General features: G+C 33.3%; 4 protein-coding genes and 1 long non-coding RNA gene across 6 annotated transcripts; 3 read left to right on the top strand and 2 right to left on the bottom strand.

The window, feature by feature from the left end:
- Positions 1-2792: 2792 nt before the first annotated feature.
- Positions 2793-80356, bottom strand: Eip63E (cyclin dependent kinase Eip63E). Of its 2 annotated transcripts, none has more exons than XM_090108206.1 (11): positions 80138-80356; positions 41235-41321; positions 22918-23073; positions 16318-16520; positions 10712-10803; positions 7364-7538; positions 7117-7241; positions 6768-6904; positions 6150-6289; positions 5203-5464; positions 2793-3221 (listed from the first exon to the last, which is right to left on the bottom strand). In XM_090108206.1, exons 1-11 carry the CDS (start codon positions 80202-80204, stop codon positions 3172-3174), a joined length of 1494 nt encoding a protein of 497 aa, XP_089964332.1. In that variant the 5' UTR covers positions 80205-80356; the 3' UTR covers positions 2793-3171. The 2 variants fall into 2 exon arrangements, with proteins under 2 accessions (XP_089964332.1, XP_089964334.1); XM_090108208.1 differs by lacking the exon at positions 80138-80356 and adding an exon at positions 68146-68551.
- LOC149903856 (uncharacterized) lies at positions 53910-54638 on the top strand. Its single transcript, XR_016457297.1, has 3 exons — positions 53910-54214; positions 54341-54402; positions 54476-54638. It is a non-coding gene; the product is annotated as an uncharacterized LOC149903856 (long non-coding RNA).
- Positions 80357-80683: 327 nt separating the features above from the next.
- On the top strand, positions 80684-83606 carry ICA69 (islet cell autoantigen 1-like protein). Its single transcript, XM_090108209.1, has 4 exons — positions 80684-81342; positions 81430-81657; positions 81909-82142; positions 82487-83606. The coding sequence occupies exons 1-4, from the start codon at positions 80773-80775 to the stop codon at positions 82700-82702; spliced, it is 1248 nt and encodes a 415-aa protein (XP_089964335.1). The 5' UTR covers positions 80684-80772; the 3' UTR covers positions 82703-83606.
- A 6461-nt stretch (positions 83607-90067) lies between these two features.
- iPLA2-VIA (calcium-independent phospholipase A2 VIA) lies at positions 90068-101598 on the top strand. Its single transcript, XM_090107675.1, has 15 exons — positions 90068-90249; positions 90328-90538; positions 90610-90700; positions 91168-91335; positions 91740-91871; positions 92164-92344; positions 95148-95592; positions 95828-96001; positions 96441-96709; positions 96979-97122; positions 97855-97987; positions 98830-98975; positions 99268-99383; positions 100338-100645; positions 101133-101598. The coding sequence occupies exons 1-14, from the start codon at positions 90237-90239 to the stop codon at positions 100554-100556; spliced, it is 2442 nt and encodes an 813-aa protein (XP_089963801.1). The 5' UTR covers positions 90068-90236; the 3' UTR covers positions 100557-100645; positions 101133-101598.
- A 2574-nt stretch (positions 101599-104172) lies between these two features.
- Positions 104173-121437, bottom strand: cue (Low-density lipoprotein receptor repeat domain-containing protein cueball). Its single transcript, XM_090107730.1, has 7 exons — positions 121227-121437; positions 111121-111517; positions 110388-111038; positions 109704-109901; positions 107467-107661; positions 107000-107108; positions 104173-106124 (listed from the first exon to the last, which is right to left on the bottom strand). Exons 1-7 carry the CDS (start codon positions 121288-121290, stop codon positions 106011-106013), a joined length of 1728 nt encoding a protein of 575 aa, XP_089963856.1. The 5' UTR covers positions 121291-121437; the 3' UTR covers positions 104173-106010.
- Between the last annotated feature and the right edge of the window lie 5693 nt (positions 121438-127130).

Raw genomic sequence — 127130 nt, forward strand, 5'->3', positions numbered from 1 at the left:
TTCATTATACAAATGCAGTTATAGTGTTTTACACGTTACATTGGTGTGTTCACACGAGTTTCAACCTTATTTCATATATAATATTTGTTTTGATATAATTAATCACGTAAATCGAGACTTTAAATTAATCATTTAACAGTAAAGTCAGAAATGAAATTATGGAATATCCTTTTGAGATTTGGTGATCAATTATAAGAAGATATAAATCTCCCTTGACAGGAATACCGAAAAGGCAAAACAAATTCTTTGAAGGATCGTTATTTCAATTGAACATTGAGCTCGTAAATAAAATAGAAACCTGAATCCTTAACTCTTTCGTGACTACAAGGTCGTGTGTTCTAGCCGGTGTTCCCTTGACACACGGATTTAGGTTATTCACAAAGCGCCGCATAAAACTTTCATTTCGTTTGTCTGGACTAGATCTTAACAAGCGAAATATTTCAAAAAAAATCTCATGAAATTCTATGAAGCGTGTTTGTAAGAGTATAAGGGCGTTTACATACAGTTGAAACGCGTGTAAGCACACCGTAAACCATTCATAAATCTCAAATAATATACACATATTATACAACGCGTGTGCGTCCGTGCCTCACTCAACGGGTGACTCCACTAAATTATACAAATACACATAAATCAACAAGTCATGTACATTACAAGTATTGCGTCTCTATACAATATCATTACTCACTAATTGGTGTTTGGAACCGAATTTATAATTAACTTTTCCTATATTCCGGGGAGCGGCACGCGGCGCGCGAGTCCGATTGGAATTACATTCGTTAAAACGTTTTATAGGCACTTATCGTAAATTAATTTCGTCGCTAAAACCGTCTAGCCTTCTAACTTCGCTATAATCTCTAATCAAACTACTATATTTAAATGCGTATTGCACGAAGAAAGAAACAAAATGATGGTATATGTGAAAAATGAAGATAGAACGATTTTTTTTTAATTTTGTTTAGAGATTTAATCTAAGTATATTATCTAAATATTTTAGTTAAAATGTCAAAATTCGACTGCTAAGCAGCATTAGTTCCACCCAGTCCCGCTCCCCTCCCCGTTCGAAGTTAACGTCTCTAAAGCTCGTTACTACGCTACACTACGTATACTTTCCTAAACCTGCGCAATCACAACTCAAATGTTTTCTTTTACTATTTACTTATACTCAATCCATTGCAAAAAATAAATTATATAAAGAGTTTAAAACATGATAATTCTAAATGCTTTTTAATGCAATAAAAGTTCGATTCATTTGAAAAACAGTTAGAGCTCGCTCTATTGTTCGATACTGCAAATTAAAACACAATTGATAAATGACATAATAATTAAATTACTTATAAATTGCAAAGTAAAATGACCTTGTGAGCTTTCCAACGTTCTATTTACGAGAAACACACTAGAAATCGTATGAATACAAGAAATAAAAATGCATTCATGTTCTTTACATTCCTAGTTGCTACTAACGTAATCTCTTCGATATTGTCATTTCCCGGATTTTACTGCAAACAAATACTCAAACAGAAATAAATGAAGATCATTTTATTTTTCTAAATGCCAACTGAACATAAAAAAAAGCGATTAATCTCTTTATTCACACATACACTGAAGTTGTGATCGCGCCAACGGCTAAATGTTTCTAACCTTATCGTGGGGGACCTAAATTCACTAAACAGGTAAATTTTCCTAGTCATGCGACGGCACTCTCAATATATAACCTAACCCTCGATTTAGTAATTGTTTAATATCCCTATCAATACAGGACGGTCCCGCACTTAAATCTGAGATCTGACGCGATACTAATGACACACCGATTAGGTTTAACCCGAGATTAAACTAAGGTTTAAACGACACATTTCTTTTTTTATAATTCATGGATAAATGCTATTTTAAACCGAAGTTCTCAATTCGAAGAGAATGTATTTTTCTTGGTTTAAATAACTCTTAATCTGTGGTTAAACCTAATCGACGTGACTAACGCTAAATAGATTTCGGTTGACGTTCAATTCACACGGTATCACTGGAAGCAGTCCATCACTCGATATTCCGAAAGAAAGGCAATTTAAACGACGGTTAATAAAATAGTGCAACCTGGCTTATATATCTGCATTACGCCTACCGATGTTTTCAATAAAAGAAAATTTTATTTTTGATAATAATTTCGTAATAAAAAATAGTTTTTCATTTCGCACAGTTATGTAAATGATAAAAAAATATTTTTTAATCGATTAAAAGAGTTTTAGGTAATTTAAAAACTTCGATGGAGCACTGCATCCGATAGGCTTAATGTAGAGATATTCTTAAACAAACTATTGAGCACTTTGGAAGGAATGTGCAATTCATAAAGAATTTACGAAAGAGACGAAAAATAATTTTGCGTACAATTTATTCGTGAGTGCTCAAAGCGGATCTATCTCTCATAAGACTGCGTATCATCACTTACAATTGCTTATTAGATATAGATAAACATCTTCAAAATTTCTCCCAAAAATTATGAGCGTAATATATGATAATATATTATCCAGCATAAAAATTCTTTTAAAATAAATCGTCGCTCTCAGTTATAGATACAATACAATACATGGCACACTGCTCTGTTTATATAATACACTCGACACCTAACGATTACCTTGTCACCATAGAATAATTGAATCATATGGATGGATATTAGAAGCTTAACAAGCGCGACTGGCGGCGGACGAACGACGGGACAAACTAACAACACCGCGATATATCTTGCGAAATTATTCAAATCAAATATTAATTTAAAGTATAAAAAAACATACAATAAAGACCGTTTGAGTTTTGCGATGCAAGACAAAGACGGCAAATGTGATTATATCTCCATCTCTGTCTCACACTATCACCGTTAATAGACCAACGCAAATACAAAAAATCCATACATTTTGTGACATAAAAAATCTGAATACAAAAAAAATACAATTGAACAATAAATATATCGCAGAATCCTATATAGCCGAAACGCCGTCAGCATTGTACGCCGCCCACACGTAGGGGGGATATCACGAAAGGTTGGTCCACCGAAACAATTCAACCAGATTTCCGACCATTAGACTATAGGAATTGAAACGTACTAACTAATGAACGTGTCGCTTTTCGCATGTCGACGATATCAAGGAACAAAGATTCAACTAAAGGTCCGCATCGGTGGGCTCACTCCTCGGGGTGTAGGCACACGCCCTCCACTGTGAATATTGATACCTCTGTAACAAAAAAATACAATTAGTGTAAGGAATACAGTTATTCTAAACACACGAATTAAATAAGTACTAAAACTAAAGTAAATGTTAAAATATATTTCAATTATTAAAATGGTAAATTTAAGGAAAAATACATTAAAATAGGCGGGTATTGCGATAATAGAATCCAATTTTAAACACGTATGGGTAACCTTTACGATTTTTTTTATTTGGTATGTGAGAATTAAAATAATAAATCAATGCATACGATCTGTAGGTTCATGGATAAAGTAAAATTATATTTCGAGGCTATATCTGCAAATGCAGAACTTATTTGTCATCCATACATAAATGTTTTATGCAAATTTCCATACAAATGTCGCATGAATAAAATATATGTAGTCGAGTACCTATTGAAATGATTAGGTCACCGATTACAAGGGTTAAATGCGTTACTGAAATAAATCAGATAAAACTGTTGAGATTTATCTGTTTTTATTCACATACACGTGAATGTCGACGTAAATCACTTGAAATACGTATTTCAATAAATGAATAAGTCTATCTATAGCCTTTTTAAATAAATTGTGATGTAATAAGCCATAAAATGTGTATGAGGACCCGATATATTATGATTATACTGTAATACTTTTAAAATCAGTCCAATCGTTCTCATTACAGAAAGAAGATTACAGACATTGCAAAATTCATTAATTTCCTTAATTTTAAACCTAAGTATATGAAATACTACTTAACTAAATGTCTACCTAATTGCATAAGTCATTTTGTGTAAAGTAAGTATAATTTTCAATGTTAGCGCATTTCTCTAACTATATCCGATTCATATACAAATACTTAAGTCGGCATTCCGTTTGCCAAAACTGCGTTTACATTCATTTGGCACGGCTCACAAGAGATATAAGAATGTAGGCCACGGCTCCGCACGGGGAAACTTACGGAATAATGTTAAATATGAGAGTTTTGAGATGCACGTAAAGTTCACCAAGTTATCTCTAAAGTTGAGTGCATTTCAGCAGTGTAGTATGCAAAGTTACGAACACAATTTTATTTGGATAATAATGAGAACTTTGTTTTATTTCTGGCTTTTTTATATTGTGTTACGGAACCGGGAATATATCCACGACCAGTCTTTTTCGTATATTTTATTGTGCTATGACAACAATATTTATGATTGCAATTATGTACCAAAACAGTAACAATAATCAACAAAGGTGATGTTGTAATGAAATTTTCATAACTCCCAAAGTAACCCGAATATTTCAGCTTATTAGGCCACATGAAACTATGGGTAATAATTGCAATTCTGATATACCTTGTACTGCAGTTTGTAACGATCTATTAGGAGCAAGGAATGCAGTGTGGTTTGAGTTGTGAAACATCAATGTTCGCAGAATGCGGGCTATTGACTCTGTCAATAGAGCACGTGTCTTTGAGGACAACTTGATTGAATGCAATTTGAGAGATTCGTGTAGGATAGTGGTTGTAATAAATAATGACCAGATTTAGCCAAGTTCGGGCTTTGATTTTTGAAAAGATGAAGGTGTTAGAAGAATTTATACTCGTTTCAAATTATGGGGCAATAGAACTGGCAACTTAATTTTTATGAGAATTTTTGTGCATATGTGATTTTCGTTATATACTAAAGTACGGTGGTGTACTAGAACGTCTTGATGTAGGTCTTGTTACAGCGCAGCATTTTTACAATGAAAAGAAGTATAGTGATGCGATGCAGAGTATTCCCGTAAGCTACATCTATATTCTATACGGAGTCCGCTGCGTGCGCGCTGCTGTTCTAGAAAGTTCTGGAATGTTCTACAAGGTTCCTGTTACTGCGCAGCATTTTCGCTATGGACTGAAGTATGGTAATGCGCCGTAGAAGGTCTCCGCGAGCGGTGTCTAGATGGAAACTTGGGCGCGCGCGCGGCGTTCTTCTAGAATGTTCTAGAACCTTCTAGAAGGTTCGGGAAGGTCGGGAGACACGTACCGTCCGGCAGGTCGGCCAGGCGCGGCGGCAGCGCGGCGAAGTAGTCGTGGCGCATGGCGCGCGGCGCGGGCAGGCGGCGCGCCGGGTCGGGCTGCAGCAGCGCGGCGGCGAGGCGCTGCGCGTCGCGGCCCGCGTCCCGCACGCGCGGGAAGGCGGCGCCCAGCGGCCGCGCGGCGCACCAGCCCCAGCGCGCCGTGTGCGCGCGCAGCCCGGGCAGCCGCGACACGCCCGCCCAGCTCTCCTCCGTCGGCGTGCCCAGCACCTGCCAACACATAACATGTCAATTACATTGAACTCCCTACACTGCTAAAGGACGGCAAAGCTCTGGTATAGTTGTCGGCACGTAACTTGGCCACTTTTTAGCGTGGTGGGGGAAGCTTGCGCATATAAAAATGTACTAAAACTTGATGCGCAAACTTCCCCCACCACGCTACTTTATTGCCAAGAAGTCTGCCGGGCGCTATAACACCACCAATGTCACAATACGTATATAGATGACTAGCCGCGCCGCGCGGTTTCACCCGCGTGACTCCCCTCCTGTTGGTCTTAGCGTGATGATATATAACTTATAGACTTCCTCGATAAATGGGCTATCTAACAGCGAAATAATTTTTCAAATCGGACCAGTAATTCCTGAGATTAGCGCGTTCAAACAAACAAACAAACTCTTCAGCTTTATAATATTAGTATAGATGGTGACCATTTAGCATCAGGTGACCTACCTCTCTGCCATTAAACAATCCAACAAAGACCTCTATTTTCCATTCATTCCCAAGCATATCTTCAATTAATTCCCTCCCCCCTTATCAACTTTTGTCGATCCCAGAATAAAGTACCACTTGCCTATTTCCGTCTTACCGTACGAAATAAATTCCGTTGAAGTAAAAATCATCACCATCAAAAAGTAATTTTTAGATTTTTGAAACAATAATAACGAAATAACTCACCTTAAATATTTTATCGAGCTGGTCGTTGGTGTCCCTGACTCCGGGGAAGGTGGGCACACCGCAGAGCATCTCCACGAAGATGCAGCCCACACCCCACATGTCCAGCGACGTCGAGTACTCCGTGCTGCCCAGTAGTACATCTGTATACGAATTATTATTAGGGCCGATTTTTCAATGCTTGGATAAAACTTATCCGTCCAATAAAGTATTACACTATAATATTAAAATGTCACGTAAACTGTCAAATACGCGCAATTAGAATACGTTTTTAAAATGGTAGTTTTATACATAATTCGCCGAATAAGTTTTAACCAAGGATTGAAAAATCAGCCCTTAGCAAAAAAAATATTGGTCAATGTAAAAAAAAAAAATTGGTCAGATAAAAGCTGTGAAAAATACAACTCCTTAATTTATTTTTCTATTATGCTGTAAGTCAGCGTTTGAAGCAATATTTTTATTAACGCCCGCAAAAGTTCAAGATTTTAATTACTGCAAACAAAATCAAGTAAACTAATTTACATTTAAATATTACCAAGCACGGTTGCATATAATATGCAATTATAAATTTAAATTGAGCAAGTTTTCAATTAAAATTCAGTTTTCTAACAAGCGTCTTACCTGGTGGCCTGTACCATAACGTGACAACTTCGTGCGAGTACGTATGGCTGGGAACCGACTTCGCCCTGGCGAGACCAAAGTCTGCCAACTTGAGTTCTCCGTGCGAACTTATTAATAGGTTTTGAGGTTTCACATCCCTGCGGACGAAAAAGAATTTCAGCGTGGAACAAGGAATATATAAACACAATTTGAATAATGGATGGAAAATAATTTGGGGTACCTTAGGGACGATACCTGGGTCCTTCGTAATAAAATGTTTATGTAATTTTAAAAAAATACATACTTTTATTTGAATTTAGAGTGACATAGATTTAGAGTAATCAACTTATTAATATAATTAATAACATACCTGTGTAAAACTCTTCTTCGATGACAATACGACAAGCCTCGAAGTAATTGATACATAAACAGCCTAACATTGTGACGGTTGAGTCCACCGGGATGCCTCTCCATATATTGTGATAAATCCGTGTCCTAGAGTGAGGCATTAGTTTTATTAGTCAAGTAAACAAACAGCGAACAGTAACATTGTAATTATTTATTAAAAATCCACTGTTCAGGGCAATTCTAAAGTATTATTCTATCACAGAACTCACCACAAACTCGAACACGAACGTGAGCGTCTCCCTCGTGTGCACGATATCGTGTAACGTCACGATGTTAGCGTGTTTCAGTTCCTTGAGCAGCGACGCCTCGCGTATCGCCGTGAACGGCGCACCTTCCTCCTCCTGTAGCCTTATCTCCTTCAGCGCGACCACTTGTTGCGTTAAACTGTTATAGAGTAAGGACATCGATTGTGATACTTTGCTAGAAGTCATTTATCTCTATCTTTAAGTATCATAAAGGAAGATTATTATGTTCAGAGTATACAAGTTCTTTTGTTTACAATTCAATTATCGTGTGATTAATTATTTCATCAAGTCAAGTGTGTAATAATTAATTTATATCGAAATATTTACGCTTCAAATTGTTCGTTAAACTGGTTTCCACATTCCACTTTGAGTTGAGATAGTAATCTATCATAATTTAAACTTGAGGACGACAATTATAGAGATCTGACAAATGGAGTACAACGAACAATCCTAAAACATTACTTAGCTGCTTTAACGGTAAAAGCTGGCCATTACTCAACCTTAACAGATACTCAACTATTTTGAACTGCTTAATACAACCACTATAAAGCGTATATTTTATAGTAGTTTAAGCCGACGCTTACAAAGTGTTAAATTCAAATTTAGCTAACTTCGCACGAGGCATTAATTACTCGGTCTAAAGTATGCGTAAACTTATTCGAGACGAGCAAGTACGCTGTTGATGGAAAGTTGTCTGTGAAATAAGAAAAGGCGTCGGAAGTTTAAGAAAAAATCCCAACAACAATTTGAACATAATCTATTATATCCATGCTAAAATGTACGAGTCATTAAATATTTTCAAACCGATGAACGTCAGCGATTATCTCGTAAAAGTAACCCTTTTGAATGAGTGTCTCGAAATATACGACCCTGGTAATGAAACTTACTGAAAAGAGACGAGAATTACAATTTCGATTATACAAGAAATAATTATCACTCCATAATACATGTGGCAGGAAAGTTAGAAACACCGTGAATACCACAATTTGGCAAGCGGGACGAGTTGCGCGTCGACTTGGACAACAAGTTCCCGCAACATTTGCAAACTTGCTATAGTTTCGCCACATCGAATAGACGGGAACACTTGTATCGAATAAAATAATCATTGTGCTATTTAACGTAAACTTTGAGCTGGTAGTTGAGAAGTGGATATTTTATATTGGTTTGTTATTATTATTTACTAGCTGCTCCGCGCGGTTTCACCCCCGTGGCTCAACTCCTGTTGCCCGTAGCGTGATGAAATATAGCCTATAACCTTCCTCGATAAATGGGCTATCTAACACCGAAAGAATTTTTCAAATCGGACCAGTAGTTTCCGAGATTAGTGCGTTCAAACAAACAAACAAACAAACTCTTCAGCTTTATAATATTAGTATAGATTTTTTTGACTTTTAGAAAGAAAAGGCTTGAGCGCTTGTAATTTATTCACAAATGTGGAAGTGTGTTAATGAATAATTATAATAGCTTTGTATCGCTGAATTAATAGAGTGCTCTAAGGTCGAAAAATTTGTATGGTTTAATTGCATTGCAATTTGTCCACGATTAAATATTGAATTGAATATTATATTTTCAAGCGACTTTTACAAGGAACGTGCATACCTACCTACCTACCTACCTGCCTTCTTGTCAAAAGCACGAAAAAGTAAATTTAAAAGTTGACTGCGCAAAGTTTTAAAAGTCAAATAGGAAACACTGAAGCAGGTTGGAAATCCTCTGTATATTTGAGAAGTTTGCATTAAAGCGAAACGTTGACGCGAAGTAGGCTAAGAGCCTGTTTTACATATTGAGTGTAGCCAAGGCTCTTCCGAAAGACATCATCGCCGGCCTCAAGTTTTTATTCAGTGCTTTATGAAATAAATTGCCTTGTTTATGAGACTATTTAAATAATTCGTGTACGCCCAAGTATATATTATATATATAGTATATATTTTTGTACAAACAAATTTTATTTTTACACAATAAAGCTTTTCTACGAAGTAACTTTCGAGTATAAGGCGTTACATGAGCGGCCTGTGACTGGAGATCTGACCTGCCTTGTGGTATCGGGCAGGATTATATCATGTGTATTGTAAGCGCAATAATAATTACTGTTTCAGTCAACGCTATCTATTTCACGATAGTAATCAACTACATCAAAGGACCGCACGATACAAGGAAATCAGTAACTTGATTAATATGCATATTGTATATTACTCTACACATTTAACTGAAACTAATTCCAGAACATCTCTAAACACAAAAACAATCATATAAAACTAAAATCGTCACCACCTAAAACGTTCTACGTTTTATAATGCAGGATGGACCAACAAAAACTGCAGGATGATATAAATCGAGTATCTCTCTGGTGTAAGAATAACCTAATGCAACTGAATGGAAGTAAATGTAATTTTATAAAACTTTCCAGAAAACATGTTAGATTCAAAACAACTTATAAAATTGATGATATTGCTATTAATCAAAAGTACAATCTTAAAGACTTAGGTATTACATTGGATGAAGAATGCATATTTGATACACATATAGATCTGGTGGTTCGCAAAAGTTTTAAAATGCTAGGTTTTATTTTTCGTAATACACAGGATTTTAATTCTACTCTCGCTATGAAAATACTTTATAATTCTCTCGTAAGGTCCTTGACCTTGAATACAATTCAGTTGTCTGGTGTCCTTACTATAAAAAATATATTACTCGTATTGAATCAGTACAGAAAAAATTTATTAATAGATTAAGTTATATCACCAAAAACAATATTCTGACAAATTATAGCGAAAAGCTAAACTTTTTTAAAATGGAGTCTTTGGAATCGCGCAGAAGCGCGTCACAGCTAATATGCCTACATAAATTATTAAACAATGAGATAGACTGTCCATCACTGTTGTCGCAAATTGGTTTCTCGGTGCCTATCTATAATTGTCGGCTAAGTACTTTTTGCCCTATGTACACAAAATTTTCAAAAAATAAATATGGTTCGAACTCCCCGTTACAACTTATTTTAAAATTATATAATAGAATATTTGCAGTTGATCATAACACAGATATTTATTTTTCAAAACTAAGCTCGTTCAAAAAGCATATTGTTAAAACATTAAACAAATTGTAATTTAAGTTTTTACTTTTTGGTTTCAATTTAGATATAATTTAATTTTTATGAAAAATTGTTAAAGCAGTGCCTACCTGTAATTTAGATACGTAAATACTAATGTTTATTTTAAGTAAATATTGAATTGTTTGAACAAAAAATTATGTATCTAGTTGGTAAGCCTTTTTTAAATAAATAAATAATATATATGTACTAGGATTTGGACTCACTTGCTATAACCCTTATAAACAGTAGCGTACGACCCTTCGCCGAGTTGCTCCAGTTTTATATACGCCTCCGATTTCCCGAACGGAGAGTCACCCTGCGGACAAAAAACACCATTTATCACATGTACCTACTTGCTAATCCGCAAATTTACGGCGCCAGCTTTGAATATATTTACTACAATGCAATGAAATTCATTTTGCGAAAACATTCAGTGTTGATCTTGTTGGGCTTGTGTTGATTGTAAATATTTAAAGTCGTGTGGATGAAATATCTATTACCTTACGTTTATTATGTTCTATATTTGTATATATATAATTAAATAAAAATTTTCTTTATTAAGTATGAGTTTTTTTTTTCAATAACATAAGTTTTGTCAAAAAAAAAATTACGTAACATTTATCGCTCGATACATAAAGTATCTATAGGGATGAAAATATGAGGAACGAAAGTTTATTAGAAAAAGAAAACTTAATAGAAAATTGAATGAATAGTAAACTTTGGCAATATCGCAAAATCTTTTCGTATAAGTTGAATTTCATATCAACGAACGTCTACTCCATACATCCACAGAAAGTAGGTCTTTAAATATTATCTTGAAACATGGTTGGGATTTGTAAGAGATTACAAGATTATGGTTTACAATTTACATAGATTACATACTATCATATAAATAAATAAATAAATACTACATATTATGTAGTTATATTACTAGGTAGATAAAAAATACCTAGGGCTAGTAATTTATCAGGCCACAGATTTTTGCGTGCAAATTTCTAACGAAACACTATTAATCCTGTTTTTTAAACTTACAACATACTTTGCTATTTTTTTCACTTTGATACAAATCTGTACACGACCATTCAAGCGTGTCATATAAAAAAATATGTAACTTTCCTGTAATGGACATATTACCAATTCAATTTGTACGATAAAATAAATTGAATACAGCAACGCCGGAATTTACAATATATCAATGGTAATGATTTAATTAATTAACGAAACGTTTGTAGAGCTTGTTTAAAATGGTAATTAATTTACATTTAATAGTACAAAACATTCAATGTTTACGGAGCAATACGTTTCAAAGGTTTTTGTATTGACGATTTTATGTGTTCATTAATTATTCGTGTGCTAATAAAAGTGGAGTAATGAATAAGACCACACGCGAGTGACATATCGTTCCTTTTCGTTTCCCTAATTAATGACATCGACGAATAAAAAGTAAAATTAACTTCGCAAGTCAGTATTTATGGGAGAGCCACTTAAATGTTAGTGGGCCTGGAATAATATATATATTTAGGTGAAGTGAAAGACAGCTATCTATATATATATCTATATCAGCTATTTTTTTTGTCGTATAAGGTTATAATGACAACCATTGCGAAAAAACAATGGCATTTAATAATTAATTATTTCAAAAAATTCAAAAATTAAAATTCAAAATTATTTATTTCTTTCCTTTACATTAGGTCTTAAACAAATTTGTGATTGGAACACTCCTAGTAAGCAAATAAAATGCTTGTGTCAGGAGGTTCCGCTCTTCCTTAACACTATTACAGAAACAGAAATAAAATATTTATAATTATTGATAAGGATTATATTATAATTGACTTATTAATCATTTCCCAAGCTACATAGGTAGGTAATTATATTGTCGGGAGATTAAATTAGACGTAGCTATAGATCGTAGTTTACGGTATCTGTCACATATCTCAAGCTTGCTCCGCTTTGATTCAACACACTACCATAAAACAACAAACGATAACTTAACATTCCCGGGCTTATAGCCCATAGCCCAAACACAGCGTGTGATAATCTTCGTAAACGTCGGGAATAGCACGCGTGCGTGTGACAGATTGAAGACGGATGGAAACCCGTTGCGTTTCCGACATTCTCTCGTATTTCCTAAATAGAGTAATTAATGAAGCTATATACAAATGCGGCTTCATTATTCGGAACGGTTATTGTTTACTCGGATGACGGAACGTTCGCTTAATGTTTTACGAAGCTAGAGCTAGTTACTTATAATTAATTAGGTATAATTTATACCAATTTTGTGGCGCGACATCGTGTATCAAATTAATAAAGACCTCGCGTTATTTATGCAGATGAATAATATATTTTGGGCGATCTACATAATTGTTTAGATTTAGAGCATTTTTAATGATTAATTTTGTAAAAATTAATGAGATTTTTGTCCACCCACACATAAAACGATATCTATTATTAAATGCTCTGAAAACTATATTAAAAATAAGTTTACGTGAGCGAACTAACACTTGCCTTGCATATTTTTACAGGAACCACATTACGTACAAAAAAAGACGGCCGCGTATATAATAAACTATGAAAACATTATACAAGTTCGTACATTATCTTTTCTAATCTCGCATGTTTACATTACGCGATTAGGCACTAAATTAGCCAAAACCAACATTCCGTGTACACATTATATCATACGTATAACATAAAATAGAAGTTCTAGCGCCGTTTCGCTATCTCCTCTCCGAGCTTGACTAAATATTTGACGTGATTAATGTTACGTACGGAATACGGTTCACATGCCGGCCCCAGTTCCGTGTAGTTTATTTTAAAGTCTTAAATTTATAAGCTCAGGTATTTGAATGTTTATTATGGAAAAGTATGCGCGCTCCGCACGGAATGTCGGCTGATTGAACTCGTGACGTAAATCTGTTCGGGGATTTCATTGCTATCTTCATCTGTAATCTGATATAACTAATTGACTTGTCAATGTTTATACAATTAACTATATTTACTTATTTGCTTTACGGTATCGTAAAAAGTGAGTAAATGTAATAAAATGGGTCTTATAGTACTAGACATAATGCAACTAATAAAATATCACAGCATTAAAACTAAACAGAAAATTGCAATAAAACTGTAACAAGAGAAAATGCGTATCGCAACACTCGACTACACAGTACATACATATAGGTGCATTTATGCTAAAATATGTAACTTTATTCGCAGTGAAATTCAATAGTTGCAAACAGATTAAGTGAATGTAAAACAGTAACATTCAAGTGAGCACTTCCCATGAGAATGGGAACAGTGTCACCGTGAACGTTAAATGTGACCGTAATATTATATATCCATGACATATGATAATTTATATTAAACATTATTTCATGTAATAACGCTAACGTTCTATATTGGATTAGGGATCCCTTAATGTCATTTACTTGATACGTAATTCACGCATTGTGGCTTAAATTAATACAGGTGTGACATTGAGGAAAATTTTTCAGAATATTTCGGTTCGCCCGGGCAGTGCGGTGAATAAACTTTTATCTGTTTCATATATTTTGAAATGAAAGTGAAAAACAATTTTTTATCCCATAAGAAATTATAATATTCCTTTTATTGTAGGTACCTACTCCTTTTTCCAATCAAAGATATATTAGAAGAGGAGAAAGGAAGTAGCGGTTAAGATTACAAATGAATCCATGTTTCTACAGATTGTTGAATTTACACTTCTTGTTTAACAAGAACAACTTATACTTTACGGGAGTAAAGAATTATGATCATACAATAGTAGCCACTGAAAGTGATAAAGGTAGAAATAACGTCAATAGTAGACGACACCTACACATTCACAGAAATCTCAACTAAATAAACTTATTAAACTATGCTAATACATCCTCACATATAGGGCATGCACCCGGGTTTACCCGGTTCCGAAAAACCCGGGTAAACCCGGGTTTTTTGATGATCTTGAGAACCGGGTCTGAATAGTACGAAACCCGGTTCTCCCGGTTCCGACCAAAATATTAAAATATAAAGTATTATTTATATTTTGCTGCATTATTTTAACAAATTTATTGTATCTGGCAACGTCAGACTCACGTGCATCGCGAATTTTCGTGCCACGCCTCAAACGTGGTTCCAAAGAGTACTATAATAATACGGCGTGGCTCCGATTGGTTGTCTAACCTTAGATGCTATAAGTTTCCTACGGTTGTATTACCAAAAAAAAATTAGGCTTCGAAAATGACAAAAATTAGGCTACAGATATTATATTTTTATTAGATTTCTCGTGAATTTGAAAAGCTGTTAATTTTACTGATTCATATTTAATGATCCAGTCATGTTTTTGTTTTTGGTATCAAGCTGAAATTTATATCGAATACTCAAGTCTTCGGTCCCTTTTATGTGAAAAAGTCGAACTCACAAGCCAACGCATCAAAAGATACAGCCGTAAATGCTGAAAATTTTCGAAAATTTCGGCATTCGCATGGGACTCAAAACCTACAGCTGGGTTTACTTTTCATGTTTTTATGTGATATTATGATAACAAGAGCGCCGAGACAACCGTCAAAACGCTAAGGAATAGAATACGCTATCGATACAAATTGACATAAGCGTATGATGTTTTGCCTAAGGATTCGGTCACACTACCAACGACGACGACGACCACGAACAAAATTTTCATCCAGTCGAAATTAAATAAATTGTGCAAAACACAATTAAAAAAAATTTTTTCGAGATCAATGGATAAAAAAATAGATTTTTCGTAGAAACGGTAGCTCCTAGAAAAAAATGTATTTAACCTTTTTTATAGATAATTTTATGATGTAAAATTTTGGTTCCAGGTGATTGTGTGATAAACTTACCGTCTCGGCGAAAATCGCCAAAAATTTTTTTATTAATTGACCTCGAATTAATTTTTTTCCGAGTAACTACCGTAATGACGGGAGATTTAAATATTTTATTTTGAATAAATTTTGGCAAGATTTGAATTTTGGTCGTGGTCGTCATCGTCGTTGGTAGTGTGACCGAACCATTACCAAAATATCATGAGCTTAATGCTTATGTCAATAATTAGCGTTAGCAATTTCTATTCCTCGGCGATACTGACGTTTGACTAAGGGCCAAGGTACTTTTATAAGACTGATAAATAAAGAGAAGTATTGAAATTTTGTTTCTTTATTAATTTCATAAAATAAGACACAAGCCGCGTAAAATAATGGCCTATCAGGTACTTTTATAGTTACTTTTGTTTAATTTCGTATTTTTTCCGAAGTATTATAAAAGAACCGGGTAACCCGGTTCTACCCGGTTCTGAGCTCGATTTGGAACCGGGTTTCAAAAACTTGGAACCGGATCCGGTTCTGCATGCCCTACTCACATACGCTAGAAGGACTCCAATAACTAACACGTCCGCACGACATATGAGCGATCTATCAAAGTCTCCGAAAGCTGTTCTCGTCGAGTGTATCTCAGATCCACATTACTCCTTTGGCCCTCGGGGGGTTACGAATAACTGCCCTCCCGTTCAATGACCCACATAGCTTGAGATTAACGCTATAGCGCAAATGTCACTTATTTTTTTCATGCATAAATCTGATCTTAAAAGATGTAATTATGTAAAATTTTTGTTTCGTTTTTGCAAAGAGCAATTATCAATTTTATTGGAATTCCACAAGAGAAATAAAGGAATTGGTGATAATTTTTTTTTAATGTGGCGACATCATTTTTTCATATTTTTTATTTATCATAAATGACATTAAGATCACGATATGGCACAATCCTTACTTTAATTCTTCACCAAAAGGCTTTGTATCGTCGAATAAAGATCTTCACTTACCCCAAAGGCACTAAATCGCTTGGTGCGTCTATTTGAGTTCTCGTGTGGCCCCAGAAACGCCTCCGACTTGGGCCTGGGCGGTCGCTTCGGCCTCATGACGACCCTCGCGTCCTCCCTAGCTCCCTCGTCCAACAACTTCGAGTCTGACGATACGGACAGCTGTCTCCTGACACGATATTCACCGTTTCCACCGCCACTCCAGTCTACAAATACAAGAATTGAACATTTAAATAATCTTCAATGTACTACGTAATACTTAAATGTAAGAAATTATTTCTGTAGAACATGAAAATTCCCGCAGAGCATCCGTTGTAGAATTGGAAATCCTGTCATAATCTCCGCCCCCGTGGAATTAATTCAAAGCAAAATAAAGGAGGCGTCAAATCGGCGGCGTCGAAAGGAGCTATTTTTCTCTTGATGTCAATATTTCCGCATTGAGGGGCACTCTGGAAACGCGTTAGCGTCACAAAAGGACGACATTGACGCGTAAACACGAAACGAATAAATCATCGATAGACAGCAAAATCGAGTGAACTGAACAAATCGATTATCGAGACAATCGATCACGTCAGATAAAAAGTGGAAAGGAAAAGTGGGCGAGAGATATTTTGATTTAAACTCGACGTGTCTTATCGACGTAATAAATTTGAAAAAATCGAAGTGGGCTATTAATATTAATTCGCGGTTCTTAAAGTCGAGAACGCTTTATAGTCGGCACTCAAGAACGAATACCTCAGAGCGAAGTTGGCGAAGGCCGACTATTCAATTCGTATTCCGGCTAGAAGTTCGCTTTAAAATATTCAACTTCAATAGGAACTCATTAACAAGCGGCTTTTATAAAATTCACCGTATTGCGCGTGTTGTAGCGGGGAATGTAAATAGAAATGACAATTTAGCGTGCACTGAACACCTATTCGGTAACAGAAGTGGGTCACGGGGGTAGCAAGGCCCGGCGCCGGGCGCGGTCCCACAATTCCCGATACGCGCCTTGAATTCGGGAGCAGCGACACTTTTATTGGATGTATTATGGCCATTTCCAAACCACTCGGACGTAAAGTCACCTTACTTTTTGCGTATTTTTATGCGACACTTTTGCATATTGTTTCTCATATTCAAATGCTATTTATGTATTAACATATAAACGACCAGAAACAGGTAGGCCTCTTTTTAAATAGCTTTTGTTCATTTATGTCCTAAGTAAAATATGCTTATAGATAAATATTTATAAATGACATTTTACATTTAAAAGAATACATAGAATTTAGGACTTCATGGTCTCTGCTTTATCAAGATTTTTCATCGCTGCGATCGATAGTCCAACGACAACGAGGTAAACACCTCTAAGTTCTGCCACTAAGGCTTATACCACAGATTAAAGAATAGTTACTTCGTAACTTATACTCCGAGTCAATTTTAATCTAAGCCGGGGCGTTATTAAAAATTTACTATCACATTCCTGCTACAGAGTATTGCGTCGTGAAATATTCATAAAACATTTTACGAACATGTCATATCCCGCAAAACCGAATAAAAATGTTTATCGAGCTTTTAAGCTCCCGTCAATTTCACCCCGCATTTTAATTTCACCTGACATCTTCGTAATTAAAATGGACACATGAATAACGAGCGTTTGTCCTTCGAAAACAATAACGGTTTGGGAACTTTTGTATCGACGCGTTAGCGTTAGTACTTTTATATGCATAGTTTGATGTATACTGTAAACAATGTTTTGTTATTTCGTGAATAAACTGCAAATAAAAAACTTTTAGGTTCTACATACATATTAATATATTATAATTTGATACTAATCCAATATGGGGTATTATATATTCAAGTTAAAATAAAAACAGAATCAGAAATCGTACGAAAATTTCGCTTCCAATTGCAGTGTAAATTTCACACCTAGCCCAATTTCACTAATTATGAATTTCGAATTGAATGAGCTTCACAAACTTACAGCAAGTCGTACAACATACACAATCTAGGTGAACATAGAGAAATATACTTGTAACTTAATCAGAGACGAAGATGAATATTTAACCGCTTAATTCAATTAAATATTAACTTAATATGAAGTGTGCACTCGTGTGAAGTGGCTACTATTAATTTTATGATAGATTGTAAATTCTACATGGAGATATGAATCAAATATAAGTTATATATTAGTAGCTTATATATCAGCTTAGTGTAGGCCATTGTCGTTCGTGGCTTTAGATCCCCTGGAGACTAATAAAAAAAGGTCTGGCAGGGCACAGACGGTCATGTTTGCCCCACATTCCATAAATAAAACAAATTGTCTCAATTATTATTCCTTAAAAAATCATGGATATGAGGATAATTACGAATAAAATTACTTTAAAATTGTTATGACAGGACACATCTTTAACAACCTGAAATCAATGTCCAAACGAAAACAAAGGGTGGGACATGTATCATTCTGTGCGTTTAAACCCCTTCGTAAAGAAACCACGTTCAGTTTGTTTGGCGAGGGTGGCCAAATACTCTTTCTTTGTTTATGCCGACATAGCGTCGTCTGTTTGTTTTTAAATTTACATATTATTCAGTACTTGTGGATCGCTTTGTTCGTGATATAAATATACAAGGGAGTAATTGTCATGGCAATTCAATTTTCCTGTACGTGTCATCAACTAAAGGTTTGACTCATCTTAAGCACAATGTTATTGTGCATATTTATGCTAACACATGTAGAAGACGCCACATCTGGCATAAGATTGTACCAAATGATTTCTATTAGATTAATTAATTGTTTAACTTATGTCTCTAACAATTTTTGTTATTTTTAAATTTCACAATAAGAGTGCAAACTATCGACTTAAAGTGCGGGAAACTAGTTGAAGTTCTTAGTAGATTTTTTTATTTATTCATAGTAATTATAAAAATACGAAATAAATAATAGTATGCCAAACCATATCTACAGGGAATATGTCTATCACATATCAATCTTAGACATACGTCTGTTGAATCTATAAATAAACAACCAAAATAGACACATTACATATCACAGTCTATTATCAGCCGGGATATAAAAAGTACAATACTATCATCACTGTACGCACTCGGAATACCCTTCCGGAGCTCGTTATTACAAAGCAGCTGTGTACTCAACGTCCCCAGGCAGATAAATAAATATTCATAGCTTCTTTTATATATTTACACGCGTCATAATCATTTGGGAATCCTCTTTCCATCCGTGTGTTACGTATCAGCTATCATGTTTGTTTTTACTAATTGTGAATGTTACAAATTTTCGTAATGGGGCGATGCTGTTGCAACAAATAGTGGTAATATTTAGTAATGATGAATGTAGGTACTGCTATGAATTACTACTATATGCTTTTACAAGAAGACACGACCAATAAATCATACAACTGAGTAGATCCATGTATAGCGATTTCGAATCTAATAATATCTGTTGATGGACGAAAAATTTGTATAGAAGTTATTTTAGCGCACCAAATTAAGCGTACATAGATATTGAGACTTATTTTAAACTCGCTTAATGACTCAAGATTAAGTTTATTTTAATCTGGCTAAAACTGTTATAAATAATTCCTAACAATTACAAAGCCGGTTCAACCCTTCCCAGCGTCGCAAGAACCTACAACATTTCATACTTATTTAAATATAATTAAATGTATTTGGCACAATGAAATAATGACAAAGTATCCGTCACTGACAGAATCCAACTTGTCATTATAATGATGGCAAGCCGACGAGTGTCACCAGGATGATACTTGACACATTTCGAGGGGCTCAAATTTAGTCATTGTTCAAATTAAGATTATTGTTAGTTAACAAAGCTTTGGGGATACACAGTCTATTTAAGAAATACGGAATATATAAAATACTAGCTTCCGTCCGCAGTTTCGCTCGCGTTTTCAAAAAAAAAACCTGCATAGTTCCCGTTCCCGTAGGATTTACGGGTACAAATCTATCCTATATTATGTTAATCCAAGTTACCCTCTATATGTGTGCTAAATTTCATTGTAATCAGTTCAGTAGTAATTGCGTGAAAGAGTAACAACGATACACACACATCCATCCTCACAAACTTTCGCATTTATAATATTGGTAGGATAAGAAGGATTGTTTTAATAAAGTTACTTCGAATATATCTTGAATATAATAATAAATAAACTAATAAATTATGAGGGTTACATTTTTCTAGGCTGCCTGAGGCTACACGTTAACTAGCCTATTATTATAATTTTAATAAGATTATTGAGATGTCGCAATATTATATTTTCTTCAGCTTACATTGTTGTGCTGATAAATACATATTTATTATTAACATTCTCAATACATTATACCTACTCATAACAATATTAGAATTTAGCCTTAGAGTCGTTCGTATGGACCGTGGACTAAATATCAAATGTTATTTCAGAACTATGATTTCTGATTAAGAGTCTTGAACTCGCACTAATTGATACTCCCAATTAACAGCAATTCCGTCTGTCTTCATGTCCTATATGTTACGTTTATTTAACACAATTATGTTTATCTTCATATACTATAGCATATTTAACAACGCTAAACCATTTTGTGCATGTTATAATGTCAAGCTTCGGCTCTAACAAGCTCATTATAATTAAATCACATTAGCAAGTTATTTTCGTACCTTCCTCATTTTAACACAAATTTAGCAACATTTGCGACCGTGGCTTTAATGACCCTTAATATTATAACAAAAGCTCTTGATTGATGTTATAAAGATGCTTGTATGATTCATGAATTTACTCTAATAAGCAACATAACGTCCTATTGATAGGACGAATAATGGACAAATAAGGGGTAACTCAATTGTATAGACTACCTTATTTATATTTTGAATAAAAAAAAAACAATTTAAGTTTGATTCAGTATTTAAATTCTCATGTAAAAACTCAACTTTCCAATATTTATAACATAACTAGCGGTCCACCCCGGCTTCGCCCGTGGTACATATGAAAAATAGATGTTGGCCGATTCTCAGACTTACCCGATATGCACAGAAAATTTCATGAGAATCGGTCCACCCGTTTCGGAGGAGTATGCAGACTAACATTGTGACACGAGAATTTTATATATAAGAGATATCTGTTCTATTAAATAATTCATCTAAGAAGCCATGTCGTCCGTTCCCAAGATTTATTTCAAAGAACTAGAAGCGAGTCTGAATAATAAAGGAAAAAATAAAATTAATCCAAAGAGCTCGTAGTTATGATTCGAGAGCGCTTTTCTCTGAGATATTTCCTGAACGATATAATAGTAAATAAAAAGTAAATTCAGATTGTAACTGGTCGAGAAGTGTTTAATGGTAGCAAAACCGACACGAATGTTGCAGACATCTATTATTATAGAGGAAATTGTATGGACGCAAGGCGTGTTTACCCGACTTCAAAAAAGGGGAAGAAGTTCTCAATTCAAGTGTACCTACATTTTTTGGTTTTGTTACCTTTGTTTAGCTTTAGACTGGATGAACCGATTTTGATGATTTTTTTATTTATTTTATTTTGTGATTTTATTATTTGAATTCTAGTGACTTCCGGATAGTCCGGTCGGATCAGGTCTAATTATTTGAAGGTAGTTTAGTTTTTTTTTATATATATATATATTATTAAATGTTTACTTGTTTGCATTTATCTCATTAAACGATGTATTTGTATGAAGACTTGCCGGTTTAAATTAAAAATCCCTCTCGACAAGGCATAAATTTATATTGCGTATCGCGGCTCCTTACCGCTTTTTAATTACAGGGAAGTTAACCAGTCGAGAGCAGTCGCTACTTTATACATGATTTTATTTAATTAATGGATCTATTTTACTCAGTAATAAAGTAAAGAAAGTATGATTTTGTATTTTTTTCTTAAATATCCTTTAAGTTGGTAATAAAATAAAAAATTAGTGAAAAATACTTTCGTGAAAACTTCCATTTTGATCAATTAAATTTGCTAACATGATGATAATGTTAAAACGTAAATGGTAATATGTGCAATATCCACCTTTATATGCCTTACCTTTAAGTACAAAATGTACTGTATTTTTTCACCAAGTTAATGATTGTGTTAAGTAAATTGAGAGCTTTTTAGCGGGACTTTTAAATCAAGTAGGTACTTTTTATTTATTTACTTACTTATATAAGATAAATTGAATAAACGCTTGTTATTTATCGATAGTACTTACAATTATATAGGTGAGCCAATTAATTTGCTTCGGCAGCGCGTTAAATTGTCCTAGCAAAGTATTCTTGAAAGCCGACGGTAGATTTTAAACTTTACAATGGCTTCGCGAATTCACGCTTGTTTTCATTTAATTATTATTCGTTTATTAATTAACAAAGTTTGATATGAGATGATGGAATTTTAAAAATGTGGGTGCCTAATTTGAATTTGCTTATACATTGGAAAAATAATATGTAGTAAAAAACAGAGACCTTGCTTTGGTTTTTATAACACTGAACCTGTACGTAATATTCATGATAAACAATTCAAAATTTGTGCTGTTACGACAAGAGCTTTTTATTTGCTCCTTTGCCCAAAATTTCAAAGACACTGAACCTTTGTCCGATCGTAGTTGCAGCGAGGACATTGTACTCACCATAGTGTGAGTCCTTATCGTTTGGTATGTTCCCGTTGGGCTCGAGGCGGTCGAGACACTCCTCCGAGTAGCCGTTGTAGGCGAGCTTGCCGCGCGCGCCGCCGCCGTTCTGCCGACCACGGCACTCGCTCTCACCCTCCGACTCGTCTTTTGTTGCTATAACAAAAAATAATATTATTATTTCAGGTCTTAGGTAGGTCACGTGGCATGTCTAATTATTCGCTCAATGCTTCCAGATTCAACCATTAAATAAAGAGAAGTAGGAATAACTATTTAGTTTTAAGTAATACCTACCTACTTGAAGTTCTTATGTGTAAATAGTACGTAGCAGAAGGTAATAAAAAAAATGTTCTTTTAAAAACATTTTAGTTATGTTACGGTTAATAATAAATGCACAACTCAATGCAAGTGTTTATTTCATCCGTTCATTTTATTGTACACCAACGAAATTATTCTATGAATTTCTATTATTCAGTTTCGTATTTAACGAATGCATTTCAACACATTTTATTTAAATTTATTCAATTAAAATATGGTCTCTAGAATGTAAAATAAAATACGTATTGAGGACAAAACGGAAAAGGGTACTTAGACGCCAAAATTTAATTAATAACCATTTACCTACAGTAGGCCTTTCTGAACAGACCGAGGACATTAAATACAGGTTTGGCTATTCAACCGTCCATTAAGGCGCTTTCATGATAATTGCAATTAGAATTAAAATCAAATTTATTTACTTGACATTTTAATTAACCGTGGTCGTTAGTGAAATAACGCTTCAATAGATTCAACAGTATTACGTCACGATTATTATAAAAACCATAATACCACCAATGTGAAATGTGGCTGTATTATTTCCAATGCACAAATTTTAGGCTAGGTATACTAATAAGCAGTATTTCACACAGTATCCTCCCTTACCATCGACTATCACTCACAACAAATTGAACATTACTCCAAAACATATCAAAACACAATAACAAAACGAATTACGATACAAAAATGTTCGCCGGATGACAAATTGATTGCTCCAATTTCCATTTCGATCCCGTTGCTCGCAGGGAGCTTTCGTTTTGACACGTAATTAATTGAGTTACATGTGGTTATTGAAATTTGTACTGAATTTAAGCTACTCGCTCGCACAATGAACATGTTAATATAAAATTAATTGCTGTGAACGTACAGCGATATACCCATGATAGTAATTATGTAGAACAGATTCCAATGATGATAACAATAATGTAAGGCAGATATCAAATACCTAATGTAAAAACTTAATACACACTTTTATTATTCCACAGCACGGATGGCAAATAGACCCAATGTAAGATGTCTTTATAAAACACTTTGCAGTCAATTCATCAGTTTTATAAAGCAGAAAATCGTCAATTTGCATGCAATTTGTTGTCACAAATAAACCTTTAACCTAGGTGTAACAACGGTATAACAAAGTTTGATTGGCTGCAACAAGCCACGCGTTGGTTGCTCAGGATTAACGCAGTAAGTCTATGCATAATTTTGCAAAGACACTGTAATCTGTGTTTACCTCTATGCTTCTTATCTTTTTATTAGTGTGGATAAAGTGTGCCGTATGACTTGTGAGAAATGAGATTCGCTTTCGATGTAGGGAATTGTGGGATTTTACGCTTGAAAATGTAGATAGTCTTAGCGTGGATACTTATCCTCTTTCAGGTGGGCTCATAGATCAATTGAATAAAATATTATTAAAATAAAAACGCACGCAAACGCAAAAGTTACCTATATAACACCGGAAAAACGCAATCACAGTTTCTTACGCGAACACTTTTTATTAATAACATGTCTCTAAGGCCAGTCACCGGACATATTTCGCATCCAATTATACAGACAATTTAACGCGGCCTTCCCCGACAAAATTACACTATTCATTATGCATGCACTCAGCAGTCAGCTTCATACGTTGCCGAAAAGAGTGGCCATCTGCCGCCAACTAGAATCAACTTTCTTGAAAGGTAAATTATTGTTCTCATAAAACACATTAAATTTATTCGGAGTAGCCAGCATCTTGTGTAATGGAGTTTTTGAACTTGATTAAAATAACGAGTAAAGTTTATTAGCAACATGTTATAATTTCAATAGAAAAGGTAGGTAATAGGTAGTAATTAGAAATAATTATAATTTATATTAATAAAGGATCTCTAAAAAGGAAACTTTCAGAAATTTCATGAAACCTTTTCTTAAAATTCATATTATCACGTCCTACCTCGTTTGAACTATTGATTATTCAATTGAACATACCTAATTCCATGCACTAAAACTATGAACACGCCAAACAATTCAATATTGAGTGGCCATTGTTTTCGGGGAGTCTTTTGTACGAAGCTTTATATTTTAAGAGCTAGATTAAAACGAACAAATCACAAATGAAAAGGCTTACGTGCACAAATTCACATGGCGGACGCGATCGCTGGTTGCGGCGTAATTTCCACTCAATTCTGCTCCGAAATTCAGGACACAATCGGTGACAAATTGAGCGGCTTATCTTTTGTTTCCCACGCGGCTACGGGCAAGCTTAACAAATTCCCTACTACACCGATTCCAAGACTATGTACGTTGTGCTTTCAAAAAATTTCAATTGCTCCATGTTCTGTATTGGTGCTATTGCTGCACAATCCACTTAAATCAGCCTCAAACTTGAACAGGGTTGTCAAAATATTTAATCGCTATTAACACGATTATAACGTGCTCGAAATATTATTGTACAATGGTAACCGAAAAATGTGCACCGAATAGCACGTACAACAACATTTTTATAATAGCGTTTAAACCGCGAGTTTCGTACAACCCAATAAACATGAAACGCGCGAAATTTCCGGAATGCCGCGCATAGCGCATTGGCAGCCCTAATTACGGCCCGAAAACCACGTACTTAGTTCATTAAGTGAAGTTACGAGCGAGCACTTGAGGCCGGGCCCGCAGCCGCCGGAGGAATGCGCCGTACATATCGGATTACTCTATTGAAATACCATTGTTCACACGAACGATAATTCCAACAAACAATAGCGCTGTATATATTTACACAATAACCATGCTGTTTTCCGGGTAGATTAGGGGATTAAGCGGTATGAAAAGCACGCGCAGTTGACCGTAAACAACATTTGTACAATTGGAAGCCATTATTATTGATATTGTAAATTAATCATTAAAATCCGACTATTGTGTTTGCGAGAGCAAATACCAAGTTAAATCATTAATTCAAACCTCATGTCAGTTATGTTAAGAGTAGGTAAGCATTGAAAATAACAGCAAAATTCAATATCCATATCAAGATAGTATTTATTGAGATAAAATTAAAGACAGGAAGAAAACATTAATGTACCTATCATAACAGGTAAACATCAATAAATTAACCTAATTAGCGATTAAGATGTTAATACAATTCCTCAAGTATCAATGCGCTAATTGAATAATTGCTATACAAAACGTTTCCACAGCTAAAGTTTCCTCAACATCTGATTTAAAAGGAAAACCGTGCCGTTTCACGACAGTCGCCTTCCGTTAGGTTCGCAATTAGTGTCTCGTATTGTTTCCTCGTCGCCGTTCCTTGTTCCGGCGGATGCTATCGGAGATCAATCTCGACAGTGTCGCTGGGGTACGTCAGACCCACCACGGGGTGGGGTTAACCCGTGTTCATAATTAATGATTGGGATATAAACACGCTTCATGTTACATGCGGGTGTAGCTATACGCAGCTGAAAGGGTACGCTAGCATGTTTTAAAAGATAAAATGTGCGTAATGAGATTATCATAAGATTGTTTCAGTTATAGATAAGGTATCGTTAGAAAAATGTACAACAGATTTGCCATATCAGTACAAATTTATCTATAGATTATTTATATAATAGAAAGGATAGATTATTATGTACTAGCGGTCCGCCCCGGCTTCGCCCGTGGTACATGTTTACGTTTTCTCTACATATAGAACCATCCTCGTGCTTCAAGGAATATAATAAAAAAAGAATTATCGAAATCGGTTCAGCCGTTCTCGAGTTATGCGCTTACCAACACATTTTGCGATTCATTTTTATATATAAGAGAAGATAATAAATAGGATACACAAGAAATAACTTCACCCATTACAGACTATTTCAAAAACATTTCCATTCAAATTCTCGATAAGGTGTGAAGTAACAAACAGGAAATATATAAAATAAAAACGTATGCATTTAATCATATTCTTTACAATAAATACAGCCGGTGTAGAGTTGCGGAAATACAACCCACGACCGATAACCTTGCGTCTGCGGTTTTTATATTATTTTTTGAGATTGCATATTTCCAATATTTTGATAATTTATCCGCGCTTGCAACTAAAGACGAACAATACAATTTCATGATACAGCCTTATCTCGGATATGATATATTACGAAACAACAAAGGAGCGCGTTTAGGTGGATACTACAACTTGCTTTATTACAAAATTTACATTTTAATGTGTAAAAAGCTTTGAAAACTTTTTTAAAACTAACTTCGAAAGATATATCGCATTTATTTCATAAAAGTTTTGTTATAATATGAATTTCATTTTGTAAAGCAGTGTTATAAACATAATAAGAATAAGTGTACCAACTTTTAATTGAAATTAATATACCTAATATAAATCGACATAAATCGCGATATAAATCGAAAGCTTTACGCTCTATGCTTTTATTTTGCTATATTTACACTACACAAAAAACCAGTACAAGAACACAAGCAGCTCATCACAACCGAATCAAAAACAACCAATCACACTTGCAAGTACCGTCAAATTATTATTTAACCATTCATTCACATACACTCCGCTGGAGATGACACAATACCCCTTTACGTCATCTACCCACCACTAACGCTATACTATACGAGTATAAAATTAACGCATTTCAATTAGACGAGATGTGGGCGCGATTGCTCATTCATTCACACGTCGAATAAATTATTAAAACGCACGTCTGTTATCATCTGGGATCTGACTCATTTCGTATTAACGATGTAGAGACTTGGTGCAAAATGTAAGCTGTCAAGTTTAATGAAACTATTTAGCTACGTTGCAGGGGGATTTTATTACCTGCAGGCATCATTAATACATTTATGTTATTGTCTATGGTGATATCTATCTACCAGCATTTTCAATTATTACATCAAAATATATGCGGGTCAATAATATTATGAAATGCTATACGACAGACATAAAGAGGGAACAAATTCAAAGCTGTGAAATAAAATACATTCAAGTTGGATGTGCGGTTAAATAGGAATCCGATTTAGACACTACACAAAACCTACGTTTATGCAAATAACAATAAAATATGATTTTTATTTCCAAACAACCTTCAAAACTTGAAAAGAAACTGAATTTTAAACACCTCATTTATAAGGAAAACAAACAAACAAATGTGTGTATGAAATAAATATATTTTTCATTTTCATTTTCATTTTCAAGGAAACATGTAAACTTAACAATCTTTAATCCAAACTAAAATTTCGACAAAATTAAAACCCGCCACATCCCACTGGTTCCATAAGATAAATCTGCAGATACCCACTACCTACGAAATACAAATTTTAATATTCATTTTGGGTCACTTGTAATAAATCGCGGGACATGAGATGGGTCTGACGTGTGTCACATCATTAAACATGTAATCTAATCACGTTTGATGGCTATCGAAATGTGAATGCAACGTGGTTAATCCATTTCGACGTACCCGTTTTGAGGGTAAAGTAAATGGAATGGTGATTAAAGTATGTACATTTGTAAGAGCCATCTTATTAATTAGGTAATTAGAATTGTACAATGTATTGCAATGTTTATTTCTGGACTACGTTCCATAACATAACAATCAATTTAGAGCAGGCTCCAAGGAGATGTTCGTTTGCAAAAATCGCGGACCTAAATCTGACTTCTGATATATATTGTATAGATCCCAGACATCCTATAGACAGATGTTGCCAACCAGTTTTGTGGTCCCCCTGCCCGCACCCCGGTAATTAAATATGGCATACAAAGAAAAAAATAAAAATTTCCAAAACATGCCGTGTGGGGTATCAAATGAAAGAGCTTATTGAGTAGATCACGAATATATAGTATACTATATACATTTCTTACACTTTCTCTAAGATTTTTTAGAAAATTTACGAAAATGGTCCATTTTTGAGTTAACTTTAAACAACTATAGATTGAAAACTCATGAATATATTTTTTAAATTATTATTTTAAATAATTAACAACAGTCCATTGTTTATGATTCAATAGTTCGTAATATAATATAAGTGAGCTATGTGGTGGATTTGATGAAAATAACTATATACTATATGAACTTGAAAATATACTCGCCATCTTTGAATGCTCCCCCCACTCCCCCATGCAACTATTTCACTGTACGAAATATTGAATCGTAAACAATGGACTATTGTTAATTATTTAAAATAATAATTTAAAAAATATATGCATGAGTTTTAAATCTATAGTGGTTTAAAGTTAATTAAAAAATGGACCATTTTCGTTAATTTTCTAAAAAATCTTAGAGAAAGTGTAAGAAATGTATATAGTATGCTATATATTCGTGATCTACTCAATAAGCTCTTTCATTTGATACCCCACACGGCATGTTTTGGAAATTTTTATTTTTTTCTTTGTATCATTGTATGCCATATTTAATTACCGGGGTGCGGGCAGGGGGACCACAAAACTGGTTGGCAACATCTGTCTATAGGATGTCTGGGATCTATACAATATATATCAGAAGTCAGATTTAGGTCCGCGATTTTTGCAAACGAAACTCCACTGAGAGTCCGGTCTAATTACTAAATATAACGATATATTTTATTAGTTAAAAAATTGTTTCATAAAGATTTATTTCCTTCTTTGTCTCGACCATTATTATTAAAACAAGCCATTCGACCAATTTGAAAAATGTACAGCAGTTTATCCTCAAGTTAATCCCACTGTCTGAACTTAAAAGGCAAACCGCTTCACATTGGGATATAGTTGATTTCAAAGGAAATACAAATTGTTTGAAGTACTCAGGAGTCGATGTCAAACTTGACGAGGGTTTCAAATACCTTATGGTTCAATCACCTTCAAGGATCTTATCAAGTTCCTATTTCTAATGAAGGGTAGGTGGAGATTAATTAAATTTAATACGTGAGAAGTGAATCACATCATTTTGCAGGAAAACTACTATATTATGGTCGTTGCACTTTCAGACTTCAATGACATTTAAACGAGAGTTAATATTTCAAATATAATGTTTAAAATATACTCGGTATTATAAAATTTATACAAGGATAAATGAATTGTGGGTTCACAAACTTTGCGCGGAATTCATTACCGCATAACTTGAATCATCTATTCTGAAAATTCGTAAAATTGTTTCAACAATGGATGAAAGAACTTAGGGAAAACCCGTCTTACGAACGGTAAAAGGAGAGCAAGCGACCACTTTGCAGCGAGCTATGTAGGTCAGCTAAGGAAAGACTTGCTAGGCTTTGTAATTAATGACCTGCTTTTGGGAATTAATGGCCTCTTTGTCTAGTGCTAAGCTTATTTACGTTACATATGCGCTAGGACTCTATATCTAGAAGAAGTAAAAAATGCCGGTAAAGTTAACGTAGTATAAATATCAAATTGTAGAGCTCTGTGAGTAAAATAATTACGTAAGAGCTACTGAAATTGAAATTAATATAGAAGCTACGAACATCAAATATTAAGCACAACATATCCCAGAAATTCTATTGATATAAGGTTGTATCAAAATAAAACAACGAACGATTAAAACGCAACACAAAGTGAAACTGTAACTCCACATTCTCCAAATAAATACGAGTCAGGTATACAAAAGTTTCGGTTCTATTTATGTTTTGTTGCGGCTTGCGTAAAGTTTGACCTTTCACTGCGATTACGGTCTCGTTTCGGCCTTCAAGGAAAGCCCTTTACATACTGAAATAGTTTTTGTTATGATAGCATTAGGCCTTTTTGTGTACGTATTTTCTTCATACTTGCGGAGAGATAGTTCCTTGAGGGGCTGGTAATATAATTCCGTTACTCGCTGTAATATATACGATGGAATAACATTTCTCAACTAATATATGGACTGAAGAAATGATTTTCTCGAATAGAGAAAGTCTGGCTTGGACGTACGTTACTGTGTTTATATAGAACCTTGTCTATTAGTCTTCCAGTTTTATCATTCGTGTTACCATATATTTGAAAGTCTTAAAATTACCAAATAATCAACGAAGTGGAGTCAGTACTTCTAGTAAGATTCTTTCAAGTTTCATTCATGAATACTCTTTTAGTTCCCGCTAACAGCCTTCTATGGTATCTTCACGTAGCAGCGTTAACTACTATTAAGTTTTCTGTGGTATAAGTATCGAATTACGAAGAAATTCTGGAAAATTTATCAGTGTAAGTGTTAAGTCTACGCAATAGGTAATAGGGAACTTATTAACTGTAATTGAATGTAATAAAATATGACCAGCCCTAGTCTGAATCACGCGTGAATCACGGCAAGGAAGGTTACACCACCCTACACGCATGTTTACGTTTTATATAACAATGTTTATATCTTTACAGTGGCTACCGGTCGGTACTAGTAATAATTCAGTAATGTTTACGTATTGTTTCTCTGTTATGATCTCATATTTATTATCATATTCAATGCGAGTTGTAATAATGTGTACTTTCATGTGAAATGCGGAAAATGTTATATTTTATATGAGACAAGTCGTGAAATATAATTTTAATCGCATTTTTGTAAATGTTAAAAAAGTTACATAAAATAAATATAAAATTATGTTCACAAATTCTTATTAACTGAATTACAAAACCATAAAGGCAAATATAATTCCAGCATTTACTCTACTAGAAGTATGCTTGACTTTGGAGTATTTTAACGTAAAGAACTACTTTACTTTAATTTCATAACATTTATGTTTATACATTTAAATATTCCACTCTCCGGATTAGTAAATAACGTCTTGTTAAATTTAGCGATCACGCCTCAAAACACATTAGGAAACGTGATTCTATAAATAGCCTAATGAGTGTTACAGTTACAAGTATCTTAGCTAACAAGAGGGAGAATAATTGTTAAAGGGAACGGTGCTAATAACCTCTCCCTAGAGGCAAGCAGTCAGGGACAGTCATTAACCCGAAGCAAACAATCCAGGCCGATCGACTATGGGGCAGACTTTAAACAAACACGCACCAAGCAGACTCGTGAATCAGACGATAATAATTGTGTCAATAAACCAGATGTTTTTAGACGATCACGGCAAAAGAATGTTACGCTTTTCTCCAACCTTTATTAAGATCATGAAAGTGTCAAAAGGAAAGTGTGCTGGAAGCATTTTGCAAATTTATGCAATATAGGCTTTTTAAATACGTAAATAGAGTATGAATTTGGGTAACATACGCGAGTAACACGTGTTGATAAAATATTCTCGTATCTTATAGCTGGTTTTAAAATATGCAGTTGCAATGAATACAAGAAGCGCATTTACTCGTACATTAAGTAAGAAATTCCAGAATGATATTTGAGTCCGTTATATTTCTAACGTTTCAAACATGTGTAACATACCGTTTCGATACTAATTTCAAACCATGGCGCTTGATGATTTGCCAAACGATAACGTAGTATATGAACCGATGATTTAAAGAAGTTCATTGAACTGCATAATGCAGTCGCGTGAATAAGATCGTTCCCGTTCGCCATTAAAGCCAATGATTTATAACGTTTCGACTAATAAATTATATAAAGCAGATACACACAGGACTACATAATAAGTTATGAAGCAATAAATGCTGATAAACATCGTAACGGCCAGAAACGATCATACACTTAGCGCTGCTATAAATACAAATCATCTGAGAAATCAATAAATCAGCAATCTCGACGTACTTCGAATAAATCAGATCACTCTCGTCTAACTAACTTCAAAAGGCAAATTAAATTATGACAAATGAACTTTAGCGCGGTCTTGAAATCACTGAAGTAAATTCTAAACGAGAGCCTCTCGATGAACCAAATAAATAAAACATCGAGTGCTTTGAACCCCATGTTAAAACATTACAAGGAGCTTACGTAATACTCGTAACGGACGTTTGAGCAACACAATTGAGGCAATAAAGACAAAAACATTCTCAAGTGGCCGAGTCACCATTAATATAGCATTAGGGGCAACAGTGTGTCACTTGGGAATTGGAATATTTGAGTTTTATCGAGGGTCGGAAAATTAATTTGTAAAATATAAATCGTAAAGAAACTGAGGTGCAATAAAGTGCAGTCGACGAGCCTGTTTGTGTAGACGATAGACAATAGCGAGGGTCGACAAAAGGCCGACCAGCGTTTATGGTTACTATGTGAGAAAACAATACCCTGTTGCAGTGCGGTTGACTGACTGAACGAGCTCGTATTTTCTTTTTGAGTCTGTATTATATAGAAGTTAAGAGTTAAATGAAGCGATGACGGTCTAGTAATGTGGTTTACTTCACATAAATACACACATAGGTGGAAGCAAATTAACAATATAAACCGACTTATTAAAATCATTAGATACTTGATTATTTATTTCTTTGATTTAAAAAAAAAATATTGGCTAGTTATTGAGATCAAAGCATTGTTAGCAAACGGAAAATGTGTAGGTAATTTAACAAAGAAAAAGTTCAATTGAGACGATTCAAGAATATTAGATTACAAAATAAGTAATTTCAGCATTTACAATTCCTAAAATGCGGAATCAGAACGAATTCGATTAAGCAAAAATATGTAACAGTTTTGAGGCATTATATTTTACGTCCCAAAGTGTGATAACGAACTCAGAATGTACAAATTTCATTAAAACCTGAATTTGATATCAGTAATACAAAACAAAATGCAATTAAATTTATCGATACCAACAATAAAAACGCAATAAAGTTACAAGTGTTTAATGATATAATAAGAGTAGCAGTTAATTAAAGAAAGACAAAAATACAAAAGTTATTATTGAAACACGATCGCCAGGTATCGAATGAAAGAAAGCAGTACACCGGTATCGAATGTATGACGGGGAGCACATGTTATGGGCCCTCTTCACAATGGGCAGCGTTGGCCCAACAAATGATCTTCGTTATTTGCGATCGTCGGTGGTCGATCATAGACATTTATGCCCTCTACACTATCGTGATAGCCTCTACTCGCCCAACGCTGCCCATTGTGAAGAGGGCCCATTCATCGGGGAGCACATGTTAGTTGTTACTACCGACGTAGGGCAAGTAGGACGAACCATAATCAACTCGCGGAAGTCTGCTATCAATCATCAGCTAGATAATAGTGATGTTGAACCCTTATGACGTAGAGCGGATGAGGCTGATTTGGCAATCACGGAATTTTCGGCGGGAAATCTGGTCCTCTCAATTATGGCACTATTTTTATTCGGCATGACGTTATCGTATGTTGTTTGTTGTGTACTTTTCACTAACAGGATTTGTATCTCATTTTTCGCTTCGTTTATTAGTGAGTAAATAAGTATTGGAAAAACCATATATTAATATGAAATAGAAATTAATTTGAGATGGCAATAAATTATACAAATATGTATAAAGAGTATGTGGCGATCAAACGATCATCTGGTAAACAGACAAAAGCCTAACTATAGACGATCTAGATTTTTAATCAAGATATATTAGAATTAAATAAGGCCATCGAGATTGCTTCACAGGAATGTGATCAGTCTATTTCATGAAACTTTTAAATATAAGTCGAATCTTTACATTGATTGAGTTTAGTCAAGCCGCATTAACACTACGTTATCGCCTATTCTACAATAAGTGAGGGGTGCTAACCCTAACCCTCCAATATCCTATCAACAATCTCATCAAAGTCTCATATTTGTTCGCAATGATCATTCTTGATACAGATGTGATATGACACATGGTTGGCGTTTGATTTAAACGTAAAAATAATAGCACTGTATGGACCAAACGACCCCGGCATTGCCAACAACATTTTATCGTGTCATGTATGAAGTGAATTGATGAAACCCGTAAATGTACAGTTGACAGGAGCTTCCTTATATAGATTTAAAGCCTGTTCTCGGGAGTCAGATGATGATTCACCGTATAAAGGTCACTCCCACGCACAGCCATGAATTGAACGTAGTGAATTTATTGTGTAATGTTTTTATGTTTCCTTTCACTTCTGTAATTCGATAATAACATTTTTATTGGGCAAAATTTATTTACGTTCTGAAAGCGACTCAATTAGCGAGTCAATAACAAATATAAAGGAAAGTTTTTTTGAGAAGATCCGATTTACAAAGAACGATGGCAATGGAAAGTACCTACCTATATTTATAAATGGGTTTGATTTTAAATTATTAATAAAGCAAAAACAGATTATTCATTTAGAACGTCCTTGATCAAAAAATCTAATTTAACAGAATTGGAACATGAAGTTTAATCTTTATCGTGCAATCTTATTTATAGGTACACTTTTGGCAAAATTAGCACTACATTACAAATACCATTAAGACTAATCAAGTAGGTACATACATTATTGTAATAACACTCAGAGAGCCAAAAATAGCCGAACGATCATGGAATCGATACGTCATGTTCGATTATCCACCTTTTAGCAAGATACGCGCTAATCGCTATTTCACGTGCGAACGGGTCAAGTTAAAAACACTACTACTATACAATTATAAACAAGCGTAAAAAAACAAGCAAAGCTTAAATAAACGCCTTATGTAACGGCTGTTAACATCTGACGTCATTTTATCGAACATACTGTACGCACATATCAATCATGGTTGAATGTTACAAAATTTATATAATACCTATGTAAAATCCCATAACTTTTAACTTTACATGGAAGAAGTAACGACAATGAGAAAATCCCAGCCTTCATCGGAAGACTAGCGGTAAGCCTTATACTTAAACGTGCTTGTTATAATGTCTGGTGAGAAAAATACACAATGGATCATTAAAATTCTGTTTAAACTTATCCTTCCGGCGTTAAGCTCAAATATATTAACGTCATACATTATACGTAACAGTAATAAAATACTGTCGGGCCCGTGAATCTCTTCCAGGACTCAATAAATCACATAACTTCGCCTCGCAACATTGTCGAAAACATTCACGTCTGAAAAACACGATTATTTTGGTAAATCTCACGGAGAATTCAGGTTCAGCGGCCTTTGTACGTCTCAATGGAGTATAAACACAAAACAGGAGGAGGTCGATGAATTCAGCCACAAAACAAACATTGAATACTCTTAATCGGATTTAAATGGAAACCTATAGGAATATAATGGAGCGAGAAATAAATTATTTTCCTAATTTATAATAAAATTGCTAATCCGAATACCTTGAAGATACTTACTTCGTGTCGTTAATAATATAATCTTCAATATTCAACAAAATGGGTACGACTAAGCTACATCCGTTCGTTATCGAAAAATAACCTTATAATAAAAACGTATTCTATCTTTATCACAACAAAGAAAAAAATACAGAAAAACATTCTTAGTCAATATTCCCGCGCCTTCAAATCCGCGTCTAGTCACAACAGAAAAAACACACTTCCTGCTGTTTAGTCATAAAAATCGTTGTACCGTTAACCATGTTAGTGACTGATAAGGGTCACAGGGTGAGGCCAATAGTCTCACAATGACTTCTGATCGATGAATCATGCGCTATCAACGCATTCATGTTTGTTAACGATAAGAGTGTAGTACTACTAATGCTATCCGAATAGAACCAGACACACTCACTCACCGCTGTATTGTACCACTTGGAAGTTTAACACTCACTTTCTTTAATTCACAGCGAAAGGTAACGTCGAAACAGTTTTATTTTCAAAGGAAACGCGCTAATTCTCCCCGACACCTCCGCTGACGGAACACATCACATTTTTCACCGCACGGCTAGCTAGCGCTTGAATGGAATTTGGCGCCAGGCGATGCCATTATATGCGGTCGTAAACATGACTTTTTGATTTACAACATCCATCCATCTTTCTCTATCTCGATGAATGATATCCCTCCATCTCACTCGGATATTTCATGAAATATTTACGTAGCACCTCGTATGCTACAGTCCCCGCGGCCCGTATTATCATGATACTAAGTGCGTAATATGACATTTATCATTATAATCTCGTTAGAGACGATGGAAATATCAGCTAATCTTTTCAGCAGATACGCTTTCAGATTTTTAAGGTTATCTCTATTGCACGTAAAAGCCCGTTACGTTAACTGGTCTGTAAACTCGTAATTAATCTTGTCAATTAAAAAAGATTAAAGCACATAATATAATTGAATGGGTGATTCTTTTATTTCAACAAATGATTTCAAGGTATTGTCGATGACTATTTTAAAATACCTTTTAGAACAGCAAATTGAATTTGCGGTGGACTATTCAATTTGAGAAGCATTATACCTACCCAGTAGTTCATTGTGTTTTTACGGTTGAACTATTGCACTCATTTGGAAATTGGCAGAGTACCTATAGCTTTAAACCGGGCCAAGTGCCTAGTTAATTTTCTGCAAAGTTGTGTTATGTATGGAATCATAATAATAATTCATTAAATAAATTAAAATTTAATACAATAAGATGTCTATGTTTTAAATACGAATCTATAACATATCACATCGGTATAACGAACCTGCGATGTTATTTCTATAACACAAAATAAGTCACCAGTTTAGCTTCATAATAAAAATCCGACTAATCACGGCAATTACAATAACGTAAAAGAATACACGATTAGGGCGTGTTTTTAAATAATAAATATACTAAGAGGTTAATAGCTCTTTAAGGAAAATGGCTCAATCGATTTAAGGGGGACGAGAAAGCATTCCAGGGGTTACGGCGAACGCTTAAATAAACAGAGCCGTTAGCATTGCTTGGTTTAAGTAAAACATTTAGTAGTTAAAGGGACAAGGGAATAAAATTGTATCGCTACAATTTCGCAAGTAATTTGATTGTTCAAAGTTCGGTAATAAAATATCTTGCAAATTATTTTATAGGAGACATTTGAGATCGTGCTGAAATTCATCAAGTCACGAGACGAGTTAGCGTGAGGTTTTTAATATTCATGCTTTTTTTTAATAAAAAGGGTTTGCTTTTTAACAAAATTTATGTTACAAGTTAATTTATGAAGTTTGATATTGAGATAGAACAAATAGTCTTACTAATTTTATAGGATTTTGAGTAAGGATAAACACATAACGCAAGCGAAGCCACGGATATAAGCAGGTTGTATATACGTTAAACATTTTAGCTGGTTAATATTTTATTAAATAAAATACGCACGCTAAAAATAGCCAGCGATGTAAGGCTGCAAATCTTGCTATAAATATATTAACTATTAAGTTTCATAAACAGGGCTTCATAAAGAATGATAAATATTTCACGAAGAAAACTGCAGATTGCACCGATTCAATTTTTATTTTTGTTAATATATTGAATTAGATTACATTTTATCCTTGTTACCTCTGTAAGCTACCACAATCGAGAGTTTCGATCAAAAAATTATTGGGCGTCTCATCAAAATAAAGCTACTAACGGAAAATTAGCTTGATAGTAATCAAGTGCAATAATGGGCGATGGATCCTGACCTATTCAATCCGCATATGGTATAAATATAGGTAATGATAAATTTTATATGCATATTCAACATTTTAACAATGTTTATATATTACATATGATCTACCACTAATTGTCTGTATGTTTGTTGTTCACTCACGCAAGAACTATCGAACCGAATTATGTATAGTAATTTGCTAAACAGACAGATTACACAGAAACGCATACCTATAGGTTACTTTGATGCGAGTAGATATCAGTTCAATTGCTTCGTGAGATGAGATGTGCATTATATACGTAAAGGTAATAACAAACTGAATTATCTATAACTCTTTAGGGAGTGAGGCAGTAAGTGGAGTTATTCTGTAAGATTTTCAATAAGACTGGATTAAATTCAGTTGTACATACAAGTCTTTAGGAAAGCAGCGTAAATAAAAAAAAATCTATACTAGGTAATATTATAAAGCTGAAAAGTTTGTTTGTTTGAACGCGCTGATCTCGGGAACTACTGGTCCGATTTGAAAAATTGTTTCGGTGTTAGATAGCCCATTTATTGAGGTAGGCTATATTATATCATCACGCTAAGACCAACAGGAGATTGTTATTTTACAAGTTAAAAAGTTCCATTACATCTCTAACCAGCTTACAAATAAACGAATTACTTATTCAAATACAAATATATATCTTCTAGTCACCTTGATTGTCGGGATCAATAACATATGCAGTGTAACGATATAATGCGGTTTGACTGCGACCCAGATAAATAATAGTTTATTACGTAATTCGCAAACAAATATAATAAATAAATAATGTTTACAATCAAAATATTTATATTGCATTAGCGACTACGTTTTAGAAGAAATTTTAGTCAAAATTAGGTGAATAATAATTATATTCCAATCGGTGCAATATTTATAATTTTGATAAGAAATATTGAAAAGAAAAATACGATAAGAAATAAGTTTATTAAACGATTTCTTTATCAAATTATTTTCGAGCTCATTTTTATTCATACCTAATAGGTTTAGGGTCCAGCAACGGTTCCAACATGATATAAAACAATTCGCTTAAAAACTGAATGCACAAAGACTTTTTAAACAATCCGATTTACGAACAGAAGAATGCACTCATTCACGAATGCCTGCGTTGTTAAGATCTAAGCTACTTACTTGCAATGTATACAATTTAACAACTCTATCAAGATTTCCACGAACCATTGTTTCATTTATTATATTAATGTAGAAACAATTTAAAGTGAAGGTTAATATAAAGAGCTACTTAAAATATAATAGTTTAGTCACGCAGGTAACCGAAGTATTTTTGGCATCATTTTTTGTTAGAGTTTGGGTGTATCTGAATGACTAATATAATTTATAAACATATGAAATTATATTCTCTTTATTAATAGCACAGATCAATATAATGTATTATTCAAATACTATTCACCAGAGACTAGACTTAAGTGAGTTTATAGATTAATTAATTCAATCATATAAAAGATAAATTCGTGCAAGAGATAAATTGCATAGAAGAGATATAATAATTTATAAAAAATACTATAGTGTACTAGAGAGAAGAGTAGAATACAACGAAAGCAACTTATTGCGTATTAATATGTTAATTAAACTTTTTTTAAACATTACAACCGAAGCACAGATAATAATTATTTATCTAGTGCTAGAATCTAAATTTATGATCGAGGCCGTAAACAACTAGTCAATCATACTTAATAAACATGAATTTTTGGTGCGACTAATAACCCAAGTATCATTGCCATCCTTTAATTACGCTAATGTGTAATTAGACCCTACCTTAATTACAGAAATGGAAACGAAATAATAATTAATAACTTAATTTCAGAAATAGCTGCCTCGTTGGAATCGTACTAATCTTGACGTTACAGCTTTAATTTCTGTTTATATTTTTGCTTTTTGTTAACAAATAGCTATTTCTTATTCTATATATAAGAATTTAGTTTTATTATATTTTTCTAATTAAGCTATTGCACAGCTTCTATCGCGGGCCTTGAGCGCGGGGACCGAATCGAGAAATTCCGTAACGAAAAAACCTCACGCTCCCCACTCCGACGGGCTCGGAGGTGTGGCTTGAAGGCATGCTATAGTTTTACCGCGGCAGTCCCCGAGTGCCACACGTCTTTCTATGATATTTAACGAGCACAAAAGAATTCCCATTCATCACATTAGGAGTGCTAATTTACAAAGATTAATGTATTTAAATAAAGTGGATAATTAATGAGCGTGTTAATTAAAACGCTTCAAGATGTCTTTTTCTACAACAAAACAAAGAAATTGATCCCTTTTCATTCTCCGCTTTAAAACTGAGAGCTACAAAGTAAATACTGTTTTCTCATGACTGAAAGCATTGAACGCTATCGGTATACCGGTTTTAACATTTTAAACGATAAGATTTATTACATTTTTATGAATGATTCACATTATCTTGAGAATATTAAAAATGTGAGTCAAAATAACACAACAGAAATAGATGAATCAGGCAGTGAATCAATCGTAGATATTTTTCTCACGGTAAAACCGATAGAAGCTTATAAATTCCTTTAACCTTTTATTAACTATACATATACCGACTTATACGTATTGAAAATCTGGTCAATATTAAGGTAAATCGTACCCGTATTATGAAGAGCGACCCAATATACCTAGTTCCTCTTTAATACTCGTAATATATAGATAATACTTACATAATCTACCGAAGCTAAGGGACAGGCGCTTTCTGAGCTTTTGCATTTTGCTCATAGCGCCTCCCCTTTTTTCCCGCATTGTCACGCCTGTAAACAAAAGAAAAACACATTAATAAATTGACCTTAACACTGAAATTTAATATATTTAATAAATGGAGTCCATAAGATATTACTCCAAAAATAATTATAGAAACTACAAAATAAAGAGCCTAGTACTCTTAATAACCCATCCTTATATTTTCAATCAGGTGAGACATTTTAAATTTGAGTAATATTAAATACGTGATCAAAACACGAAATATGACGTAACACGACAAAAAAAAATTTAGAACGTGCCTCAAAGCGCCCGCATGCACTCCCTAATCGGGGCTTATTATGAAACTTTAGTTAACCTTGCGATCATCGTAACATATGATCAATGAAGCAATTAATCACAACATGTGCCACGTAGCGGTACCTGAAGATATGTTTTTAATTGCGGTAATATACCGACAGCCGACATGCAAACACCGTTCGCGACGGTGCACAAACATGTGATGAATTGTGGACAATGTTAGATTGGAATCCAAATTATTTGACTAAATGTATAGGTATAGAGATGAAGAGGCTCGGAATGCAAGAAGAATGTGATTAAATTATTGTATTGTAAATTTATTTCGCGCGTATCTTATAATGTGATTCCTATTGTTTCGAACTTGGTGTTTTATGACTATGAGGGTGAAAATAATGTATTTTACATTAATTTTATTGCAATTTTACAATCTATTTTAGAATCGTATTGTGGGATTCTTAGCATAAGGAAAATAGTTTCGAATAGTCAAAACCGCAAGCATTCGTCTCTTACGTATGTCGTATATGTTTTCATGACTAGCATATTCTTATCATATTACATAATGAAATGGTTAAAATACGACAATAATTTTAACTCAACTACAAGTAAAATAGAGGAAAACATCTCAACCGTTCACATGAGTAGTAAAGCTCTAAACACAAAAGAAGGAACAAGTAGGAAAATATGCATGTTTAAAAACAGCAACGCGAGACGGGAACAAAATGAACTAATGAACCGAGTGTCCCATAAAGACGAAACGTGAGCGCCTCCTACTAACGGTCAATAGTCGAGGATCGCGTGCGAGAGAAAATTCTCACTAATAGTAATTAAGGTGCACTATTCTGTAGATTGTTCTAGAAATTGTTAGGTACGTAATACGGATATGGAACGCTATCTTTAGTGCTGCTGTTAAGGAGATTATCGTAGGAGTAGTTTATACGGTTGATATTCCGAGTCTATAAACGTAATAACTGTATTCATATAGACGTTATGTAAGAGAGCTTTGTACAGAGTTTATGGAAATATTATACCTAGTATTGTTACAACATCTTCAATAATAAAAGGAGTGTAACTAGATAAACATAACATTCCGACTAAGAAATGTTTTCACAAAAGCTATGAATGTAAAACATATTCAAACACTGAGTAAGATTTGCATATAATATGCGTGAAAGGATATTGTTTATGCAACTGCCGGGACACCTGAACTAACAGTATTATTATTCAATAAATTACATTTCTATTGACCCAACTATTCCGGTTATTTTCTGTCTTTATCTCTTAAAATTCCTATGATATAAGATAACAAACATTAAATGTATCTACTTTACAATAAAGAAATACTATAGATAACTCACTATCACTTGTACCTACATCTATACATGTTTCTTCACCAAATAACACGTAGGACGTAGGTCGATGTTTTATATTTTATATTTCATACATATTAACACGTGTAAATTCATACGATGGAACAAAGTTCGCAGCCAGCTGGGTCTGCCAACGCATCACGGAGGCGCCACCGCGCCGCCTCCCGCCGATCGCAGCGCAATAATTTTTTATAGGCTAATAAGTTTACCTTTTCGATAAAAAATTAATAACTTTCAAACTTTACAGTGCCTTTAAATGACTCATTTAGCACAACCGTAAATTATATAAAACAGTCAGTCAAAATTGAAGACAGGGATTCCGGTAATTAGCAGTAAATATCAAAATTATTGTTCTAAGTACGTAATTCCATAAAAACATATTACAACAAAACCAAAATAAATGAAGTTTCTCAATTGATTCAATAAACTGCGCCAAAGCACTTTAAAATTAAATGCAAAACTTTGCTATTGAACTTCGAGGCTAACTTTCATTGATCGCCTCAAGGAGTCCATCTATTTACACAGATGCAATTAAAACAGTATAGACATTTCTAGCTTTGGCTATAAGCTTGGCTATAAGCCGAGTGCAACCACAGGCAGCAGTCATTTGGATCTATCCGGGAGTTTGATCCAATTGCGCTCACACAAACCGTATTATCCGCTTGGGATTACGGATAGCATCAATTTTGGACCCGTAGCACTTGATCAGGTGAACAACACTGATTATCACATTAATCATTGGATAATGAACTTAACAAGCGCATATGGATTGAGCTTTTGCGTCCCGTTTTTGAGAAAAAGTAAAGGGTTCGTAGTGTCTATCATATTATTTTAGCAATATATATATAGTATCTATCATGTAGGAAGGGATGTAGATCAGTTAAATTTAGAAAAGCTTTGATTTTTTTTAGCGAAAATCTAGCCGAGTCACATGGAAAACTTCAAAGGCTCATACGATCATTAGTATGTAATACCGATAAAATAAAATATATATTTCAAAGTAGCTTGAGCAAATCGGGTCGTAAGTATTATTCAACGCGTTCATCTTTCTACAAAAACATCTTATGAATACTCGAAACGTTATTAGGTATTTCAGACGAAGGCCCTTATATTCGTATTCATCGAATAAAAGTATAATACCGCTAATAATATCGTAGAGCCTTTGAATAGAGGTCGGATTAAAGACATATCAAAATGTTATATTGGACAATTTTTCATCTCATTTAGTTTGTAATTGTTAAAGAAATCAGATTTCCACCTTATTATAATATATAAAGCTACACTACCACTGACTCACTGACTGACTGACATCGGTTTTCTCGGAAACTACGGGGAAAGTGGGGGGGATAATTATGTGATTGTGTAGAGGTGCGCCGAGTGACCAGAGGAAAAATATAGCGATCTCGATCATCTTCGAAAACCGAGTGGACCCCTGGAGGTGCGCAAAAACGGTGATACCTGGAGGGGGGGTGTCTGAACAAAAAATGCTCAGAACTGGTGGCGATTACCAGGGGTGGTGGAAAAATGGGGATTTTCGCGAAAACAAGATGGCCGCCGTACTTTGCCAAAATCGCCGTTTATGAATCCTTACGTCTCAAATTTGGCACACGTGCTCTGTTCGAGCCGGCGAATCGATCGGTGCCCCGTTCGAGTGGCTCCGGGCCCCAGTTTCCAACTTACATACAACGTAAAATCCAACGGCCCGCGGAAACGGTGTGAGTTGGGTGGGGAGTCCCGGAACTAAAAATGATCACCACCCTGGGACGCTACCAGGGACGCATAGTGGGTCGCTCGATTTTGGTATTTTTCCATTTTTGGCGCAAACATAAAAACGTAAATTTAGACGAGGTGGCGCAACGGAGAAACACACCAATGATGCATTCATACTCGCCCAGCTCCCAGGATATCCAGAAAAATCCGAAATTTTGAACTTTCTCACAGCCCGCGGAGACGGTCAACGGCCCGCGCAAACGGTAGCAGCTACATCTGGGGTGCTCAAACTAAATGTGTAGTAGACCTCGAGCAATTACCACAGATAGTGAAAAAAATTCAAAATGGCGGAAAAAATGGCCGCCGCCATACAAATGCTAAAACGGCCATCGCTGGTCCGATCGCGCTGAAACTTGGCACAGGGGCTTTAATCGAGCCGCACATTAAGTTGGCATACTCATCATCGAGTTTCCATCGCTGGTTTCCGAGTTTCATACAACGCGAAATTCGACGGCTCTCTGAAACGGCGCCAGATAGGTGGGGGGTGTAGAACTAAAAAATGATCAGAAACATGGGGCGCTACCAGGGCAATCGAGAAATTTCAAATTGGACGCAATTTTTTTTTCAAAAATGGCCAATTTTTCAAAGCAAGATGGTGGCGCCGGTTACTTTACGATCGGTCTGAAAATTGATTTCTGTGCTCTAATCGGCCAGATTTACAAAACTGCATACTCAGAATTTCTCTCCGACCCTCGGTTTCCATTTTCCATACATCACGAAATTCAACGGCTCTCTGAACCGGTGGCAGGTAGGTCGGGGTCGCCGAAGTAAAAAATGCTTCAAAACTTGGTCCGCTTCCAGGCATATAAAAATTTTTGGTAAAAAGCGAAATTTTTTTTTTTCAAAAATTTTGTATGGAAATTTCCATAGTAGGAAAGGTTATTGAATAGCAACGGCAAAAGACGGCGCCGTGGGCTGCTTGCTGCCCGCGCACCGCGCAACCTCGAAGGTCGACAGCCTCCCGGAGTAGAAAATATTTATTAACTTTTGAACTACCGCACGAGCCAAGCGAGCGAAGCGAGCGAATCACGGCAGCGGCTGGCGTAAATATTCAAATAGGTAGCGAGGAGCGAAGCGACGAGCGAGTTAGGTTAACTTTTAAACTACCGCACTAGCCAAGCGAGCGAAGCGAGCAAGTCACGCCAGCGGCCGGCGTAAATATTCAAATAGGTAGCGAGGAGCGAAGCGACGAGCGAGTTAGGTTAACTTTTGAACTACCGCACTAGCCAAGCGAGCGAAGCGAGCAAGTCACGTCAGCGGCCTGCGTAAATATTCAAAGAAGTAGCGAGGAGCGAAGCGACGAGCGAGTTAGGTTACTTTTGAACTACCGCACTAGCCAAGCGAGCGAAGCGAGCAAGTCACGTCAGCGGCCGGCGTAAATACTCAAAGAAGTAGCGAGGAGCGAAGCGACGAGCGAGTTAGGTTACTTTTGAACTAACGCACTAGCCAAGCGAGCGAAGCGAGCAAGTCACGTCAGCGGCCGGCGTAAATATTCAAATAGGTAGCGAGGAGCGAAGCGACGAGCGTGTTAAGTAAACTCTTTAACAGTTTATTATGAAAAGTCACTGCCCACTATCGATTAGACACCTCAAAATGATGAAATTCGGGGATCACGTTTCAAGAATTTAACCAATATTTGAATAAGTAATTTATAAACAGTTTCGACTGACTGTAGAATCGCTGTTAGCAGATGTAACAAATGGACAGGAAATTCAAATGCATTTTCAAATGACTGAAGATTTCTGCCCTGGGATGAGCCGCGAGCTGCTTGCAGCTCGCGCACCACGCACCCTCGAAGGTAGACAGCCCCCCGGAATAGAAAATATTTGAATGGGAAATTTATAAGCACTTCCGATTGACTGTGGAATCGCTGTTAGCAGATAATAACAAATTGGCTGGGAATTTTAATGCATTTTCAATTGACTGAAGATTTTTGTCCCTGGGATGTACCGCGGGCTGCTTGCAGCCCGCGCACCACGCGCCCTCGAAGGTCGACAGCATTTCAGAATAGAAAATATTTGAATGGGGAATTTATAAGCACTTCCGATTGACTGTGGAATCGCTGTTGGCAAATAATAACAAATTGACGGGGGATTTTGATGCATTTTCAAATGACTGCCCTATTGCTTCAACCCAAGGGCAAAAGGGGCTCGCGGGCTGCTTGCAGCCCGCGCACAACGCACCAGCTAGTCGTAATTCTATAACTACATTTTAAAATAAATAATTTTCAATTGCAAAAGTAACGCTTTTCTATTTTAGTACCTTATTTACATAAGTGAGTCATAAGGTTACAAAAACTAAACAACCTTGCAAGTAACTCATTATTATTATTTATGTGCAACTGCTATTAACTTTAAACGACGGTGATTCTTACTTAGTAGCGAATTTTCTTTTTGTATCCGAAACTAATTTATACCCTCGATAGATTATACAAAACTACAAAACGGATTTTAAATAAATAAAACATTAATTATTGATAACAAACGAATAAGTTAGAACATTGATACATTGATTTATTTTAAAAGAGTGATTCACGAGCAAAGTTTCAATATTTATTAGGTTTTAGACAAAGCGGGCGAAGCCGCGGGCGGAAAGCTAGTTTCCACACATCGATACATGTACCGTATACTTATACATAGTTAATCTTGTCTGTACCTAGTTTCGGCGTTGCTCTCATAGTATGTCAGTCAACAGATGTAACAAATACAAACATGACCACTGGAAGCAAACAGTTGGCCTGTCAGCGCTATCTAATCAGAGACAGGAACAACAGACAAACATATATTGTAACGCGTTAGTGTAAACGTGCTGGTTGAACCGCATTCGTAATGATGGAATTAATTTCGTGTGTATAGTAACTTTCGAATTCTCATCTGCACTCAGTTGGACAGTTTACAAGTGACGGCATAGTGCTGAATCTTTTTATTTTATGCTCTTATATCGTTCTAGATAGGTCACCTGGTGGTTCAAATGACCTATAACTTTTTCAATATGGGCCTGTAGTCTATAAATGTATCACACAGTTAATCTAAAAAGGATCTCGTGTCAAGCATCACTCCAAAGCCAAATTTAAAACCAATATATTTCAGTCTTGCCTTATCTCGTTATTATAATAATAGAGTAATAAAACCTCTAAAAATAACACAAGAATTACAAATTACACACGTTATTACGAACGTGATCATTTATAAATTTTATCATGAAATCATAATCAGTAATGCATTCCGTAACAATGCGTTTATCGGATATTTTAATCATCCTTCGTGGTTCATTAATTTATAAATTATAATTATGAAGGAATATATTGGAATTCAGTAGGTAATTAAATCAAAATATATAATGATCATTGTATCTCTCGTATCTCTAGGAAGAATAATATTTAATTTATCGGTTATAATTAACCTAACCCAATTATAATTGTCAACGTCAATTGCTAGCAAATTAATCATTTGTTTGGTTAAGTTTTAGTGAAGTGAAAATGTTAACAAATTTCATTAAATTAAATTAGCTTACATAACGCTTAAAGCTTTTCATAAAATCTCATGATGAATTAATTTCGTAAGTTATAATCAAATCTAAGGGTAAATCATCCTTACATAACAAATTTAAAATAAAAAAAATTGATCCCGACAGACTAGTTAGTATAGACAGAAGGCTCACCCCGAAAGCTCGACAAAGCTTTCATTCGACAAAGAAAAGCTGTTCCTTAAAGACAAGTCCTGTCAATAATGTCCTTCATCAAAACGTTGTAAAGCATTAAACGACTTCGTTAAGGCCAATTAAGCATGAATTTACGAGTCATAAATCTACCGCACACTTCGCAACATCCTGTTCATGGGTGTTCTGGCTATATCCTTAAACTGTGGATCTTAGTACCGTTTAAACTTCACTTTAGGTTATGGTTAAAACCGCAAAGCTGTGTACGACTTAATCAAAGAGACGACGAGGACAGGCTTTAAGTTCGCGGTGGTCGGGCGAATATCTTGTGTATATACAGGTTCTTCAAACATTTCCACTAGGTTTTAATTATGTTTTATGAATAATAATTTTGATTTTTTTTTCAAAATATACATAACCCGCTTGGTAAATAATTCAATACCGGATAGCATTTTAAATATATAAGTATTTTATATTGTATATTATATATATATATATATTATATTGCAAAAATATATAAGTATTTTACGTTAAGGAAAATATATTTTATTTATGAATTCTAGGACATCAAAGCTAACATACTTTATTCCAGACAGACAATAAATCGTTACGAGCAAAATTTTAATTTGAGTTTGCACAAAATTGATACTCATCGTTATCACGGTTAGACATTAAAACAACAAAGGGTTATGTCGGCCATTTGTTGCCCGCAATTTTGTTAAATCCCAACCAACAACTTTTAATGGATTTCACCGCAGTACCTACTGAGCTTGTAGCGCTGCTGGGGATAAAGGATATCGTCTTCAATTCAACATTTCGTAACAGATTATTGTTATAGTAACGACTTTAATGCTATAATCATTATACTTCAATCGACGATATAATTGTGTTTTCAAATCCATAGATTGCCGTTGAATTTATTTACATATTTTAAAGACGTTTGTATACATAAATTCAATAACAATATCCATAAATTTTCTTAAATCAGAATTTCCCGCCAACATTTAGTACTACTTCAATAAAACATTAATTTTTTTAATGGATACCTAATAAGCGCTCGTCGTTCCCTGTTTGCCAAGTATGGTGCATTGCCAGATTTTTGTGTAAGAAAAATGCATAGAATACAACTTTTCTTCATTTAATGCGATTTGTGATAATAAAAGAAAATACATAAATAACAATGCCTTCTCGCCCCACCTCACATAGAAAAAATAAAACTTTACAGATATATTATTTTCTTTTTCAATCTGGAATTTGACTTTTCAATAAAAGAACATTTCAATGGACTAATAAGGTAAAGGGTGGCGACCCCACAAACTTGGTGATAGCTTCACACTGACCCCCCCTACACATCAAAAAAATAAAATTGCGTCCTCTAAGAAACGCGACCCCAAATATAACTTTTCAATGGACTATATAAATTCACTTCCAAAATATGTTTTTCAAAATCGTTCTCGATATATCGTACCCACCCTACCAACCGTCCATTCCCGCTCCTACCTATACATAAAGATGATTTTACGTTCCTCCATACCAGTTCTATCCATTTACACTGGCACATAGCTGTTTAGTTATAAAAAATAATAGTGACAATACGAGATAAGATAAACCGTGTTATAAACCCGAGTTCCGCATGCCGGGATTGTCCATTGAACCCATTTCGCGATCCCACGCGTTTCACAACATCGCAATACAGGAGATGACACAATTATATTTTAGTACTAGTTACGATTTCTATTTAGAAATGACTACAACTTGCGAAACGAATCGTGTTTTACTACACGTGTTCCTTATAGTATTACTAGTGGTCCCGGCAAACGTTGTTCTACCATAGTATTATCACAAAGGGAATATATTATATGAAAAAAAAATATCCGATTCTCAGACCTAACCGATTTTCACACAAAATTTCATGAGAATTGATCAAGCTGTTTCGGATATGTTTAACATCAAACAACGCGACTCGAGATTTTTTTATACCTATACATGTAGTGTGAAAATATGAAATTCTATCTCATGTACACCTGTTACAACGCTATAAATAAGACACTTTTCTATATTAATTTCCGGTTTATTTCAAGATCAGGGAGGGTAAATAATAAGATATAATCTCTTATAAGCTTTTCTTCATGTAATATAATGTCAGATACATACAAGGTTACCCAGAACATGTTTTATTTAGTAAATAGCTTTGCCATGTTTGAAATACCTTTAACTACTTTCTTACACAATAATAACATGTCTTTTTATGAAAATCATTAAATGGTTATACATTTCTATAATTTATGTACCTACTAATGCTATTAATAAGAAAATTATACTCTTGGTACAACTAGAAAGGAATTGAGCAATCATCTCAAATACGTGGGTGAATCTATACACCCACGAGTAGGGCCTGGTTTCCAAGGTGCACATTAATTAGACCCTTCGAAATTATTAGATAAGAAACTGGGCTACCATACCTTCTATACTACCTATATTACACGATAAATTAACATACCTAATTCGTTTCAATTGAACCACATCATATTAAATATAGGTAAGAAAGTAAGAAGTTGGAAGTTTTTGAAGAATCATTCACTCACATCACTTCATTTTCTATAGATATGATGGATAAAATTAAAAAAATATTTCTGGTGCTCAGTGTGCACTGTGCAATAATAAAAATGATAAAAATTGAAAAACATCTTTGATTTTAAGGTATTTGTCTGTTTCTGTTTTCGTTCGATTATCACTGCGAGTAAATGTAACGTGAAACCATTGCATCTAATGTATTTTCGATACAGCAATATGTTACATAGTAATTTTAAATATTTTTTTATGATGTTTAATTACGTGAATACGGCCAGAGATGTTATTAAAAATAATGAATATGAAAAATAAACTAGATTCGACTGTTGCTCTATGCCTCTATTCATTATGTATTATAATTAATGACAACCTCATCAAAACCACTAATTCATCAAAGCAATATAATAAATGAAACATAACATTAAGGTGATGAATTAATTTTTCTAACATTTACGGCCCTTTTCAAACCTTCCTAATTTTTATATTATTAAAGTTGTCGTGATGAAAATTCTTGACAAGAAAGTTCAATAGTAACACAATACGTCTACCGTTTTAGAAACATGATTCCATGATATTTTCTCGATAGAAAAAAAATACAAAGTTATCATTGTTATTTTTTTTTAATCTCTGGCATCTTCAAAATAACAAACGTAAAGTTACGACTTTTAGGCCAGTAGAAATCGACACTAAAAAACCCTAAATTCGCAAAGCACGATGTAGATTTGAATTTTTGGTATGTTGTTTGGATCAGTTAGGGTGATGTAAATCCCAATTTGCAACTTCGAAAAAGTTGTGCTCGCTGCGCACCACGTGATAAACTGCGAAAATTTTGGACTTTTTTCACTTTTTGCTCTAAAAGTCATAAACTATGCGTTTCCGACAAGTATGATTCAGTACATAAATTAAGGTTATTAAATTTTCAACAATTTAAGCCTAACCGCAGCTCTCTAAACCTTATAACGACTAAACTGTGGCCATTCGAAGATGGTTCATTTTTCCGGAAATATTGAAATTTTTAGTTTTGCTCCCGTTTGAACCAAAATATTGGCAAAAACCGCTCGTTCTATGAGAAAGTCGTATAATAAAGTTGTAGTGCATTTAATTTTCTTTCATTAGAGCATAGAACAAAGTCTGTGTGACAAATAGTTCACTCACAATATCTGAAAAACAAAAAGAAGGTAGAAATAGATTTTTAAAGAATTGAAACTGAGGGCATATAAAATCATAAAAAGGATAATACTTTTTCATTTGCAGGATAGGTAATTAACAAAATTACAAAGATAATTAAATTTGCAACAATTTAAGCCTAACCGCAGCTCTCTAAACCTTATAACAACTAAGCTGTGGCCTTTCAAAGATAGTCAGTTTTTCCCGAAATTTTCAAATTTTTAGTTTTGCTCCCGTTTGAACCAAAATATTGGCAAAACCGCTCGTTCTATGAGAAGGTCATAAAATAAAGTTGTAGAAAATTTAATTTTGTTAATTACCTATCCTGCAAATGAAAAAGTATTATCCTTTTTATGATTTTATATGCCCTCAGTTTCAATTCTTTAAAAATCTATTTCTACCTTCTTTTTGTTTTTCAGATATTGTGAGTGAACTATTTGTCTCACAGACTTTGTTCTATGCTCTAATGAAAGAAAATTAAATGCACTACAACTTTATTATACGACTTTCTCATAGAACGAGCGGTTTTTGCCAATATTTTGGTTCAAACGGGAGCAAAACTAAAAATTTGAAATTTTCGGGAAAAACTGACTATCTTTGAAAGGCCACAGCTTAGTTGTTATAAGGTTTAGAGAGCTGCGGTTTGGCTTAAATTGTTGCAAATTTAATTAGCTTTGTAATTTTGTTAATTACCTATACTGCAAATGAAAAAGTATTATCCTTTTTATGATTTTATATGCCCTCAGTTTCAATTCTTTAAAAATCTATTTCTACCTTCTTTTTGTTTTTCAGATATTGTGTGTGAAATATTTGTCTCACAGACTTTGTTCTATGCTCTTATGAAAGAAAATTAAATGCACTACAACTTTATTATACGAACTTCTCATAGAACGAGCGGTTTTTGCCAATATTTTGCTTCAAACGGGAGCAAAACTAAAAATTTTAATATTTCGGGAAAAATGAACCATCTTCGAATGGCCACAGTTTAGTCGTTATAAGGTTTAGAGAGCTGCGGTTAGGCTTAAATTGTTGCAAATTTAATAACCTTAATTTATGTACTGAATCATACTTGTCGGAAACGCATAGTTTATGACTTTTAGAGCAAAAAGTGAAAAAAGTCCAAAATTTTCGCAGTTTATTATTTGCGTATAATCTTTTTTCCTACTTTCCCAAATTTTGTAATTTTGTTAATTACCTATCCTGCAAATGAAAAAGTATTATTCTTTTTATGATTTTATATGCTCTCAGTTTCAATTCTTTAAAAATCTATTTCTACCTTCTTTTTGTTTTTCAGATATTGTGTGTGAAATATTTGTCTCACAGACTTTGTTCTATGCTCTTATGAAAGAAAATTAAATGCACTACAACTTTATTATACGAACTTCTCATAGAACGAGCGGTTTTTGCCAATATTTTGCTTCAAACGGGAGCAAAACTAAAAATTTCAATATTTCGGGAAAAATGAACCATCTTCGAATGGCCACAGTTTAGTCGTTATAAGGTTTAGAGAGCTGCGGTTAGGCTTAAATTGTTGCAAATTTAATAACCTTAATTTATGTACTGAATCATACTTGTCGGAAACGCATAGTTTATGACTTTTAGAGCAAAAAGTGAAAAAAGTCCAAAATTTTCGCAGTTTATCACGTGGTGCGCAGCGAGCACAACTTTTTCGAAGTTGCAAATTGGGATTTACATCACCCTAACTGATCCAAACAACATACCAAAAATTCAAATCTACATCGTGCTTTGCGAATTTAATGTTAATTTCCACTGGCCTATTTTTGGATATTAACTATAAAATATACAACCTATACGTCTACCGTGTTAGAATTTTGAAATATGCGATGGTTTTGAAATAAACAAGAAATACTTGAAATTAGCGCGCGACCAGCCAATATAGCGAGAGCCGCCCTGTACCTTCCTACCCCGATCGCTGCACGAGTCATTCCCGCTACGGCCGTCACACGGGGAACTTGTGTCGCTCGCGCAATCGTAAAAAAGGGTGACAACACGATAAGACAAAATGAGACAAATGGGGACAATAAAGAAAATAAGAAGAAGAAACATAAAGGTTGGAGGAAAAAGAATGCTTACAATTGGAACAAATTAATGAAGTAAGTTGGTTTTATTTTAAATTTGATGATAATTGTATTATAGACGATGTTTGATATGTACCCCTGTTTTAAGTACATAACGAATGTGTAAGATTTTTTCATTTATAGCATAAATAATCTTTTCAGAAATCCGGAATCCAGAAGGAAAATAAACCCACTGATTGTTCACAATGTGAATCCACTCCTTCGTAAGTACCTTTATTCAGTCAAAATGTATGTTATCAAAGCTCTACTGGTTTTATCGCATGATTCCATTTTTAGCAAAAAGCAACAAAGTGCAAAGAAATAAAAAATCATGGTGAACTTAGTGGAAGTATGGCGGACATAATATGGAACAGGAGCTCATTGGAGTAGTATAATATTTAAAAAAAATACGAAATAATTTCAAGAATTACATTTCTTAGAAGGTGGTAGATAAGTATGTTGTATAAATGTAATGGACGCCTAGCATTACGTGCCCGTTATTTTAATATGCAATTTTTACTGTATTCAAACTTATTGTACTACACTGTGTTATGAAACAAATAAATGATTTTTATTTATTTTTTATTTATAAAGAATTTGATGTTGATATTTATTTCATTTATACTTACTACACCTGTGCGGGAAATTGCTTAGTAATAAAACAGGTTTATATTCATATTTACATAGTAATGTGAGTTTTCATTTCGAAAAATTTTGTGTAAGTATATTAAATTGAGTTCCTGGGTGATCTGGAAACACAATTGGGCCCGGAAGATGGCGCTGCAGTCACTCCTCCTAATGACATGAACCGATTTGGATGAATATTTGTGTGCACATTTCATTTTTGTGTGATGATTGGTTGATTCGCTTTCACATTAGCTAATATTATGTATTTTTGTTGTTAGAAAGTAAACTTAATTTAATGTTTATAATACATTATTATTGGTATAAATAAGCCAGTGTTCGTCTCACATTGCTGTACCTGCCTACCTACCCTACCAGGGCCTAACTTTGTTCTGGCTATTTTATTTTGATTATTTGTAATGAACAATTACAATTATAATAGAGTGCAAAAAATAAATACATGCGTCAATATATTTTGTGTTTTTTTTAAACAATTTTTTTATTTAAAAAAAATATCATTCCGACCGCGGCTTTGCCCGCGTGGAATTAGATTATATCGTGAATCCTGTCTTATCCCACAGAAGTGTTCAGTTCGGATAAAAAGTATCCTTTGTGTAAATCCAGGCAATTAGCTATATTTTATCAAAATTGGTAATGTAGTCTTGACGTGATTAAGTAACAACTAACAAAAAAATATACAAATTAACATCCAAAGTTTCGCATCAGTTTTACTGTATTAGTGATATCTTCCACTCTTGACTTTGACTGAGAAGAATTAGGGTTTATAACTTCTTTCAGAAATATTACCTTTCATTTCTGGGCATGACGTAATATCTACGTCAGTAGTACTAGTACTATCATCTAAATCCATTCAGTAGTCCGCGTTATTGAGTACCATTTCATTTTTTCAGAGTAACAATATTTTTTGTTATTTTAAAGATTATTTATAACCTGTATTATTTTGTAATAAAGTAAACATTACGAAATAATAATAATTATTAATAATGTCTAAGTAGTTGTTAAAAAGCAGATTATTTGTTTATAAGCAAGAAAATAAAACCAATAAATCAACAATTAAATATATGTATAAGAATATTATAACTGTATGACGACTCCATACATGTTTGTCCCGAGTCGGCCAGCGGCAGCGCGGCGAGTTTGCAAGAATGACTTCGCGCACACCCGCGTTCGCGATAGCGAGCTATTAGACTCCGCCCGCCAAGCAGTAGATTTTTTTTTGTGTATCGTCTTAAAACAAGTTCTTATTTTCTCAATCACTGATTCTTGTAACGATATGAATAATAATAGTATGATCCATTATTCATAACAATTATTAGTAAAATATTATTCAACCAACCTAATAGTATTGTGAATCATTCCATTTCTATATTAATGTTTGACATCAACTGTTCAATTCTACAAAGAACCACCAACCGAGTAGGAAAATGTTCAATTCTTGTTAAATTAGTGTCACCTGTTTAAAATACACGTCATTATTAAAAAGTAAAAGAGCCTTTGAGGAATACTACGACAACTATCAAGCTTTATAATTAATCCCACAATAAAGGCAGCTTTTATTCCTTCAACAAAGACGAAAAACAAGTTATACAACCAGCTTTGTCCAGGAAGAACAAATTCCCGCGAACGAACCTCTAATTTCGCTTACATTACTGCCTCGCAGAGTATTTTGCTATAGCATTTGCTCGCAAACCAGTAATCAATAGCAAAGCTATCGAGTAACACGTAAGTCGGCCAGAGTTATAGTCCCAGACCCCAGTGGCTTAGAGCGGGTCGAATGTGCGAAAGTCGTTCGTCGACCTTGCGCCGCTGCGCCCGCGCCGACTGCATGAAATTCCATCTATCTATACAGGCACCAACTATTGCATCTACATACAAATCTGGTTTTTCCTATCACTTAGCATGTAAAATTTATGATCAATAATATAGTAAAGCTCGATTATGTACTTTGATTTTATAGTCTTCATAAAGTACCTTTCATATTATCCATTTAAATAATTACATAATTTATCCACCTCCGCATACAAAACATTTTCCATTTACATTTAAAACAAAACAATGACTCCGTTAAAACATCTGCAGTATGTCTTTAGTAAGTATGTTCTGAAACATGAAACATTTCAAGGATGTAACGATCATTAACTTTCGTGTTACTATGAAACAGAACAAATAAAACTATTCATTTATTAGCAGCGTACTAATTTTGAAATCGATGACCGCAACCATTACCTACAGTCTAGATAGCAATGTTATTGTAAAAGGCTAAAGTGCAGTCTGGACCATTTGTGCAATCAAGAAAGTTACACCAATGAACGGAGTCGTAAACTCAATAGACCGTCATCTCTATGAGTTTTGATTACAGTTTAAACTGAAAGCGTCTGCACTGAAGGTTGTCTAATTTGTTCGAACAAGGCCTTTACTTTTCAAATATATGTTGTTATTTTTTAATAAGTATCCATCGAATATATTATTGTCGTTGAGACGTTTAGCCCTACTGTAGCAATCGTAACTTGGTAGATACTTGAATGGATGCCAAGATTCTAACCTCCATCACCACGGCATATCGAAATTCAGCAACTCTTAATATTATTGTTAGAGCTGCGGCTGAATTTATTTACAAATATAATTTATAGATAGACTTAAATATTTTCTGGAATGTTTCTAGGAGATGGTATGCATTTGGATCATTACTATGGAAATAAATTGGCCATTTTCATTACGACGTTCCTATAAAACTCCTACAAAGTGATGGCTATCCTCTTAAATGGGAAACAAGCAAATCATTTCAATGTCTAGACTTATAGTTAGAGAAGTAACTACAATAGCGTATGTGTGATGACTCAGACAGTGAGAGAATCTCCTTATGAGGTATAATTCTAACTAGTGTGGGTTCAACTCATTATGGCATACGATTTAGAGGTCAGGAGCATCATTTAAATGAATCCTAATTACACTGTTAAGTAAACGGTTTGAAACGGTGTGATTTTTTGTGAAATTACATCGTTATTCGTTGCTTAATGAAGTTTACGCCCTACGGCATAATGTTAAGTTACAGTTTTTTGTTTAAAATCACGTTTCAGTAAAATCAATGTGACTTGATCTGAATTGAACATCTGTGTCTACATTTAACGAAGTAAGAACGATTTAGGTATTGAATTATGAACAGTGAAATCTGAATTTAGTAATGTCATTTATTATACAAAAATCCCAAAATTAAATCTCATAATATTCTTTATCACATTTTTGTTTGATATGAAATCTTTCCGATTTAATCTATGTACCTATTGAGCAATATTTACCCGTACTCTTCAATTGTTTCTTTTGTCAATTAATTGTTAAATATCTTAAAGACCTGGGATTTGTTTTAATATTTGGGGATTTACATATATTCAACTTAGAATAAATATTAAAGATAATATATTTGAGCTCTAAGTTTCTTTTGCAAACCAAAATTCGAAAAACATCTAACCTTAACATAGTCTATCTATAACACGTGAAATTAATAAAAATTGGATAAATACCAACACTTTTAACTCGCAGTACAAATTCACCTCTTTCTTTTTGCCTAGTAACAGGTGCCCGCAAGTATCCCAGCCCCTCGTTAGATCTATTGAAAGCTTGTAACGTTCCCGGGTTACCATTCATTGATAATTATGGTGCCTTAAAAAGACGAGAACATAAAGAGAACAGCTTCATCCGCCGTAACTGCCTTCATTAGCAACTGAGCGCTTAGCAACACGTCAAAAGGCGAGAATTGATGAACGTCTCCAATTTGCAAGATAAATTTACCGCATTTGGGTCACACATTATCATATTAATTATAATGTGGACGTTATCGGGTATGTAAACAATGCGTTTGTAAACTATCCGCCGATATTGATGTTATCAACGATAAATGTAAGGGTGTGCTAGATATAGACTGTTTATTATTAGCTAGTGAGCAAATATAGTAAAGCACCATTGGAATAAAGGTTACTGTCATCAGTTATGTATTTTAATATTCTTTCAGTTAAATAAGTTAAATCTTCAAGTTCTTGAGAATCTAAAGAAGCTCGGAAAGGATTGTTAATGGTCGGGTTGGATTGGATTACTGCAAATTCATTAAATCACGAATGTTTTTCAGAATAAATGATTGTTTTCTTAAAATATATCTGTGGTATTTGGTACGTACCACTTAAGTGCAAAATGGTGATTTTTGGGTATGAGCGTTTGAAAGTTTTCACGGTTGCTACCTTGTTGCTACAGATCGGAATAAACACTTGAGTAAAACAAATTTATGATATTTAAATGTCTATTATGTTCAAGTTTTGAACACTTACAAAAAAAATAAAAAAAATGTTCTAGTTCAAGAGTAATTGTTACTTAACATGTTTGTACCAAAATAAAAAATGTGAAAATGATGTGAAAATGTCTAAAACGTGTGTACTTAAGTGGATTAGAGCATATTTATTTGTACTCTTAATTAGTATTTATTCCTATTTTTACATTAATGGAAAGGATTTTTCTTTTTTTTTTTCGACGAAGACATAAACAGACATTAAAAAACAAATATTATGGGGAAACGCCTTCCATACAAATAGATTTAACCATATATAAAAACAAAAACGAATAGGAGTGTGATTTGCCACAAATAAGTACTCATAAAAAAGCCAGGAAATATTGTGATTTTCGTGCAATATGCAATTCTCTGATTCTCTCTCTACAAAGTAAAATCCTAAAAGTAGTGTGTGTGTGTGTGTGTGGTTCAGAAGCCACGGTAGTTCGCTTGCCTGCCGTGCTAGATGCTGCGGGATCGATCCCATCAACCGACATGTACCAATGTGTCTTTTTCGGATGCATAAGTAGATTCTCTAATAACCAGAGATACATCTTCTATAACAAGAAAACATCATCATTTCTAATAACAGGAAAACATCGTGATGGCAACCGGGATTTTGGTATGAAATCACCAACCAGCAGTGAGCAAGCGTGGTGATAACTGCTCATGTCTTCTCCTTGTGAGAAGATGTCTTTACCCTGCAAATAGTTACGAGCTGGATCCAGTCAAATAAAATTTGTTTGTAAAACGTACCACTACAACATTCATTCATAGTCGTCATCATTGTCACTGAAAGTCATAAGATTGTTTCTAGTCGGACCATGAGACAATGATTTGAAATAACCATCATAAATTGGATCAATTATTGGCAGGAGATCTAAGATATCTTTGAATTTCAGAGCATCGATATTGATTAGAGGCCAATGGCAAAGCCACTTCGGAGAATTCTATCTTTTCTCAGTTCTCTTAAACCAGAAATACAGAAACTCTTCATTTTCACTCAAAGAGTATTTAAAATCTACGTCATTAGACTTTTCATACATCAACCAGAAAATACAGTTCTAACCAAATGTAGTTTTGTCTGTTGCAGTATTTCTTTTGATAAAATGAGTAGGTAGTCAATAGTTTCGAAAATGGAAAGAAGTCAGATTCATTAATTAATTTTACATCATGGCGATTGCTGGTCATTTTCATTTATCTCGGGGAACGGAGATGGTGCTGTTTCTTTTTTGAATGAATCTTTCAATACCTGCTTAACAGGCAAGATATTATACCGTTTTTGACCTGGAAAACACTGAATATAAAATAAGCTACTCTAGGTACTTCTTCTGCCAAACGGTTAATAAAATGCCATAAGCATGATGCGATTTCATCCGCACCTCTTTGAGCTATTCCTTCATACATAACATAATGGAATGTTCGTTTAGTAGTAACTTTGCGGATTTTTAAATTAAAAGTCCAAAGTTTCTTTTATAAAAGGCTACAGATCCAGTTAAATTTGGAATCTGTAAACAAACAGCTTTTATCTTTTAGTTTCATAGTGAAATGTTGCCTTATGCTCCGATTTTTCTAAATATATTGTAATCTGACATGAAAGAATGAATTTGAAGAGACAAAGAATCAAACCTTGTGCACGTAGGTATCGTTATTTGGCTTTTTAAACGTTAACCAATCTTTAAATCGATTTAAAGATTGGTAAACGTTTCTGAACACACTAAGTCTAAGAGATCTTGCATCACATGCATGTTTCTTTATAGATAATAGGCTTGAGACCTAATGTCTGAAGATTTAAATTATGTGCCAAATAACGTCATATTTAAGTAAGGGAGAACTCAGAGAAGACCTGTTAAGTTCACAAATAATTTTATTTGATTTGGTACAAATAAGTTAAGTGATGATAATAATTATTCAAGTTTGGTCTAATTATGTTAAGTGCTCTTACGTTGTAAATGGCCGTTCGTTGATTGAGTATTCGTTTTACAAGTCTATGTTAAGTTATATTAATATATTTGTATCAAATAAAAATATATTTTTTTGTACTTAAGTGGTTTTGATACAACCTATTTAAGGTATTTCTACTATCAATAGGCTTATGTGACATAGACCAAACGAAAGAGGACGTTTTTATCAGTATAGATGGCCAAAAAACAAAAAATGGCCATTTTTGCACTTACGAGGTATATACCAGACACCACAGATATAATAGTAATGGCAACTAAATTTGTACCTTAATATGAAACGATGGAATTATTAGTATCGGCACGATTTTTTTATCTATCTTTACTACGCAATAGATACACAATTATTACATCATGTAGATATTGTTACAAACGCATCTACACCTAAAAACATTAGTGTCTCAAAGCATCACTAAAGCCAAACTTAGTTACGTATCCGAGTCAACATGTGTTCATATCTCCACAGATGTTCAAATGCCTAACGCAAATAGTAATTCTGTAACATTTGGAGGCTTTCAACGCTGCAAGGCAGGCAAAGCGTCAATTGTGATACATTTATTCAAATTGCGACCCATTGAGGGCAAGCCAAGGAACAATAAAGTGGCTGGCGGACCATTGGCGTCGTCTATAACAAAGACAACTAAAAAAACATTACGACAAGAAGAACAGAATTAATGCCTTTGAAACGCGCTACGAATATTAATGACCAGACGATTATACATTTTACGTCAAACGTTTCCATTCGAATAATCGATGGTCGGTCACAAGGTGGTCACAAGCTTAATGTTTACGACTTTTTATATACGTATAATATAAAATATAAACATTGTAAATACGTGATAATAGTTGTGTAAATTGAAAAATATGTTCGCGTAAATCTGCTAAACGATACACTTAGTTATTGTGTAACTGATATTCATACCGAATGTATTTAATTAAATATGATTGTCGGTTATATTATGACCATAAAAATATTACTGTAACAATTTCAAATTTCTTTATCTATTAAGATCGCGTCCACATATCAGTCATAAATATCTAGAGTAAGTAGGAATTGATAACACTAGATAATACGCAAATTATTATTAATGAATTCAACTGTTAAAAACACTATCTGCAAAACATTCCTCACAAAATCCAATTAATACAAGATACAAGAACACGATTTTATTTCGTGTCCCATTAACTTGCTATGTCGCTAACTCTGTTTAGATTGTGGTTTGAATTTTTAACACATTATAATGAGGGTATTTTCGCGATTCCATTCCTAAATACAATTTCCTTTATATCATTTCATATTTATTCTTACTTGGCCATAAAAATCTATTACCTAGAAAACAACCAACCAGTACAAAAATCGACAAACACACTGTCCTACTAAAAGCTAGGCAAGAAGCAACGCACTCATGTATGTATTTCAAAAAGGTTTCACCCCTACAAGGAGCAAGTGCACCCCCGTACCATATCTTAAAGTACCAGTATTTCCAGTGTGGAATAAAGACAGCGATATGCAGCTCGTCTAGCGCCATCACGTTCCCGCACTGGATACAATACTGCTAAGACAACAAGGTACCCAGTACTCGTAGGATTCGTACTTTGTGGCGTCAGCACAAAAGCTGTGCGAGTGGATTGACGCGACCTCGAACCTGCGACCGTCCGCACAATGCCACCTATTGTGATGTTAATGCCGACTCGGATATGCACAGCGGTGCATACGTTGATAGCTATTAACAGAACAATGCTTTTTTATTCGATGCGATTACCTACGTTTTGTATATTGTTGTGTCAGTGTCCTGCAGTGGTCTTTTTAAGGTTATGTTGTGACAATTGTTGTATAGGATATTTGCAGGTCAATAAATTCATAGTGCAACAAATGTCTAATAATACCAGTAAAAAGGGCAACAAAAAAATGGTGGCTAGCAAAACGATTTATAGTATTGTGACTTCTTGTTGAACCTACATTTCAAAATACAACAAAACCAACAAAATGTTGTTTCGTTATTTTCACAATTATTTTAATTCGACGCACCAAACCAACGGGTTACGTATTCAACGTAAAGAATTTGTTTACATTTCATATTTAAATAATAAATAAACAGAAATTGTATCAAAACGAATATTTTTAATTAACCTTCAAATGAAGATGTTAAATAGGCACGCGGCACGTGTAAACTGTAATTGCAAATGTAACTAACGGTTTCCTAAAAGAAACTAGAATGGAAACAAATAAGCGGCTAATAAAAGCAAGAAAGCGCGACAAATAATTCACATTTCACATTCACATTAATTTTTTTAGAAACTAGCGCAGTTGTAATGAATTTATTTCAATGAAAATTTTATGGAAGGAATATGCAACGATATAAATAGATTATGTATTGTTTTAATTATTTAAATTAGCATGTAAATATTATGTTAAACAGTTTACTTAATTGTGAAAGGGCTCATATAATACCTACAAAAGCAACATAATTTTTTTGGCTCATATTTGAATATGCATATTATGTATATGAAAGGAAAAGTGAAGCTTTGTAGAAATTGAGTTCAACAAAAATTAACACTCCATATTATTTCAATAACAAGGAAAAGCTGTCCATAAACTGTGCTGCGGCAATATTTTAAACCGTGGTCAAGCTTACATTAAATACGTATTCCTTATAATATATTCAGAGCCGCTTCATATTCTGAACATAAATTAGATAGGACGCTGGCAAAGCTATTCTATTATGCAAATTTTATATTCTGGGCAAACGGTTTTAGATGGTAAATTTGTTATGAATCGTCACAAAACGCTAGCTTATAAAATATTGACTGCATCAAGAGTGAATAATAGAAATTTTATTATATTTGATAATGTTTTACATTGCGTAAGTTCCTTTTCATGTTCAGTTCAAAACAATTGAAAAATCGTAATTCCACATTTTATCCAAGTCTCCCATACACTTATAAAGTTGTCCGTAATGATGACTTGGCCCATAAAACTCTATACAACCATTACCGTAAAAACAGTATCATTTCAACGTATACGATCAAACTAGTATTATCGTGACTTCATAGGTAGATCTATACATTAACAAAGCATAGATTGGTAACCACTATCCATGTTATTGGATGTTGATTGTTGAAGCGTAGCATGACTGTGCTCGTTCAAGCGTCTGGGCTTCTCTTTGGAAGACTACCATTAGCATACTAGAATGTAAAATATCATTACATAGTACCGTGTAGTAATATACTATGCAATGTTTAACGAACTTTATTTAACTTTCAGTAATATGCTCAAACAACTAGAGATAAACGAAACAAACTCAAGTTCCACGCTCACAATTCTAAATATTACAAAAAGTAAAAGACACAAAGTATAAACAGCAATTTGCTGAGGAATTACTTTACAGTTTATTTATAAATAATAATTACAAGATTTTACTTGAGATAAATTAAACTGGACATATAATTATCGTACATTAACAAAGATAGAAATACGGATGCAACTCGTATCTGAACAAGTTTTTGCCATCTTGAAAATTGCCTATAATTGCTTGAAACTACTTCCTCTACTTGATTGCTAATATATATGTGACTACTTGATGTTTCAAGGTAAAAACTTGGCATCCATTTAATTCCAATCATTAATTTAAGGGCTTAACCATTTAGGGTAGCAAATTATCTAACGACTCAATTTATTAAGGGATTGCAGTCTTGCCTTGGTGAAATTCAAAGAAAAACGATTCTACACTGACTGAAATAAATACTGTAATTAGTGATTTAACGATAATACTAATAAGGGATATGTGTAAATCGTATATGTTGAAAATAGGCTGTTTTTACACACACACAGAAAACACTTATTCATCATACATAAATATAAATGGCCCTTTTGCCCTACTTAGCATTATATCTAGATTCTCAGATAGCCTAAATTTTTTGAGTTTTGGTGAACAATACGTCTGGTCTAGAAAAACCGGGTTAGCGATTGCATTTATTTTATTAATCATTCACATCCGGTCGGACAACGACCTCTGTGATCACCTGCGTCTGCGATTGTCGGCCATCTGTGAACAGTTAGGGATGCCCAAATATGTATTCTATCGATATATCGTACGGTAAAGTGCTTTTATATGAACATTACTTGTAGTTTTCAACATAATTGTATGATAAAAAAGTCAAAAAAATAACTTGTTGAATTACCTAATTATGTATACCGTGACGATGCATATTCGGAACTAGGTATGTAGAACTAGAAAAAACGATGTTTTATTATTCATTTAGCGCGATAAAAATGCGTTTTATCGAAGTGAAAACTTCTTTAGCGGCGTTGAGCACTTTTTCTGTAATGGGTATAAAATCTTAAACTCGCGTCAGGACACGTGACCTGATCGAAAAAGCGTAAGACGGATACCATTCCAAAATATCAAACATGCTCAACGTTAATACTCAAGTTTTCACTTCTGCCGGCACTCCCGGAGTGCAACCCGTCTTTTTTTTTAAGTATAGGTATTTATCTAGGTAGGTTACGACACAGAAATATGACAAACATAAATAAACATACGCGTCCTTCTAAGCACGAAAATCAATCAATTTAAAGCGTGATAATATTTCAAGACTTACACCTACATGAAATTTAATACCCTAATATCAAATATCGATTTTATTATGATGTATTGATTATCGATGCACATAAAACATCCTTACGATGTGACGATGATTACAAGTTGTGAGGCAGTGATGTGATCTCGAACGCACCTGCCTCATTTCGAGCATCCGATGTTTAAAGCATGTGGTTGACAAATCCGGCTCGAAGGACCTATTGTATGTAGATGTAGGATTTTGAATATTTGTTTAGTTACTCGTTTTATTATTATTATGCAGGTGGATTTGTTTTATATGTGAAAAATTCGTTACGTTAGTTATAAACAATTCTAGATGGCAAGATCTGAACAATTTAATTGTTTTCGTAATAAAAAGTTAAAACATTTAATACCATTTTCAAAATACTCAATTACGAAATATACAATAAATTTATTCATTTATTTTACAGTTTTATCGTAACACTGTCCGCAATTACGTTTAATTTATATTTGACACTACTAATTTCCATTACCTTTTAAGACCAACCAGTCCTCGTGAATAAATTCATCGAAGCACAGATAACACTCTTCCATATAGCCATCTACTCGTACTTTATTGAATCCACACCTTGTCAAACGCGTTGTACGTGATGTAAATGACAAGAGTACTTAAAAAGGAATGAACGGAAGTACCTACTTGATATAAAGCAATAATCACAAAGACGAGGAAACATCGACACGTACCACTGTTCCTGGTTGAGTTATTTGTATTTTTATCGAGTTTTATATCAGCTATGGAATTGCTTACTCGAATTTTACGTGTATGCTTTATTAATAACTTCTACAAAATTATTTGTCACATGAATCAACAAGGTATTGATACACCTCCCACAATAATCTGACATATTAGTTAATGCTGAATTTACAAATAAAGATGAAGTCGTGTATCTCTCTATGTATTTTGCCTAAAATGTTCGGTTATCTGCGATACACGCGGCAATAATTTAAGTATTTATTTACTAGAAATCATCAAAACAAATGTGTTAACTATAGTAACACAGGAGTAACACACAAAGACATTTCGTTCGACATTTTTATTACATAGCTTCTGTGAATGTCAAAGTTTTATTGCACTAAAAATTTAAAACACATAAAAGAAACATAAAACCTTAGTTGTGGCTGAAAAAGTAACAATATTCTAAGACCACTTTATCTGCATCTCAGAGATGAGAGACCCACATGTTTTTAAATATTGTACCTACCCATCGTAAAATTGTCTCTATGCTCCAATTGTATTGAAAAATCATAAAATAGCAAACTTAAGTTTAACTAAGAAAAGTTTTGTAATAATACAATTGAGATAGTTATCAACAGCTTCAATAGCACGTAAATCTTTTAAATAGAGATATGAAACTTTGCAATGATATGCGCATAAAAATAAACAGTAGCCTAAGTTAAATGAAAACATAATGTCTCTTAACATTCCTCATTAAATCGTTAAATTTTAAACCCGTACTTGGTACTAAAAAATACAATAAAAAGTGGCCTTTATGCAATACGTGTTTTGTTCTAGCTTACTGTAACGTAACATTTGTAAAAACAAGTTTCCTTTTGAGCTCGTTCTATTTGTATTAAATTGCAAAGAACAGACGAAGCAATATTCAAAGGTAGCATAGTAATTACGGAGCATTAAATGCAATTTTCAAATCCACTGCGAAACAACAAAGCATTTCAAGATATTTACGAGGGATGCGGAATATGTGCAAGGATTTAAAAATACATTCAAGGGGTTTTATTGTGAAAGCTTGCGTAGGTACACTGTGTTGTTCTGATACGCGAATGCACGAGCCAATTATAATCATAGTAATTTTTATGACACTTTTATCACCTACGTTAAATATGAACATACTGGATTAACTTTACACAATTCAATATACTGTGGGCGTAACAGCCAAGTTATGTAAACAAACCTTCATAATTCATGCAAGTATACTCCGTAACAAGATGAAATGCGAGGCGAGCGTATGAAACACCGTAAGTGCACGGAAGGGCAGCGAAAACTTTAATCAAAATGTGTATGCAACAGTCTGAAGTTTAATAAGGAATGAAAGCAGGGAAATTGGGTTTAAACGAGACGAAGATGTTGGAAACGCTTGACAGTGTTTACGTATTAAGTCATAACAAACGAAACACTCGATCTTTGTTTTGAAAATATTTTTTCATTTTTTGTTTACCACGATTGATTTGTAGCCCATTTTTAACGATAAAATGTACATTTCGTTTTCAAATAAATAACAAAAGGGATTTTATTTAGGAGTTTATACTTTCAAGTAAAAGCAAATGTTAATCCTGTAAAGATTGCCAATGACGTCATAGAATCCTTGCATTGACGTCATTTCGTCCCTACAATAAAGTAACTTATTAAGGAATACCATTGTGTTAAGATATACATAATAGACTGAGAATAGAGCAAGTGATCAACAATACCTTCCGAGATCGTGGGCAGGACGTTGACGAAGTTAACAATCCCGACGCCCGTTAGCTGACTCATTCACAAAAATCAATTCAGCGATTCGAAGAAACACCCGCGGACGATATATCCGCGTTTTATTAACACAAAACTTCAACACTCCACAATAATATCACGTAGCCCACATAGATAAACCCGTTGTTTTAAACACTTCAGATTTCTGTCATCGCACATGCGCTAAAACTGTAGATTGGATAAAACCGTTAGGATTTACGTGGTGTGGTCACCGTGCACTTTTCTCATGAGTGAGAGAAATGTGAACTATCACATGAGCGCGACCTAGATATTCTTTTTTAATATGGCTGCGCGCGCGCCGCCCTCTCTCGACGAAGCGCAGAGGCAGACTGGGCGCGAAGTATGCAGGCGGCCAAGCATTGCGCTCGCCGTTCACCAATCTTTATCTACGAAGACAGCGCACTTGCTCGGTTACTTAGCAATGCAGTTACTTGACTGGTTACTGGGGTATAACTTGCGCACAGGCTATAAACGATTTATGATTCTATTGAATAACTAAATCCAGATAGCGACAAAACGTACGCCAGTCACCATTTGGAAAACCCAGACGACATAATAGATGAGCAATCGTACTGTGACAAAACAATTATTGTCTTAGATGTTAGAAAGGACGTACCACTATTATCTACGTCTTTTACATTTCAACAAAATGAATCAAAAACACAACAAAATGAAGTTGTCTCAAAAGTAGGTTATAGAAGTCAACATATAATTAACAATACACCTAGGATATTGTAGCTGCTATTATGTACTTCTATTCAAAATAAACGATATCAATATTCTACACGTATTTCACTATTGTACCGCGAGATAACATGAACAAATGTATGACGGGCCGCTGTTATCAGAAATGTTTGGGCTAAGCTTCCAGTTCAAATTAATTGAAACAAATTCATAACAATGTACGAGTGTTTTGTTTTACGCAAGTCACTTTCGTTGTTTTATTAACTCTCGTATCACAGGAATCAATACGTAGACCGATAAAACGCATGAAGCATTAGGTTGTTTGATAATACTAGTACTACGTTTTGTTGGTATTGTCTGTAGACTGTAATATGAAATATCCGATCTGCATCAATATCCGAGTGTGTTCTAGTTTATTAAACTTTAAGAACTTTTTCTCTAGAAGAAAAACATGAGAATCATACCTACAAGAAAATGAGCAATCATTTTTTTTATTTCAGGAGATATTTCAAACAACTACGTAGTCTGTTTTGTAATAAATAATTAAATAGTTGCACTGATGTTGTTAATGCGTTTATTATTTTTTCTTAATAAGTATGTTAATTTTCAATTTCAATTTAACTGTTAATTTTACTACCTTAAATTGGTATTGTATCATCACGTAACCACTTTATACCGTGACAATACTAATCTTTGTGAAATAAACATAATCCTCTACATATGTTTACATTTTACCAAAAAGAGAATTGTATCAAATATTTGGCGGTAGTTACCAACATATATTAATACTGTGTATTAATAATTCCGGCATAGTGGAGCATAAAACACATACGATATTGGAACGGCTGTGAAACAAAATAAAATACCGAGCTTTTAGAAGCGAATTCTGTCAGAGAATATAAATATGTGTATGAAAAGTTTGTTTCAGCATTTGCGTCATACACTGGGGTAGATCCCTTTAAAAATAATAGAAAGTGCAAAAAAATCGCAGTCGGATGAAACCCATTAGAAAAGGAGGGGAATATGATGAAAATTAAAGGAAAAATAAATTACGGTCAATCCGAGTTCGGGAAAAGGGAGGGAGGAGCTTTTAAGAGAAAAAAATGGTTTCTCTTGATTTCCGACAAAACTACAAGTCCTACGGAAAAAAGTTCAATGGCAAAGTTGTAGATAATAAAAAGATCTACAACTTTTGTGTTGACAATTTTTTCACATAACCTCAAAATTTAGGTGAAAAATTCAAAAAACCAAGTTTTTGGTTTTTTATTTTTATCTACTTCAAAATTTATTTTTTTTCTACGAAATTTGGTTGAAACTTGCTTTATTATGTCCCAAATACACTGTAATTTATTTGACTGAAAATATTTATTTTTTCGCCTTATTTTGAATTAATACCAAAAAAACAACCTAATTTTCAATCGAAAAGTCACCCGTCAAAATATCAGCTTTTTTCAAAAACTTGGGGAGCCTTTTATTCATTGAAATCTCTACTTTCATATGGTGTAAAAAAAAATAAACATGACCGTAGTAAATGTTCTCAGAAAATGCATACAAACAGTGTGAAAATGAGCTTTTACTAAATCAGGCACACTTCTCAAACTACCTGAAATGTTTTTATCGACATCATTTTGCTTTTGAATATGCTGTAAAATATTATACTTAGAACAGATAATTTTTTTTCTTTTGAAATATTACCGAAAAACCCGATACAAGAGAAGATATAGAGTTCGAGAAGTATGCCTGATTTAGTAAAAGCTAATTATGACACTGTTTGTAAGCATTTCCTGAGAACATTTACTATGGTAAGGTTTATTTTTTTTACACCATATGAAAGTAGAGATTTTGATGAATAAAAGGCTCCCCAAGTTTTTGAAAAAAGCTGATATTTTGACGGGTGACTTTTCGATTGAAAATTAGGTTGTTTTTTTGGTATTAATTCAAAATAAGGCGAAAAAATAAATATTTTCAGTCAAATAAATTACAGTGTATTTGGGACATAATAAAGCAAGTTTCCACCAAATTTCGTAGAAAAAAAATAAATTTTGAAGTAGATAAAAATAAAAAACCAAAAACTTGGTTTTTTGAATTTTTCACCTAAATTTTGAGGTTATGTGAAAAAATTGTCAATACAAAAGTTGTAGATCTTTTTATTATCTACAACTTTGCCATTGAATTTTTTCCGTAGGACTTGTAGTTTTGTCGGAAATCAAGAGAAACCATTTTTTTCTCTTAAAAGCTCCCCCCTCCCTTTTCCCGAACTCGGATTGACCGTAATTTATTTTTCCTTTAATTTTCATCATATTCCTCTCCTTTTCTAATGGGTTTCATCCGAATGCGATTTTTTTTTGTTTCAAAAATTATCTACTCTAGTCTATCATGGTATTTTGGTCGCAAATCTTTTATATGTAGGGAATATAAAAGACACTTTTTCAAACGAATTTAAGAGTAATTGTCCTTTTTGAATAAAGCCTAAAGCTGTTCATGAAAAAATAATTTGAAAGGAATATTAATACATCTTCGCCAGACAGCGTTATCTTAGGTACTATAAATAAAATCTCTATCTAATTTCTTTTTATAATATCATTCTGGCCACAATTTTATCAAAATTAAAAGACCAAAGGTCAAGGCTGGCAATAAGACATACAATGAGAATTGAGAACCTGCAGATTAATAAACAGTTGTAAGTTTTTAGTTTTTACCTATCTATTATACAGAACATATTCCGTAGATATATATACCTAATGTTAACAAATTACATACTACTAGATAGTAGATACCAGTGGTAGATACCACTACTAACTATTCTGTGATACTAATTTAGTATGTAATTTAAAAGGGTACTGTTTTTTAATAATTTTATCCTTAATATTGTAAATTATACAAATGATACATGATATTGGTATATTTTGAAGTCATGAACAAGGAAATAAATATGTTTAATATGGCAAGGTTTCACATACTTATAGCCCCACGTTGATATTACATAGGTATATCAAATATCAAAGACAACCGCAAAGTTCTTTTAAAATCGCTATAGACGTTGTTTTTTTTACAAAATTTAACACACGCAATAATAGAGCAATTTATTAATTAAATAACTAGTCAGTTATTAAAGCGTTAGGTAAGTTTCGTCATAAACTGTTTATTACACAATAGTATCTACAGACGGTAAAATTCCATAATTTTGTAAAGCTTACTATAATCCTAGCTATAGTTTCTGACTCCCAAACCAAATACGATAGTCTTCGATCATACGAAATTCACGATAACAGCAATAAATCATAACTGATGACCATATAAGACGTCACAACTCTTGATTCCAATTACAGATACTAAAAAAGTTCACCTCTTGGGCGCCAATAAAACCTCACGAATTTCATATTCAAGTACGAAATGAATCGCCTTATTATATGAATCAATGATATTTAAATAAGGTTACTCTGCAACCAACACAAAACGCGTGCTGAATATTTTTGTCTACGTCTGACCACTATTATTATGCCCCAGCCACACGACTCGACGAGTGGTATGGGAAGTGACGAGGGAAGTAGGCAGGGACGTAGTGTGGCCACGTTACTCGTCATGCCACTCGTCGTGCTCATCGTCCTGCTCACTGCTGTCGGCTTTTGCGCGCGAGTCAAAGGACCGGCAATACGAGTGCGAATTAGGGATGGGCGTCATGGAATCAACGGACTAGTTAAATTAACCGTCTATATGTTCACTCAACGATTCGACTAGTCCATCGCTCACCAATGCACTAGTTGAATTCAACGGCTAAACAGTCTTATTGATAAGAATAAATTCTTTTCTTTGAAGTTTTTTAAAAAAAATATTTTTGGTTTACAAGACCAATGTTTTGAATTTAAACTATAAAAACAAACGATAATAAGTTTTTTAGTAATACTTTTTTTAGGGAGTATAATTTTTGTAAGAAAGCATAAATATTTATTAATTGTTTTATTGAGATTAGAATTTATTGTTTTAAGAATTTATTTAATAATAGTTATTTATTTTACACATGGACTAGTCGAAGATTTTAACTAGTTGAATGACTAGTTGATGAACGACATTTAACTATCTAGTCTCGTTGATGAAAAATACGTCGACGACCCATCCCTAGTGAAGAGCGTCGCGATTAATCGCGCGAGTAGAGCAGTGTGTGGCCAGACGGCAATATCGAGGCGAGCGGCAGCGCGATGAGCAAGACGAGGAGCAGCACGAGTAGCAGGACGAGTAGCATAGTGTGGCTGGGGTATTAGTGAGGTCACATAGGTACCTTTCATTTTTTTTACTTTCCTATCTCTTCCTGCACTTATAGAAATGTTTTGTATTAAACTCTGATTCTCGGAACAAAGACAGTGAAAGCAACGTACCTACCCTATCTCCTTTTAAATATCCTTGGGCATACTATTGTGGTTGAATAAAACCGTTGTTACTTATCACACCAGAGGTTAAAGGACGTTCATTACATGGCCACGTGATCGTAAAATAAATGAGGAAACGGGGGGCTATCGTAAATATTGAGTCATGGTCGATAGTAGTTTATAATTAGTTAATATGCAAGTTACATTGTTATCCAAAATTGTAACGTATTCGTCACAATTTTAAAGATTTTTAAAATATTAATTACTTCTAACTGGCACATTCTAATATTATTTCTATATATTACCAGTTTGGATAGCGCTGAGTAGACTAAATAAATAATGCGTCATTAATTTTAATACTAAAATAATTGATACTGAGAATAGATTCGACTTTCGCAGTAACATCTACCTACGCATACCTAATTTTCTCTAGAAACTTTTACTATTTAAATTTATCCCGTATAGGTACTTTTCTTAACCTACCACATACGACAATATAGAACATAGTTTTAGTTTTAATTTCGCAACAACACTCGCAAACATACAATAGCAAAACACATCCAGCAAAACTACAAAAAAAGCAATTTACGAAACGGCTTCGAACGACGAACGCTCATACATAATCACTAACACCTAAGATACATCGCAATAATACCTCCCACATCCATTGTATAATACCGTCTTTACATCAAAACAAACACAACACTAGCCCACATCTTCGAATGTGTGTCACCGATGTCTGTGCATCACGACCGCTCATTTATCGATTGTACACTATTCATACAATTCATGTTATCATTAAATTTTCATGAGGCGACTTCTAGGAGCACGACATGCTTGTGTTCCAATCAATAAATACCTCGTATTGATAACGTGTATTATGCCCTGTTATTGTATCGCCAATATATGCGGAATATCACGCAAGGTTTTCCTTGATGCAAATTTTAGATATTTTTAACAAAACATTTGCAAAGTCATAGTTAGTCGCTTTAAAGACGGTTTGAAATTAGCATTCAGTATTTTAAGTTTTTAAATAGCTAACATTCAGCATGACGTCGTTGCAGGCGTAATAAATAGAATTTCTTTAAATTAAAAGACAAATAACTTGATATGGAAAATAGTTTATCGAATCGTGCAAAAGCTTTTGTTGCACAAATTACCTCCTACTTGAAAAATCTCGTGAAATACAGGATAAACCAATTGAGTCTGATGCTATATTATGTAACATTGGAACCGAACCTTTTAATCGTCTTACATACACACAAAATAACACAATACAAAGCTATCAAAACCACATAAAACAATAATGAAGCATCTACAATACAAGCTGATACACGTCTCATACTATATCTTAATTAACGTCGACTATATAACATCTTACAAACGATACAAATCCGATTTCCTTTCCTTTGTTCAGCGCAAGGAAGATATCTTCCAATTTCACAGACGTCGTAATTGTTTAATTAAATTGTTGCATAAATCGTTACATGCGCTTTTCTGTACTTACAAGTTTTAACTTTTAACGTTTATTGCTTTTTCATTTTTATTACATCATTAGTTTGCGTATTAAAGTAGGTACATTAGAACTAAAATACTGTAACTTTAATTCTTCATATATCTACGGACTTAAAATATTATGTCTTGATGATTCAAAACCCTTTATAGAGTAAAGTGTTACTAAATAATAAATATATAATTGGGCAATAGGCAGTAGGCACACATAGTTCATTATTATCAATGAGCGATATATTGCATAGAAACTATACATTCACCGTCTCATGGGCATTCCAATCATTCGTCGATAAATTGCATCGTGATTAAAACGTATTGCATAGTGATAGTCATATCAAAATTGTAATTACACCTTTATCAGCAATGTTATCTGAGGTTGTCCAATTTGGGCACGTAAATTATTAGAATAACATTAATCTTCCTACCTTTTGTATTATTATAATATCTACCTGATGCAAATAATATTGATAGCAAAAGAAAAAGCCACAACAAGCATAACTGAATGTAAAAAAATATCTAAAGAAAACATTTAATAAAATTTTATAAAAAATGAAAACTCACTTTTTTTATTCGTATCAAACCTATCCTCATGTCCATTGCAAGTCCTATCGTCATCGTATTCATAAACCTTGAAGTTCTCGAAGGAATACAGTTTGACGGCTTATAGACACTGGCGCGCGATAGCAGTAAACGTTACAACTTTCTTTCGACTCAATTAGACTCTGCGTGAATGTGCAATAAAGATGAATTTACTCAATATCACAGTCTGTAAACAAAGGTCCATAAACGTCACTGTAGCCTCGATAACGTCTAATAGGGAACTTTCGTCAGTACGTTCGAATACAATCGTTTCAATAATCCAATACCGGAAGCGGGATTACGCACGTCGTATTGTTTGTTCGAACAATGGACGCCAATAGAGATACAGCGACATAAACGAGAATCGGTGTTCGAATTTTAAATTTTCGCAAATATAAGTTCGCGGGAGCAAAACACGGGTTCAGTGCGGCGGGAGCGATCGTCCTGATGACCGCGTGTCGTCTGGCCGGGTTGCAGTCTCCCAACTCGCCGCGCCGGCGCCCGGAATTGTGTCAGACGGCACCCGGAGCACTCCGGCCTTTCATGAATACACCTCTCTCTACGCTCGACGCATCAATACATTCGTTACCGTATGCACGCTCCGCTCGTAATTGCCGCTTAGACGCTATTATCTTTGGAATATTAATGTTATAATTTAAAGCGTAATGAATTATTCATAATAATTAATGAAACCGCAATTAGTGCCTTACTTTTGTGACAATATTACACATTTTCACTGTGAAATTACAGAGACAGAATTAACTTTAAGTCAAATAATCACATTTCTTATAATAATATGTACTAGCTCCAAATATGCGCGGGCGTAATGATCTTTATTCTATTCTATACTTAGTAAAAGAAATTAGATATATATAAAGATCTTGCTTAAAAGTATAAAAATAACTGATCACGAAGAATTCATTAGCATTATTACCGATAAGCAATAATAGCTATAAATAAATATCTATTTTGGTTATTTATTTGGTTCACTATTAGCATTAGCATTGATTATTTGGATTTTTATATAGTGAATACGTTTGAACGCTTGACATTTGAAATCTAAATATACCAATGGCACTGGAAATAGAACAGAATCTAATTTGGAGTAAAACATTCTGTGATATTTTCGTAGGTTTTCTATTTCATCAACTTCAGTGTATCAGCACTTTCATGGAAAGCTTAATTTCTGTGAAAGTGACACAAATAAATAATATGTAAAACATACCATGAATATTTTAATAATACCTATCAACCCACAAACCCAGTCCATAAGTTTATTTTCGTGCTCTATCTATGAAGTACAACAATATTTTATATTATATAAATCGCTCAGAAGCGATGAAACTCTACATTATTTCGTCTCTCTTTAAAGCTTCTCATCCATTCATACAATAATCTTCACGCTCTACAATCTAAAACTCCTCCCAAGTCCCAATTGAAACAATTTCCCGATACTCTGTGACACAGGCGGGTAAAGTGTAATCTTTTATCGCAATGTTCACCTCTGGCATTTGAGAGGACACCACGGGTCACTTACCTGGTTAATATAATATCGGACTGGCACGCTATATAGTGAATTACGTAGCTTCCCATTTTCTAGTAATGGAATAAAAACATTGTGCAAAATTTTTCAGGAATGGATTTTACGAAACTATTTCAATTACTTATTACGGATTGTATGTTTGTTTTTTACATTGAGGAGGATTAAGCTCTACAGCTCTTATAAAACCAAGCATTATATTTTCGAAAAAAGGCAATAAAATTCAGAAGATCTTTATATGTACAGAAATCGACTATACTATTGAGCTTTTTACGATTCTCACAGTTATAAATACATTTTATAATTATCGTTGTTACGCAGTAACCAATGAACATACGAATTATATAAATAGTGATCATTGACATAATATTGCATGCGATATCGATACACAGGCCAGCTTAATGCGTAATACGCAGAACTAATAATAAACAAGCTGCAATGTGAATTATAATTTATTAATATCTAGTAATAACCTTCTAATTTTGTACTCGTAGAAAAATTCAGTTAAAAGCCCTAAATAACTATTGCAACATTTCTAAACAGTAACAATTGTCTATTCTACGGAGGCTTTGCTTTGATTCTGTAAAGTAATTGTGAGAATTATCATATTTACTAGATATGTATTAAGTTTTTGAAAGAGGAAATTTCTCAAAATTAAAATCACAGCTGCTCTTAATTCTAAAAGCACATAATATAAACGCAAGATTTTGTTTACTGTAAAACATTTTATAACAAGAAAAAATTTCTCAGGAAATGATGGCATATTTAAAGATGATCTCGACAATATTGCAAAATATAAAACTTAGGTTTCAGTACATTTTCAAGATTCGGGATAACGATAACGCAAAAACTGCCAACCTGTCGGGCAAAAAATATTCAGGTACGCTCGGGCAGGTAGTTTTAGTACCTATAGTTGTTCACGTTTGCGTGTAAACATTTACAAAAAAAAAATGGGTCAAATGACCAGCAAATGCCATCATCTGAACCGTGAATAAAACGTATTATATGTGGAGCTTGAACGCATCTTCATAGCTGGTACTTTAGTGCTATATTATATAACATTGCGTAAACTGTAACAGCTCTCCAGATTAAATAATATTAACAAAACAGGCACATGGAGAGGCATTGTTTAAATGTTGGACGATGAATCTTCATTTTCACTTTCCAGTGAACAAATCCGAGTTCTTTGGGTAGTAATAAAAATGATAAACGACGCACTCTACCGTTTCTATCTCGTGCCCCTATTCGCAACACGCCACGCATCTTTTTGAAACAACACTCATGAAAATCGCTAGAACATTTCTCGTTCATGTATTAAGCGACAGCTATAAATCTCGTGCGTTGACGACTTATCGTATTCTGCGATCTGAAAGTTTCTTATCAAAGAAATGTATCCGTTTAGCCGTCAGCTTACAGGCTCGTTAAGCCGGTATACATTCAATGATATTCTGTGACATTTTCAAGATATACACAGCCCTTCAATTTTAATGGGCCGTGCTGTGGGGTGGTTCGTGTTGCAAATTAAATACATAATGATATCGATTTTCTTATTCGTGATAGACTCGATAGTATACTGGCGAATCGATCGGCCTTGACCCGACGGCATCAGTGCGATGTTCATACTTGATCTCGATTTTCAAACGCGAATTTTGATAGACTGATTAAATAAGTGAAACTAACTTGCAACTTTCGCAAAATAATTATTGTTAGAAATGTATTTATATTGAGTATAGTCAGCAACTCAGCAGTATGACTTACAAGTAAAATTAGTAATTTTTTTGAGATATTATATGTTTTTCCATTATCACTTTAAGTACAAAAGTAAGATATAAATTAGAAATGTATCTTAGTATGGAAAAATAATTAGTAGGTAACATGTTACATGACACCATCTAAAACCCTTTGAATGCATTTATTTTATGATAACGCAGGCAGAATTATAATTTGTTCATTTATGTATGAACATGAGCAAGGACAAAAATTTATATGGGACTTAGGATTTATTAACTTTAATACAAAAATTGTAGTACAATCTTTTGGAAAAATGTCAAGGTATTTAATTTTGTATTCTATTGAAGGAACTGTTCTTAAAATGCACATGCTTCTTGAATAATCTAAGTACTAATATTATAAAGAGGAAAACTTTGTTTGTTTGTTTGATTGTAATGAATAGGCTCATAAACTACTGGACCGATTTTAAAAATTCTTTCACCATTCGAAAGCTACACTATCCACGAGTAATATAGGCTATATATATCATCATGTTAAGACCAACAGGAGCGGAGTAATGTGGGTGAAACCGCGCGGCACTCTTTTATAATTTAGTTTTGTACTGATATTTAATACTTATGAAAAGGAATTATAATTTTATTAAAATAAAAATAGGTACCTATTTCAAATTCATTCTGTAAGAATAATACCAAATCTTTATAACTATACATCTCATTTGTGGTCACTTATATATCTCATAACCACAACAAATAATGAAACATCTTGTAAATCTCTGTTTGTTGGTTGTTTTCTTTTCAGAAGAATATCACATTACCAGAATATATTTTATCCATGCAATAAATAGTTAGTGCATTTGTATTCAAGGTTTAACATCAACCGATAGTATTACATAATATGTACAACAAAAGATATAGATTATTTGATAGAAATATACATAGTAACTATGTATAGGGAATGTTATCCCGCCAGTATCCATCTATGGATATATTCCTATACTGGACTTAAACAAACAATGAGATAAATTGATTTTTCTATGATGAATCAAGAAGTAATTTTTTTTTATCAATCTCTATGAGAATTGTTTATTTACATAAAGAAGCACTGATCGAAGATTCAAAATCTGGTATGGATATAATAATAGCAGCAATATTCTCATAATATAAAAATAAGTCCTAATACCTATGTCTCAATAGTGATTGTTTTCAAACATTATTATCAAACAATGAGTCTCTTTTAACAACTTCAAATTTATGAGTTTATGCAAAACACTAAATCTTAATAATTTAATTACTTCACCGAGACGGGAGACCTAAAGTGCCTAAAGTAAACTATTAACATTGCAAGATAGAATAGCCGATTCTGTTAGGAGCGGTATAAAAACTTGTTTTACTAGTTTTAGCCTTATTCAAAAAAAGTTTATACTAAGTTTAGTCGTTATGCTAGTGTATTAACATAGTTTGTGAAGGATTAACTTTATAACCAAAACATGAACACAAAATACAAATCTGACAATCACAAACTTACCTTCTTTGACATTCTTTGATGATTGCGAAGACGACACTCCGGGTATTTTATCACTAGCACAATTCATTATATAAATGTCCACAAAACTATTTTAACGAGTAGATCTCATCGAACAGAATTCTGCATAATAATGCTAAATTTTTATTTTGTTTTACCGATACATTGGCAAATAATGCAAAACGCGGTAGCCATTCTACATTCCGATTGTAAATACGAAATCATAGACAAATGGAACAAATATAGATTCCGTCATTGACAAAAGAACTAAAAACAGATGATATTTACTAAAATTATAATAAAGTAAAGGAGGTATTTTTTATTATTATTCGAACTCAGGTTAAAAAATAAATCATCTTATAAGACTATGAATTTTCTCAATGTATTTGATTTACAAATGTCAATGTAAAAGGCACAAACTACAAAGTTTATCAGTCAACAGATTAGGTATAATGTCAAAATATGTCATTTGTCATTTCATGCCATATCATTTTGACAGTTAATCTATGCAGTTAATTGAACAAAAATTTTTGATCGCAGACGGCAGAACATTTACATGAAAATTATAATTAATGTACAAATGAAAAAGAATCGAACGTTTTCCTGATAATTTTTCTTAAATTGTGTTAAGTATAAACATGATGCAACATCAATACTGGGTGACTAAAAAGACTGTTTTAAAGAAACTAGGGACTAAAGAGGATGAATGTATAATAGCGTCCGATGCCGAACTTGATGCAAAATTAGAGTTATTTCAGTCCATTTCAGAGAGTTGTTTACAATTGCAACGAGTTTTAGATCAGTATCAAGAACGTCTTTGCGTGCTTGCGCAAGAAGAAAATTCTCTGGGAAAGTTTCTGCGAGATGCGGGCAAAAACAACGATGCAGCTGGGAAACACATGGTGACGGCTGGTAAAGCGATTTCCTATGCTGGACAACAGCGAGTCTCCATAAGAAGTCCTCTATTACGACTACATCATGAAGTGGAAACGTTTAGATGTCGAGCTGTGAAAGATATGCGTGCAACAGTGTCGGCTATGGAAAAAGCACGTATCGAGTATAGAGCCGCGTTGAGTTGGATGAAATCAACCAGCGCACAGCTCGATCCTGATACTGGTCGCGGTCTTGATAATTTTCGCAAAGCACAACGACAAGTGAGAGAAAGCAAGAAGGTTTTTGATAAATTGACCCTAGATGTTTTACAGAAGGTAAAGTAACATATTTATTATCATTATTAATTTAAATAAAGTAGGTATAATAAATAAACTATTTACTAATGTAAAATTTCCTTTCAGATTGATTTGCTAGCTGCAGCTCGTTGCAATATGTTCTCTCATGTTCTATCGAACTACCAAAACTCGTTTTTGGGTTTCTCCACAAAAGTGGCACAAACACTGGCCGCTACCATTGAGAGTATGAATTCTGCACCACAATATGAATTTTGCATTTTGAAGAGCTTGTCTGAAAATGATATTGAAGAGGAAAGCCTTGCACAGGACAAGGATCAATTGCTGTTCTTTCAGGTTTGGTTTCACACATTTTACATTTAATTTAACCATTAATTATTGATATTAATATTTTAATCTTTAGTATATTATATTTTGACTTCAGTATATTAGGTATATTATGCATCTAGTTTTTCTGGTATCTATATGATCCATTTTTTTTAAATAAAGAAACCACTTATAACAGAAGTAATACAAGAAGCTAAATAATATTATATATGAAGAATAATACTTTTACTAATTCTCATATGGATATATAATTTTTACAGGATGAATATAAAGATGACGGTCCAACAACAAAAAAAACTGATCAACAAACTGAAAAACAGAACGCTGAAAATGAGACATCAGCTACAACTCAAGAGGAGGCATCTACCTCTGAGAATCTTATAAGCACTGATGAAGAAAAGAGTGGAAATATTAGTGAGGATTTGGCTGGCTTGCAGCTAGGTGGTGGGGATATGCCCGCTAATTATGCTTTCATGCCATCTCAGCTGTTGCAGGTAATATATTGTAATAGATATAGATTTTACTTGTTTTTTGCGGTTTGTGTTTAGCAAGATTTTCTTTTATATTTTTTGTTCCTGCATGAATATGTGAAGAAGACGCAGTGTCTGAATTTTTATTTTTAAATTTGGTATTATGTATATAATTATTTAAACTACAAATGTTTTCCCGAAATCTATTTAAAAGTTTTTAACCAATGGAGGGCCATTCAGTCTATGTTAAAAAAATCAGTTCAGTTATTTTACTGTATAATGTTAAAAACAACTGTTTACTCTCGAGGCTCAAACTACCCATGATGTATATTGCCACCATATTTATTATTTTTTTTATATTTTTCAAGGACTTCACCGGCAACTTCATGGAGAGTCCATTACAACCACATAGCATACAAAACGAGGAGCCTTCCCAGGCTTCCCAAATACAAGCAAGTAAACCACTACCAGCACCAAAGAAAGATGACAAAGCTGCTTGGTTCAAATTATTTGCCGAGTTGGATCCACTTGCCAACCCTGATAATATACCAGGATCCAATCATAATCAGAGTCATGCTGCTTAACTGGTATGATACAGATTAAAAATAGTGCAGTCGTTGTAACAGATATGTCATGCTCTTTCTAATGCCACAGATACTAAATTAGTTATTACTTAAATAGTATATCTTACATTATGCTGCTTTATTTGGTTCAAAGTAGGTTAAGTATTGTATGTTTAATATTATCTGTGAAATTAGAAAATACACTTTTATATTATGATGATGGTTTCTTGTGTGTTAACAATATTTATCTGCTACTTTAAAATATATTATGATGATTATGGTGTTGCTATATTTAAATAATATCTCAACAATTCATCAAAGCTCTCTTGTATTTGTAAATGTTTAGAAAAGAACAACAATATTTTTCGAAATAATACTTTAAAGTATTAGTAAAGTAGTAATAGTAGTAGAAAAAAAATTATGCTCATGCCAAAATTTTATTCATATTTCATCCCTAATGGGGTGAAATAGTGGCAAATTCCATTATTATTGGACAAGGAAATTTTTTTTGAATGTTGATAACATGCAAGAAACTTGTATAATTAAATATAATATGTATTTTATTTATGGTATTAATCAGTCCATATGTAATTATAATCATTATATTATTATGTTGTAGACAGTAGATGTATTACCTACTTATATTTCATAACAATTAAGATTTGATAATGTTTTAATGATAGCTTTTACATTACAAAATGAACAACCATTAAAGCATTATGAGACTACGAAGTACAAACAAAAATGACTGGTTTAATTAAAATAATATTTTTAATTGGTGATTATCTCCTTTGTTTATTATAATATTGCTATTAAGATATCACTTAAATTACAAGGCATTATACTTAACGCTTAACTATAACAAATGCTTATGAATAATAATTATTGTATTTTATCAGAAAAACTGACCCTGTGATACACATTTATTTAAGGCTGCAGTCTAGCAAAATTGCGTTTTCAACAAGTTATTTGACAATTTATTCCCGGCTAATGAAATGATAAACTGGATTTTTTTTTCTTGTTTATCAATTAGTGTTATATACGCAATGCGCGTGAATTTTTTCACATTTGTAAAGTTACTTTATGTTACCTTAATCAGGCCTTCAAGATAAGTCTCTTTCCCCCAAAGACATTTCGAGCTAAGTTTGTGCACTCACTACGTTGCAACCGATTACAATTTACACAATCTGATCAGCACATTATTATCCTTATATAGTCGTTATTAAAAACTGCTGAATACAATTGCCGAAAAACTTATGATTTTCTTAATTAGAACGTTATAAATTCATTAAATTTCCCATTTTTTGCCTTACAAAATCTATTGATAAATACTGCTAAAACTTATTTTTTCCATTAATTTATTCGAGTTGGTTGAAGAGCAATGAGTATTAATCCTTTAAAAAAATTTTTTTTTTAATTTTGATAATTCTTTAAATATTAAAAAAATATTTAAAATAATTAGGAAAAATCCTAGCGAATTTCTTTAGTCGCGCTCCTTGGGCCGGAGCGTTCTGACGTGTGCTCTACGCTCGATTTTCCTTCATACCGAAGTGAAAGTTGCTCTACTTCATTAAATTTAATATTTTTGTTAATTGATTATTTTTATCTTAGTTTTGTGCAAATATTCGTATTTTTAAACATTTGATTTCGATATGGAAAATAAACGAAAAAAATACGCGTGTAACTACATACTAGAAAAAAAATTATCTTCGAACATAAAGTTAATGAAACCAAATAGATTGCAAAGGTAACAATTTTTTGGCAACAATTTCTTTATTTTACGGGGTGTCAGTAAAGGGATGTATATTTCTTTAAAACTAAAGTAAGCTCATAAATTTTCTTATAATATAATTTTTTTGAAGTTCCAAAAATGTTTATTTTTCGTTTGAGAAATACGAAATATAATATAAACTTGTATTGAGAACTTGAACTTCCCAAGTTCATGCGAGGAAATCCCCATACGGGGAAAATGATTTGTTTACTCCAAAATTGATCCGAGGTTTTTTAATTTTTTCTTCTAGTCATTTTCAACGTAGCGGCATGTTGTTTGATTATTAATTTTGTAACTTAAATACAGGATGTTGGTTTTATATTCTGATCTTACAGACGCGCTGACAAATTTAGTCCGCCATTTCTAGTTTAGTCTACCAACTCTAAGTACCAATATTAAAACGAATGGATTATCATCACATCATCAAAACTCAGATGTAATGGAAGATCACAATAACATAGAAAATTCAGTGGGTGTTGAGAACTAAACAAACAGAAGTAACAGAGACGCGAAGAATAAAAAAAGAGGACGAAAAACGATAATTCGTTGATGCTTTCCCTTTTCGACGTATTGTTAGGGTACATCACCAATCTGCAAAAAACAAAACTGATGATTCCCAATTGCTGATTAAAAATGAAAAACAAATAATCGACAACAGTGGTGAAAATTTGCTGATCACAATGAAACATCCTTCAGTAGTAGCAGATTTACTCATTTAAAATGTATCGGTGAACAGCGTAAAGGAGAGGAGGACAGGAAAACATTATGAATGTGGATGGTGGATTGTAGGGTAAAAGTGGGATAGATGCCCCACTTTTTGAAATAGCCTCATAATTTAAAAAACATGAATCTTATACGAACACTTTGTATGAATATAGCTAGGTTAATTATCTGTTTTGAATTACTATATATATTTTTAATCCTATCATTTATAGATAATGTGTAATAAATATTTTTGTAGAACACCTTTTTTGAGGATAGATGCCTACCTAGTTGGATAGTTGCCCCACCATGAAAATACTAAGGAGGATAGATGCCTGCAGAGTGGGATAGATGCCTGACATACTCTATAAACGCGAAATCTAATAAAATTAATATGATAAACCAGCAAATGTCAAGTTCACATAGTTGTTCTGATGTCCAAGAATATACTTGCGCTCGCACTCCTTCTTTTCTTTTGTATTTTCGTGGCGTGGTTCTCCTCGAAAAAAAAGGGGCAACTATCCTTTTTGATAAGGATAGCTGCCCCAGTAGTTTTTTTATTAAATAAAAACAAAAGAGCCACCATTTTCACTTAGATTTGTACTTAATGAACCAGTGTATAGACATAATAAGAAATATAGTGAAATTTATTAATACTTATAAAGTTATGCAAAGGCAAATATCAACCTTTTTAAATTTTAACGTGTTCGTGAAGTTCGCCGCCGATATTATAACATGCACTAGCGAAACACGTCTTCACCAAACAACAGCTCATGCGTACACGAGGTGCGGGGTGATAGGAGCTCCTATTTAAATCATTAATTCGTAGTCAGGACTCTGGGAAGTGAGGTTTTTTGAAAATGGGGCATCTATCCTAGTGCGGCATCTATCCCACTTTTACCCTATACAGGGTGTAATCGATAAGTATGTGCAGGCGATTATGACGTTTTTATTGCAGGTATCAAAAAACTTAAAACTGATATCGAAATTACTTTACCTAATGAGCAAAATGACAATAATAACTTTTTAAAAGTATAACGAGAAATATCTAAAAAATTTACTTTATACACTCCCATATCAAAAAGGGAAAATGGGACTAGTAGAAGTTAAATGTCTAATTCCGGCAAAAGACATGAATGCGGAAGATGCGGTTAAAAAAAAATTTAATATTTGAAATACAATGCAAAAAATAACACTTTTGTCATAGATAAGAATCATGACTATTTTTTCCAAATTCAGGGACAACTAAACGTTGCAGAAGCAGAAGTCTGCTCATTTGCTGTTTGGACTGGAGTGAATCATTCGTTAAAAATAGAATATATAAAAAAGTATGTAACGTTTAGGCAAAATAAAATGATGGACCATTATCAAGATTTTACATAAATTGCCTACTGTCAGAATTGATTGATTCGAGACTTCAGCATTCGATGCCCATCAAGGACCCATCCTATATCATTCAAGCGATTGAAAAAAAAGAGATAAATCCAGTGCAACCGATAAAGCATCAGAATGCTAGCAAAAGATTTATTAGGTTTATCAATATAAATATATATATTATACATAATATAATAAATCTGTAGAAGACGCGAAGACTGACATCCGCGCGGACGGAGTCGCGGGCGGAAGCTAGTCAGAAATAAATATCTTTTGTTTTCATTTGCGTATTTTTCTATTTTATAATTTTTTAACACAAACATTACATTTTTTTTATTATATACAAAATTTGTTTATCCGCTTTATTAGTTAAACTGAACAACTTTCACTAAGAAACTTAGGTCGAAAAAAATGTACCTATAGAGTTATGCATTTTGTATGGAAAGCTTATTTTTTTTATATTTCGTCCAAATTTCTTTGTAAAAGTTGATCAGTTATATAAACATGAAGTTGAAGATATCAATAGAAAGTATTCGCAAATTTTGTGTACTGATAAAAAAAATCACCCGGTGTAATTTTCACGAAAATTGTTTCAAATTGTCATTTTTGGTACTTATTGCGAATATTAAATTATACGAATGATTTAATTTTTAAAAATTAAGTGGAGCAACTTTCCCTTAGTACATTTGTATTATTTACATATAGGATGACAGGATGCATTTGTTTGCACTACTAGACCAAGCCCTTAATAGTAAACTACTGCTTCATTCCTTAATATAGGTACTTTGTCAAACATATTATACATTCCAGTTAATATAGAGTAAAAGAATCGAATATTATTGTAATTTGCATGGACGTATAAAAAAAGACGGACGCCGTTTTACGAACAAACAACGTGAAGCCACCGTAGTAAGCTAGCGATCGTGTAAAGACAATGAACACGCACACACTCTCACCATAGTAAGATAGTCGGCCGCCATTACGTCGTGAACTACCGACTGATTAACTGCGTCACTGTTTCACAAAAAATATTTAAAATGCCGTCTTGCGTGGTTAAATGGTGTCGCAACAGTACAATTTTAAATAAAAAAACACAAGGGATTACATTCCACAGGGAAGCAAGTTATTTATTTTATGTTTTAATGACAAAATTATTACGGCAAAATTTATAGAAAAAAATACAGCCGCCATTGTCATCAGGACAGCTATTGTCATAGTGTTGCCATGGCAACATGGCACACACACGCCATTACTAGGCTTCACTCAATGTTTAGAGCGTTTTCACATTATCCGATCCGATATCGGATATCGGAAGCCGATAGCCGATATCCGATATCGGAGGGAAGTAAAATGTATGAAATATGTACCTGTCTTTCACATTGTCCGGTCCGATATCGGATATCGGAGCCGACACCGATATTCCCAGTGGCTATCGGACGATAATGTTCAGTGTTGCCAACTCAATTTTCGAAAAGGCAGTATACCAACAGCAAAAAAGCACTAGTTTGTGTATTTTCAGTCTTATAGGGCGCTCAATCTTTAAAAAAATTCTTTGCTTTTAACCTAAAACCCTTTCTATTAAAAGAAACCTTTTTTTATTAAGAAAACACACATTTAAGTATTTATAGGCATTTAAAATACGATTTATACGGTAGGTATTTTTATTTGCCGTATTAAAATATACGGCAATTGGCTGAACTGAAGTAAACAACAATATATTGCGTTCTTAAATTCAAATATCTATCTTCGAAAACATTAGTGTCTATCATCTTTATTTTATCTCATTCTGCCTTGCTCCTCCTCCTACTTGGATGTTGGTTGTGCTGTTTATTGTATTGTTGTCATTGAGTACTTTGTTTTTAACCGACTTCAAAAAAAGGAGGAGATTTCACACCGATTTTATTTTTATTTTGAATTTACAACAAAGAATACAAAGTTTGAAAACTCTTAATTCTAAAATAATTGCTTATGACAGTAAAATAATTTATGTATCTTTACTTACAGGAAATTACAACAATCATATTACAAATATATTTGAACGAGTGACAATATTATTTTAGGATATTACAGTGTAATAAGAAAAAGAAAAGAAAATGTGAACAAAGATTGTATCACTTAATAAATTTATCATAGGTAGGTACTACATGAACTTTTATAAATGTATGTAGTGAAAAAATGGTAATATATTATATAGGTTGTAGTAGGTATTGATATAAATTTATTTAATTTATAATGTGTTAACATAAGTATATTATGATAAACAAATGACCGATATCAAAACTATTTAGTAAATAGCACATCTAAATAATATGCAGTAATTTGTGATATCAAATCTTTTTTTACATTTTACTTTTCTTTTTTGAAGTTGTTTTTCTTTATCGTAGTTATTTTTAATGTACATGTACAACTATGATAATATAACATTTGATTTTTTTAATTATACCTTTTTTTTATCAACTAGCAATTTAGTTTAGTTTTCTCAAAAAATTTCTGGCAACACTCATGATGATATCGGAACGATTTTATCGGACAATGTGAAAGGGCAAATTGTATCCGATATCGGCTATCGGCGTCCGATATCCGATATCGGATCGGATAATGTGAAAACGCTCTTAGGCGATACTCCGTCCGTCTTTTTTTATACGTCCATGGTAATTTGTAGCTTTATGTACCTATCATAACTTAATGTTCTGAATACATATTTTTCGGATGAAACATTGTTAGTTACAAAACAATTGCTTGATTTTTTTATTATTAAACTAGATAATATAGGAACTGAATTATTAGCAATGTATATTTTGTTATTTTTTATGTTAATCGTAAGAAAGTGGAAAATATTCCACCAATCGGAATTAATAATGGTGTCTTTCCATAAAAGCGAAGTTTTATAACCTGAAAATTATTTAAAAAATGTTTAATATACACAACAAGGATTTACTAGTCAAAGCTTTTCGCTTGTTTACTTCAAACCAAAGATAAATAGTTTTAGTTAAATTTATAAATGTTTTTGTGTTATGACGTGTGTAATCTGAACATCAAATTGTATTAAGTATTAAACATTATTATGAATATGTTTTTTGTATTATTTTAAATACGCATGTTTCCTGCTTGCATATTATAAACAAAGTCGCTTTCTCTGTCCCTATTCCTATTGAATATTGCACTTAAATTTTTAAACAATAAAAAAATCGATCAGTAGGCAGGATTCGAACCCGCGTCTTTAGTCTTATGACGAAGCTTGACCACCCGTTTAGCTACATTTGAAATATATCGTCGAATTACGATGCGAATAGCGAACACAAATGTGTAAATTCACCATGAGAGTCCGAATTTCTAAAAGTTTATTCAGTATTGACCATATTTATTGAGATTTCCAGAGATTTCATACATATTTGACATTGGCAAATAGTCAAGACTTCTTACCGTAAAATGGCTCATACCTAAAATTATTATTGACGTATTTCGCGTATTTCTAAACGCTAATGTCATTCATGATTCAAGTGCATAGAGGAATAATGTATAGTTCAAGTGTCATCTCTAGGGAAGGAAGGACGGATCACGGAATACGGACTATTCAAGAATAAAAAATTAAGCGACGATTTCAAAAGAAAAGTAATAATTATAATCGACCATTGACTCATTCGGGCAATGATAAAAATTGAAACGTGTCCTCTTATATAACTAAACAGAAAATATCAAAAGAAAAACATGTTTAACAACTGTAAGTATTTAAATTCAACAAATAATATTCTTGTGTGAAAATTGCTCCTGGTATTACAATTTATATCGTTTTTTTCAGTTTTTCGGAATTGGCTTGCGGTCGATGACCCACCGAACAAAGTTATAGAAGTCAGATCCGACAATTATATTTCGAGACCAATACATTACAGGGATGATTCGATGCTTATGTATGGACCAAAAAATCCCTCAGATGGGAAAAATAATAAGGATAAGTGTTACGAAATTGTTTTACACAAACCTTTCACTGAGAGCTTACATCAAATGTACAGGTTGGTAAAGTTAATCAAAGATAAGTAACTATTGTGAAATAAATTATTCTAAATTATGCTGTTTATTTCAGCTTATTCCGATCAGAAAACAGAGAAGAATGTGAGGAAAAGTTTATTATATTTAAAGATAGGATCCCTGTGTATATCAAAGTAACTAAGGAGGTAAGATATCACAATTTATTTAATTTAATTGAAATATATATACTCAAAAAATAATGAAATGTTTTTATTATATTAAAAAAACAAATTAATAAATTCGTTATTGCTTATATGCAGCCTATGTTTCAATATAGGCTGTTATACAGGCATATTTTTATAACAGCATAGGTCACTATTAGAATTATCATTTTGATATAAATGTAGGGCAGTTTTAACTCTTATCTATGTTTTGACGATTGTACAATAATTAATAATTTTATATTTAAGAACATCTAGTAATGTGAATATAACTCTAATTTCGGTTATTGCATTTGCATTTTTCCGCTAGTTCTTTAAAAATTTTTAAATATTAATGTTGCATTTTTTGTAGTTCTGTTATTATAAACTAGCTTTCTACCCGCGGTAATTATGAGTAATTTATTGTTTTTAAAATTTACAAAATGAGTTACTTATTGTTTCTTTATATCTAGTGCACCGTTCCAAGCCTGCAAAAGCTATGTGACATACTAAGTGAGCACAAATCATGGACAGTTGCTCACATGGTCGCGCACTTTGGTCAATATGAGCTGCTCAATGAGCCTGATGTGCAGAGACATATCGATGAAGTGGACCCAGCGACTGGAGCCACTGCTTTGATGGCACGTTTGTTATTAATTATTTGAGACTTCTTTTAAACATATGGTGTATGGTGATTATTGACCCTAGACAATTATGTGCCCTAGCACTGGTCTCTAAAAATCTGTACACTATTATTTCGGTTTAATATAGCCTTTTTTGACAAGCAACTGTGAAAATTAGTAAATCTTCTTTCTTTATTTCTCATTTTAATTTTAAATTTAACTTCTTATGTAATATCACTGAAACTGAATATTAATATTTTATTACTAGTGGTAATTTCATATGAAGCTATATCTATTAGAATATTATTAAATAAAAAATCATATCCAACTTTTAGTAGTAGTGAAATTAGTTTTTTAATCCAAGGATTGATTAATTAGTTTATCATAATATTATATTTCACTAATCTTCCTATATTCAACAGATAGCAATAAGAACTGGAAATGTCAGAATGGTGCACAGTTTGATTTCAATGAAATGCTCTCTCAATATCATTGACCTTGACGGGAACTCTGTGTTTCACTATGCAGCTGCAAGTAACAAGGAAGTTATTAATGTAAGTATCTATTTAATTTTCATTATAAACATAAAAACAAGAACATAATGCTTTAGTAAAGTATAAGTTATGTAAGTTGTTGTAATAATTCAAAGAGAAATTTAATAGCAAGCAAGTTATTGTCGGCTTAATATGCAGAGTATGAATTTTCTTAAGGTACATTAGGAAACATAATTTATCACTGTATTTTGAAATTCGGAATATTATTTTAAGCAATAATATAAAATCATAACATTAATTAAATTCTCCTGTTCCCTAGCAATTTTACGCCAACTAATACTTTTTATTCCAGGCATTAGCAAGCAAAACGTCAAACTCGTTAAACATATACAACAAGCAAGGCTACACGCCGCTACACATGGCTTGCCTCGCGGATGCGCCTGACTGTGTCCGAGCGTTGCTATTGGCTGGCGCTGATGTTAATTTGACTGCCGCTAAACGTACTACGGCTAGTACTAGTCAGGCTATTCCAGGTAAAAATAGTTTACTTACCGATGTTGTTTCCTAGGTTTTAACTTTTTTGATGTATGGATAAAACCCATAGAAATCTAAATAACAAGACACTAGAACTGCTATAATGTCATAATTAGTATGAAAAGCACTGTCGCCTAAATCAACACATTTAAACCGATAGCTAAACATTGATGTCTAATGTCTATGATAAAACCTATAGTATTAATTATTAGTGTCCGACCGAAACTAGTTTCCAGGCCGAAACCGAAACCGAAACCGAATGTTCGGCCGTGGCTTCAGTTTCGGCCGAAACCGAAACCGAAACCGAAACTCACGTGGTCTAGTATGAAGTTTCTAAAAATCCTGAACTTTGGTGCATTTGACCTATTATTTTGCCATAATTAGGGCATGAAATGAAAACACAGTATATTAAATTTGTTGTAATCATTAATTTAATCCATACTAATATTATAAATGCGAAAGTAACTCTGTCTGTAAAAATAATATTTTTAAAATATTAATAACTAGCTTTCCGCCCGCGGCTTCGCCCGCGCAGTCAAAGAAAAACACGCATAGTTCTCGTTCCCGTGGAATTTCCGGGACCTATCTTATGTCCCGGGGTAAAAAGTAGCCTATGTCCTTTCTCGGGTATCAAAATATCTCTACACCAAATTTCATGCAAATTGGTTCAGTAGTTAAGGCGTGATTGAGTAACAGACAGACAGAGTTACTTTCGCATTTATAATATTAGTATGGATAACAATTTTAATTTTTATTATTTTTTCAAATTAAGTTCTCAGTAAAATCAGTCATCTAAATCAAATCAGTAATTGTTACTGTTACTTTAAAATTTAAATAAAAGTTTTGGTAATTTGAGATCTTTCTCTTTATTAAAGAGTCTTTAATACTTTGGATTGGTATTTGTACTTAGAAGAATAATATGTCTCTTTTAGGTACCTTTTATATAAAAATAATAATTATTAATTACCATTACACCCTGTTCCAATCTCAGCATAGATAATCAAAAATTGTTTCCACCAGCGTGGGTCAACCAACGCTTTGACAGCGTCCGTCAAAGCGTTGCCGAGGAAAACGAAGTTAAGCGAGCGTGAACGTGTGTGAACTAAGTTCACTGAACTTGCGAAATAAGTTTCGGTTTCGGCAAAAGTTTCGGCCGATTTTGGCCGAAACCGAAACTGCGGCCGAAACTTGATTTTTGGCCGAAACTCGGCCGAAACCGAAACCGAAACCGAAAGTTCGGTCGGACACTATTAACTATGAATTAGAAATTAAGAAATCATAGCAAAAGTGTTAGCGTTTGAAACAGCAAAATGCATGCAAATTATCTCTTGTTTATCTATACATCTATACAAATATTATAAAGAGGAAAGGTTTGATTTTTTGTTTGTTTGTTTGTTTGTTTGTATGAATTGAATAGGCTCCGAAACTACTTGGCAGATTTGAAAAATTCTTTCACTGTTGGAAAGCTACATCATTTCTGAGTGACATAGGCTAGGTTTTATCCCGGAAATCCCACGGGAACGGGAACTATGCGGGTTTTTTTTTGAAAACGCGGGCGAAGCCGCAGGCGGAAAGCTAGTTTTTAATATAAATAGACTCCTTATTTTTGTGATGAAAAACTAATTCTTGAGGAATAATTTTGAATTTGAAGTTTCTAGAATGAATTTAAAAAAACGCATAAATTTAATATGTTTTTTTTTTACATTGTCACTTAATTTTAATGCTAAAATATGATATCATAACCCATTGCCCATTAGAAATTTAAAAGGCTTTGGAGAATCCAAATCATCACCACAGGAACAATAGCTAATATTCTTAATATCATTCCTTATGAAGCCTTCACATAGTCATACCATCTATATAAATGTTGTCTAATGTTATACAAAATCATTTGCTAGTTTTACATCCGTACATGCAGTCATTATATCACGATGATGACTCATAAATGTATACTAGGTAAGATATAAAATATATTATATTCTTCGTATTGAGTGTTTATCTCTATTAATTATATAAATACTAATACTCGGTGAACTTTGTACCAGTTAGAGATAGCTTTGTTTTTCTTTACGTATTTATAAAAATAAAAATGTACAATCAATTTCGACTTTTAACCAATAAATGAAGTGCTTATCATGCACCCGTGTTAATCAATTTTTGTAAATATCAATCAATCATATAAATTTGTCTATTGGCCATATTTGGTCGTTAATATGAATATGGTCGTTTATAGCAAAAATTTGTCATCATTGCAAAGTTTAATTTTGTTAAACTTGATCTGAGTAACATGTTTACTCTTTATAATTGTACAGTTAATTAATACACAATGCAATTTAAATTAAATGGTAAGTATCTTTTTTCATGTGTGAAGTGAAATGTTTTTATATTTGATATTATATTTGAGTCTTTATTACTATTCCAAGGTTACTATTTTAGTCACTAATGAGAAGTTTACGTGACACTCGTTTAATAGTGAAATTTTATTTTGTATAAAATGATTGTAAGCTTACTTTGTTAATTATTTTGTCATCATACAATTTTTTTAATCTCGAAAATTCGTGAACAAGCTTTAGCATAATATTGTATAATATTGTTTGTTTGAACGCGCTAATCTCAGGAACTGCTGATCCGATTTGAGAAATTCTTTCGGTGTTAGATAGCCCATTTATCGAGGAAGGCTATATTATATCATCACGCTTAGACCAGAGCTTAGAGCGGAGCAATGCGGGTAAAACCGCAGGGCACAGCTAGTATTATACAGCGATAACCTAGCGTTTTTCATATTTACTTTTCAATTACCAGGTATCGTCGGTGACGTTGTCCAAGACAATCGTCCCAAGCTATTCCAAGAGGACATGAAACGCGGAGGCACTCCCTTACACTGGGCGGTATCCCGCGAAGTAGTGGAAGCATTGGTCGATAAAAATTGTGACATAAACGCTGTGAACTTTGACGGGAGAACCGCCCTTCACATCATGGTGTTAAGGAGCAGATTGGAATGCGCAACTGCCTTACTATCTAGAGGTGCAGAACATTCCACTGGTGATAATGAAGGAAACACTCCACTGCATTTGGCGGTTAAACAAACGAATGCGTCGATAGTGCAAGCGCTTATTGTGTTTGGGGCAGAGTTGGAGGCAAAGAATAATGCTGGGTTTACGGCAAGGCATTTGGTACCAGCGGAAATGTCGAATAACAGCAGTTATGATAAGATCTTGTATTATCTACACGCTGTTGGAGCAAAGAGGTTTTTATTAATTAAGATTTATATTTCTTATCAACACAAAATTTATAATTTCGTTAGTAAGAAACAAATCTTTTTAAAACAATTACGTGCCACTATTATACTTTCATAAAATCTATAATAAATTTTTATGACTCTCATACATTTACTATCTGGTTTAGGCAAAAATTATCAAATTTAAAAAAATAATTTTCTGTTTTTTTTTTTAATAAACGTACATGTTTATATTCTTTTTTAGATGTGATTCCGATGTACCAGGCTGTGGTCCATCCTGTTCATCCCGCGGTGAATACAACGGAGTACCTCCCCCCCCACTCGCCCGAGCGGCGACGCGTGACATGATTAGTGATATGCTCACCGCCGCTACTATGGACAGAGCCGCTACTTTGAACACTAGCAAGAATGAAGGACGGTGAGTTTGTTCATCATCACTATCGTCATCCTCAACATCATCACCACCACCAGGACCATAATCCGCCTTCTTGAAAAATATTCAGTTGATCTCTTTTGCGAAATAGCTTTTCTAAGCAAGAAAACTTCATTAAAATTTATCTTCAACTTGACTCTTTTATATTTAACGCTTCAGGTTAGAAACCGGTTTAAACCTAATAGATTTTTTTTTTTCCTATTTTTATCGATATCTAATCATAGTTCAGGATCCATCGCCCATTTTTGCAAGTGATTACTGTCAAGCTAATTTTCCGTGAGTAGCTTTATTTTGATGAGACGCCCAATAATTTCCTGTACCAACCATCAAATCAAAACCATTAATGGGCGAAGGATCCTGGACAATCACGTGCAAGCATCTTTAACAGCATTAAAAACAATCAATCAATCATTTCCACTTTCAGTTTACTCTGTCTTGACGGCGGCGGAATCCGCGGCTTAGTACTCGTTCAAATCCTATTAAACCTAGAAGCAGCGATTGGCAAGCCAATAATACACTGCTTCGACTGGGTCGCTGGCACGAGCACTGGCGGGATACTGGCACTGGCGCTAGCCACTGGCAAGACGTTGAGAGAGTGCCAGAGACTGTACTTTAGGATGAAGGAGTTTGCGTTTGTCGGTATGAGGCCGTATCCCTCGGAAGCTCTTGAGAGCATATTGAAGGAATGCTTGGGTAAGTTCGTTTGAACTGTTATTTGAATCGCTTTTTTCTGTCTTTGCGTCAATTTAAATGATACTGAAAAATATAGAACATTATGTTTAAATCAATCAATTTTTTTTATTCTTATTTTGATTGCTAAAATTTAAAGGTAAATTGTAGAACAGAACTTTAGTACACTATAATATTTATTAGTATACATTTTGTAATTTGATCATGTTAAACGTTTTGATGAGATAATTTATTCATATACATAGTAATTTTTTCATATATTTATCTTATAGGTACCGATACTGTGATGGCTGACATCGATTATCCCAAATTGATGATATTGGCTGTGCTAGCGGACAGGAAGCCAGTGGATTTGCACATTTTCAGAAATTATCAATCTGCTGAAGATATTCTTTACGACTTCAATGGGACATCTAGTGAGTAAAGTGTGATTGAATATCTTAAATCTTAATATATATAAGTCTCGTGTCACAATGTTTGTCCTCAATGGACTCCTAAACCACTTAACCGATTATAATAAAATTCGTACACCATGTGCAGTTCGATCCAACTTGAGAGATAGGATAGTTTAAACATGTAGGTACCACGGGCGAAGCCGGGGCGGACCGCTAGTATAACTATATAGCATTAAAATACACCAGAGCTATTTTACAGATTTCTCATAAAATTTGAACACTTTCCCATTTCCCAATGACAAACATTGACGTAAAAATAGAAATATAATTTTTTCTATTGCATTTTATGTTAGTTTAGTTTTAATTTATAGGTCACATATATTATTATAATAATTACCTTTATTCTTCTCTACTATATAAAAATAAGTCAGGTTTTCCTTCATAACTCCAGAACGAAGACGAACGAACCGATTTCCACGGTTTTGCATTCGTTGGAAAGGTCTCGGGCTCCGTGAGGTTTATAGCAAAGAAAAGGTGTCTCTGGTGGCGAAACGGAGTTCGCCCGGTTTGCTAGTTGTTTATACAAACAAAAAGTAATAATAATTTAGATGTGCTATTCCAGACTTTAATCTATCTCGGAAAGAGTAACAAACATTTAACATACTTAATTATCTTTATAATATATACATACATATTTATTATAACATCTTTAATTATGTATTTATTAATATGTATCTTTACTATAAAAATGAGGTCCAAAAGCAGAAGCCAGTGACCAAAGATCAGTGGTGGAGCTCCCGGAGCCCCCGCCGCCCGCGGAGCAGTTGGTGTGGCAAGCGGCCCGAGCGACAGGGGCTGCGCCCTCGTACTTTAGGGCTTCTGGCAGGTAACGTATCCACATGAGTATCACTACATAGTCTAAAACAAAGTCGCTTTCTCTGTCCCTATTTCCCTTTGTATGTTTAAATCTTTAATACTTCACAACGGATTTTGATGCGGTTTTTTTAATAGATAGAGTGATTCAAGAGGAAGGTTTAATATACAATTTATTAGGTTATAGACAAAGCGGGCGAAGCCGCGGGCGGTAAGCTAGTATTAATATAAATTATGAAATATACATATACTCTTCTATATGTACAACACTACAACACTTCTCTGACATGACACTGTAAAGGTCCGTTCACACAGACCGGCACGGAGAGCATCGGCGCGCATTTTTCTTTTCACATAGTCCGGCTGGAAGCTATTTGAAAGCGGATGCGTATGCAATCGGAGCCGAACAGCTGCGCGAACGAGAAAAAGGACGCTATCGGAGCCGGTCAGCTCCTCTTATTATTTCACACCAAGCGCGTTCAAGCATTCCTAACGTCAGAAGCAGTGCACACGGAAAAATAAACCTTACTACACATACTAAAAACTCTGTTTTCATCGTAATAAGAATCTGCTCTCCTCTCCGAGCCGGTCTGTGTGAACTGACCCTTAAGCTGAATTAGTACATCCGTTAATATATAGCGAGAAGTATTCCATTTTTTTATAAGGTTAATAACCCTTTTAATATTTTGTTGACATAATTTTTCTTTTAATATGAATACTGCTGTATGAGAGATGCGGATCTTGATTCCGCTTCAACATCTTTTTTTTTCTATTATTCAAATATTTTTCATTTATAAAGCATTTTAGTTAATTGCTTTTAAATTAATTTATTACATATTTCTATCACACTTACAGATATCTAGACGGCGGGTTAATAGGCAACAATCCTACGTTAGATGCGCTAACTGAACTAGCCGAAGTAAGGCTCGCGTTAGAAGCCACGTGTCAACATGAGGCCGCTAAGAAAACGCATTTGAAAGTCGTCGTGTCTTGTGGAACGGGTATGTGCGTCAATTCATTAGTTATTTATATATTTAAGAAATAGTTAATGAATTGACTAGCTTATTAAATAGGACAGAATTCTAACAAAGTCTTAAGTTATTGGAAAGTTTCTACTCATGAGAAGGATTATAAAATCGTTGTCAATATTTTTTTTTTCTAATATACAATAGTAGAAAAAAAATATCTTTTTCCGTTATATTATCACTTATTTTTAACGAATAGAAGGCTCAACAATCAACATTACATGTGAAAAGAAATGACAAATATGTTACATATTTATAAATGTTTCAGGTATGGTCCCAGTGACGAAGTTAAAAGATATAGACGTGTTCAAACCAGAGAGTTTGTGGGACACAGCGAGGCTTGCGTTTGGTCTGTCGTCTATCGGCAAACTGTTAGTTGATCAGGTAAGTTAGATTATTTTTAATACTTTGGTAAGAAATTGTGAATTGTAGTGAAAACGCTGCTTTTACGTTCAAAATTTAATTTTTTAATTTTGGACAAATAAAATAAATATAATTTTTTTCCAGTTTTGATTATGACGTAAAGAATAGTTAAATAAACGATAAGATGCCATTTAAAAAAAAAATATATTTACATCTTTAGCGCAGCTGGCATATACCGCTTCGCTAAAGTCTATGAAAACATAATCTTAAAAGTAAGCGCGGGTGCGCGTGTGGGCGGCGTAGGTCAGGGGTGTACACACAGAGTTTTATGAGTTTGTCTCATAAAAAAAAAATGCGTCAGGGATTTGACGACTATTTTTTTATTTATTTGGTGCACGAAAAGCTATAAGTTTCATTGATTACACCCGTATATTGTATTGGTGATTTCTTTGGTGTTTATTTTAAAAATTGGAATTAACAATTTTGTTGGTTATTTATTTTTATATCGAGGGTTATTAATTTTTGGATCGACTAAAGTGATTAAAATAAGACTTTGATGATGCCTTTGTCGCTCGGTGTACATTTGCGAGCTAAGTATTTAATTGTATCGCTCCGCAGTGCATTTCCGATTGTCCCTCGCATCGCACGCATATGAATACATATTATTGCATAGCTTCTATCGCGGGCCTTGAGCGTGGGGACCGAATCCAGAAATTCCGTAACGAAAAAACCTCACGTTCCCCACTCCGACGGGCACGGAGGTGTGGCTTGAAGGCATAGCATGCAATAGCTTTGCCGTGGCAGTCTCCGAGTGCAACACGTCTTTTTTTTGTAATAATGTTAAATGTGTGCGTGCGTGCTCGTGCGCACGCGTGCGTTCAGTATGCAGTGTACGGACGCTGCTCGTATATTTGATTTTTGACACCCTGTGTACAGTGTACTCTATGGTCGTTATAATCATACGTTGTGTGCCAGGCGACGCAGTCAGACGGGCGGGTAGTGGAGCGAGCGCGGGCTTGGTGCTCCGCGCTGGGCGTGCCGTACTACCGCTTCTCGCCGCAGATGTCGAGCGACACGGCGATGGACGAGCGCAGCGACGCGCTGCTGGCGGCCATGCTGTGGGAGGCGCACGCGTACATGCGCGAGCGGAGAGACCGCGTGCTAGAGCTGGCGGCGCTGCTGGCGGGTGAGTGACGCGCTGCTGGCGGCCATGCTGTGGGAGGCGCACGCGTACATGCGCGAGCGGAGAGACCGCGTGCTAGAGCTGGCGGCGCTGCTGGCGGGTGAGTGACGTAACTGCTCGACCGATTTTGATACAATTTTGTTTAAGAAAAAATTCATGACTATGAATAACTAAATTCACAATTGCTTTATAAAAGTCCGATTTGTATAAGTTTTATTTGTGAAAAAATTATTAGCAAAATTGGTAACAATAAATAACTAAATTCACAATTGTTTTGTAAAAGTCTGATTTCAATAAATTTTAATTGTGAAAAAATGATAGTCAAAATTCATAATGACCTTGAAAGTTCGAGGAAAAATTACGGAGCGGCATTGTGTAAAACTCTAATTTAAATACACACAACTAAAACACTCATTCATCTCATTCAACACATTATTGCATGGTAATAATGTTTAAAATGTATTATTACGCCCATTGGAAAGTCTGCCTAATAGACGCGTAGGCAGCGTTTTGCTTCCGACAATTTTTGAGCATGATTGTGAGTCTACTTTCTCTTTATTAAAATATGTTTTTTTTGTTTGTTTCAGATTGAAATAAATACAATCCCTAGAATTTTGAACACACATAATAAGTTATAATAATTGTTATCTCTATTTAATCGTTCGAATTACACGTATGCACAAAGTTATACCAATGTGAATATCCATAGAATAGCGGATATGTAGAATAGATCTGTTATTAGAACAATTTATATACTACGAGAATTGTAGTTATCATTTAGGTTATAAAATAGTTAATTGTATGAATACCAAAGTTGGTACTGCATTGTATCCTTCGCTAGCTATACCGCGTGGCTCCACCTGGTTGAATTTGTTTAAACCCCGGGACTTTTCACCTTCTGAATTATATTTAATTTCTATCAATATGACTTTTTTGTGGACTTTTTATGATTCAAAGGAGATAATCTTAATTTTATGTTTAACGTGAAAATAAGACTTAAAAATACCAATACGTAAATATGTGGTGTAAGAAAATTAATAGAAAATATTTAGGAAAAGAAGAATCGAACTATTCTTGTAATTGTCGAATATAATGTAGAAACAACTTTTTTTTATAATTTTAATATTCTTAAAACATTCGAAGATATGGGATATCATATAATATATGGAATGGGATATGGGAATCTATATTCAAAATTTGCTTTATATTTAATATGAACCCTGTGCTTTCAAATATTGTAATTTAATTCATGCGAAAAGTCAGGGTTCGATAATGAGAGAGGCTAAGTAAAACAAATATGAATTTTTTTTAAGCTACCGTCGGTATTCATATATGTACTAGAATTCATAAAATGGTTAAATCATATTGCTATCTCCTTTCCTCTATATCAGCGAATTATACCTTCTCTTTCTCTTATAGTGTTAAAACTTATCGATTAATATACGTATAGTATATTAATAATAATAATAAAATGGTCTTTATTTGTTTCTCACAACATTAGAAAGGTTACAAAAACTTATTAATACTACACAATGTACAGTAGAAGATAGCGTTGTGAGAAACTGGTGCCTGAAATAGACTACATAGAAGTCTGAGGTACAGGTCACCAGCCCCTCTCGCGGATATCATACGAGAATACACAAGTTTACGTACCTACAAAATGCATAGAGTTTCACAAATTTTATAAGAAGACAACTTTACCTTAAAAACACTAATACAAAAAAGTAAAGAGAAAAAAGTTATTATAATTCATGTCTGAAATTTGTATCCAGTTAAAAGTTTAGCTTTGAAATATTTAAATAAATAGATTTATTGTATTAAGTTTATTTTAATTATGGTATTAAAAAAAATTAAGGCTAATGAAAACCAAAAATTTTTTAAGACGTAAGAAATAGGCATGATAGAAACATCGATCCTTAATAACAACTAGATACACAATCAGGAAGAAAAATATACTGTCCTGTGTGAGTAAATCCGACTTTATTGCATTCGAATAAGGTTGATTTTGTGTGTATTAGTTAAGTGCTTAAGTGATTACTCTTGGATCTGTTTTTAAAATGCGCCTTAAAGTAATGCGGATAAGATTGATTTTGTTTCAATATTTGTTTCCTTCGAATAGAATTTTGACAAACACATTAGTGCACAGTTTTAAGTACCTTTTTTCTATAATATTATGTATCTAGATGTTTTATCGATCGATGGCCTGTGGATAAATATTTTAATTTATTTTGTATGCGGTATCCGCGGACTTGAGGCCTAGCGCTAGCTTTTGTGTGCTAAATGGAACAAATAATAGTTCGTAGTTACATTAATATAATAATACAAAGAAATAGAAAAAATAATAGAAACATTGTTCTAGTCTTTTGTGGTGGTTATAACTTATAGTATGTTTGAAAGCTTAATCTTTATGCTAGCAATAGTCTCCAATTACTGCATCGTTTATTATAAATAAATAGTTTATATAATTTCATTTAAGGAGCAAAAGATTTCTTCAAAGCGAGAATTTATTTAATGGCCTGCGCAGACGAGAGACTTTTCTTCACGGCGAATAAAAATTAAAAACTCTACCGCGGACTTACTCGAGTTGTAAGTGATCTATTTTAGCGGAAAAAAGTCAGCGAACTAATCCCCTGTCTGCGCATACCATTATTGCTATATATATGTATTATTATCCTGACAAGTTAAAGTTGTAGCTTATTTATAAGTTTTGAAATGCAAAATTAGAGAATTATAATTTATGTTATATAATAATTATTTTAATATGTATGTGTCTTAAATGGATAAGTAATATAGTATTACTGTGATGTTAAGTGTAGTAAACATCTATGAGATAGTTTAAAACAATGGATATTATCCTTTATGTAACTGGATAGTTAGTTTGTCTTGTTTCTTGCATTATATTTAAATTAAATATAATTTTACTTCGAAAGTTGTCTCAGTTTAGGATCATTATTAAATCGAGTTACAAATTAGGTGTACTATCATTATTTTCGGAACATAACATCATTTGCTAGAAAAGTATAATAGAATAGTAGTATAATAGAAATTTAGAACCTTGTTTTTGCATTCTCGTTCCATTGCGAATTTATAATTTATAACATCACCACTGCTCGAACGGTGAAGGAAAACATCGTGAGGAAACCGACATGTCGAAGAATTAAAAAGTTCGACGACATGTGTCATCCGCCAACCCGCACTTGGCCAGCGTGGTGGATTATGGCCTGTACCCTCATAGGAGGCCCTTGTCCCAGCAGTGGGAACGTATATGGGCTGATGATGATGATGATGATGATACAATACTGTATTCCATAATATTAATTATTATGTGAACTGGTCACTGTATACAATGTATGTATGAGATCTCATAAAATAAGTTATCTTTTAACGTAAGAGACAAGGTTTATTGCTGAATACATTGTTTATGTGTATGTTAGTAACGGTTTTATTTTTGTTTAAAAAAATCATTCCAATAAATTGTCGTTTATGTTATGCTATCTGGTTATTTGTTGAATATATATATTTTATCATACACGTCATTACATATTATATAAAATTGTATCATCGACTGAGTAAATGTTAAATAAATGTTGTGAAAGGAAATAAGTTGTTTTAATAAAAGTCATAGTCTCCTTTGCAAAGCACTTTATTTTTATAATAAAACATATTTTTTATATCTAAAAGAGGCTTATACAAAGACTCAATAATATCACATTTCTCATGTGGATATTATTAATCCACGAACTAAGCTAAATCTATTATGATATAAATTTTCTAACTACACAACTAAGTACCACCTATATGCTTGTCTATGCCAATAATAAATAATGAGGTGCCTCTAGCGGTTAACAGTGTCTTTGGGTTTTCATAAATAATTTGCTTGTTAATACTTAAAAATATTTGCCAACCGTTTTCAATTTTGAATAAAATAAACATAAATAAGTGTGAGATTCACAAATTACACTTGAAACTCGATTTGTGACTGGCAATCTTCAAATGTCAAAAGTAAAATGTAATCTATGGTTCAGTAAATAAAATAAAAGCCAAAAAACAAATTTGTTACATAATTTAGTAGATATCTAAATAAAATTATAGGAACGTAAATTATTACAAGACTAACATTCAGTGCATTTTCAACGTGGAAAAAGAGGCACAGATAAACAAACAGTAAGTGCCTTGGACCTCTACTAAATCTCACTCGATACATAAAGCCACTAATATGCGAAGCAAATACAGAACAAAAATAATGTTGATATCCTTTTTACTTACATTCTTAAAGAATTGTATAAGTACATTAATTATAATATAAAACGTATATAACGTTGGAATGGATGTTCAAATTAAATGAAGCTCAAATGTATCTCATTAGTATGAGATATAAAATATATATTTATAAGAAAGACGCTTTCGTTCAAACGTATGATCTTAGATATACAGTAATTTTACCTTACAGTTAAATGTTAAGTAACGTGAATTTTATTGCATTCTCCTAATTAAAAATTGAGGTACGCTTCGCAACATGGCAACAAAATAAGGACAGATTTTATTGCCATATTAAAGCAAGTTGTAAAAACTTCGTACCAGGTGCAGGGATACCATATTTTGTTTTCTAAGCACATAAAAGTTTATTATATTATTAAGGCTTCTTTGTTTAGTTTAATAAATAGCTGCACTACAATAGTAGGGCCCATCGCGCACGCTCACATATTGCATACAACTCATAGTTTTATAAGAACACAATTATTGATATGAACACAAAATTCTTTTAAAAGAAATGACGTTGTTTTCAAACTTAAATAACTAAAAAAGGCAAGAGTAAAGTTAAGCCTTTTATACAACCGAAAGCAATCGATTCATCTTATAAAATCGATTTCCGTTTAAACATGATGATATGAAAATAAAAATGAAACAAAATATTAAATCAATGATTAAAATCAAATTAATAATAAGAAATTATTACATTAATGTCAATTCAATAAAATAATTATTTGGCACGATAATAGATAGCTCTAAATTTTAAGCTATAAAAACGATTTTTCTTTTTTCAATCTTTTGACAGCCAACGAGAGCTAATTAAATAGCATTATTTTGATGAATAAGTGTGCAATAAAATAATCACAACTCTACAGAAAGGCACGGTGTGGTCGAAAAAGAAAATTTCTACAAAATCATTTCACTTAATAACTAACAGACTTCATTTTAGACTTTCTTATTGTACAATGATAACCTAAAATCTAGTTCGCTTGTACTCAGATTTTAAGTTATTTAAAAATAACATCTATTACAAAGTAAAAAAGTTCCGTCGATATAAACATTATTTCACGCGTATTGTTTTTCAAACCTGAGCACAATTTGACGACAATTTAAAATAAACGTTCGCCTTGCCTATAACGAATATCACAATATGTTAGGTAAACCTTTGGATTTTTTACCAAACCGTACTTAAGTACAGAAATAAGTATCTAGTGTTAATACATGTCGTCCGGATTTTCCATATTGGCGATTAGATTTCTCTTTTCTTCCTTTCCCGGCTTTGCGTTCATTAGACTCGGCCTTATTGTAGATTTGGGTTCGAAACATGGCTGTAACAAAAATATAATTTTTAATGTTATGGTGAATACCTATCAACGAAGGTTCATATATAAGCAAATGAAGTTTATATTTTGACAAAACTATTAATTTCGGATGCGATACAGCTTACTTTTTATCGCGTTCTAAGATAGCTAAGACTCGTAATTATACTTATTATGCCATTATTAGTTCGTGAACCTTTACCCTAATAGATATTTGAATTTTTATCAATTTTTATGAGACAAAATGATGAGAAAAAAGTCAATCTAGCGAAATCTACGAGGAAAGCAAAATGTGAAAACATAACAAAGCTGTTATTGACTTTTTTACAATCCGCGAACTGTTACTGTAAATGTTTTGCTGATACCTACGTAACTAATGACTTTTGACCCAGTATTAATTGCTGTTATTATCATACAAATAACATTATTCTGGAAATATCATCCGATTTAATTGATAATTTTTATAGTACCAACATTTATAGATATTAAGGTGTACGTGCGTTTAATCAAGTATAGAATGTTTACTTTTGTTATTGCTTTTTATTGAAACAGCTACATAGCTGTTAATTTGTAAAGATAATTAGTAAAACGTAGGTATATTGCATTCCATTAATAAAGAGTAGGTACCTAGTAAATAGTATATCAATTCATGAATACGCAATTTAACAAAACTATTCTTAAAACGGCTATATTATGGCATTTGGTATCATTGCTGCTTCACCATAATATTTGCCAATAGATATACAAGCTCAAAAGTAATTATAAGGTACCTCGCCGAAGGTGAGTAGTATATTCTTTGTTAGGTACATAGTATTTTTAGTAAGTAGGTAAGTATCAAATTTTACTGTTTTCACTCAATACTATATTTTACGTTTTTTACTTACAGTTTCACAAATGTTCATGTTACAGCAGTTTTCTATCGTGATCTCGCATTGGTCGGGGCGAGCTGTGAGCGGCGTCACGTTCTTGTTCACTATTATACGCTTCTTGATCCTGTGAATGAATGAATGAATTATTATTAGAAGAATTATTAATATAAAATAACTTAGGGTCAGCTTTGTACATATTGTAGGTACATTGTACTGTAGAATATCACAGCTATAGAAACTACATATATAGCTCTGCAGTTCTCTGCTTCGCCTACCTATCCGTTAGCACCTATTTTAAAATCGAGTAGCCCTTGAGCATTAAAATTTTTATGCACATATTAAACTTCGAAATAATTACATCCACCCTTTTAAAAGAAGTCTATTCTAACATGAACACACAATTTTATCATAAATACATTGATTACCCCTGTAAATAAAATAAGATTAAAAAAATACAAGATTTATTTATTATAGACACATACCTTGGCCGTTTCTTCAACTGCAAAACCTTTGTAATGAGGTAAGCGCAAACCAAGCACAGGAGCCCGCAGAGTATCCCCAGAACCATGAGAATTGGGTCCCGTACATTATCCCAGCCTGCGCAAGAGTCGACGAACACGTCGTCGCTGACTGTTAGCGTGTCTTGTTGTGTGTTTGTTTTGTTTTCCTTTTCGCAACTGTAATACAATAATTTATTGTGTAGCATTCATACAAAAAAGATGTTCTCGGTTTTTTTTTTGTTAACTGTTTGTGGGGTTTTCCAAAAATACCCTCTGCGTAAGTAATGTTATTTCAGGAAACCGACTTGCTTTTAAAAAGAGGTATTATTGAGGATTAAGACATAGGTAAATAAAATAAACCGTATCCGGTATAAGTAAGTGTTTAAATATGTGTTGCTATAAATAAACATATTAACATTGTAAAGGTACGTAGTTACCTACGAAAATACTATTTAACATTTTATAATTATAAGCACAATAATAATTATAAGTGTACATAAAGAGGTTTTATAACTACCAATAACAATACAATACGAATGACCTTACAGGTTATAGCAAGTGCGCGAAATAGGTAGCTAATTGTAATTTGTACGTTGTTTTAATTTATTTGTAACAGGCACAGTATAACATATATTGCATAATATCCTCATTAATAAATGCATATTAGATCAAGGAGGGTCATACGTTATACACCTATATAATATATTCATTCACTTCGATTTGTATTCCAACTTATAAAGTGTGTCAATAATTAGTAACATACATTTTTATTCATCACTTTACGACTTCTTTTTTTAAACTGTCCTAATTCTCTACAAATATGGTAGCAATGAAGTGTGGAATTTATCTAGATTCTACATTTGAAAGTAGTTTTTACCAACTGTTTTTAAGAACAAACCTAACTCGGTACTTAAACTTCTTAAAATGGCGAGAGATTTTTGAACTGATCTCTAACAGAAACCTTGCGACATGAATGAAAAAGATGGATATAACGTAATTTTTCAAGATACAATATTAATTTGGAGAATTATGAAATGTTTAATAACTTTCAATGTACATATTAATTATATTGTACATTTCCGCTTTGCTTAGTGGTTCAAAGTTCAAACCACAAATCAAGGTCTTAATCACAAAATATAAAATTAGAATCAACTTTATAAGTACTCATCCAACATTAAGACAACTTCTCTATTACCACTATAATATAACTAAATTAAGTTCATCGTGGGTTAGCAAAGCTACTAAACGCTCACAGTAACATCAAACTCGGTCAAGTAGTTTCTGCGTTAACATTGAACTGTAAAAAGTCTTGATTTTCCAATTCCCACACAGAACAATACTTATCGTGCCTTTACTCTTGACATTGGCGAAGTGTTGGCGAATCATTTGTCCCGGTTTCTTGTTAGATAATTTTAGCGAATGTCAAATGAATAGGTATTTATTATTTATAAGATATTGATTATTGAATGAACGTTACTAAGAAAATTTAACGCGTCATTCAATTAATTATCATTTGAAAAACCGATTGTCATTCCATAACATTTTAAGAACTTGTTTTGCTTATTTTATTACAAAAAATTGATAGGGTATATTTTTTTGCAAATGTATGTACAGTGCAACCTCGATATAACAAATCTGAAGGGAACAAATAAATATTCGTTATATCAAGTAATTCGTTGAACTGAGGTTCGTTATGTTGAGGTTAGGTTGGTCTAAAATTCGTTATAAAGAGGTCTTTTACGTTTCTGATCCATTTCAACTTGAATCTTTAACAATAGTGACGAGCAGCAGTGTTCACATTACTTTCCAATTTAAATTAAACAAAAAATGATCGTTTTACGAGCAAAAGCATGTCGAAACCTGTCGCGACATGAATCACATACTATGAGATTAAGAATCATTACATTGGTTGGAACTTTATATAAAGGTTTTGGGTTGACAAAATTCGTTAATTAGAGGTATTTATACTTTTCTTGATAGTTAAAAATTCGTTATAAAGAGGTTGTTCGCAAAAAATGTTCGTAATGTAAAGGGATATTTTGTATTGAATCTTATGGACAATTCAAGGGGATTACGAAAAATTTGTTAAATCGAGGAAATCGTTATATTGAGGTACGTTATATTAAGGTTGCACTGTATTAAGGTATTTTTTAAAAAGCATGTTAGCGAAAAAGTAACTGAAAAAAAAAATGTTCTTAATCATTAATTAAGGAAATTACCTGCAAGTTTCCTTTAAAATAGGGGGAATTGTTGCAACGATTGGTACTTTTTTCATCTCACATCTATTCCCTTCAAAGCTATTTTTACATGAACAAGTAGGTATTTGTGAGTTTTCCATTGTACATATTCCACCATTCAAACAGTATCCTTTACATTCGTTGACCTCGCATCTTGTTCCAGAGAAACCATGTTTGCACCTTAAATAAAAACACAGTTTAGATACTACTGCATTACAATATTGAATATATTATTAGACTAAACACATTGAAATATATGAATGATACCAATCGTTTGTTTATTCTATTCTTGAACTAGATTTCCGCCCGCGGCTTCGCCCGCATTTTCAAAGGAAAACCCGCATAGTTCCCGTTCCCGTGGGATTTCCGGGATAAAACCTATCCTATGTGTTAATCCAAGTTAGCCTCTATATGTGTGCTAAATTTCATTGTAATCGGTTCAGTAGTTTTTACGTGAAAGAGTAACAAACATCCATACATCCATACATCCATACATCCATACATCCATACATCCTTACAAACTTTCGCCTTTATAATAGTATTAAGATTAAGATTAAGATGTCCATAACAATATCTTTAAAACATTTCAAACAAAATAAACAGATACAACAATGCACAATGCATAATAAACAAAACAAAAATATTTAAATTACAATCTGACGGTACCTGCAGGTAGGCTGTCCTTCTGAAGTCACCGTACATTCGCCGTTGAGGCAAAAGTTTTCACACAAATACACCTCACAGCGATCGCCAGAATACCCCAAAGAACATTTGCATTCAGTACCATTCTTGACACCGTGCAAACAAAACAACCCTGCGTCAGTTGGAATTGTGAAAGATTCGTTGATTTGAGACTTATTTTGTGCGTATTCCATTAGGTTTTTACACTCCGCAATCCCCTTTGTTTGATCCGCAATATCGTAATTGGCCACAATGCCGAAGGGTACTTCATTGTTGAAAGTAATAATCTCTTCTGGGTCCGTATAGGGCGGAGCGTCTTTATCAATTTTCCACACGGATTTGAAGCCCCAGTCGACCCAGTAAATAGAATCTTTGGATACGGCCAGTGCGTTTGGCTGATGATATGTTCCCACTAACACTTTCCTTCTTCCAGATCCATCTAAATTGGATGTTTCGATCGCATAATGTATACCCTCTTTATCGTCCGCCCAATATAATTTGCTTGTCCTCTGATCGACTGCAATGCTTACTGCCATGTGGATATCTGTGTCAATGATGATTTTCCTTTCACTGCCGTCAAATCTTGCTCTTTCAATGGACGGTTTGGTAATATTTGTATTGGTCCAGTAGATGTATCTAGAATTACAAATTAATTATAATTTGTTATATATAAACAGAGCTAAATATTAACGTAAATTTAACGTAGTTGTTTACTTACCCTCTACAACTATCGACGGCAATATCTCTCGGTATTTCATAATCCATTTTGATAAGGACCTTTCCATAGATATCTTTCTTTGATCTTGGCCATAAAGAAGTCCAGTATATACTTCTTTCATTTGTGTCCGTCCAGAAAAGTTTTCCAGTAATAGGATCAAAGGCTATTCCTTGAATGTTTTCGTAAGATCGTCTCCCGACCAGTGGTTGGTATTTCTTCGTTGCTAAGTTGAAGCTAAATATAGACGCATTATCGTTTTGTTTATCGACAAATAGCAACATATTGTGGACGGCATCATACGCCAAGGCTGTGAGATCTCTGAAACGTTCGCCTTCATTTTTCGTCTTTGTTTTGTTTGTGTAAAATTCTAATTGGTCCCCTGTCGTGATTGCAATGTCTGGAACAAAAAAATTACAATAAAATCTCAATTCGTGGAATCGCTGATGATAATTGTTTTATGGTATGTATGGTTTTGACCGCAATGACCGTATCGATAGCCTCTAACTCTGATATCTCGCAAATAACTTCCTACGTAAGTATTGGCGATTATTTCTGTCATCGACACCAGCATATTTTGGCAAAGGAATCCAATGACCAACTGCGATAACGTTGGGGTTGATCACACGAGTTACGTAACTACAATTTACTTATCTACATATTAACAAGCAACTTATTTGTACAGTGACGTAAGTTTTTTTCATTATCGGATATTTTTTATTTACTTTAGAATTGAAACTTTCCAAGAAATATCTAGCCTCCGTTCTTAATATTCTTGTAGTTTAACGTTTATAACTAAGTAATTAATTAAATTCATCAACGTCGCAAAAACTATTTTTTATCAAGAAGGTAACGGTTTCGATTTTAGCCCAATACCTTCAACCTGTTTAGGTTTTCTTATGAAAATTAACTAATTAATTAACCGTAGGTATACTCAATGAAAGTCTAAATTTAGCCTAGAGGGTGTGTATTCAAGGGGACCTTGAGCAGAACTGTTATCAGCCAACAATTACTTCATACCAAATGTACTAATCACGAGACGTTTGGAAAACACCCAAGCGAAGCGTAACCAACTAGATCATTTCGTAGGCAATGACGCGCGCACAAATTGTTAATTACGTACGTATAGATACTTATCTTGTATGTAAATATATATAATTTCAATGAAGACGGTCACTTGCCTTGATAGTTGATACAATGATGATAAGGCGTTTAAATTACAAAAATAAACCTTATTGATAATTATTATAATAAATGATAAATCTTGTAATGAGATGTAACGAATTATGTTCTTAAAAAAATGGATGAAATTGTTACGTCAATTGCACATTCTTTAAGTTTAAGATAAAACGATGCGAAATCAAAAACATAATAATATTATCTATCAGAATCAACAATAAGATAATAGATATTAAAACATAAACGAATATTTATTTAGCCATTAGTACCTACTTATTACTTGGTACGAACAATCTAAAACAATGTAAGTACCTATTTCAACAAAATACTAATTAGTAATTACTTACAATGCCTCTTGCACAAGTTACGATACGGTTCAGTAAAACACGTAAATAAATAATTAATTAAAATAACAAATCCCTATACAATTTCATTGAGTAATAAACAACGTTCTTTCGGAGTCAATTTATTTATCAAAAACTGATTATCGGCTTCTGCAGGACAATTATAAAACACTAGCTTCCGCCCGCGGCTTCGCCCGCGTGGTCTTTTGATAAAAGGTCTCCTATGTTCTTTCTCAGGGTCTAAAGATTGTTTGTGCCAAATTTCATCAAAATCGGGCGGGAAAGCGTAACAGACAGACAGACAGAGTTACTTTCGCATTTATAATATTAGTAGGGATAAGATTAGCAAAAAGTTTAGTAAGATAATTAAATCGAAAACAAAAATACTGTCTAGATATTTAATAATGTTATTTAATATTTGAAATTAACATCTATCGACTCGCAATTATTATTGTATTTTTAATCTATATCCTGTCCTCCGACATATTGTTTATATTTACTTTCAGAAATAACAACGCGATACAGTTGAAACTAATTAATGCCGGTTTATCTATACTTCTATACTAATATTATAAAGAGGAAAGGTTTGTAATTATGTATGTATGAGTGGTTTTCACGCATAAACTACTGGACCGATTTCAAAAATTCTTTCACCATTAGAAAGCTGCATCTTCACTGAGCAACATAGGCTAGGTTTTATCATGGAAATCCCACGAGAACGGGAACTATGCGGGTTTTTCTTTGAAAACGCGGGCGAGGCCGCAGGCGGAAAGCTAGTAGATTATAAATAAATCGCATTAAACAAAACAATCGTGTTATAATAATAAAGATGTAAGTATTGTTTTTAATTCAAGAACTCATTACTTATTTTAATGCTTTCAAAGTGTCGCTGATAAAAAGAGAATAAATTGTATTTAAAAAGAAAGTCAATAAATAATAACAATAAGTATAAAAATAACACATTATAATTTAACAACACCTATTTAATTGTGTTTACATTGTTGTTAAGAGTTATAATATAATAAGTCAATCAAATTATTGAGTAACTAATAAACATGCTAATTTTATTTGGTGTGAGAGGCAACTATAGTTTTATCATTTATGTAATTATTATTTTCTTCTTTATTTAATGTTTCATAAAATACCGGTATATATCTACTTACATGTTTATTATAATAAAATATACATAAAAATAGCATTACTTTATTACATGTAATAAAGTAATAAATAATGCTATTTTTATATGTATATTAAATATACTGAGTTAAATAATAAATTCTATCTATTTTTTCAAGAAATAAAAATGTTTCTACCCAATTGAAATATTTACAGCGGACGCGGAGGTATGAACTTTAATAACAAAAAAATATTCACATACTTAATAAAAAATAAAATAAAAATACCTAACTATAAGTTAACATTTTTTTTTCTTATATAAAATTATTTTGTTAACTAAACAAATACCTACACAAGAAGATCTTTTATGAAATTACTGCATTTAGAGCCGTAGATATCGTAAACAACATGACACCGTACAATACAATGCATTCAAATAGGATATCGTTTACATAGGAAATTGCTAAAAATATATAGGTACAAAGATCAATATGAGACCAATTTTATTGTAAACTTGATTAGGTACCTAGTTTATAAAATTTTTCTGTAAAATTATATGGATTTTTTTATGAAACTACTACCTGGGTAGTTTTAATATGAAGTTTTGAATGTAGTTTTTTGTGTTATTTTTGGTACTAGTGTTAAACGTCATTATATTAGCTTATTTACACTGTTTGTAATTAAATTAACCCACATCATACGTCAACGAATAATTTATTAAACAGGTTCGATTTACGCGTCCATTTTGAAAGATTTCTACATAAATAAAGATTATAGATAACCAAATATGTAGTAGGTACAATTGTAATAAATATTATTAATCCTCTAGGTACATATAAAGGTAAGTAGTAAGTACCTAATAGTAAGTAGTATTGGTATAGAATAATATTCATTGATAGAAGGAAGTGAATTAATAGGAAAATGTTTATTTGTGCATATTAATATTGCATTGAACCGCTTGAATACATTACTACATTAATATTGTTTACTTGATTTGTACCCAGAAAAAATAGTATCGATATCAATTAACAATGTAGGTACTGTAAAAATTATGATTATCTTTAATTTCCTGTAATTAACCATAATATATAGAAAATTTTCAGTCGTTATATCTAATTAGGTACCTACGAGGAAAAATGTATTGAAACCATATCCTTAATTATTGTTAATTTAATTATATAATATGCATGTATTTCCCAACATCTTAAATTAATTAAAATTACAACTGTATACACTTACGTAAATTATTTTTGTTTGAATTAATTAACCATTATACCCAAGCTGTCGACTAGAAATATCCGCCATGTGACAATCATATCCGTGTGATATCCGTCTTATTTATATGTAGTTGTATATATTTATCACATACTCGTATAAAATTAATATATTTTATGTAATCTTTTTGGTTCGCCATTTACGGTTAGATCATGATTCATGTAGTTAACTGTATTGATAAATCTTAAAAAAATTCTGAAATTTTTTTTTTACATTTTATAACATTATTGGAACGAAGTTTTGGAACGAAGCTCCTAGAGCTCCATATCCGAAGCTAGACGTAAAAAATTAAGACGAAAAGTTGTAACGACACTTTTTGCTATAACTGTTGTAGCCGTGCGGCGCGGGCGTGCGCATGTTTCTTTGTCTGTTTCTGTCTCTCTCTCTCATAGAACTTCGTTCTACTCGGGTGTCCCTTTGGTCCCTTGACACCTCTCCAGTTTTTTTATTTATTTATAAACTACCACTAACAGCTGCCCGCCACTAAGCATTATTTTAACATCAAATAAACACACAGATGACTTTGCTGTATGGAAATGTGACATTATACCGAATTTGTTGTGTATTGAGTTCACAATTCACATAAACAATATTTGTAAATTTATACGCTCTTGCTGATTCTCAACTAGGATTACCGTAACATTGACGTCGTTGATTCCCATATTTCTATTTTACTTGAAAGTCTAGGTTACAAGTTTACATAAATGGACAATATTTGGCTTATCAAATTAACACTGAAGCGAGTTATGTGAATATAATAAGAAAATATAAAATCTTTCGATATTTAACAACTGTCTTTATTTGTTTAATAATTTAGAAGTTGCCACAAACAAACAGAGACACAGATCATGAAAAAGACTAGTGGTTTTCGTGCATACAACTTTTTTCGAGATTCTTTACATTTATTATTCCTCCACCAGCCACCTTTATTTTATTTCAATAATATTTGAGTACCTAAATAAAACCTTATGACGTATTTGCTTGTTTCAAAGATAGTAAATACGATGATCGGAATTAAAATTTGGAGATAGGACAATCGGCACATGAATATTTCATAGGCACGTTCCACATCACGTGTAAAATTCAATAAACACCGATGTTATACCTATATGAGCGAATTATTTTCGCGTTATGGATAATTTTTATCAAGACATCGTTAGGGATAAGTGTATCTATTCGATAAGATACTAAGGTCACGTTTGAATGCGGAATTTGATAATTTATCACGGAACAGATAGTCATTTAATTTTTAAGTACAATAAATACCTAGGAAATACCATGGTTTAGTTTTGAAGTTCAGAACTTACCCTTGTGTAGGTACCTTCTAAATAAAATAAACAAAATTCGTAATATGTAAATAAGTCATTTGTCGTAAGAGATAAAAATGATCAAACATGGCTTAATTGCGGAGGCTGCCGGAAATATGATAAATGGATTCATAAAAATAGTGTATTCTTGTGCAATAAACGCAATAAAAACTTACGCATTTCTATCTTACTTGAAAATGTCCTACTGACCGACTTACAATACAATCAACCTCAATGACACTAATCCGCAAAATATTTACATACACATGCGAAAACACAAGGGCATTTTGTACTTAAGATAGAAGTTTGAATACAATACCGACATGACCGGAGAAAGTTCAAGTGTAAGAATAGAACATGTCTTACCATATTTTATCTACCATAATAGAAACGCCAACTTACAAAATATGTCGACTAACAGACGCGACGTAGCGAAATTATAATAAATAGCTATAACATCCATTCTACGATCATACCTCTCGATTTTTAACAGAAGCAGTCCCAAAAAAGGTAAACGCATAGACTAAACAAATGGGACTTACATAAACCCCGTGAGAGCATAGAGCCATAGACTATAAAATAAACAATAGTGTGAAATGTCCCCCTGGCGTACGTGACGAACACGCGCCGCAAAACGATACAATCAAACAAGTTTCACATTACGCTACTTTTCGATGATATGCAGAAGGCACACTTGATTAACACAACATTTTCTTTTTAGCCGATTTTGTGTTCATAATGTAACGAAAAAATTGGTTTAAAAATTTCGAACGTCATTTTGACAAAATTTAAATGTCAGCTGCTCTCGGATCATAAAGAAACGCATGGGATGTTTATGGTGTGCTTCTACTTCTACACATTGAATCTATTTTTTTTCAAATTTATTTTTTATCCCATTACTTACACGCCTAGGTCAAAAAAGTAATAGAGGTTATTCAATCAACTCTTTACTTTAAAAAAATTGTTATTTAGGTAGTAGTTAATCCAAGCTGCATTTTATTGCCTATTTAATACATAGGTATATCGTTTGCAATTTGTTCAGCAAACAAACCTGCATTAATTTAACGCATGTCATAATAATTATAATCCTTAACACGTACTTCTTATCATTCATTATTATTACGATAAATCTTCGATAAATGCATAATGAATAAGATGCGATTTAGGTCTGAAAATATTTTCATGATAAGTAGGAAGTATAAGTATAGGTAAAGATCTTTCAGGAAACCAAAGGCAGTTTCTTTTTATAACTTTATTACATATCTTTAAAACTAGACTGGATTTATAGGTACCTAAAACATATTAATATTATGTTTTAGTGTTAAAATAATAACAGTGCGTGAACTTGAGATGAAAAACAACTGAATTGACCTAGACCGACAAATAAACGTTATTACACTTGTCGACCAAAAAAAGGCATTCTAAAAACGTAGTATTCAAGTTTATGTTTGTCTATGTTCGATGGCCGTGTTCCAGATGAAATACAATAGATATCAAAGGTTACGTGGAGCAATTAGCATCCTATTTAAAATGTTATTTGGGACAGATTTCTAGAATCTTACTATCATTATTTGTAAATTTCGATGATAATTAAGTAGTATCATTAATCTCGATATTCAGTTTTCGGATCATTTGTTTCGATAAATTAGCGCCCGTCGGAAGATAGATTAGAACTTTTTAGTTTTTTAATTTATAGCTGTTGTTTTACTTGAGAATTGTGAAATTTGAGAATGACTTGTAAACATTTTAAAGCTGTAGTCTGTAGAGCTTATTTTCATAGTATCAATCTTATTTTTTAAATTTTGTTCCTACATACTGAGTAATCACCTGTTTTTTAACAGTATCTACCGTGTAACTTTAATAAGTATAATTGAATAGTATCTATTTATTCTCCTTGAAAGCCTAGAAGGTTAATTATTGCGTGCTGTTGCCTGCTTTATGCGTAATGGACGGATCTGAAAATTTTGCAGATTTGCAATTAAATGCAACAATCAAGGGAAATTTGTGAGGCCAAGTTGTACAGATTAGTTAATGAGAACTCAATTATCGTGTATTGATTCAGCATTATAATTAAAGTATACATAATAATTTTATACAAAACCTTTTGCCTTTTTATATCCGTAATATTTTTCAAGTTATATAGTACATGTATATAAGATGATTATTTATTTATCCTTTAAAAGCTCAATCAAATAACAAAACGTTATGTTTTGTTAATTTGTGATCAGGATGGATTTGGATGGATGGATGGAATTTTGATTGACAGTAGGTAATTCATTATTTAAAATTTAAAAAACGGGAAGTTAATAATTGAATATTTTTCCATAATTGAATTATTAATGATTTTCCCCGTAAGTATTTATAGGCTTTACAGATTGATGATTCTGTATCAATGTTATTCGCATTTATGAGGAAGTTATTGAATATTATTATTTATTCATATCTATAATTTAATCTGAGGTCAAAGAAAGCAGGAAAGGGTTAATTATTATTATTGATTATAGAATTTCCTAGTAGATTAAAATATGGCGTCTTAATTCTTCACTGGGAAAACTACCAGATAAACGATATTATTACAGTAATAAAAACATTAATTGTTTATGATTTTATAATTAGGTAATAATAATGTTTATTACTCAGATTGCATTTATTTTGTTATTGAATAATTTATGGCTTTAGGAGCTTAGGCTGTTTTTATTATAATTATTAATTAGGTATCCGAAGTATAACCAAATTTTATTAAAGTTATATTCGTTAGTTTACTTATTAAACCTAATTTTATGTAGATTGAAATGAGTAGGTACTTAAAAAATCAACTTGCTACTTCACTACATAGTATAAAACAAAGTCGCTTTCCCTGTCGTGTCCCTATGTCCCTATGTCCCTTTGTACGCTTAAATCTTTGAAACTACGCAACGGATTTTGATGCGGTTTTTTTTAATAGATAGAGTGATTCAAGAGGAAGGTTTATATGTATAATAAGATCCATTAAGTAGTGGAGAAGTACTGTTATTTTTGAGGTTTCTAATGTGATGTCGTAAAAAATTACATTTATTCCGCTTACATTGCAAACGCAGGCTGAACCCTACGAGTTTTATCAAAATAATGTACTAAGTATTATACACATTGAAAAGGTCTACAGAAAAGTCCGTGATGGTATATGTCTATCTCTTATGGATAACCCACAATAACTTTTTTTTGTCATTTACTTTTTACGACAAATAATGGCTAATTTTCGAAGCGATTTTAACCAATACAGCATTAATCCTTAACCAATTAAATACCATGGATACATTGTTCATTTAATATAGATCTATATGGCCCTTTACACCGTATGATTTAAGTGAATATTTTCGAAGATATTACAGATTTAAAAATTGCAGGACGTAGCGTTTGCGGCCGCCCGGCTATGTATTTTATACCCGTGCGATGCCGGAGGCCGGAGCGGGCCGCTATATTTTTATACCTATACAACGTTCACAATTTTTCTGTAGTGTATTTAGTATCAGCATTGCACCCGTGCGAAGCCGGGGCGGGTCGCTAGTATATGTATAAACAATAAGGATGTTATTAAAAGCAAAATTTTATTAAACTTTTTATTTTTGACACATTTAAAAAAACATAAAAATAGTCAAAATCAATACCATCATGAAAACTGAAGAGGTACTTAGGTAGGTATATAGATGGTACCTATATAGTTAATGAAAATCTTTCCACCGAAACGATAAATGTCAACAATATTTATGTACCTATCATTATATAAAATTTTAATTATACAATTAAAGAAATTTTATATACCTTTACTTCTTTTACATTATTGATAAAATACCTACCATCTATCTATCCATAATTAAAAAAAAAATATGAGCTTTTTTAAATAAGTGCGTTCATAATTATTATAATTACTAAAATTAACCCTCCCCTGCTTTCCGTTAAATAAACTTACTAAATACAAAGTATAAGCTGTTGTATTGTAGGAATGACATATCAGGAAGTTCCTAAATTAAGACAGCTAAATGTATATTTCTATACTAGAGGTGACATTATTTAACTTGCATGCAATTATTAACAAGTAAGTGCATAAAACAGTGAAAATATCAAATACTTATTAATAAATAAATAAAACATGTACTTAATATTTAAATAGGAACCAATGTCACAATAAAGTAGGAGTATCTGAGATAATACTAGGTGATCATTTCAATTTTAATCCTGAACGAGATATTCCCATTTTGTTTGTTCAAAACGGTGTTAATTGTTAATACATATACACATATAATGTCAGACGGACATAAAAAGTTAAATCCTGTGCAGTTTATTACATAAACATGTATTTTTTTCTATATTCTAAAAGTTTCTTGCTTTCTTTTTTACTTTTAGGTTAATTATAAAGATTTTAAACTTCTTGCATTTTACTTAAGATAATATGAAAGTGACTTAATATTATTTCATTTGACCTTAAAACATATTTTTGTTTTTTGTTATCGTCAGACGACAATATTAGCGTGAATTAAAATAAAGGTTAATGCCGCATACGTCTTTCAGTTTACGTTTTCACGTGTATTATGCTACTAAATGCCTTTGCCATACTTCTTCCTACAGTAATGTTTCACCAAGATGCTCTTTAAATCGGTCGTGCTATAGCCGTGCCGTTCGAAGTGGCCTACGTGACTAGCGGTCCCCTTGCAATGGTGTCGTGGCGCCAAACGAATTACCGCCTTATCGACTTTTCATGCGAAAATCACCACAGATAATGTATGTGCAAAAAATACAGATTCGATTAAATTTTTAACATCTAGCTTAAATAACCCATTTACCGGTTGCGTAACTACAGAAAAAATCACACGTGTTTTGAAGTCATGCATCAGCTGATTTTTACTACACTTACCCCAGGAGCTAACGAGGTTTATGTAAAGGGCGAAAGCAACAAAAATACACTTTAGGGCACACATTTTATCTCATAAATTTTGGAAACTCTCTAAGTAAATGCACTGATACATCGAATTATTTGTACGAGTTTCAGTCTAATGTCAAATAGAGGGCGCGCCTCTGTAACAACCGCGCGTAGCGCGTGCTAGACCGAAACTAAATAAAATCGCACAGCCGCCTGTCGCGATCCCAAATACAAATAAGTTCATTGAAAACATTTTGCGCATGCCCACACACTGATGTACTTACATACCAAACAATATCTTATCACTGAGCAATCAGTGAATCCACTAGATGTGTGAACTGCATGCGTACCAATTTGTTTTGATTTCTAGTTTACTTGTAGTTTTATTTTGATCGATCGATGAAATTCGAAATATGTAAGTAGCGAGTTTATACGCAGATGTTTCTTACCTTTATTTTATTTACAAATTTGATAGGCTGCTTGTTTAATTTTGTTATTTAATCATATTTCTCACTTTGCTTCTAATTTGTAATTATGGATTTACAGAATTCGTTGAGATTGTTTATTTTAACATTTAATAATGATTTATGATACACCTACCGCAGAAAAGGGTTAACACCTTTGAGGTTTTTTAATTGTTAATATTTACAATTTGATTTTAGTGAATAAAATATATTTTTTTATTGACTTAGAAAATAAATAACATAAGCAATATTTATTCTCTTTTCAAGATTTATGGGTTACAAGTTAATAATAAAAAGTAACGATACCACTGAGGTATCGATACTTTTACTCGATACTGTATCGGTCGGCAAGTATCGATACTAACTGAGAATCGATCGAAAAGTATCGATACTTACTGGAATCGAGTAATTTTTTTGCAAACATTTCAAAAAAAGACCCAAGATTGTATTGTAATTATTTATTGATGGATATAACCAACAAATGTTAATGAATTATTACGAAGTCTTTTTTTAATATTATAAAGTACTAGCGGTCCGCCCCGGCTTCGCCCGTGGTACATGTTTACGTTTTCTCTACATAAGAACCATCAACGTACTTCAAGGAATATAATAAAAAAAGAATTATCGAAATCGGTTCAGCCGTTCTCGAGTTATGCGCTTACCAACACATTTTGCGATTCATTTTTATATATAAGATTTTTTTCATAATTTTAAAAAGACAATATTGTCTTAATAACACAATTTAACTGACTGACAGATAATAATTGGGGCATGGACGAACAAGCTAGCCAACTACATACACAAAACTTCATAAAACTGTGTTCGTTCTACGGTCGGTGCGGTGGTTCCACATGGTTCCTTCAGTAGTAAAAAAGCATAAAAATGTGAAAAAAGAAAACATACTGATAAAAGTACTTTTGACCGATATTACTCGATACTTTATGACAAAATATCGATACTAAAATTACTCGGTATCGGTGAAAAAGTATCGAGTACATACTTGTATTTACTAGTATCGTTTCATCCCTAACATTACATCCTTCTAGACCGGGAGATACTGACACAAAATTTCGAGTCATTTGTAACAGGATGGCGGTTCTACAGGGGTCTTAGTACGCAATGACAAAAAGAAAAATGATGGTGTGAACGCTGGTACCGGTGGGTTAGTCGCGTGGGCGTTAGTCGAACTCGTCGGAAAAATAGCGAAAGTCAAACGATTTGTAACACAAACATTTTAGAATTTACCGATAGCCCATAAAAAAGAAGTAGGCGGTAGTGTCATGCCATACTTTTCCGGTATGACTTACAGCCCGCCATACCGACGCGAATGTGTTGATTTAAAAAAAACAATTATTCAACCATTTGTACCAAGCTAACTTTTGCACAGGTAACCATCGTTGTGCAGCCATTTACGAAAATCGCCATGCCATACTTTTCGGACGATTCCAAATGGTCGCCATACCGCCGAAAATCTGCAAAATTTTTTTATTTCGCCTATCTTTTTGTACCAGTATTGCATTTGGCTTTTTGGAGAGTATTTGATAAAATGTGACCATTATTATATTTGCCATACTTCTAGTAGGGGGAAAAAGTGCTGTCATACTTGAAAAATAAATTTATTATTAATTTATATAAGTGAAGATTTCCAACAACTAGATCTTTAAAATTTTGTATTTATATTCGTTGATCCTCAAACTTACAGGAAAAATAAGTGCCATACTGTTACAAATCGTTTGACTTTCGCTATTTTCCGATGAGTTCGACTAACGCCCACGCGACTAAGCTGCCGGTACCAGCGTTCACACCATCATTTTTCTTTTTGTCATTGCGTACTAAGAACCCTGTAGAACCGCCATCCTGTTACAAATGACTCGAAATTTTGTGTCAGTATCTCCCGGTCTATTCTGTTTGCGAGTACTCTGATTCTGAACCATGCTTCGTCACAGGATCTGCAACCCTAGGAAAAAAGTTTGCGCCACTCTGATCGATTATATGCGAATATAATCACGTGTTTTTCTTTTAATTCGTCATGATTACGTTGCTTTTCAAGAATTGCAATAGAAGGGTGATTTTTAATTAGGTAGGTATTATCATTAAATTTATATAATGTTATCTGTATAATAAGTTCGGAATGAGTACCTATTGGACCTTTACACCATTTCCTATTACCTTTTACCCATAGAAAGTCACGTTATCAGTATCAGCATGGACCAATATACTCAAGCAGTAAGTGTGAAAGGAGCAAACCTAAATCTTTACAAAATTTATAAAAATGGGAACCAAGGTCTCAGAAAAATTTAACAAAACAAAAAAGGGAACTCCTTAGAAACAAAAGGAATCTGTATATTGTATAGACGTAAAAACTAGCAGGTAAGTATATTAGTTACAATCGGTTTTTGTTTTTGATCGTTAGATAAAAATAACAAAAACTTACCTACTTACTAACTAAAGTATTAGTAATTATAAAATAATATGAATTAATTTATGTTATCTGTGCTAGTCAAAGATTGATAGATTATCAGTTGATGACGGAAGTCCGGTACCTAATGATTTTCTTGTTTCCTATTTTATACTTCCCACTTGTTCTATTACAATTACATAAAACGTTGCGGTTCAGTAGACATTATTGTTACACATAATTGTCTCAAGACAATATTTTCAATTTTATACTAAGTAACTAGTATATAACTAGGTACATAGTAAAAGTACAAACGATTTCGTAAACACGGTTTTACTTTATAGGTTTTTTATTTGTCTATTTATAAGTACAGGTATCAATATGTACTAACTCACATATTGTATGCAAATCTGTATTTTACCAATATCGGAAGTTTTGATTAAAATTTATTTCGCGCCATTTTTTTTTTATTTATACAAAAATACAAATGTTGAACATCGATACGTATACGTATATATCTGTCAACTGTGATACGTATGTCAACTTGTCAAGTGCATATTACGAGTATCTCAAGCAAAACAAAAACAGGGACTCTTCGTTATCAAACATAATAACATTAGTATGCAAGTTCATAGATTTATCTTCAAATTCCAATAAACATTTATGAAATACTAGGTTTCCGCCCGCGGCTTCGCCCGCGTAGTCATAGAAAAACCCGCATAGTTCCCGTTCCCGTGGGATTTCCGGGATTGCGTTATTTTCCCGGGATAAAAAGTAGCCTATGTCCTGTCTCGGGTATCAAAATATCTCCATACCAAATTTCATGAAAATTGGTTCAGTAGTTTAGGTGTGATTGAGTAACAGACAGACAGACAGAGTTACTTTCGCATTTAGGTATAATATTAGTATGGATTTTATTTACCTATAGCATTTACTTTTTTCTCGTTGGTTGTGACTTGTGATATTGTGATCATTTGAGTCCTTTGACGATTCTTTTAGATAATTTTATATTGAATAGATTAAATTAAATTATCTCAATCCCGATTACCTAAATTAGATATTATTTGTGTTTAACGTGAAAACCAAGCTTCTCTTGTAAATTTATAAAGAATAGAAAAAATTCGATCACGAGGCGGGACTCGAACCCGCATCCTTTCGTGCCATTCCGGGGCGGATGCCTGACCAAGCTTCTCTTTTTTTTTCTCTTGGAGACAGTAATCTAAATTGTAAGTGTTAGGTACCTACCTACATAATTCTATAAACGTAGCAATTTTTTTATAATTAGCCAACTACTGACGAGTGGCGCTTGTGTAAACTCATACAACTAATATTTCCACTCTCCTAGTGCGTATTTAGAAATAACGCCCGCCTTTGAATCGATAAGATCAAGGCATAATATGCACAATTCCTTTTCCTGATACTTTTATAAACTACTAGCTTTCCGCCCGCGGCTTCGACCGCTTCGTCTAAAACATAATAAATTATATACCTACTACAACCTTCCTCTTGAATCACTCTATCTATTAAAAAAAAACCATATCAAAATCCGTTGCGTATTTTATACATAGGGACAGAGAAAGCGACTTTGTTTTATACTATGTAGTGAAGAGAAAGAGCTTCCTTAGACTTTTAACAAACATACAATTATCACCATCGAATTGTTACGATAGGTACCTACATGTTTCGGAAGTGATGAATGTCATGATTTTAAGTTACATGAGACGCTGATAGTCCTCCTGTGTTGCAAATAGGATGTAGATGCGAATACAAAATAATTTTGCTAGAGCTAGATGAGCCTCAGAATTTTCTACTGATAATGTAGGTCAATTGGGTAATTGAACGGATCGTTCGGTAGTGAAATGACAATTAAAATAAAGCCTATCAATATCATTTATTAGTTGGTTATTACTTACCGGTCTTACGTAGTAGGAATATCGTGATCACGACCGATTGATCACTTGGCATATTTGAAGGTCAATCGCCCATTAAATTGACGTTGCCAACAGAATAACATTCAACCGGGATGCTTCTATAATTATTACTCTATTGCACGCCTCATAAGCGAAGCGTTGAGGTGGGTACTACTGTCACTTCGCGCAAAACATCTGATTTTTCAAACTTAAAATGTCTTTATGTATCATACATTGCACTTGTAAGATAATACATACACACACATATTAAGGTGATGAATTAATTTTTCTAACATTTACGGCCCTTTTTAAACCTTCGTAATTTTTATATTATTAAAGTTGTCGTGATGAAAATTCTTGACAAGAAAGTTCAATAGTAACACAATACGTCTACCGTTTTAGAAACATGATTCCATGATATTTTCTCGATAGAAAAAAAATACAAAGTTCTCATTGTTATTTTTTTATAATCTCTGGCATCTTCAAAATAACAAACGTAAAGTTACGACTTTTTGGATATTAACTATAAAATATACAACCTATACGTCTACCGATTTAGAATTTTGAAATATGCGATGGTTTTGAAATAAACAAGAAATACTTGAAATTAGCGCGCGACCAGCCAATATAGCGAGAGCCGCCCTGTACCTTCCTACCCCGATCGCTGCACGAGTCATTCCCGCTACGGCCGTCACACGGGGAACTTGTGTCGCTCGCGCAATCGTAAAAAAGGGTGACAACACGATAAGACAAAATGAGACAAATGGGGACAATAAAGAAAATAAGAAGAAGAAACATAAAGGTTGGAGGAAAAAGAATGCTTACAATTGGAACAAATTAATGAAGTAAGTTGGTTTTATTTTAAATTTGATGATAATTGTATTATAGACGATGTTTGATATGTACCCCTGTTTTAAGTACATAACGAATGTGTAAGATTTTTTCATTTATAGCATAGATAATCTTTTCAGAAATCCGGAATCCAGAAGGAAAATAAACCCACTGATTGTTCACAATGTGAACCCACTCCTTCGTAAGTACCTTTATTCAGTCAAAAATGTATGTTATCAACGTTCTACTGGTTTTATCGCATGATTCCATTTTTAGCAAAAAGCAACAAAGTGCA

Source organism: Colias eurytheme, chromosome 12 (assembly GCF_061535395.1).
Source record: "Colias eurytheme isolate Ceu_HAF_F1 chromosome 12, ilColEury1 Martin Lab GWU primary, whole genome shotgun sequence".
Classification (NCBI taxonomy): Eukaryota; Metazoa; Arthropoda; class Insecta; order Lepidoptera; family Pieridae; genus Colias; species Colias eurytheme.

Excerpts from the sequence above, each read along its gene's own strand:
- iPLA2-VIA (XM_090107675.1), top strand. Across the intron at positions 91,872-92,163 it reads GTAACAAGGAAGTTATTAAT|GCATTAGCAAGCAAAACGTC; the intron begins GTAAGTATCTAT and ends TTTTTATTCCAG. Across the intron at positions 97,123-97,854 it reads CGACTTCAATGGGACATCTA|GTCCAAAAGCAGAAGCCAGT; the intron begins GTGAGTAAAGTG and ends TATAAAAATGAG.
- ICA69 (XM_090108209.1), top strand. The coding sequence starts at position 80,773 with ATGATGCAACATCAATACTGGGTGACTAAAAAGACTGTTTTAAAGAAA. Across the intron at positions 81,658-81,908 it reads ATCAATTGCTGTTCTTTCAG|GATGAATATAAAGATGACGG; the intron begins GTTTGGTTTCAC and ends TAATTTTTACAG. Across the intron at positions 82,143-82,486 it reads TGCCATCTCAGCTGTTGCAG|GACTTCACCGGCAACTTCAT; the intron begins GTAATATATTGT and ends ATATTTTTCAAG.
- cue (XM_090107730.1), bottom strand. The coding sequence starts at position 121,290 with ATGTGTGCCCTAAAGTGTATTTTTGTTGCTTTCGCCCTTTACATAAAC. Across the intron at positions 111,039-111,120 it reads GCCGTCGATAGTTGTAGAGG|ATACATCTACTGGACCAATA; the intron begins GTAAGTAAACAA and ends TTGTAATTCTAG. Across the intron at positions 107,662-109,703 it reads ATTTTAAAGGAAACTTGCAG|TTGCGAAAAGGAAAACAAAA; the intron begins GTAATTTCCTTA and ends ATTGTATTACAG.
- Eip63E (XM_090108206.1), bottom strand. The coding sequence starts at position 80,204 with ATGAATTGTGCTAGTGATAAAATACCCGGAGTGTCGTCTTCGCAATCA. Across the intron at positions 41,322-80,137 it reads ATCAAAGAATGTCAAAGAAG|GCGTGACAATGCGGGAAAAA; the intron begins GTAAGTTTGTGA and ends TTTTGTTTACAG. Across the intron at positions 5,465-6,149 it reads AGCTCGATAAAATATTTAAG|GTGCTGGGCACGCCGACGGA; the intron begins GTGAGTTATTTC and ends ATGTGTTGGCAG.